At 37.4% G+C, this 142,996-nt stretch overlaps 11 protein-coding genes, 2 long non-coding RNA genes and 1 other non-coding gene across 24 annotated transcripts; 4 read left to right on the plus strand and 10 right to left on the minus strand.

Annotated features, from left to right (window-relative positions):
* Positions 1–933: 933 nt before the first annotated feature.
* On the minus strand, positions 934–3,498 carry LOC137727047 (bidirectional sugar transporter SWEET1). The gene is made up of 6 exons (XM_068465990.2): positions 3,223–3,498; positions 3,063–3,099; positions 2,613–2,708; positions 1,990–2,269; positions 1,769–1,888; positions 934–1,340 (listed from the first exon to the last, which is right to left on the minus strand). The coding sequence occupies exons 1-6, from the start codon at positions 3,269–3,271 to the stop codon at positions 1,131–1,133; spliced, it is 792 nt and encodes a 263-aa protein (XP_068322091.2). The 5' UTR covers positions 3,272–3,498; the 3' UTR covers positions 934–1,130.
* A 5,197-nt stretch (positions 3,499–8,695) lies between these two features.
* Positions 8,696–18,137, minus strand: LOC148697223 (uncharacterized). 3 transcript variants are annotated; one of them, XM_088695118.1, is made up of 7 exons: positions 17,816–18,135; positions 17,611–17,721; positions 17,013–17,079; positions 16,084–16,156; positions 14,364–15,790; positions 9,774–9,840; positions 8,696–8,917 (listed from the first exon to the last, which is right to left on the minus strand). In XM_088695118.1, the coding sequence occupies exons 5-7, from the start codon at positions 15,784–15,786 to the stop codon at positions 8,911–8,913; spliced, it is 1,497 nt and encodes a 498-aa protein (XP_088551244.1). In that variant the 5' UTR covers positions 15,787–15,790; positions 16,084–16,156; positions 17,013–17,079; positions 17,611–17,721; positions 17,816–18,135; the 3' UTR covers positions 8,696–8,910. The 3 variants fall into 3 exon arrangements, with proteins under 3 accessions (XP_088551244.1, XP_088551243.1, XP_088551242.1); XM_088695117.1 differs by lacking the exon at positions 9,774–9,840 and having other exon boundaries at positions 17,611–17,714; positions 17,816–18,137; XM_088695116.1 differs by lacking the exon at positions 9,774–9,840 and having other exon boundaries at positions 17,816–18,137.
* A 15,157-nt stretch (positions 18,138–33,294) lies between these two features.
* LOC137726102 (Pentatricopeptide repeat (PPR-like) superfamily protein) lies at positions 33,295–37,760 on the plus strand. The gene has a single exon (XM_068464973.2). It carries the CDS (start codon positions 33,402–33,404, stop codon positions 35,157–35,159), a length of 1,758 nt encoding a protein of 585 aa, XP_068321074.2. The 5' UTR covers positions 33,295–33,401; the 3' UTR covers positions 35,160–37,760.
* On the minus strand, positions 35,455–38,364 carry LOC137726103 (psbP domain-containing protein 4, chloroplastic). The gene is made up of 5 exons (XM_068464974.2): positions 37,154–38,364; positions 36,512–36,615; positions 36,216–36,327; positions 35,857–36,084; positions 35,455–35,747 (listed from the first exon to the last, which is right to left on the minus strand). Exons 1-5 carry the CDS (start codon positions 37,476–37,478, stop codon positions 35,683–35,685), a joined length of 834 nt encoding a protein of 277 aa, XP_068321075.2. The 5' UTR covers positions 37,479–38,364; the 3' UTR covers positions 35,455–35,682.
* LOC137725106 (putative arabinosyltransferase ARAD2) lies at positions 38,018–41,753 on the minus strand. Its single transcript, XM_088693477.1, has 10 exons — positions 41,570–41,753; positions 41,219–41,439; positions 40,960–41,040; positions 40,708–40,850; positions 40,628–40,631; positions 40,484–40,548; positions 39,784–39,880; positions 39,084–39,275; positions 38,346–38,489; positions 38,018–38,209 (listed from the first exon to the last, which is right to left on the minus strand). The coding sequence occupies exons 1-10, from the start codon at positions 41,751–41,753 to the stop codon at positions 38,018–38,020; spliced, it is 1,323 nt and encodes a 440-aa protein (XP_088549603.1).
* A 14,188-nt stretch (positions 41,754–55,941) lies between these two features.
* On the plus strand, positions 55,942–65,664 carry LOC137725390 (putative transcription elongation factor SPT5 homolog 1). The gene is made up of 22 exons (XM_068464054.2): positions 55,942–56,472; positions 58,011–58,249; positions 58,334–58,477; positions 58,609–58,767; positions 58,836–58,919; positions 59,143–59,213; positions 59,306–59,663; positions 59,781–59,936; positions 60,045–60,142; positions 60,227–60,275; positions 60,385–60,537; positions 60,627–60,770; positions 60,869–60,962; positions 61,099–61,257; positions 61,334–61,382; positions 61,468–61,562; positions 61,725–61,803; positions 63,175–63,229; positions 63,319–63,436; positions 63,556–63,699; positions 64,785–64,882; positions 65,328–65,664. The coding sequence occupies exons 1-22, from the start codon at positions 56,124–56,126 to the stop codon at positions 65,571–65,573; spliced, it is 3,141 nt and encodes a 1,046-aa protein (XP_068320155.2). The 5' UTR covers positions 55,942–56,123; the 3' UTR covers positions 65,574–65,664.
* Positions 65,665–66,361: 697 nt separating this feature from the next.
* Positions 66,362–68,951, minus strand: LOC137726484 (alcohol dehydrogenase). Its single transcript, XM_068465421.2, has 9 exons — positions 68,670–68,951; positions 68,434–68,570; positions 68,133–68,179; positions 67,691–68,016; positions 67,509–67,591; positions 67,346–67,421; positions 67,056–67,213; positions 66,789–66,950; positions 66,362–66,690 (listed from the first exon to the last, which is right to left on the minus strand). Exons 1-9 carry the CDS (start codon positions 68,704–68,706, stop codon positions 66,574–66,576), a joined length of 1,143 nt encoding a protein of 380 aa, XP_068321522.2. The 5' UTR covers positions 68,707–68,951; the 3' UTR covers positions 66,362–66,573.
* A 4,606-nt stretch (positions 68,952–73,557) lies between these two features.
* On the minus strand, positions 73,558–81,010 carry LOC137727016 (Small nuclear RNA activating complex (SNAPc), subunit SNAP43 protein). Of its 2 annotated transcripts, none has more exons than XM_068465968.2 (10): positions 80,625–81,010; positions 80,144–80,295; positions 78,571–78,660; positions 76,821–76,902; positions 76,541–76,667; positions 75,459–75,572; positions 75,050–75,248; positions 74,891–74,936; positions 74,676–74,751; positions 73,558–74,507 (listed from the first exon to the last, which is right to left on the minus strand). In XM_068465968.2, the coding sequence occupies exons 4-10, from the start codon at positions 76,875–76,877 to the stop codon at positions 74,275–74,277; spliced, it is 852 nt and encodes a 283-aa protein (XP_068322069.2). In that variant the 5' UTR covers positions 76,878–76,902; positions 78,571–78,660; positions 80,144–80,295; positions 80,625–81,010; the 3' UTR covers positions 73,558–74,274. The 2 variants fall into 2 exon arrangements, with proteins under 2 accessions (XP_068322069.2, XP_088551246.1); XM_088695120.1 differs by having other exon boundaries at positions 75,050–75,245; positions 80,625–81,003.
* A 6,048-nt stretch (positions 81,011–87,058) lies between these two features.
* On the plus strand, positions 87,059–90,274 carry LOC137726125 (alcohol dehydrogenase 1). Its single transcript, XM_068464999.2, has 10 exons — positions 87,059–87,208; positions 88,031–88,167; positions 88,307–88,353; positions 88,474–88,799; positions 88,907–88,989; positions 89,081–89,156; positions 89,268–89,329; positions 89,443–89,538; positions 89,639–89,800; positions 89,987–90,274. The coding sequence occupies exons 1-10, from the start codon at positions 87,175–87,177 to the stop codon at positions 90,101–90,103; spliced, it is 1,140 nt and encodes a 379-aa protein (XP_068321100.2). The 5' UTR covers positions 87,059–87,174; the 3' UTR covers positions 90,104–90,274.
* A 1,000-nt stretch (positions 90,275–91,274) lies between these two features.
* On the minus strand, positions 91,275–93,093 carry LOC137721462 (uncharacterized). The gene is made up of 3 exons (XR_015963207.1): positions 92,696–93,093; positions 91,848–92,347; positions 91,275–91,760 (listed from the first exon to the last, which is right to left on the minus strand). It is a non-coding gene; the product is annotated as an uncharacterized LOC137721462 (long non-coding RNA).
* A 1,900-nt stretch (positions 93,094–94,993) lies between these two features.
* On the minus strand, positions 94,994–95,749 carry LOC148697224 (uncharacterized). Its single transcript, XR_015963208.1, has 3 exons — positions 95,553–95,749; positions 95,353–95,467; positions 94,994–95,223 (listed from the first exon to the last, which is right to left on the minus strand). It is a non-coding gene; the product is annotated as an uncharacterized LOC148697224 (long non-coding RNA).
* Positions 95,750–100,416: 4,667 nt separating this feature from the next.
* LOC137725105 (uncharacterized) lies at positions 100,417–101,513 on the minus strand. Its single transcript, XM_068463700.2, has one exon. The coding sequence runs from the start codon at positions 101,465–101,467 to the stop codon at positions 100,514–100,516; it is 954 nt and encodes a 317-aa protein (XP_068319801.2). The 5' UTR covers positions 101,468–101,513; the 3' UTR covers positions 100,417–100,513.
* A 1,150-nt stretch (positions 101,514–102,663) lies between these two features.
* On the minus strand, positions 102,664–102,969 carry LOC148697225 (signal recognition particle RNA). Its single transcript, XR_015963241.1, has one exon.
* A 12,426-nt stretch (positions 102,970–115,395) lies between these two features.
* LOC137725639 (SUN domain-containing protein 4) lies at positions 115,396–120,676 on the plus strand. 8 transcript variants are annotated; one of them, XM_088695123.1, is made up of 7 exons: positions 115,503–115,809; positions 116,180–116,263; positions 116,375–116,456; positions 116,632–116,837; positions 118,136–119,463; positions 119,597–119,682; positions 120,402–120,676. In XM_088695123.1, exons 4-7 carry the CDS (start codon positions 116,684–116,686, stop codon positions 120,655–120,657), a joined length of 1,824 nt encoding a protein of 607 aa, XP_088551249.1. In that variant the 5' UTR covers positions 115,503–115,809; positions 116,180–116,263; positions 116,375–116,456; positions 116,632–116,683; the 3' UTR covers positions 120,658–120,676. The 8 variants fall into 8 exon arrangements, with proteins under 8 accessions (XP_068320495.2, XP_088551253.1, XP_088551248.1 ...); XM_088695124.1 differs by having other exon boundaries at positions 115,580–115,809; positions 116,180–116,241; positions 116,370–116,456; XM_088695125.1 differs by having other exon boundaries at positions 115,674–115,809; positions 116,180–116,241.
* The last annotated feature ends 22,320 nt before the right edge of the window (positions 120,677–142,996 follow it).

Raw genomic sequence — 142,996 nt, forward strand, 5'->3', positions numbered from 1 at the left:
TCAATCACAAGCTAGATGTCATTCATGCTTCTCATTCTCACTGGTGTTAAACTTTGAGATTCTTCATTTTAAGGACTTAGTTTGGCAGACTGAGGAGTTTGACGTTGTGAATTGGTTCTCACCCTTTAATCTGTTGCATATACTATTCGGCTAGCTTGCACGCTTAATGTCTTGATGTTGTTATCCTTTAGTACGCTCTCTCCAGACCCATCTATTCGGTAGAAACAATTATATATTATTTTAATAGAGTCCAATAGTGTAAAACTTGCAAGTGCACAAGATATTTGTAGTATATCATTTCACAAGTCCAATTATTTCTAGTGACTGGTGTTAGTGGTCTTGAATGCCGCGCTTGTGTGATTTCATTTCATTGGTGTTTTTCATATTTACAAAAAGCAATTTAAGTGACACATGTGATATGGACACGGAACGTCAAGAACGACAATATATTGTTGTAGAAGTGCACATTTGTATAAATAAATAATGTAACATGAGATTTTGGCCCGATGGGTTTGAAAGGTCTAATAATTGAACACAGTGATAATCTCAATGACAATGAAAGAAGAGATTCATTGAACCTCCCCCTGCGGGCCGCCGCCGGGGGACTCTGGCACAGATTTCCATCACTATCTAATTCTCCCATGTCATTAGGATTAGATACAATGATACAAATTGCACGGCAATCTCAACGTTCACAATTAAATGTTCAAGGGTTTTGCTAGCTACATGGGCCCCTTTGATTACTGATCGTAAAATCCTCTCCTTTTAAAAAAGAAGATCTTGAGTACGGCTGCTTATGCGGCATCACAATTACAAGAAATCCATGAGCTTGTGTCATAGTATTACCATACGTAAACAAGAGTTTATCCTAATAGAGTGGTAACCAAAGTAATATTATTCGCATATTTGACATGGAAAAGACAATTTAATCAGTGAACAAAGAGAAATCGGCAAGTAATATGATTGATTCCATCAGGACTTATATCTAATTAGAGTGGCATTGTGATTACAACATCATTAGCTACCACACGTACAAGACCAGAACAACGACAAGAAATTAGAAAATGGAAGTTTGGTGATAGCCATTACCACGTGGCAATAACCCAATTGTAGGAAGCAGACAGGGGTTCTTAGACATGCCCATCTTGGGCGCCATTAATGGTAATTGATTGCTTTGGTTGTTGATCGGGCTTTGCAACGCCCATCTCCATTGATTCGTCAGCAGTAGTTGCAGCACCATTGGGCTTCTTGGTGCCACTGCCCCTGCCCTTGTTGTCACGGTATATGAAGTACAGGAGCAGCTGCAGTGCCCCTAAACCACTCCCAAACCCATTTGGAATCTGCGCCACATATCACATTATTTGAAAGACGAAGCGTTTATTAAGTGTCAAATCTTAGGTGCAATTGTATCCCTATCACATTGCATGTCTACATCTCTTTCATTGGTAAAAGATAATGTGAGGAGAAAGATAGTCACAAAGATATGCACGTCTTGTTACACCTAAGTTTCTCTCAAGTTTAACAAGTTCTAGTTTTCAAATTTGAATTGAATCACATCTTAATTTGTGTTTTAGTCAATTAAAGGGTTAGTGAGGGGAATAAAAAATAAAAAAGCTGAACAGAAAACCTCATATATATAGTTAAAAGACAAAGGGTTGAAAATTTGGTACCAAAAATATCAAATTGTTTTTACTTTTCCCATGACATCTCAGCCATATGTTAAAGTATTTGGTAAAAGTAACAGAAATTCAAAAGGGTAAATACTTACAGCAACAAATGGATCATGGCCAAGTAGGCCAAAGATGAACCATGAAGTTCCACATAAGAAGGAGAAAAGTGACAAGAAAAATGGCATAAACTCCACACTCTTAGTTCTCACCACTGTGCTCTGCATTATACACAAATTAACACATAATTAATCCCAATTAATTCCACATTATTAAACCATAAAATTGAATGAATGTTATGAATGAATACAAGTAAACTTACGATAATCGAGAACGGCGAGCTATACATGATGACGGAGAACACGGTGGCGGCGAGGCCACAGAAGAGCTTCCGGGATTTGTCGTGGAGGGATAAGAGAGAGACCAATGCCACAGCAGAGAACAAAGCAAGTACAGCAGTGAAGAGACCAAGAATTTTGGCCCTCTCCCTCTTTGGGGCAAAAATGATGAAGATCAGCACATATATCAGTTCAATGGCTGCACCAGTACCATTGATTGTTGACACTAAAATGTTGTTTGGGGACACAAATGGCAGGCCATACCTATTATTATGCAGATCACGCATTAATTACATTAATCCAAGTTATTAATTAATTACACACAGTTGATTACGTGGGCAATGATTGAACTGCACTAAACTGTAATGTCACACACAATCCATGGTATAACATAGTAACATGTAATACACAAAGGATAATAGTCAGTATCATCCAACCCAAATATCAAGATTCATATATTTCACACAGAAATCCAACCATTTTTTGTACCAAATTGCACATTTTAGTGATAAAAAGCATTGTGATTAAGGCAACTGTTAAGACAACAGCAACAAGAAATTTAACAGAGAGAGAGAGATAGATGAAGGAGAGAAGCAAAGCAGCATACCAAGCGGAGAGGAGGCAGTTGAGCATAGTCATCACGTAGGGGATGCCAGAGAACTGCTCTGTGCTTCTTTTCCTTATGATCCTCCTAAATGTAATTCTACACATTTTTTAAACCAAAATAATTCAGTAAATTTCACAGAAAATTAAAGAAATCCAGTAAACATTCAACCTTTCCGTTTCTCCAACGGATATACAGAACTCCATTTAACAAAATCAAATTTATAACACAAAAGACATGATCTTTAGCCTCAAAAAGCGAGAGAGAGAGAGAGAGATTGTTGCTTTTGGAACCATGCAGAATGTACAGAGAATCAAAATACCATAACCCCATTAACAAAATAAAATTTAGGCAAAAAGGCATCACATTTAGACCCCAAATGAAAGCCTCTGTGTGTGTGGGATAGAGAGAGAGAGAGAGAGAGAGAGAGAGAGAGAGAGAGAGAGGGCATACGTGGGTGCCAAGAAGAGGAAGAGAGCAGTGCCATTTCCTGTAAAAACGAAGAAACGGAGCATTAAAAAACACACGCAAAAATCTCAAAGGAAATGGGTAAGAAAGAATCACAATTTAGAAAATAATCAGAAAAACCAGAGAGGAAAATTCAGAAACTCACCAATGACTCCGAAAAAAACCTTCAAAACATGCATTGTTTTTGGATCCATTTCAACCGAATCTTGAAACGAGAGAAAGAAAAGCAAAGAACCCTTGAAGAAAAGCCTTAGTGTACCAGAAGCTACACTGAAAAGGGGGGAGAGAGAGAGAGAGAAAGAAGATGGAGGAAAGAGCAAGATGTTTCTTCACAAAGTAGGAAATGGGGTTTTTGAGAGAAGAGTGCACGAAGCGGTTGGGATTTTAAAGAAAAAATTCAGAGAGAAAAGTAAACGGTAACTAAGCGGTTTCTCTTGCAGTAAAAATACTGAAATGTAATCTGACTTTGGGTGTGGAGTGTCTGTCTCTACTTCTTATACTGTGTCTCAGAAATCTGTGATTCTGCGCACGTACGAACTGTAGAACGGTGAAAAGCTGTAACCGGTGAAAGCTCTCTCACAATTGATAACCGTATTTTGTTGGGTTTTTGCTGCTTCTACACGAAATGATTCGAAATAACAGATATATTATATAGTTTTTATTTTTTATTTTTTTATTTTTTTTATTTTTTTATTTTTAAAAACGATAAGAATGATATCTAAAACTACATTAATGAAATCCTATTTGTTAACCAAAAGAGGGTAAAAAGACTATTTAATCTTCTATCACACAAAAAAATGATGAACAATAATGTAATTTCACAGGTTCAAATTTTACTGTTTTTTATTGAGCCTCACATACATGTGATGTTAAAATATCTCCAATATTTAAAATTAAAAAAAAAAAAAACAAAAAACAAAAACCTCTCACTTCCCCAATGTTCTCTATCTCCCTCTCTCCTTCCCATTTTTCTAAAAAAAAAAAAAAAAAGAATGTGTTCATACACACAAAGTTTGTAGGCAAATGCTAGTATAAATACAAATAAGTATACCGGTGCCAAACAAATAAGTACAACGGTTCTAATTTGGTACATAGCTCTAATAACCAACAAATTGATCTAAAGTGAATTTGCACAATTAAAAAAAATAGAATAAACCCTATACGGCTACTAGCACAAACATATACACATCATCAATATAAATTTGTTGCAAAATAACAATAGACGCAACATATCTTTAGTAGCAACTACACTAGTCATTCCTAATGAGTAATGCCGCATGAAGTCTTAGAGGAGGAGACGTCATCAGAATAAATCTATCTGAGAGTAACAGTAGACGTAGCAAATCTTTACTAGCGACTACAACGATCATCGATAAAGAACAAGGCCACATAAAATCATCGCAGAGGAGACGTCATTAGTAATGTAATGATAGAAGCAACAATCTTTACGGGTGACCACACTCAATGCTAACGAGCGAGACCACATAAAGTCATCATTGGAAGATGAGAGACCACATAACTCATCGCTCAATGACGATGGAAACATATAGTCATCGCATAAGCACAACCACAACACGAAAACTAAGTACTCCGAGAAGGGAACTACTGGTCGGCTCATCAAAGTGGAGGATAATGACACTTTATCCAACGCAATATGTAGCTTCACCGCCTTACTAAGATCCGAAGTTTTTACGAGTCATCAGATCAAGTCACATAGGCGGAGCCACCATCTCTTAGCATACAAGGCGACAAAGCCACCAGATTTGAACACCCAAAACGGTGGAGGTGCTTGATTTGGGCACTTAGGCTGTTCAACCACATAATCGGTTGAGGAGTGCATCTTTGTCGAATAATCATGTTGACGAAGGTGAATCTTGATGAAATTGGGGTTCCACCATAAAACCAATTAACAATATGGGAAGAAACCCAAGACCATATATAAACCCATATCAAGGCTTGTCCCTCAACGAGGTGGGACAAACTCTTCCTCACATCATCAAATCTCAACACGCCCTCGCATATGTGGCCGATTTTCAAGCCTACATGTGAACAACAAGTGGGTGACGCATGAGCAATGTGGCCTTTGGGCTTTTACAAGGACAACTTGCTCTATTACCATGATGAAATTGGGGTTCCACCATAAAACCAATTGGCAATATGGGGAGAGGCCCAAGACCATATATAAGCCCATAGCAAGGCTTGTCCCTCACTGAGATGGGACAAACTCTTCCTCACATCATCAAATCTCAACAAATTTGACCCACTAGCAGCCACAAATTCAACTTTAAATCTCAAATCAAGCCATAATCAAAGAAGAGACATTGAAATGGAATGGCTCAGTTCTAGTTATGAGGCTTAAAACCATGAGAAACTGCTCACAAAATGGTGGGAGAAAGAAAACGAGAAGGCGGGAGAGAGATAATGCAATGTGTAGTCCGAGAGAGAGAGAGAGAGAGGGTGGCTCGAGAGCAGTAAGGATGGGCAGATGTGAGGGAAAAGGAAGGGAAATCTGTGAGAAGAGGGGGAGAGGATGAGATAGGAAGAGGAAGGGAGGTTCTGCCATCGGCCCCGACAACTATGATGATAGCAGATTAAAGAGAGGTTCAAAGATATTTGATTTTTTTTTTTTTTTTTTTTTTGTGAAGAAGATATTGAAGTGAGTAAGTAGGTTGCCCTCCTATTATATATTGTTATGTGTCATTTTGATAACGGTTTAGTTTTAAATTTTTTGCTTTGAGAGAATTGAATAGTTATCAATGGAATAGTAACAAAAAACTATTTTAATAGTTGTTGTATGATAGGATAGTTTACATTAATTCATACAAGGAGAGGATTGAACATGAAACTTGAACGCATGGGCGAATACTTTTAATTAACTGAACTATAAGTCATTTGCTATTTTAATAATTATTATTAGTTCAAGATTTTGGTTTCATCCTTTATTCTTTGTTTTTTATTTTTTGCTCTTTCTCCCAGCATCCTTATTCATTCATCATTTCTTCCATGCACTTTTCTTATACCTCAACAATAAAATGGTCAGAAAACATGGCATTAATAAATGAGAGTTTTAATGAAACACTCCTGATTTTATTCACATTTAACAAAAAATCACATTTTACCTTTCTTTGATACTATTCACTACACCTTTATTTGTCATTTTTTTAAAAAAAAATTTCGTTAGTTTTCTTTTAATAAATTATGTGATATTCATTTACAAGCCTGTAACACAAATAGATGTCACTTTTATCGGAATTAAAACACACATGCTTAATCTTTTTCATTCAATTAGTGTTCAAAACATCTTTTTATTGGAATTCTGCCTACTTATAAACGCAATTTTGTTTTGCTGCACGTGAAACGTGATTCCGTTGCTGACAGTTTAGATATTTTATTAGGATCAAACCAACTATGCTTGATTTTTTTTGGGTAGCTTTATTAACATTCCACAATTTTATGAAGATACCTTACACTTAAAATTTGTCACATGAACTTCCTCTTTTACCCCTATTTGAATTAAGGCGAGAAAAAGAAAACCATTCAATTATTTGCCGGCTACCAACCACCTCACACACAACCACTCACCATGGCACCACCTTTTCTAAAGTTCATCTTGTTGTTCGTATGAATTCTTTGTAATTGTTATCTAGTATCAATTGCCAGGACAGTTAGTGCTTGTTGATTTGATTTGTGCTTCTGCACTTTTAATTTTCATTTTGTAATTGCATGTTTCTACAATTCTCTGCGAGTATGCACCTCTAGAATTTGGGGATATTCATTGCTTAATTGAAGTGAAGGACTATTACATTCTTTTATATTTTCTTTTGAAATGGGCTTGGTGAGTTTCGGTGATGGGACTCAGGGTGTTAGGGAGAGAAGGAGAGAGGTCGGAGATACTGTGCTGATGGGTTTTAGGGATGGGCGCTTGTTGAATGTAGATGTTTGGTGTTTCTTTTTATTTTTGGGGTGGGGTGGCCTCAAAAATATGAGGGACAAAGCTGGAATTTTCGAGGAATTTTTCGGATGTGGGGTGGATTCAAAACATTGTGGGGGTGTGCATTAAACAACCTTTTTTTTTTGTCATCAATTGATTTTTTACACTATCACTGTGTATTGAATCAACCCAAAAGTAACTTTTCTTTTATCTTAAGGAACACGAGTTTCTTCTGTCCTTGACTTAACTTCATTTACCTACATGACTAAACTGATCCTATACTTGGAAATATTATCTTGGTAACACATCTACTATCTAACTTCTGTATATGTATATACTTGGAAATATATCTTGGTAACACATCGATTATCTAAGTTTTTATATACTTCATCTCAAAAGAAATTTTTATGTACTTTGGAATAATTGAATCACAAGATATATATATCTTGCTTGACTCTCCATTGCCCATACATCTTGCTAACTCATTTTATCTTTCTACAGATTTATAATATTCCAGTGAAACGTCATGACATTTTTCTTTCAGATAAAACAGTTTTTTGTCGACTCACGAAAAATGGTTTTCTAAGAAAACTTCACCGACTGACTAATTGGCAACTAGTATTTCATATACTTTCTGATAAACTGATAGTGATAGACCATGATCTTAATCAAGATCATAATCCACATAATACAAAATGCTGTACTAGTTAAAGGCCAATGATGAATTGGCCTTCTTCTCGACCCTTTTCTCCAATAAGCTAGTAAATGTATACTTGTAAGATATGAGCATGCTGTCTTTTACAAGCCCTTTTTGTCTTCTCCAGTTGGTCAACGTAGAAAATAGTTTATGTGCATGCAGACGTCTTTGCTTCTAATAGCTGGTAAGTACCTTCTCCTCAAGAGAATAGTCCCAAAAAGACAGAAAGTAGATTACGAAAGTAACCTGCAAAGCTACTGAATGACAGATTAAGCTTAATTACCATTTTGGTTTAGTTTTTCGGAATTGTGACTTGAAATTATATGTGAACGGAAAAAAAAACTAAATTTTGTGTGCAATTCTTTGACATACAATAGAGGTGTTTACTGTTTCATGTCCCCTCATTTTTTCTTTGTATCTTTGTTGTTTCTGTTTCTAGAAGAGTAGGATTTATGTCCCCCTTTTCATGTATTTTTATCCCTTTTTTTCTTGTATTATAAGGGGCTAAGTTTATGTTTTCCCCTGACTAGGTGTACATTTTTTCAATATTAATAAAATTTCCTTCATACCATCAAGGTTTTATAAAAATAGAAAAATAAAAAAAAAGAGAAAGGAGATGCATGCTCTCATGCATGTAAAAAATTAGAGATCTTTGAGGTGAAATTGGAACTCCTAATTTCTATGCAAATACATATTGAAACCGTAACATCGTCTAATCAAATTGGAGGACCGTTCTTAAGGTTACTTGTATTTTACAACACTGAAAGTATATTTCAATTCATAAAAATGAAAAGGAATTATATATCACAATTGCAATGCATGGGATGAAAGTTAACGCATAATGAAGAAGTAGAATGTGGGATAATTAAGTTTAAAATAAGAGTTTGATTAACTTATTAAACGAACTTTATTGGTAAATTGACACACCCCGACCGAGATCAGGGCATGCTGGCCGTCACGCGAAGGTGACGTAGCCATGTGCGCGTGCGGAAGCTAAAGGTATAGTAATATAAAAGTACGAATAATTAAAAACCTAATAGCATACAAAGTACTAGTGTATGTGAGACACAATTCAGAGCAAGTCTACAGCAGTCGAAAAAGGAAAGTTACGACATATGTACACCCGAAGGTGACCCTACAATGGTGAGTGTCTGTCAGAAATGCCGGGACGCCCTCTGGGATGGACCACCGAACTTGCTAGACCACTAGAACCTGGAGGGGCGCAAAAACAAAAGCGTGAGTGGGCAAAAACAAAGCTCTTTTAAAACTCTTTAACAAAAATACATTCTAACCCCTCGCCGTAAAACCTGTATACTTCCCAGAAAATGAACATATATACGTATGTATAGGTATGTCAATAATGCTCCACATATGCCATTCATGCTCACAATATGCCATTCATGCTTGAGAATATGCCACAACAGAATCTCATAATCAAATGTAATTGTTCAAGCATAATTCACATCAATAACATATAATCTGGCAGCCGGGAGTCACCTAACGTGACCTGTACGGCTGCATATAGAGCTTCAATCTCAACTCAATATCTGAATCTGCACACGAGTCGGAACCACCTAACGTGGTCTGTACGACAAGACTGGGTGTAATATATACGCTCTAGTGCTACGATCACGTGAAGACTGTGCGAATAATCGCGGGTCACCTACGAGTCGGAACCACCTAATGTGGTCTGTACGACAAGGCTTGCACCTAACTTGGATCCAAGGCGAGCGTGTGGTGCTGGTGAACATCACGTGAAGGACTGTGCCCTGGCCCTGGGCGGGAGCACTAACACCGGGGGTGCAGATTATGAGCTCTCTAAGCATTTCAAACTACTATTGCATAATAAACAGGAATGCATAACCACATGAATACCGCTTACCTGGCACTTACCTGTGCGTCCACAGCACCAAATACACATTTATATATGTATGCCAACTACCAACGCACGTGATGATGCGTAAACAATATTCAAATGATGCATGGCATAAAACATATAACCTTTTCTATTTAATTTCTGGGAATTAATATGTATATAGGTATATACGGAAAACAAAAGCCCACTCACTGATAATTAGAAGGGTCGTAGCCCCCCTGCCTCGAGTGCGTACGCTCGTCCTCGGAAAACGAATCACCTATACGCGACAAAGTTACGAAAACATTAATTTAAAAGCACCTAAGCAACTTCTCGTAATAACTTCTCATACATTGCTCAAAATGGACAAATGAATATACCAACGTGACCTACACAACCTCAGGATCACGCCCATAATTTTAGAAAAATTTTTGGACCACGCACGCGCCCCCACGCGCCTGAACACGCACGGACCTACGCGCCCCCACGCGCGGCCCACGTGCACTGCACACTGACGGCGTCAGTTGACGCCGTCAGGAATATTCCGTTAACTGACGGAATATTCCGTCAAATCTAACCGGATTCTGTCACTGCCGTTAGGAATATTCCGTTAGACTTAACGGAATATTCTCCTTTCTTCTCCGGCGAGACGCCGGCGCCGGCGACGGCGCCGGAAAACTGGGTAATTTTCAAACTAAGTTTTCTCCTTCGTTTTTCAACCATTTTTCACGTTCTTTATACCAAAATGAAGCTTAGGACTAGTAGAATCACGTTAGACTAGTTTTAAGGCCTAAAAATTGCTAGATCATACCTGTCTTCAACTTCAAGAATCGGCCAACTTCGTACAGGACGATCCCGACGTCCAAATTCACCCAACGAACTACTCCGAGGCTCCTTGGGACCTCACAAGCACAACTACAAGCTTAGAAATTCCAAAAACAAGCTAGTTTAGGTTTGCATGAACAGTGTAAAATTCGGCCATTGTTGAAACGACGTGAAAACGTTCGAATTCTTACCTGGAATTGGTATGGTTGTGCTCCTCACAACCTCACGAGCACGAGGGTGGTCTTGGTTTCTTAATTGGTGCAGGTTTGAGTATGTTTGTATGTGTGGCCGTGTGTGTTGAAGGAAGAAGAAGAAGATGGATTCGGGGAGAGAGAGAGAGACTGAGACAGAGACAGAGAGACAAAGAGTGAGGGAATGAGGGAGGGAATCCCGGGAAAGTGAGGGTGAGGTGTGAGTGTGTGTGTGGTCCTACAACACCACACTACACAACACTTAACGTACACAAACAAATTAGGGTAAAATTGTCATTTTAAATGTACGTCTCGTTAGTTTCGGGACGGGATGTTACAACCTACCCTCCTTAATAGAATTTCGTCCCGAAATTCAAAACAACCTCAATACACCCCTAATAGTCAAAGAATAATCTAGGATACAAATCCCTCATTCGTTCTTCTGTCTCCCATGTAGCTTCTTCAACCGAGTGACTCCTCCACAAAACTTTCACCAAATTCACCGTCTTGTTCCTCAGAACCTTTTCTTTCCAATCTAAGATCGTTAACGGTTCCTCGTCGTACGTCAAATCTGGATTTATCTCTAACGGTTGAGGAGGTATCACATGCAATGGATCAGCAACGTAATGTCGGAGCATAGACACGTGAAAAACGTTATGCACTTTAGCCAACTCCGGAGGCAACTCCAACCTATAAGCTACCTCACCAACTTTTTCTGTGACTATGTACGGTCCGATATACCTGGGACTCAACTTCCCTTTCTTTCCAAACCGCACAACACCTCTCCACGGTGAAAGCTTTAGAAATACCCAATCTCCGACCTCATACGTTCTGTCCGTAGCATGTCGATCTGCTAAACTTTTCTGCCTGTCCTGAGCTGCTTTCAGGTTAGACCTAATTACCTGAACATTTTGAGTAGTCTCCTCGACAATCTCCGGACCTACCAAGACTCTTTCGCTAACCTCCGACCAACATAACGGAGTGCGACAAGATCTACCATACAAAGCTTCAAATGGCGCCATGCCAATGCTCGAATGGAAACTGTTGTTGTAAGCAAATTCCATTAAATCTAATCGCTGGTGCCAAGCATCACTGAACTGTAACACTGATGCTCGCAGCATATCTTCCAAGGTCTGAATAGTTCTCTCAGACTGTCCGTCCGTTTGTGGATGATATGCCGTACTGTAAAGTAGTCTCGTACCCAAAGCTTCCTGAAAGGCTACCCAAAACTTTGATGTGAATCGTGGATCACGATCCGAGACAATACTTACAGGGACACCATGGTACTTCACAACCTTTGAGATAAACAATTCCGCTAACCGGCTCAAAGAATACTTCTCTCTTACTGGAATGAAATGTGCCGACTTAGTGAGCCGATCAACGATCACCCAAATGCCATCAAAGCCATTATGTGTACGCGGCAACTTGTACACAAAATCCATAGTGATATTTTCCCACTTCCACTCTGGAACGGGAAGCGGCTGTAACAATCCAAACGGCTTCTTTCTTTCTGCTTTAACCTGCTGACAAACAGCACAACTGCTCACATACTCAGCTATCTCCCTTTTCATACCCGGCCAATAGTAAAATGGTCGAATGGTATGATACATTTTGGTTGCCCCTGGGTGCATGGCATAAGCCGAGATATGTGCTTCATCAAGAATTTCCTTCTTCAAGTCCACATTACTAGGCACGAACATTCTACCCTCTAACATCAACATGCCATCAGAATCACGAACTCTGAGATCTCGCCACCTTCCTTGACCTCGAGCTTGAATTAGTTCTTGAATCTGTTCATCAGCTACCTGAGCTTCAAGCACCCGATCAACTAAGATTGGCCTAACTTGAAAATTAGCAAGTAATGCCACTTCTCGATCTTCTGCTTCTAACCTTACTCCCGTAGCACGCAAGTCCACCAAAAGAGGAATACGACTAGCGTACAACGCATTGATACGGCCATGTGACTTCCTGCTAAGTGCATCGGCTACTACGTTCGCACGACCAGGGTGATAATCAATCGTGCAATCGTAATCGCTGAGTAACTCCAACCACCTCCGTTGACGAAGATTAAGTTCCTTCTGGGTAAAGAGATACTGAAGACTCTTGTGATCTGTGAAGATCCTACACTTTTCTCCATAAAGATAGTGTCTCCACAACTTCAACGCAAAGATAATAGCAGCCAACTCCAAATCATGTGTAGGGTAATTCATTTCATGGGTTTTCAACTGCCGCGAAGCATAAGCAATCACCCTACCATGCTGCATCAATACACATCCCAGACCATTCAAGGAAGCATCGCTATAAACCTCGAAATCACCACTATCGTCTGGAAGTGCCAAAACAGGTGCATTAGTAAGACAATGCTTCAACTGCTGGAAACTTTGCTCACACTTATCATTCCACTCAAACTTAACATCTTTCCTTGTTAACCTCGTCAGTGGCAAAGCAATTACCGAAAAATCCTTAACGAATCTCCGATAATATCCCGCCAAACCAATGAAACTTCTCACCTCAGTGACGGTTCGTGGTTGCTCCCAACTCTCCACAGCTGCAACCTTCTGAGTATCAACCAGAATACCTTGAGCAGAAATGATGTGCCCCAAAAACGCGACTTGATCTAACCAGAACTGGCACTTACTAAACTTAGCATACAATTGGTGTTCTCTCAACCTTTTCAACACCAAAGTAAGATGTCGGACATGTTCCGCTTTGGACTTAGAATACACCAGAATATCGTCAATGAAGACAATGACAAATCTATCCAGGTAAGGCTGAAATACCCGGTTCATTAAATCCATAAAAGCTGCTGGTGCATTCGTCAACCCAAATGGCATAACCAGAAACTCGTAATGACCGTAACGAGTCCTGAACGCCGTCTTAGGAACATCATCCCTACTAATCTTCAGCTGATAGTACCCAGACCTCAAGTCTATCTTAGAAAATACACAAGCACCTCTCAGCTGATCAAACAAATCGTCGATACGAGGCAATGGATAACGGTTTTTAATCGTCACCCGATTCAATTGTCTGTAGTCGATACACAGCCTCAAAGTCCCATCTTTCTTTTTCACAAACAACACTGGAGCGCCCCAAGGTGAAATACTAGGCTGAATGAATCCCTTATCCACTAATTCCTGTAATTGCACTTTCAATTCCCTTAACTCAGCGGGAGCCATACGATAAGGAGTTAATGAAATAGGATTGGTACCTGGAAGCAACTCAACAGTGAAATCCACATCTCGATCTGGGGGTAAACCAGGTAAATCTTCAGGAAAAACATCAGGGAAGTGTCTAACCACTCTCACATCCTCAATTCTGCTTGGAACGGCCTCCTCTAGTACCACATGAGCTAGATACCCCTGACAACCTTTAGTCAACAACTTCTTCGCTCGTAAAGCCGAAATAACACCATGTCTTACCCCACTCTGCTCACCCACAAAAGTAACCTCAGGTAATCCAGGACGGTGAAAAGTAACTACTTTCCCGTAACAATCAATTTTGGCACGATAGAAGTGCAACCAATCATTGCCCAAAATCACATCAAAATCGACAATATCTAACGGAATAAGATCCGCGGGCATAACTACACCCTCTACTATCACTGGACATCCTGGGTACACACAATCTACAACACATCTCTCTCCTCTAGGCATAGCGAACTCTAAATCGTACCCTAGAGGTGTGGGGCGAGGTTGCGTTACTTGAGCAAATGTATGAGAAATAACGGAATGTGTAGCTCCACAATCAATTAAGACTCTAGCAAAATAACCAAGAATGTTTAACGTACCCATTATCAAGTCCGGGTTGTTCTGAGCATCCTGCAGGGAAATATTGTGAATACGCCCCTGGCCCTGCTGTCGTCCTCCACGACCTCTGCTCGCTTGAACACCGCGACCTTGAGCTCCACGCCCCTGACTGGGCTGACCCATCTGCCTCGAAGACCCTGCACTACTAGTGGCATTCTCACCCTGCTGATACTGTCCTCCTTGGTACCACTGAGAACCACTTGTTGGAGCTGGAGGATACGGCATGTAGTTGCTGGGATACGGGGGATAACCACCTTGTGAATACGGGTCCTGGGGGTACTGATACGGTCCCGGGGCATAGGGAACAGCATCACCCTGATAGTGATAGGCACCACCTCTACCTGTTTGACCATAATTACTCGGACCTTGGATTTGCCGAATCGGTGCAGGTGGCGGCATAAAGGTCTGCTGCGGCTTCTGTTGCTGACCCTGGGGACAATTCACCGCTCTATGTCCCATCTGCCCACACGTGAAACAAGCACCGTTGCCACGCCTACACTCGCCGAAATGTCGATTATTACATCTACGGCAAAATGGGAGTCGGTTTCGGCCACCATCATCTTGTCTCTGGCCTCGAGCACCTCCATAAAACCTACCTCCACGTCCTTGTCCAGAGGCACTGAAACCACCACTAGACGAACTTGAACTTGCACCACCCCTTTTAAAGTTCTGAGTTTGACGAGGCCCCAACGATGTTTGACCTTTTCCTTTGTCGTCTTTCTTCTGATTGCCGTTTTTCTCTTCGTCACTATCACTTGACATATTCTCAGAGTCCTCTACCCTCAACAATATCTCATAGAACTCCTGATATGACTCACAGTGAGTAGTAGTTACCATAGAACGCCATTTCTTCTTAGTGCCCAAGCGAAAACGACGAAGCATCTCCGCCGGATTACCAGCGACATCAGGATAGTAACGAGACAAATCAGTGAACTTACGATAGTACTCGTTAGCCGTCATCTTTCGCTGTTTCAATTCAGTGAATTCCTGTTTCTTACGGTCGATATACTCAGGGGGTACAAATCTCCTTTGAAACACGTCTTTGAAAACATTCCAATCGGTCCTCTGAGCTGGAGTCAACCTACGAAGTTCTTGCTCCCACCAAGCTGCAGACTCCATCTCCAGAAACCAAGAGGTTGTCTCAACCCACCTTTCCATAGGAAGGTTCCCCTGGTTATGTAACACACGGAAAGTCTTCTCTATGTGTTCCAACCAACGTTCTGCGCCTTCATGACCCTCGTTACCTTTAAACTTATCCAACTTCAAGTTATACATAGTCTCCAGAGGAGTCCTCTGGGGAGGGCGCATCACTGTTTGAAGGGCTGTAGCAATCACTTCCCCCAACTGAGTAAGATCAGGAAAACTAGACTCATCTGAGCGACGTGGTTCCCGACGAGGCGGCATGATTCTGACAGAAGACACCAACTATTAGAATACTCACAAAGACACAGGACTGCCAAACCTAGGCTCTGATACCAAGCTGACACACCCCGACCGAGATCAGGGCATGCTGGCCGTCACGCGAAGGTGACGTAGCCATGTGCGCGTGCGGAAGCTAAAGGTATAGTAATATAAAAGTACGAATAATTAAAAACCTAATAGCATACAAAGTACTAGTGTATGTGAGACACAATTCAGAGCAAGTCTACAGCAGTCGAAAAAGGAAAGTTACGACATATGTACACCCGAAGGTGACCCTACAATGGTGAGTGTCTGTCAGAAATGCCGGGACGCCCTCTGGGATGGACCACCGAACTTGCTAGACCACTAGAACCTGGAGGGGCGCAAAAACAAAAGCGTGAGTGGGCAAAAACAAAGCTCTTTTAAAACTCTTTAACAAAAATACATTCTAACCCCTCGCCGTAAAACCTGTATACTTCCCAGAAAATGAACATATATACGTATGTATAGGTATGTCAATAATGCTCCACATATGCCATTCATGCTCACAATATGCCATTCATGCTTGAGAATATGCCACAACAGAATCTCATAATCAAATGTAATTGTTCAAGCATAATTCACATCAATAACATATAATCTGGCAGCCGGGAGTCACCTAACGTGACCTGTACGGCTGCATATAGAGCTTCAATCTCAACTCAATATCTGAATCTGCACACGAGTCGGAACCACCTAACGTGGTCTGTACGACAAGACTGGGTGTAATATATACGCTCTAGTGCTACGATCACGTGAAGACTGTGCGAATAATCGCGGGTCACCTACGAGTCGGAACCACCTAATGTGGTCTGTACGACAAGGCTTGCACCTAACTTGGATCCAAGGCGAGCGTGTGGTGCTGGTGAACATCACGTGAAGGACTGTGCCCTGGCCCTGGGCGGGAGCACTAACACCGGGGGTGCAGATTATGAGCTCTCTAAGCATTTCAAACTACTATTGCATAATAAACAGGAATGCATAACCACATGAATACCGCTTACCTGGCACTTACCTGTGCGTCCACAGCACCAAATACACATTTATATATGTATGCCAACTACCAACGCACGTGATGATGCGTAAACAATATTCAAATGATGCATGGCATAAAACATATAACCTTTTCTATTTAATTTCTGGGAATTAATATGTATATAGGTATATACGGAAAACAAAAGCCCACTCACTGATAATTAGAAGGGTCGTAGCCCCCCTGCCTCGAGTGCGTACGCTCGTCCTCGGAAAACGAATCACCTATACGCGACAAAGTTACGAAAACATTAATTTAAAAGCACCTAAGCAACTTCTCGTAATAACTTCTCATACATTGCTCAAAATGGACAAATGAATATACCAACGTGACCTACACAACCTCAGGATCACGCCCATAATTTTAGAAAAATTTTTGGACCACGCACGCGCCCCCACGCGCCTGAACACGCACGGACCTACGCGCCCCCACGCGCGGCCCACGTGCACTGCACACTGACGGCGTCAGTTGACGCCGTCAGGAATATTCCGTTAACTGACGGAATATTCCGTCAAATCTAACCGGATTCTGTCACTGCCGTTAGGAATATTCCGTTAGACTTAACGGAATATTCTCCTTTCTTCTCCGGCGAGACGCCGGCGCCGGCGACGGCGCCGGAAAACTGGGTAATTTTCAAACTAAGTTTTCTCCTTCGTTTTTCAACCATTTTTCACGTTCTTTATACCAAAATGAAGCTTAGGACTAGTAGAATCACGTTAGACTAGTTTTAAGGCCTAAAAATTGCTAGATCATACCTGTCTTCAACTTCAAGAATCGGCCAACTTCGTACAGGACGATCCCGACGTCCAAATTCACCCAACGAACTACTCCGAGGCTCCTTGGGACCTCACAAGCACAACTACAAGCTTAGAAATTCCAAAAACAAGCTAGTTTAGGTTTGCATGAACAGTGTAAAATTCGGCCATTGTTGAAACGACGTGAAAACGTTCGAATTCTTACCTGGAATTGGTATGGTTGTGCTCCTCACAACCTCACGAGCACGAGGGTGGTCTTGGTTTCTTAATTGGTGCAGGTTTGAGTATGTTTGTATGTGTGGCCGTGTGTGTTGAAGGAAGAAGAAGAAGATGGATTCGGGGAGAGAGAGAGAGACTGAGACAGAGACAGAGAGACAAAGAGTGAGGGAATGAGGGAGGGAATCCCGGGAAAGTGAGGGTGAGGTGTGAGTGTGTGTGTGGTCCTACAACACCACACTACACAACACTTAACGTACACAAACAAATTAGGGTAAAATTGTCATTTTAAATGTACGTCTCGTTAGTTTCGGGACGGGATGTTACATAAATGGTCTTCTACCATAGTGGTGGAGAGGAGTTGCCCTTGCATCACGATGTGGGTTCCAATCTTGTCGGTTCCCTAATCTAATATCTAATCTAACAAATCTATCGTTTGACAAAAAAAAAAAAAAAAAAAAAGAAGAAAAAAGAACCTTACTGCATGTGGTCTAATTTTCTAATAGATAGGGTGTTAGATTTCTATCCATACATTATGAGTTTGAGTTCCTCATTCCTTAAATTAATGTAATAATCAACCAAAACCCTATGAAATTACCAACAACCAAATTTTGTTGTTTTTTTCAAAGTCTCACCTACGTGTAATCCTAACATATCTCTAATTATTAAAAAAAAAAAAAAAAAAAACAGAACTTCCCACTCCCACATTCTCTATCACTCCCTTCCTCTCTCCTTCTATTTCAAAAACAAAAAAAAAAATTTCTCACACAATTTGTGTGTGCCCATATGCTAGTATATATTATATAAAGGGAGTTTTATCCATACATTATGAGTTTGAGCTCCTCATTCCTTAAATTAATGTAATAATCAACCAAAACCCTATGAAATTACCAATTTAATCATCTAATTAAAACAGAATAAGAAATATAGGGCAGAAATGTAATTTCACACAACCAAATTTTGTTGTTTTTTTCAAAGTCTCACCTATGTGTAATCCTAACATATCTCTAATTATTAAAAAAAAAAAAAAAAAAAAAAAAAACTTCCCACTCCCACCTTCTCTATCACTCTCTTCCTCTTTCCTTCTATTTCAAAAACAAAAATAAAAAATTTGCTCACACAATTTTTGTGTGCCCATATGCTAGTATATATTATATAAAGGGAGTTTTAACGGAAAGTCCACGGTACTGTTCACTTTAACGAAAAACCATATTTTTACACTAAAAAGTCAAACATGGTATTATTCACTTTACCCTTTATTTTGTTCTTATTGTTAAAACTTAAATTTTCAAGCCATTTTCATTAGTTTTCCTTTACATAAACCTAATCAAATAATAGACGATGTTTCATCCTAACAAATTCTAGCCTCGGGAGGAAAAAAAAAAAAAATCAAAGAAAACCCTTCCATTCCCAACTCCAGCCTTTGGCTTTGGGGTCATTGGCAATCTTCTTGATCTCTTCCTTTTATGATTTTTTGTTTTTTATTTGTTTTTGTTTTTGGTTGTGGTCGCTCTATCACTTTTTCAAGAAAGGCCTTTGTGATTGTGGTTATGCCATTATGGTTATTCTCTTTTTGTGAGGATGAGAGCTTTTGTAGCAGCTATGACTTACTACTCAACCTCGAATTTTAAAGCGACAATTGTTCAAATATGAGGTGGTGATTTTGTGGTTTGTGTGGTTGGCAATGATTATGCAGAGGAATCTCAACGTTTATTAGAGAACACTCATAGTATGTTTTTTGCCGACAATTGCGAGATCATCAAAGGGTGGTGTAGTCATTCCTTCGTGGATCGTTGCAGTTGTTCGAGGGATTTACAATCATGTTTTGATGTCATTGCAAAGTCTTCAGGTGATGGTATGATGTTTACCCTTGTGTTCCTTGACAGTGTTAGGTTTGGCCTGTAAGGCTTAGGCCTTGTGAACTTATCCTTCTTGTTGGTTAGGTGTGAGTCTCTCGTGATCGAGAATCATATCGTTAAAGAGTTTATTTTGTCTTGGGTCATTTTTTTGTTTTGTGTCGATTGTGGTTTTGAAGTTCATTTGCTTGGCAAGGACTATGAAGACATTTTTGTGATGTCTCATATAGCAGGGCTTCTTTACTGAAGGAACATCATCTTTTACAAGTTCATCAAAAAGTGATGCAAGGTTTTTGTCCTCTTGAATGTTACCTTTTTGTTTAGTTAGATGTGGTTATGTAAGGTAGGTTTTATATTGTCTTTCTGTTGTGTGTGTAATCCCAAAATTATATTCCTAATAAATGATGTTAGTCATTTTGTTTGATAGTCATTTTATTTGATTAATGAAATATTTATTACCTTAAAAACCTAATAAATATAGTTACAACATACATGTTACAAATAATATGCATGTTGCAAATAATATGCATGTTGCAATTCATCCTTTGTGCCCCAAAAGAAGTTACAAATTATTTCACTCAAGCGCGTGAAGATTTCATATAAGGAGGTTGTGTTATCCACACATTCTTTTTCATTTTTCACATACATCTTGTTAATTTCTATCATTTGATTTTAAAAGATTTGATCCGACAACCAAAAATTAAAATTTAAGTGTAGAAGATAAAAAAAATATGTATGGATAGCATCACCCTAAATATCTATTTGTCAAAGTTATTCCTCATATGCTTCGGATTTCTTTTAGCTTATTAATTAGTGTTCTCCTGTTGCTTAAAAGAGAGCGCAAAAGTGAGGAGCTCAATAGTTTTTTCTTTTTCTCTTTTGGGGGCCAATGTGAAGAAGATCAACAGGTATATGGATTCAAGAGCTGCCCCGATAGTATTGACTGTCGATACCAATATGCTGCGTGGAGACACAAATGGCAGGCAATACCTGTTGGATTTTTTACAAACTATTTAATTCACAATAGATAAAAATTAAATACAAACTAATCAATTATGTCACTAATAATTAGCATATATATATTTATGCAACATTAATCAGATCAATGCTGAAAATTCTTAGGTAGAGTCGATTTGAATTGCTTTTCTAAAAAGCAGTTATGCTCATTAGCGATGTTGCGAAAATTCTTTTAATATAAAAACTTAGGAATTTTCCTTAAAAGTCAAAGTGCTTATTAAAAAAGCATTTAGAAGTGCTTTACGAAGAAGCATCTTGCAGGTGCTGCTTCATAAAGTGCTTCTATGAGTTAGAAGCTCATTCAGATACTTTTGTCAAACGTAATCGGAAATGCTTTAGTCTTTTAAAAATCATTTTTAGTCCTTCGAGTAGAAATCCTAACAAGCCGTAAGTATACCAACACAAGCTATCTTCTCCTCATATATGCGCACAATTAAATAAATGAGAGATTTAGCTATATATATTGAACTAAAGAAGTGAATTTATACCAAGCGGTTGTAATGAGGCAGTTGAGCAAAGTCATCAGGTATGGGATGCCCAAGAAGAACTGCTCTGTGAACTTATTCTTTATCATGATCCTTTTAAATGTATCCCTATTGTAATATTACACCGCAACAATTAGTTCAAATAAGTATTTCACAGTTCCTTCGCAGAAAAACAAAAGAAAGAAATATAGTTTCACATTTCAGAAGGGAACTATTATTAACACTAAAAAAATCTCATTTTGCATTATTCACAAGTATTTTTTTCTTCTTCTAAATATAGAAAGTTTAGAGTGCTCAATGAGAATTCTGGAGTGCTAGTAACAATTCCCTTGTAGAATATCTAAGTATAGTATGCATACATTGGTGCCAAGAACAGGAACAAAGCAATTGCATTTCCTACATCAAAGTAAGGAGGAAATCCGTAATCAGAAAAAAGAAAAAAAAGAAACACAGAGAGAAAAGAAAATTTAGTTGAAACTAACCAAAGACTGCTCTGAATAAGAACTTGGGAATATTCATAAACTCTTCAACGCCAAATATTCTAAAGGCTGTCATGCAGAAGAGGAAAGAAGAGAGCACACTCAGCACAGATGAAGAAAATCTCGCAGATAATTAGTATTAAAGATAGAAACAAATCAAATTTATTTCATTCGAAGGTGATTCTGAAAAAGATTAGCCAACTATAGAGCCATTTATACGCAAAAATTGATCAGGGAATGAATAAATAAAATTAAAATCCAAAATTAAAATAAGGAATGGAAGAAAAGCACAACTAACGAGCCAGCTTTCCAGGACATAGGATTTCCATGCAAGACCAGTTGCTTGCAGCTCAGGAGTTGCATAACTCTCCCACGTAAATGAACTCTGAATATCGAGAGATTTGCCAAATTGTGACTAGGTAATGTGAAAAAGGTGACCTAGATACAACTGTCTTCCAAATAATTATATAATTCTTTGACATGATCAAGACATGAAAGTTACAAGTTACAACTACTTGGTGTTGGGAACGTTGGTAATTGGTTTATTTTAATTGCAATGTCATTTTGGTATGGATAATGTTAGGAAGATTATTAATTTAAATTATATTTAATCTGTACACTGTATGATATATATGGTTGTTGATAATTGAATTATTACTCAAGTGTTGATTAACATGTTTATTTTTTATCGGTGACACATCACTTGGTTTGCAAATTTGGTCTAAAAAATTGATCTGCTTAACGTTACCCTTTTGGGAGGTGTATGATTAAAATCATGATTGCGTCCCTGTTCGTTTTGGAACTAAGTCTCCATAAATACACCTTGTAACTCAGTGTCTATAAGTCAAGTTAGTAAGATGAAATTTTTCACAGCCATGTTGGCATTTTATATAGTCTTGATTAATATTACAGTTTAGATGGACATATATAAATATGGCTTTGAAATGTGTAAACAATGGATCGCAATTATATTGCTAATGGATCATGAAAAAGGAAATATATACCAAAGATGAATTTTGGCAAACCATGCATATAAGTTTCATTTCCAGTTTTATATACCTGTTCATAATGTATTGTGTTGTGGTATGTATACAGGTTTTTTTTTTTTTTTTTTATTTATTTATTTATAGTACATATTGATAGAAGGCGGCTCGATAAATTCTAGTAATGTTATTCTCATACAATGATTACTGGACTTTCTCTCCATAGAGAAATTTTTCATTATGACGGGAATACGGGTGGTACATTATGTGTTTTTAGGTAAGTGGTGAGAAATTTTATTTTTTAAATTATTAACATTTTAACACACATATCCCACAATTTATATAATAACACGTGATGTACCATCCTGTGTTCCGATCACATTGAAAAATCTCTCCTCCACATGGCCTACTCCTTCATCCTCTCTAGTTCATTATCTCTCTCATCTGCCTAGAATTCACAAACTTTGCATGCATGCTATTTGCCAAGCACAAATTGGACATTTCATAACTACTAACATGACATAATAAAAGTCGCGCCTACAGAGCTAGTGACTCACAAATTGAGATTGTACATTTTTAAATCTAGAATCCAACTTTAGGAATAATTCCTTTAAGAAATTGAAGGGAATAGTTTAGATTACCATTCTACTCAATACTTTAGCTCTTTGTATGTCAAAAAATTAACACATGACAACGAAATACCATATTGTGTAGTAATAAAAAAATTATGTAGTAACAAATTGAGGATTAAATTAGGTAGTCATTAAAAAAAAAAAAATTGTGTGGGGTATTTGTGCCAAGAGATTCGAATGAAAGTTGAAATAAGTGATTGACACACTCTTTTCGATAATCCTCCAATTCTAGGGGCGTTTGAAGTCATTGATATTTGAAGGGAAATACAGTTTGGGAGAAGAGCAAAATGCAAATTAAGGACGCAAATCATCTATTCATGCATGGTGTGTGGGGGTCCGGCCCTACTACGTACCTAGCCTATGCTAGAAGCACCCAAATATCTCGAAACAAGAGAGGTTGCATGCGAACGGCGGGTCCCATTAAATTACTCTAGGGATGTGGTTTGCTAGTTGTGAAAATTGCATCATTATATGCTTTATTAGGGAATAATACTTTGTTATTTAAAGATGAGTAAGAGTTCTTATTTAAAATTGTTCATTGTCGGATTTATAGACTTTCGTGCTTATGTTCAAAATCGTTCATATTATAAATCAATCTATAAAGATCGCTTCTACAAAAACTTAATTAAAACTAAGGTAATTTAGTCATCAAACTGTATAAAAATATTTGAACGAAATTGGTAAAAACATTACGAACCATCTGTGTATATGCTACAATAGATTGACTAAACAACCTTAGTTTTAGTTCTTTTTTTTTTACAAAGATGATCTTTATAGACTAATTCATAATAGGAACGGTTATCATTATAAGCATGAAATTCTATGATTCGAACATGAAATTTTTTTACTAGGTGTTCCTACTCATCCTTAAGCAGCCAAGTATTATTCATACTTACATATGTATTCTATATTCCCATTTTTTTAATTTGGCCTAACAAAATAATGTCACATGGTCATTGTTTTTAAAACCAATAAAAATTAAGGAAAACTTACGAAAACTCTAAAAAAAACTTAATTTTAATAAAAATGACAAATAAAGGTGTAGTGAATGGTAATGGGGAAAGGTAAAAAATGTGGTTTTTCGTTAAAAATGAACAGTACCGTAAACGTTTCATTAAAACTCCCTAAAAATTAGTAAGATGTCCATTATCTTATAAAACAATAAAACATGTGCTAAAATATCATGGGACAAAATCAAAAGGTGCATACTCACTAATGAGTTCCCAAGTATTATCCTTTATTAGAGCAAATTGTTGAGAATGAATTTCACGTTGATGGGAGAAGTAACCTTGCATAGATTTATAAGTAAGTTGGGTTACTCAGATTGCTAATTAATTTGTTTTAGAGTGGAACCACAACTTTATTCATGGTATCAGAGAAGATTGTCACGTGTGATATGTGAAGTCCAACAATCACACGTGCTCCACGCTACCCTGTTTGTATTGTTCATGTGTTAGGCTTCAAATTTCGCTACAAGTGAGGGGGCGAGTTGAGAATGATTCTTATATTTATGGGATAAAGTACCTTGCATAGGCTTATAAATACGTTGGGTTACTACCCAAATTGCTGATTGATTTTATGGTAGAACCTTAACTTTCTTTACAAACCACATTTCACACAGTCGAGGTTAGGTATAAATTTTGTTTTATCTAATAAAAAGCTTTTGTGGTTCTAATTTTTTCGCAAACCTCAAATGTTTTGACAATTCACCAATTTACTTTGTGTTAGGCTATCTGTCTAATTAACCGTTAATTGATGATATAACAACGCGAGACCACCCCTGAAATTGCCTTTGTATGTTCTTTGTGGGATGATTAGTAGGTTTCGGGACAGGTTCAAGCACCATCAACTCAAAAGTTAATCGTTGACTAGATGGGAAGCCTAACAAAAGGAGTAAATTGGTCAAATGCTCAAGCTCCTGGGTGCAACGTGATAAAATTAAAAATTTGTGATCCATTTGAAATTGATGCCAGATTTCGATGGTGTGAAACATACTTACCTCTTAATAGTATATTTTTTTATGCAATAATATAATTTACACTAAGTGGTGAGATAATAAATTAATATTAAACTCATATCATAATACTACATGACTAAGATATATTCCATTAAAAAACAAAACATATCCAATAAGTATAATTTTTATATAAAAATACGATAAGAAAACAGTTCAATTGGAGGGGAAAAAAAAATTACATTTCTCTACTTATCAATGTTGTTATACTCTAACTGATTCTTAGTTATAAAATTCTTTTGGTGACATTCTCTCAATGCAAAGTCAATTTTTTTTTCTCTCCTAAAATTTTTCGTTCGAAGTTTTTTTTCTTCTAAACTATAATGTTATCATTTACCAAGAACATGTGAAAAATCCTTAATAGTTGCCTTTTTGGCATGATCTGTCTTGTATCGGCATGCAGTGGGGAAAATAATATCACTATTTGGTTATTATATCACTAATCTCTCCTATGTAATGTTTGCAAACGTAATTTTTCCTCAATTCGCCTAAATCCTTTGAAATTTGAAAGTCCCTCACCCAAACAATTTCTTGAAAAAAAAAAAAAAAGCTAAATCGATTGTTAAAGATTAGCTTAATAATCAAAATGCCTTGGGTGATAAATAACGGTCAACATTATTTGTCACAAATAAAAGAGCACATTTCAGCCAGCGCATAGCCATACATGTCTCTACTCCTAGGAAAATTCTTTAGTGCCCACGTTTAAATTAAACCATATTGCATCTCACTTTTGTTGACCAGTGCAATATATTATTGTTGGATAAATATCAACAATTAATGATAAATTTATAGATGCAAATAAATAATAAATGCAAATAACTAACCTAACAGATTATGAACAACGAAATAATATTAAACAGATAAACTGATGATCGAGGCTTGTGTACTGCAATGTCCTTGAAATAGATATTTCGCCCCTACTCAATGCTTGTAGTTCTATGGACATCTGCTTCACTAGGATTCAACGATCTAAGTTAGAATTACAACACCGGAAAACTGACTTATGGCGAATTTCTATGTGGTTCTCTCAGTAAGAAGGTTTAGGATTGTAGAAGAAGAATTTGATATTTTCTATATTCTAAATGTCATGCAGATAAATGTATATATAATAGGTTTATATATTAATTATCAATTAATTAGTACACCCCAAAGCCCAACCCCAAGGTTGAGCCTAATTTTATTCTCCATGTTCCATCACTCCAATCACTATCTATAAAGGACAAAGCTTTATAAAGTGAGGAAGCCTTTTGGTAATGGCCAATGTGAGACAATGAAATTTCTACTCAAAATTTCCAACAATACCCCACATTTTATTGCGAATGGAAATGCAAATGTATGACTAGGTTGCCTAAAATTGAGAGAGAATATACATGATATGCATCAGGTGAAGTGTCTTTTGGACTTGAGCTCACTCTAGTGAAAGCGTATTTGGTTTACTTGGTGACACAGTGGATGTGGAAGATCTTGAATTGTTCACCACAGTAGTAAACCGAGACAATATGCTACATACATATCATGTCTGCCACACGTCAATTCATACAGTTGTGTTCATTTTGGCCCTGAACAAATCCTGTATTTCGTAAGAGCTTTAGAGAATTTAGCCATTTCAATTCTCATCAATGCGGCCCCATTTACTCCTATATAGGTGACATTAATTAAGAATAGTCTACCATATTCCCTCTTGATAACAAGAAATTAATGTCATTAAATGTATAATACATAACCCCTATTGAACCTAGACCATGGGATCTCCATTCAGTTAGGTTAGGTTTTCACCCAGTCCGATTCATTGAATTGGCTTGAGACCCATTCCCCTCGATGTAAATAATATTTGCCCACTTGGTAGGCCTTTTGTCAAAAGATCGGCTATATTTTCCTTTGACTATACATAATCAATGGATATTGTGCAACCAAAAATAATCAAATAAAATATGGAGGCGACACGTGGATTTTTGGGTGAAAAAGGACAAAATTACCCTCGAGGAATACCGGAACTCCTACATGCGAGCAATGGACAATCATGACTCAATCAAGGTCAAAAGTGCTCAAAATAGGTAATTATTCAAAACCTATTTCATCCATCCTCATCAAATCTTCTCCACAAGGTAACCCCAAATCATTCATTTCAAATTATATTAATTACCTAATTAATTGATTTATTACTCAATTAATTTATTAATTAGCTAACAAATTATGAATCACACCCAAAAAACCATCCAAGTGGCCAGCCACACCCTATATAAACACCCTCATTTTCTCCAAAACTTAAGTTCTACACTCTTGCTAAATTCTCCAAACACTTTTCCCTTAAATTTCTAACTTTGGCATCAGAGGTTCTTTGGCCAAAGTGCACCCCCCCCCCCCACAAAAAAAAAAAATCATTGTGGGCACATGAGGCTTTGGCCTTGACCTAAGGTGTTGTTTGTTTTGTAGGTGCAATTTTGTCCAAGAACAAGGGGGAAGAAATTTGCATCCATAGATATTATTCCATTGGAGAGCAACTTCTTATGAGTATTATGTCGACGCTTGATGTGTCGTGACTTTACATTGTATGCATGACTTTTGACCCTTGATTGTGTGGCCATACTGTCACAATGTATACATATAGCAGTTACAGGCTTTGGCCACACTCGAATATCCTCTAGAAAATGTTTTAGCCACTCAACTTCTTCTCTAGTCAAGTCTAAAGTTATAAACTCTGACTCCATGGTGGAACGAGCTATATATTTCTATTTAGAGGATTTCCAAAATATTGCTGCACCTCTTAAGGTAAAAACATAGCCACTTGTCGACTTGGATTATGTAGTGTAAAAAATCCAACGCCAACGCCCATCTTTTGATAATGATAATTATATATATTAATTATCAATTAAAGCCCAACCCCAAGGTTGAACTCAATTTCATTCTTCATGGTCCATCACTCCAATCATTATCTATAAGGGACAAAATCTTATCAAGTGAGGAAACCTTTTGGTAATGGCCAATGTGAGACAATGAAATTTCTACTCAAAATTTCGAACAATATAAACCTCCAACTAGGGTCGGTTCATCAGTACTCCATCTAAAGATAAGTTCTATTTCTTTTGCCAATGGATTATAGAATATTTGTACCTGGACTTGCGACATTGAATGTGGCTCTCTAGTCTCTACAGACTCTAGTACTCTAGTACGAAGGAGTTTATGAGTTATTGTCTTTCGTACTTTACAAGGCTTTTAAGTCGTATTTTCCTCTTTCAAGTAGAAGGAACATATCAGAGAATTTCTTCAAACACTTATTTTAAAATGGTATTGGAACAGAGATCCTAAGATTTTCGCTATGCTTGAAACCCTAGCTAACTCTGAAAAATCCTATCATCCCAGCCATTATGGTTTGAAAAATATCAGACCTCGAGCCAGATGATGACTACCCCAAAAGATGACCCAAACCCATAAGATGACCTCAATTAATCCGGATGACCAAGATGACACAGCGTCCATATCCATAGTTTTCGTCCTGTAACTAGGTTTAGGAGTTATTACTTTTCTTACTCTAGAAGGCTTTATGCTGTATATATTTCTAATTAGGTTTAGGAGTTATTACCGTTCTTGCTCTATAAGGCATTTGTGCAGTACTTATTTTTATGCTCTAAGGAGAAGAAACATATCAAAAATTCTCACAACCACCCAATTTAACACAAATTATACGCCTACATAGGGACCTTGAGCAATCAAATTCTGGGGGCCTAATTATTATTTTACTTAATGATATTCATCTTTACTTTATTACAAGAGGTTTCAAGTTTTCATTGGGGCTGCTTTGTATTTTTGTTTTTGTTTTGGGGCCTTTAGTTTTCGTTGGAGCTGACAGTGAATCCACTGACCCGAGTGATGGAATGACGGGCAACATGGTGGCTGTGGTGGTGACGACTTGTGTTAAAGGACTAAGTCTCATTGAGTCATCATGTACTTTGTTTGGGCTTCTTTGCCCGTTTGGCCTAATTGCAACTTGTTTTTATGTTTATCTCATGTAACATCTTCTTCTATCAATGAATTTGATGTTTGACAACAAAAAGAATTTCAAATCTCATAAATACATGTGTATATAGAGAGGGTTGCCCCTTAATTAAAGTTGTAATCTTCGAATTAAACAACATATAACCTGAGCTGATATATATCCTTTCGTTTTTAGTTGAAAATCCAATCCAAGTGATATGATTATATTCAGTTTGGAAATATCATTATTGTAAGGTTACTGTCAATTGGTTTCAGGTGGATATATGTACATATATAATTCAAAGATTTGAGCTAGGGCTCTGTTAACACCCAACAAAAAAGCTAATTACTCCATCAAGTTGAAAGTTGAATATTATGTTTAGTTGTTACGTTTCAAAGACATTTTATATATTTTTTTTTTACATGACTTTTTATTTTTTATTTTTTTAAGTTCAAATTGGAGCAAAAGTGAACTTTCACGAAAATTTTCATTAGATGTTGCATTTTGAACACTAGTAGAATCCCCTCAACAGTACACTGGTCAAGAACTTTTGCCTGTTATTTGCTACAAATGATTACATACAGTTCAGAACAATAATCTAGGAGGAAAATATTGATATAAAGATACAAAGAATGCTAATTCTCTTGAAAGAAAAAAAGGGAACCCTTAATTATCATGCAGGACCATATATATTTCAGTATTGATGAGACTCAGACAAGGTTCAAATCATAGAGTATGGTTGCGTCTATGGTATTAAATATGTTGAAGGCTACATTGCCCTAAAGGGGAAGGACTCTTGCATCACTGATTTTAAGGTGTAGCTCAGTGCATCGTCGACATCCAACCTGTATATATAGGATAGAGGATTAATGAATGAAACAAGCTTCATGGTCAATACAATCCCAAATTTTTATTTGTATAAACATTGTGTCGGCAATCGAAGTTATGGACGCAACTAGTTGTTATTAATAAGGTGAATCTTTAGTTGATCATTCATTTGAATATATAGCCGTTCTGTACGCAGTGCCCTACGAGATAGGTAAGTACTGCATGAAAGTTTCAATCAAGGACGTCAAATACATTTTTTCTATCTTTGGCAAACTTATGTCATACAATATGCTGTTTCTTCAACTAGCACCACCAAATGGCGCAGTTAGTTTGTCATGGTTACGTAGGTTTGCTTTCTGTTCAAATGGCAGGTAATAAAGGATAAGATAATGTGAACCTCATGCTCGTGTACATCCCCCCTTATGTATAACCGGGTTGAGAAATACTCAGAACTCGGAACCTTTCAACATATATGTGTGTAGAGGAACCTTTCAACATGTGTGTGTGTGTGTGTGTGTGTGTGTGCGTGTGTGTTTTTATTTTTGTATTACAAGGGTTATTTCAGTTTCCTTCATCACATATATGCTTTTGATTGGTATCGTTTAGTTGCTATATATCGTGCCGAGAGCATGCATAACATGTTTATCATAATTCACCAAATCCCCACTATGTATGTATGTAGTAAGTAAAGCTGACACTTTAGTGAAGCATTTTCTTATAGAGCTGAGTTCTACTGTTTATATGTTAGACCTACATGTATGTATTAAAAATTGTGCAAATTTTTGTGTAACATTGGCCCTGTTGTAATGAAGGCGAATTCAAACAAAGCAACTATATATACATACCGGGACCAATTTGTTAGAAAATATTAGTATTTTAGGTTTATATTGTTAGGGTATGTGGTATATATTTTACGTATTAGGGTCTTTTAGGTTTATATCTCTATAAATATAACTTGTAATTTAGTATGCGAACTAAGTCAAAATGCATGTAGTTCTCAATTTGTAATCATCTCAACAATCTTGTTCATTTATTTTCCTGATTGTAAAATTATATTCTTAGTTTCATAGTTTATTCAATTGTCTATTACTTGTACTCTGAATGTTAACTTAATTAAATCGTACGAAAGCTATTTGCAAGGCTGACCAAATTATCACAAACTTTTTGCCCTTCGTGTATACACACACGTGTAGACATGGTTATTCATATTTTGCCAAGACGAACTCTGGTTATTTGTATTGAGATTAATCGAATTATTGATTTTTCTTGATAATGTATTATAGTACGTGGGTAATTTTGTGTTAAAGAATACAACCTTAGCCATGTAAGTTACGTACGTATAGTCTATCACCAATCTTCTCAGATCAAGTCAAAACTTTCGGGTTTTTTCTTGGTCTCTAAATACTTAGGCCATCTCCAATCGAAGGAGGACCAAAGGGTTCGCTTTAGTCCTACGGTCCTCCAAGAAACTAATATTTTAATGAACAGTGTCATGCCATATTTCATATCATCTCCAGCCTAGGGGCCAAATGGCCATAGGCCAAACACAGCCCTGTGACAAAAAAAAACCATCTCTAACCGAGGAGGCCAAAGGGTCATAGTATGAAATGTGAAGAATTGAAATAAAATGAGATAACATAATATGAAATGATGAAAAGTATACGAGAAATGGTGTAAGAAAAAAATTAGAATTAAAAAAAAAAAAAAAAAGTGAGCCAAGTTGGGGAAAAAAAAAAAAGTGGGCTGGGCAAAAAAAGAAGAAGAAGAGGGCTAGTTGGTTGGTTGGAGATGGCCATCTCGCTGGCTTGATTGGCTAGTTTTGGCTTGGTGGGGCCCACAAGCCCTTTGGCTTAGCCCTCTGTTGGAGAAAGTTTTTATGTCATTTCGGACTATTTTCAACTCTATAGCTCTCTGGCCGGATTAGTTAGAGATGACCTTACATTATATATCAACGAAAGTTGTGTTGGGCATTTATATCACCAAAATAAGTATTTTTCATTGTTCAAGATTTTAGAGGTTCCTATATTTATTTGACTATTACCAAGTAGAAGTATAACAAAAGCAACAATACTTGGCTACTCAAAGATGAGTATGAACTCCTATTCAGAATTTTTAGTGTTTTAATCATAGAATTTTATGTTTATAATCAGAACTGTTCATATTATGAATCACATTGTAAAGATCATCTCTACAAAAAATAAATTAAAACTAAGGTTGTCTAGTCAATATATTGTAGCAAATAGACGGTTCGTAATGCTTTTACCAATACCGTTCATTTGTTTTAAAACAGTTTGATGACTGAACGACCTTAGTTTTAATTGATTTTTTTTTTTTTGCAAATGTGATCTTTATAGGGTGATTTATAATATGAACGGTTCTGATTATAAACACGAACGTTATGTAAATTGACAACAAACAATTTCGAGAAATTTTGACTAGGAAAAACAAAAGGGAAGGGAATAAAGATTGAGAGAGATATAGTGCAAACACAATTCACAAACCTTGTTCTTTAATTTGTATGAACATAGATATATATAAGATATACGACAGAATTTCACGGATAACAACAGTTGACATTTAAGTATATTTTTCCCTTCGCATTTCTAACAACAGATTACGTAACTTTTTCTGTAAAAAATAATCAGCTAGAGTTTTGACCACGACAGTCCACTATTTTGAAAATTTAGAAGACGAACAGATTACGTAAGTGAATTTGGTTAAACTTGATGATCACCACTGAAACAACAATTTATACCACGTCATACTATTAGTCCAGTGTATGTTCATCTCTCCCTCTCGCTAAAGAGAATAATGTTCGGTCCAACATTAATCCACCACAGGCCTTGTGGCCCAAGGGCTCAATAACATATTCCAGCCCACAAAGTCCTGCCTCTTTCCTGAAGCTCCAGCAAGTTTTTTGGTTTTTTATTTTTTATAAATTTTTTATTATAACAAATGGTAGTATCTACTGAAGAAGTTGACTAAGCCTTATAACAAGTTTGCCATAATAATGTGGTTCAATTTCGTTTTTGACGAGAATTGAACCTAATACTTCTCACTTACAAGTAAAGAACAATACTACTAGATCATAGTACTAAGTGGTTGCAAGTTTTTTAGTTTTAAGAAGAAAAAAAATTGATAAGGGTGATTGGAAATGCAATTCATATTTGCATTAAGTTATGATTGAGTGAGATTTTTAAGTTTTAAGGGGTTTTCTTTTAATATAGAAAATTCGTAGTGAACAATTAAATTATTTGTAAAGTTTAAATAACAAGTGAGAGATTACCTAAAAAATCCCTCTTCGGCGGATGACGAGAAATCCAATCTCCCTCCAAATTGCGTATCGTTTAAATTCCAGTGGGAAAGTGGAAACTACAAAAAAACACTTCGAATCACAAACTATGTCACAAATCCCACATGGAAATCCCCACTGCCCTCCTCAAAACAACCAAAACCAAATCCCCTCAAATCCAAAGTACCTCAAACAAATCCATGATTTCTGCACAACAACGGAAAAACCAAATCCTGCAGATTGGTCTTACATTATAAGGAATCACCTCTCTCAAGGATCACCCGCACAAGCGCTTCTCCTGTACACCCGAATTCGGCGTCAAGGAATCTACATTTTAGGCGTTCTTCCTTTGATTCTCAAGGCCTGTGCTTCTCTTTCGTGCTTAAATCGTGGGAAGGCATTGCACGCCGAGTCTATCAAGTCTGGTATGAATTCTGATGTCTTGGTTGGCACGTCATTGGTTGACATGTACGCGAAATGCGGGCAAGTTTTTGAGTCCCGGAAAGTGTTTGATTATATGCCTGAGAGAAATGTGGTCACATGGAATGCGATGATAGGTGGGTACTTGAGAAGTGGGGATAAAACATCTGCATTGTTTTTGTTTGAGAAGATGTCTATGCGGACATCTGTGACTTGGGTTGAGATGATCGACGGGTTTGCGAGGAGTGGAGACACTGTTAGTGCTAGGCGATTCTTTGATCAGGTTCCGCAGGAGTTGAAGAATGTGGTTGTGTGGACTGTAATGGCTGATGGGTATTCTAGCAATGGGCAGATGGAGGCAGCAAGGGAAGTTTTTGAGGCAATGCCGCAGCGTAATTTCTTTGTGTGGTCATCGATGATTTCTGGGTATTGCAAGAAAGGTGATGTTAAGGAAGCCAAGTTCATCTTTGACAAAATCCCAGTCCGGAACTTGGTGAACTGGAATTCGATGATATCTGGCTATGCACAAAATGGATTTTGCGAAGAAGCTTTGAACTCATTTCACAAAATGCAAGCCGAAGGCTTTGAGCCAGATGAATTTACTTTTGTGAGCGTTTTATCTGCCTGTGCTCAGTCTGGGCTGTTGGACATTGGCAAGGATATACATAACATGTTAGGCCATAGAAGGATAAAGCTTAGTCAGATTGTTCTGAATGCACTTGTAGACATGTATGCAAAATGTGGCGATTTGATGAATGCTAGGTTGATCTTTGAGGGGATGACTGAAAGGAACACAGTGTGTTGGAATGCTATGATTTCGGGACTGGCCATTCATGGACAGTGCAAAGAGGCTCTTGAATTATTTGGAAGAATGGAAGATTCAAATGAAAGGCCTGATGATATAACCTTTATTTCTGTTCTGTCGGCTTGTGCACATGGGGGTTTTGTGGATGAAGGCATACAAATTTTCTCCAAGATGGAGGAATATGGTTTGGTAGCAGAGATTAAGCATTTTGGATGCGTGGTTGACCTTTTGGGACGGGCAGGAAGATTAACAGAGGCTTATGCTTTAATCAAGAGAATGCCAATCAAACCAAACGACATGGTCTGGGGGGCTATGCTTGGAGCATGCCGGGTTTATATGGATATGGAGATGACGGAACAGGTAGTGAAGGATATTAGCACCCTCGATTCAAACGTTGGGTCAGGTGATAATTCACATTATGTGCTTCTGTCAAATATATATGCTGCCTGTGATAGATGGGAGAAAGCTGAACGGACGAGGATTGACATGATAAGCGAAGGCTTTGAAAAGACACCGGCTCGCAGTTCATTTGTGCCCAGTGGCTCATAACGTGTATATAGTACTTCTAGGTAAACCATTGCTCCGTGGAAGAGCAGCAGCTTAAGACGTGGTAGCTCCCGCCTTAGTTACTGCATGTCAACATAGTGTTTGAAAGGCAGCTTAGTTCTGGCGATCCTGCAGAAGATTTCTTTCAACGAATTCAAACACCTTTTTTCAAACAACCTTATAATGAGCAAAGAATTGATTGGGAGCAGAATCTCGGGCTTATCCGTAAAATCAGAGGATTATTTACGTCTGAACATGAAATCACAGCAATGGATAACGGAAATGGTTGGTTGAGGCATTGAATAAAACTGGAGTGGCAGCTTGTATCTACTTCTGAACATGAAATCAGAGCAATGGATCTTCAAAGAGATTTTAGCAACAACGTATTCTGCACGTTGAACACAATTTTGCCAATTGTCGTAACAAAGAACTCATCTATACTGCACAGACTTTCCTTCTTTTTCCCCTTATGAAAATCAAAATGAAGGATTGTATCTTTATGCTACCTCAGATTACAAAAGATGACTTAGACGACACGGAAGGAGTCAGCTATTTTCTTCAAGTCCTTGTAATGCCTCTTCCATTGAAGACCTACAAAATCCAAAGCAAGTATGCATTTATTATGTCTTCAGGTATGGCTATTGAATCATATTTTTTTTTCATAATAAGAAGCATGTCAAAGTAGAAAAAGTATCCGTACCACTTCCGGTTACGCTAAACAAGTACAGGCGGTTCCCAGCTGCAGTTGCTGTTATCAGAGCATGAGGTGGCTCCAACTCATACTGGTAATATGTTCTTCCAGAGTCTTGTACAACATTTATGCTCATAACCTTTCCTTCAACATTTTCGCCAATAACTTCGGGTCCAAACGCATTGATTACCGTCTCTGGACGTCCAATTTTCTCAATTGTGGCATCTCCATCTAAATCTGTGAATCACAACAAGAGTTTAAATTTCATGTTAAAGATTGACCCAGCTAATATAACTGCATTGGCATCTGAGTTTTTTGGTCGTGTTGCAGAAATAAGAGGAAAAATCTTGATTTATATCAAGACTCACTATCTGCAAATCTCAGAACGGGAGCGACAATGACAGAAATGCGTCCCTCCTTTGGGCTACCAAATCTCAAATCGATCTCTGTACCGCCTAGATCCGCTATTGATACTGGAACCTGTTGCATGGAAAAGAAGACAAATATGCAAAATTGAGGCAGTTCTCAGACAGAAGGTAAAACATGATTTATTGGAGGAGAAGATGCAAGAAAGGATAACTCAAGTTTAAATCTTTCACGTTCTTTAGCAACACCAATATCATGTACAACACAAGCTCTTGGCTTTAACAGATTTGATTATTACCTCTTCCCAATCTTGAGGAACTGAAAAGCGATAAGGGATGATAGGGCTCCAACCAACGCCATGCCCTCCGGACTTCTCATCTGGTCTTCGGTATGTCCTCCAACCTGTCTAAGCAAGTACGTACCAGAGAATGAGACCATTTACATATAATCAAAGGCAGAGAAAAGCAATTTTTGTCTTGAAATACCAATTCCTTCGGCCTTGTGAACTTTTAATTTTCAAAAGGGACAGTCTATGCATATGGATAATGGATTATGCTCCATTTTATGCAAATATTCGTAGTATTTGTGAAACATGAAATATGGTCCAAATACCGTCTGGATAACACGAGATCATTTTTTTTTTTTTTTTTTAATCAAAAGCAGCAGAGGATAACACAATATCTCATAGTACAACTAAAATGTGTAGATTTTGAAAGAGAATATTTCCAATAGGTAAATGATTTCCGTACTCCTTTTCCCCTTCTGCACACCCTATTTATTTTTGTCCTTGATTCTTTTTAGTTCATTCAATCCGAAGGCCAGAAATAAACAGGGGCGTGCGGAAATCGGTTTTCTACATTGTATGTAGTTTTTCCTTATTTCTCTTAACTATTGTTTGTTGCTAACTTGCTACGAGCAGTGCAAGATGAAGGATACCAACCTTGTTCATCCGGTTCGGACAGACCGGGAATCCGGCCGGCTAGAAGACCTTGTTTCACCACTGCCAATCCCTCTCCCGGAAAACCCAACACTTGAGAAGAAAACAAAGAAGCTCCTGCAGAAAGCAACACGGATCGTCTCTTCAAAATTCCGGAGAAATTCTCAGCTTCTCCATCAACGAAGCCACTCTCTGTCGAACTTGAGCCAACTTTTGTCCTGGAATTTCCATCCTCCAATGAAGACTGAACAACCAAATTGTGGGAAGGAATTGCTTGCCGCTGATGAGTCCAGGAGAAGCTCCAACCGGTAAGTGAGGCTGTTCTCATTTCCTCCACCACTTTTGAAGCACAAGACGAGTGAGAATTTCAGAATTTCAGACTCCCCTTAAAGTTTTCTGGAAAGACCAATACAAAGTGTTTTGATTAACAAACTTTGTGCATTTGGCAAGCGAGTGCTGTACAAGCTGAGGTTCTCGGTCCTTCTGGGATTTTGAGTATTTTGTGGTGCACAAATCCTGGATTTTTCCCTAATCGTTTTCGGACTGACACGTGGCATTTTATCACTTGTGATCAATGAATCAAATCTCTTTGGCGCTGGCTTACCTTTCAGTTCTGAGCGTCCTATTTACGAGTCCGTTATATTTTTAAAGAAGCGGAATTCAAAAATAGATTCTCCAGTGCAAAAATAAACATTCTTAACCAAGAAGCTGTGGATGTGAGCATACAAAAAACAAATACCTACGAAGCAGAATCAACTCATTGGCAAATTGCAAACATAAAGTTTGAATCCTCAACTCATAGTTTAAATAAATTTAGTATAGACAATTGTTTGATTAAAAAAAAAATTCCCCAGACAAATTAAGTAATTATGCTGAAACAAACATTAACCAGAGCAACAAGTGCACTGAGTGCTGCATTTGACCTGGTATTGACTCTAGGTACTGCAAAAGCTCGGGACCTATTCGAGTGAATGGCCATTTAATTGATATCTGGGTGTAGTCAACAACATTTTGGAAAGGCAGTTCTACTTGATCTGATAATATCACAGGTACACACTCCTGTTGCAGCAAGAAAAGCATTATTTCTACAAGACTATTATCTTATATGTTTAGGTCTAGAAAGATAAAGGGAAGTGGAAGCACAGAGAGAGAGAGAGAGAGAGAGAGAGAGAGCAAGCAAGAAAGACAGACAGACCACAAAGAAAGCCTCATAAAATCGAAGAGTCCAGGATGACTCCCCACATGGAGCAAGGCAGAACTTGGCGTCGCGCAGGTGTTCAAAATAATCTATTCTTCCAAATTTTTCGGGACCACTGAACTTCAACTCTGGACATTCCAACTGTTTATAATATCAACAGGCATATTTTGAATCTCTCTCCTTAATAAATGAGCAGAAGAATTAAAGTAATTACTAACATCAATTAAGGAATATCATGCAAATGAGACAAGATGACAAATGATATGGCCATGCTAACCAGTCATTTGAATCCAAAAACAAACACGAATTCCACCAAAACAAACAAAATAAATGCATAAACTAAAGGAGAAGGTCTAGGTCTTCAACATAACTAAAGTCTTTGAGACTCAATTACAGCTCAAAGCCAATGTCCATAGTCGAATGTTCAGTTCGAATATTAAAATCCAAGAACTAACAGAACTGAAGGTTGGTGTAACATGAAGCTGGTACCTTTTTTGTGCCTGTGCAATTTTCTATCCACCATAAAAACATTTCAAAGATTATATAGAAACTATTTGTATTTAGGGTTCACAAGTTCCACAAACTTTACAAGTGGATTCCCATTTAACAGAATCCGGAGGGTAAATAGAATTCTAGAAATAATCAAACTTCATATGTGAAATCAACACCACATCAAAGTTGGACGAACATGACATGCATAAAATTCCACAATTCATGTCATACAAGAAAACACACCTTATCTGGAAATTTCCTTGAAAGCTCTATCAACTTAAGACTGCCAACCTTTCCTTGTGCACGGCCTAAATAGTTTGCTAGATACTTCCGCTTTGGTATAGGCAAAGGGTGGACCAAGGTGGCCCCATTTGTAGTCATACCGTCCTCAACATTCCCAGGAATTATGATATCTTTCCACGTATTAGGACCAGTGTAGCAATGCCATTACCAAACAGCTTGAAGTGTGGAAACGAAAGAAAGAGTGACAACGAGACAAGCCGAACTTTCTTTTCTTAATGATAACTTATTGCAGGTGCACTCTTCTAACATAAATAAAATAGTATGTGTGTGTGTGTGTGTATAAATATATATATATATATATATATATATATATATATGAAATAACACCACCTATTAAATCTCTCAACTTATTAAATCCCTCTGGACTTTAATTGGAAATAGCGACATAGATTTTGACATGCCATACACATCTAGCACTAAACCTTTTTCTGCTAATAGAAAGGGAGGATTTTTCTTGCAAGATTTATCACATACAGAACCAGAACCACTCTGTGCCTCTGACCTGTACAGATTCCTAACATGGAGAATGATAATATCACCACTGTTTTAGGCCAAATTGATTGATACCAAATACTTGTGTCCTTAATGATAATTTTAGCCAATCATTAACACTACAAAATTTGTAGAATAGCTTAAGCATAAAAGCTAAGCTGGAATAGGGAAATACCTCAGGGGTGAGAATAATGGAACGATTTATATATGTTGCCCAGGATCTAAATAAGTGAGCTCCAGCACCACTGCAGTTGAGAAAAAGCAAGAAGTAAGCATCATTGACAGAACAACTTGACAAAGTTTGATATAATTTTTTTCAGCCAAACAAAATTTTCATACATAGTAACTTTTGACAAGCCCATCACATTGATATGATGGAGTTTACACAATTTTCCCAGCATTAAATATAAGAAAATATAATAAATTATCACACTTTCCATGGCATCTTGATGCAACTGAAAGCCTGAAATCATCGTTTCCATAAAAAATGACAACAAAAATATAATGTTTAAAATCCGATTTCTTCCTTCTACCTATGTCAGATAGAAGGATCTGCCGGATATAAGCGCTTTACATTCAAAATCACACGCAAATAGGTGAAGACAAGAAACTGCTCAGTTAATTCAATTTACAGACACAGCTAAAAATCCAAATTAGTTATTTCGTTTTACCCTTCTTACAACATGCGTGCTCAACAATCAACATTATGTCCCAAATTTTTTTTCTGATAGAGATATACAACAGAAAAACAACTACTTATCCACCATATGAAACAGTTTAGGTCGGAACAAGTCATTAATCAGGCCGAAACAAGAAAAGCATTGATGATCATCATGAAACAACCGTACCTTGAAAAAACAAATATGTGGTCACGGCCACCAGATCGCCTGAAATATGGCATTTGACGTAACACCTGCAAGGAAAAATTCGACCAAATGAGCATAACATAACAAGAGCTTAAATGTATCCCCATCAAATACATAGAACGTCACCGAGCTCAAGCAACGATAAGAAGAGGTTAAACACATAGGCTTAAAGTTCCTCAAGGAAATGAAAAAGAATTTACCTTCACATATATGTCTGGTTAATCTCCTTATCATTAAGACCCCCCATCATCCGAACGCATTTAGTATACGTAGGCACAAAAAATAGGTCTGCTTCCTCTTTCTTCCTCGTCCGAAACCTCGAATTTAGCAGTAGCCTGTGTATTTTAACCTACATTTATGTTTAAAGAGTAAGTTTGAATTCTCAAGCTCAACTCTTATGTCTAGAAATTAAATTTTGGTATAACTTTATTAAAATTAAAAGAGTTAAAAGTCTTTACTTGAGGCAAGCTGTCAAATAAATGAGCCTCATGTCCTACGTTATGGAGTGTTTGTGAACTTTCACCTGTGCAAGTAAATTCCTACAAAAAAATTTGACCAAAAAAATAAAATTACATTTGCAAGATAACACATTAATCACTTTGTACATGCACATAATACAATTTAAGTACCTCCATAGCTATTTGTCGTCTTGTGGGAGTTTTTTAACTCTTGGATGTCGACTTAGACTTTTTTGTTCAAGCGGGTCCTTCAGTCAACCGCATAGACGTCCGACTGTAGCTTGTCTTTTAACTCCACAAACAATTGTTGTTTCACAATTATTAGGCTCAACCATTTTCTCAACATGTTCTTTATACCAGTTGAATCAACCTTGCCTTTCAAATTTTGAACACCACTTGTGCAATCTTTTTCACCAAGGCTTTTCTTTATTTCTTCCAAGCTTTTAAGCATCTCAATTGAACGATGAGGTGCATACTCAGCTAACTTGTCATGTTCTGCAGTTAAGAAAGCAATTTCACAAAAATTGCAACATAAATGGCTACAACCCTTTCCCATAGACTCTTTAGGATTGTCATGAGCACCCACTCCATGGTAATCTTTCATACTTCTAGCCTTTGTCGTTCTTGTCCATCGATTTAATATGTAATGGGATGAAGGAGCGGTCTAAGAGGCTAGTCAAGAAGAAGGAGGTGGCGACCAAAAGGAGGGCTCCGATCTGGTGCGTGCGGGTGCACATAGGATGCTGGTGGTGCTGCATGATGAATGGTCGGGCTTTGTTATTTACGCTTCCCATTTTCAGAGTATCGTCAGTGCTGGATGGCAGTGGGGTTCTTCTGCAGCTCTGCTTTTGAGGAAGAAAGGAATGAGTTAAGGTTTTCTGTCCCAACATTAGATGTCCCCTCCCTGTCCCAATCCTATAATCAACATTCATCGTTCACGTTTCACATTTTATGTTTCATCCAAGTCAAGCAATGTATCAGGATTTAAGTTAGAAGATAAATTACAACTATGGTAGTGGTAGTGAGTTGTGACGTGGATCTTCATTTAAGATTACAACTACGGTAGTGAATTGTGACGTGAATTTTTGTTTTAGCTTTGAATTTGAAATAGGGAGTTTCTTGAGAAACTTATCTAAAATTCAATTAATGAAACTCTCTTTGTCAACCAAAAGAGAGTGAAAATGCATCTTTGTTTTTTATCACAACAAAAAAGTTAAGGACAGTAACGTAATTTCACAAACAAAATTTTGTAATTTTTTTTTTAAACCTCACCTACTTGTAATTTTATCATCTCTAATTAAAAAAAATAATTAAAAAACAAGCTATCTCCCTCTCTCCTCACTCCCATGTTCTCTTTCACTCTCTTCCTCTCTCTCCTTCAATTTTAACCACTAAAGTAAAAAATACAAACTTTGTTCGTGGGCATATATTAGTCACTATTGGGGTATTTGTTTTTTTAAACTTTGTGAAATATGTGTTCTACTTAGTATGTTTATAACTGATATAATTATTTATATTGGAACCTTGACATGTTATTGTTATTTTCGACAATGTGGATATCTTTATAAGGTTGATTACATGCATGTGTCATTGCATATTGGAGTGGATGAATTTTATTGAAATATTCAGAGGTTGGGTTATGGAAATGGAAACTAGTTTTTGTGTGGTTGAGTTCGACTCTCGTAGGTACCAGTAAGGGGCAAAAGTGAATTTTTTATTTTTATTTTGAAAAGATGCGATTATGTATTAATTATGGTTGAAACCCAACAAGGTTTAACCCAGGTAGTACATCAAGGATTACAGAGAGAGATTACAAGCAATCCTCAATGAGGAGATCCAAAATGAAGGTAGGAGGGTCTCCAACCACTCACAAGGACTTCTAATTGAAAGAGCATAACGAGCAAGCTGCAACTATGTTGGCCTGGCGGCGTCTGTGGGCAAATAAATCTTCAATGACTGCAGGGAAGAAAGCTTTGGTATCCTCCACAACTTGACCGAGAGTTTACCAATTCGAGGAGGAGTCCGAGAGCTCCCCAACAATGTGAAGAGGATCACCTTCAATTTGTAAATTTGTAAAACCCCTTACCACTGCCCAAAACAAACATTCTCTAGCCACTAATTATGCCTCAGCGTGTAAAGCGGAGTAGATATCAGGGAAGTTCTTGCTCGCAGCAGCCACAAAACTTCCAGCGTCATCCCTAACAATCATTGAGCATTCGGGATGATTGAGTTACGAGTGTTAGTTTGTAGAATAGAGCATTCGAACCACCACTGCAGTAGTAAAATGAATGGTATGAGACGTGCAGGTCCGCGTGTTTTATTATATAGATTAATGGATGGGTAATTAAAGTTAAGCTGCATACATGGTTTATTAGTTAAATGGTTACTACTGTGACTTGTCACTAGTTGTCTCCATTTTTAAAGAAAGAAAAAATGATCACATGTTATAATTATTTACGTGTTGCATTACACTTGGTTTAGCCTTGACAATTATTATAGATAAGACCTATGTCCCTACTAGCGGTGGTTTCACTCACCCTATCCATTTTAGACATTGTAGGGTCGACACAGGACATGTGTTAGATGAGCTCAGGTTGTGTTAGACAAGAAAGATTTAAGGGTTTCATTTATTTTTGTACATCTTGTACTGGTTTTTTGAGTTCTTATTATAAGAGAAGTTCATCCTTTTGTTTTATTTTACTTTTTCCTCACGCAACGAGCACGAAATTAATTTTTCCACCGACCCTGAATCTGAAGCGTGACATAATGGTATCAAAGCATTAATTTTGTTGACAACACATTAGCCTTAGCAAGCCATCTATATATCTTACTTGTCAAGTATCTACATACTCATATGACACTTCATGTGATGATGTGGCACTCACCTATCATGAGTTGCCACTTGGCTTTGCATCTCATGACTCATAAGTCATGTTCCTTTTATTTTTTACTCGTGTATTTGGTAAGGGGTTAAGTTTTCCACTGACCCAGGGTCTAGGGCATGACACAAGACCATGGAGAGTTTAACTATGATGTGTTGGATGGCTTTGTTGCTATTAATGAAGAGCTTTGCTGTTGAGATTAAGTTGTTCTTTAAATAGGATTATACTGCAGAACTATAAATTTAATAGGTTTCTTTGATTTTGGCACAAGGTGCAAGACTGGTGCATATTTTTTTGTGTAATTTGTTAACTTTATTAAAGCACTCGAAGTGCAAAACTAATTCTTGTAAAAATTGTTGATTTCGTTTTGGTAAATTGGGCACAAAGCCAAATATTTTGCAATTGCTAATTAGACTTTCATGGTTAATTCAAGCAAAAAGTGTACGGAGCGAATTAGCATAAGAGAAAAAGATGGGAAAAATGTAGAATGTCCACATTAGGGATAAAATTATTTTTTTTTACCTTAGACAATTGGCATGTGTCGCACATTTAACTGAGTTGGATGGAAATTGGATGAAAATTGCTCAAATCTAACTTCAGGGGGTCAATTGGCTAAATTTACAATTTAAAGAGTAATCGATTGAAATTAAAATTCAAGGGAAAAATTGACAGCTCTTTATACAAATTTAGCGGGAAATCGCTAGGAATATCTCTCCTTAATAACAGAGTAGAAGATTTAAAGTAATTAGTAATCATCCATAGAAGGTAATCATGTCCAATGAGACAAAATGCCAACGGTAAGGGCATGCTGATAAGCCACTTGAATCCATAAACAAACAGAAATTGCACCAACCAAAAAAATAAATAATAAACTGACGGGGGACGAGGTAATTAGCATAATGCAAGTCTAGCGACTCACACCTCAAAGCCAATGCCCATAGTTAAATGGTCAGTTCGAATTTAAGTTTACATAAGGAAAGCATGAATTGAATACATGAGGAAAACATGATGCCAATGTTTGTTCGCATTAGTAAAACATGAATTGAATGCATAATTGAATCACAAAAAGGGAAAACTGAATTCCTACTCGTCCTCATCGTCATTTGTTGCTCCTATTGTCGTCCTTAAACTCCACCTCCACAATTTTTTTGAACTTTTTGAACTCGATCTTGATCTTGTTTCTCTTCGCTTTCTATCCATCCACCCCTATTGAAGGTTTTGAATATCAAATCCTAGGTGTGAGATCCTTCGGAGTGTGCAAGTATGCTATCTTCCACCGCAAATAGCTTTTAGCATTCTTCTGGAGATTCGTTTTGGTCCCCCCGATAGCCTTTCTTGATTTTTCCATGGACTGGAGTTGGCGTAGTTTTGAGAAATTGGAGTCACTACACCAACTCCGGTCCATGGAGTTATCGGGGAAGGCTGTCCATGAGTACAAAACGAATCTTCAGAAGAATGCCAAAAGCACTTTGCAGTGGAAGATAGCTCATTCTAGTTTTACAAATCAATCCCGCAGAAGTTGTTTTCCCATCAAAATTGCACAACTGTGAAAGAATGAAGATTTGAAGGCTTTCTCGATTTTTTCCAGTGACGTGCGATAAATGCATGGAAAGATAAGATATATAGCTACGTTTTCCATATTTTTACATAATTTTCCAGAAGATAAATCGACCCCAAAACTGGTGTACAATACAGATGACATGTTTCCCAAGTAAGGTTTATGATGAAGCCATGACATGAATATTTGTGAAGTACTTTGTCAATTATTATCCGATTATATGCCATGTTATATTCTTAACCTTTGTGTGTATTTTATTCTAGGTTCGAATTTCTAATGATTGATCACCTTCAGGAATTTTGCATCTAGATAGTTAGATAAATCTATGAGGATGACCAATCAATTAGGTTTATTGGAATTAAGATTAAGAAGAGTAGACAAACTAGTGAGGATGACCAATATCAAGCTAGTCCTACTTGGTTGACATGATTCTTTTATGCTTAATGGGTTTTTATGTGTTCAATTGTATGTCTAACCAATAGGATATAATTATCATGTAGAGATATAAGAGTTGATGTCTGACCACGGATTAATTCATACCTTAGAAAGAACAACATTTAACATTGACATGGTAATTGGATAGTAGTTGGCTAAGAAAAGTAAATAGGATTGTTATTGGTGAATTCATAACCTTAGGTTTTCTTGTCATTTGCTTATTTTAATTAGTTGTCTTTTCTTTTTCTTATTAATTTTAGTGTTAATCAATTACTCAATTATTCGATTCAATCTATCCTTTGTTTGTTTAATTAAGTCTAGCATGCTTAATTGGTTAAATTGGTATTAAAAGCAATCCATGTGGGGTCGACCTTGTATTTGCATATATTGCTACAATTGATTTGTGCGCTTGCGAGTTTAATTTGGTTTAAATTAATCTATTATTTAGGTTAGTTTAAATATACATCAAGTTTTTGGCGTCGTTGCCGGGAATTGCCCCTTAATTCCAATTCAGCTTGCTAATTGCGCTTTACTTAATTTTTCTAGTTTAGTTTTCATAGTTTTTTTTTTTAAAATTTATTTTATTTTTTTAAAAGAAAAAGAAAACAAAAACCAAAAAGGTTGCGGTACCCACTGTATGATTCTCTTTGTGCTGGAATTCTTTGTCCATTAGTTATTAGGCTTATTGGCACTGCCTTCTTTTAAGTTCTTTCCCTTACATTTCTTTTACGAAAATTTTTAATTTCTGTTTATTATTTTCCTTTTTCATTGTTACTTTTTAATTTCGTTTCATTGTTTCCCGTTGTAGGGAAGAGATAGCTTGGCAGCAATTTTCAATGGAACATTGGCCTTCTAGTGCTCAATTCTCAAAGTTTATGCATGAAGCCACACCCATGGAACCCAAAAAACCTTCATGGGAAGAAGCTTTTGCATTGATGGTTCAAACTAATATGCAATATCAGCAACCAACAACTCAACTTTTGCAAATTCTCACTCAAGGACATCAAATTCTCCAACATGGAGAGCAAGAAAATGAGCAATCGCAATTTTGGAGAAGCAAGTTGGTCAAATTGCTGCGATATTGAGTAAAAGAGACTAAGAAAAATTTCCAAGTGAATCCAAATCTAATCCGATTCAGCGAGATGTATTCCATGAAGAAGATAGTGCCTACACACATTGAGAAGTGAGGAGGACTTCAACAACGAATTGAGTGAACTAGCTGTAGTTGAAGAAAAGAAAGAGTATTCAATGTTGGAAGACCATCTGCATGATTTAACTAATCAAAGTTCTTCAGAAAGTGACTTCTCGTTGGTAGTGATTTGACTAGTTAGATCATGCAAATGGTCTTCCAACATTGAATACTCTTTCTTTTCTTCAACTAAAGCTAGTTCACTCAATTCGTTGTCAAAATCCTCCTCACTTCTCAATGTGGTGTAGGCACTATCTTCTTCATGGAAGACATCTCGCTCAATCGGATTAGATTTGGATTCACTTGGAAATTTTTCTTAGTCTCTTTTACTAAATATTGCAGCAATTTGACCAACTTGCTTCTCCAAAATTGCGATTGCTTGGGCATTTTCTTGCTCTCATTGTTGGAGAATTTGATGTCCTTGAGTGAGAATTTGCAAAAGTTGAGTTGTTGTTTGTTGATATTTCATATTAGTTTGAAAATTGCTAATATGCAATGGTTCAAGCTAATATGCAATATCAGCAAACAACAACTAGCTTCACTTCCATAACAACAGTCCACATTTTTAGAGACCAGCAGGAACCCCACCTTTTCTTGGATCGCTCACTGCCACAATCTCCAGAATGCATCCATTATCCTTCAAAGCCTTTATATCTTGAACTATAAACTCACAAATAGCCCCAGAAGGAGAGGCTCTAGAACTTGGCCCTTCTTTTGTAAGACTCCTAGTTTGAGCAGGAACTTCAAAGTGATTGCCAGTCACGGACGTCCAGTTCTCATAATGAACCACATCAGGTAATAGCTGCTTATACCGAAATTCTTCTTATCAGTAGGTTTAATTGATAACTAAATTAAAATTATGACTATTTAAAGGAGGAAACCTCTCTTTTAGTCAAACAAAAGACAGCTCAATGCAAGAAAAAAGATAGAGAAAAGTTGTAGGGGAACCTGATGATAGACCCTTGGAGCCATGACAGAAGAGAGTGGATTCATTCCCCTCGCATGAAAGATTAGCAGGTGTAGAAATCTCCAGCTTTGATGCAGATTCTCAGGTGGACTTGGAATTAGATTCTTCTAGGAAAGGGAAATAAATCACCTCCAAAGCCTATTTAAGCTTACCTCAAGTAGGGGATTAAATCAACTTCGGAGGGCAATTATTTATCCCTACAAGAAAGAAAGAAAACTTGAGGATATTTGTTCCCTCTCCCCTAGCATTCTTCTTTGCTTGCCCGTGCAAAGAATCGTCTTCCATTGATTTCTTTGTCTTCTCCGGGTCGCATCGATGTAAGAAAACTTAATTCTCATTGTCTTCTTCTTGGATGGTGCTGTCGTGGGGCAGCTATTGGGGCGGTGCGGCACGTCGACTGGCAGGGGCCAGGATGGAGCAGTCGAATGCGCCACGGTTTGGGCTGCTTGCCAAAAATAAGGAAACTACTTGAGTTTGATTTCTCAGCTGCTGTAGATGGAGCAGTCAAATAAGTAAATTGTTGAGCGCAAAGTGGTTACTGCCCCATGACCATTTGTTGCCTAATTGGTCTTCAAGCATTCGATCTTTTGAGTTATGTGGCTTTCTCACACTGGAGAACTTACCCAGATGGGTGTTGGGGAATTGGTTTACCCTCTCGCACTAGAGAGCAATTAGTTTACCTTCTCACACTGGAGAGCAATTAGTTAACCCTTTCGCACTAGAGAGCAATTAGTTTACCCTTTTGCACTTGAGAGCAATTAGTTTACCTTTTTGCACTGGAGAGCAATTAGTTTACCCTCTCGCACTGGAAATCAATTAATTTACCCTCTTGCACTGGAGAGCTATTAGTTTATCCTTTCACACTGGAGAGCAATTAGTTTACCATATCGCATTGGAGAGCAATTAGTTTACCCTTAGTTTACCCTCTCGCACTAGAGAGCTATTAGTTTACCCTCTCGCACTGGAGAGCAATTAGTTTACCTTCTCACACTGGAGAGCTTGAAAGTCGTTGTCGTGAATGAAGTTAAGGAAAGCTGGACTGCTGGACAACTGAAATAATCTTTAGCTTGCGAGGTCTTGTTTGGTAAACTACTTGAGACTTTGAATTGCTTGTGGAACCCATGTAAGGATGTAAGCGTAGTGAGCTGCTCCAGAATTATTGCACCATCATTAGGTGTTTCATCATGTGCCCTTTTGAGGCTTGGTTGACACGAGCAACATGGTAAAATTGGCACGGTTAGGAGCCGTAGTGCAAAATTGGCAAAATTATGAACCATGGTGATAGATCAATGGCTGTCGGGAGTCGTGGAACAGGTAGACACGGTTGTGAAAGCAGAGCTGGGGCTGGCGTGGGCCAGGTTGTGCACAATAGGAGGAATTTGACCACTAGGTCCGTGATGCTTGGCTACTGGTGATGTGCTGCTTCAGTATTGAATCGTCTAAAGTGTTGAGAATAAGGTCTGCCCCCAGTTTTTGGTAGTTGGGCTTGTGTGTCATTCTGGTACTCGCTTGCCAGGTTGAGCTACTACCTTTGTCAGAACATAAATAATCTTTGTATTTGTAAATCTATATAAGATAGTTTCGTCTGCTCAATCTTGTTATTGAAAGATGACTCGGTTATGTTGGTCATGTCTTATCGGAGCGTCTTGTTAATAGCTTCGTTACGTTGGAAATCGCGTAATCGTTCGGTCAAGAGCTTCTTAACTTCTTCCTGAATTTGTCTTTGTTGGGTAGTGGAGCTTTCGGCTGCCCCCGGTCGTGACCTGGTGGTCTAGGCTGTTCTTCTATGTGTTCAGCTCGTCTAGCAGGTGAGCGGGTAGCTCGCAGGCTACTGGTTGAACTTGAGCCAGATTGAGTGACTGCTTCTCTCCATCCGATGTGCTGCCTACTCCAATGTAAAGTTGATGATGCTCCTTGCTGGCATTGCCGCGAATGAACATGTCGCCTGGAAGATTGCTCATGTTGATTATTAGAGTTTGACCCTAACCGTGAGTGTATGCTAGTCTGTGGGCCTAACCGAGAGTGCACGTTCCTCTGCGCATTAAGACGAGAGTATACGCTATCTCGGGGGCTAGGTCGAGAGTGTACACTGCTGGAACGCTCAATTTGTGGTTGGCTGCTTGCCGGGACGTTGCTAAAAAGGTTATTCGTCTACCCTTGTTTTACTTCGGGACTTCTCGTCAAGGGCACGTTGCATATCGGTGTGCTGCAAGAGCTGATTCACCAAGGTCATCTGTTGTGCAAGGGCGCTAGTCAACTCTATAACTTGTCGAGACAAATGTTATTCTCCATTTGGGTTGGAAGAGCTTGGAAGTAATGCGTCTCCTTGAGCAATGAAAGTGTGGTAGACTCCGGGTGTGAGATTTGAGTTGGGAAATGTCAAATCCGCGGAGAAATATGGTGAGAATGCCCCTAGTTCAATCGTAGGCCCAGAAGTTTAAAGCCGAGACGGTTGAACTAATCTTGAACTGATTTGGGCTACTTGGAAGGTCACGGGAGTAGAGTAGGCCACGAAAGCAAGATGGGCCGTGGGAGCAGGCTCCATGGGAGTAGATTGAACCACGGGAGCAGGCTAGGCCGCAGAAGCAGACTGGGCCACGGGAGTGGGCTACTCGACATGTGGCACACGTGGGTGTGAGGCTAGGCTTGCATTGCTAGGGCAGCAGCTTGGCTTGTTGCTGCAAAGTGACGTGGGCCAGAGCTAGTGGCTGCCCCACTGCCTCTGGTCACCGTGGGCTCACTGCTATGGAGCTGGCTCACTCCCCATTGCCACGGTAGTCCCCGTGGCTGCCATGGTGGTGGTACTCCTTGGTGGTAAAGTTAATCTTCTTGCCATCGTGTTGAGCCTTGTGGATCGTCGTGGTGGGGTTATGTCTCGTCCTCCATCATTCAATCCTGATCTTTGAACATAGGAAGTTTCGTTCATTGAGGTTTCCGAATCCTTGTCATTGTACTTTTTTGGAGAATTTACAGAATTTAGCAAGAAAATTGGCCTTCAGTTTTGGAGAGAATGATGTAGTATTTATAGGGTTGTGGCTGGCCCCTTTAGGAGGAGGAGGATTGGCCACTTGGTTGGTATTTTGGGTGAGGTTCATGATTTGTAGCTAATTAGGAATAATTGAATAATAAATCAATTAATTAGCTAATTAATAGAATAATTTCCTAATTGATTAGCTAATTAATATAAGGGTTATTATACAAAATGGTCCCTGATATTTGTATGATCAATAGAAATGGTCTCTGAGATTGAAAATCAATAAAAATGGTCCCTGAGATTGTTCACCATCCATGATTTTGGTCATTCCGTTAAAAACTCTTTGGGCAATTTTCAAAGTTTTGTAACTCAATCTATTCTTAACCAAATTTGACCCATAATAAATCAAAATGTAGATAAGAAAGTGTAGAACAAGATTATACCTATTTGGAAGCCCAATGATTGCCGAAGATGGCCGGAAAATAGCCTGAAAGGTGATTGGTCTGCAGGAAAACTAGAAAACTTGCCAAAAATTGGGTAAAATTTAAACGTTCATAACTTCTTCAATACTCAATGAAATCGAGTGATTCAAAAATGAAAATCATATTTACTGCTAACTCACCGTGGTTTGGCTTGAAAACTGCTCGAAAGTGGCTAACTCAAAAATGGTTAACCACTTTCGAGTCGTTGTTCAACCAAACCGCAACAAGTTAGCCTTTGAAAAAGGTACCATTCTCTTCGTCTCGTCAAGAAGTATTATTTTCATTTTTGAATCATTCAATTTGGTTGAGTATCGAAGAAGTTACGAACGCTTAAAGTTTACCCAGTTCCCGGTGAGTTTTCCAGTTTTCCCCCCGGACCATTCACCTTTCAGGCTATTTTCTGGCCATCTCCGACAACCATTGGGCTTCCAAATAGGCATAATCTTATTCTACACTTTTCTATCTTCATTTTGATATATTATGGGTCGAATTTGGTTAAGAAACGATTGTGTTACAAAGCTTTGAAAATTGCCTAAAATCGTTTTTAACGGAAGGACCAAAATCATGGATGGTGAACAAACGATTGAGTTATAAAGATTTGAAAATTGCCTAAAATTGTTTTTAACGGAATAGCCAAAATCATGGATGGTGGACAATCTTAGGCACTATTTCTATTGATTTTCAATCTCATGGACCATTTTTATTGATCATGCAAATCTTAGGGACCATTTTGTATAATAACCCTTAATATAATAAAAGAGGAATGATTTGGGAGTTACCTTGTGGAGAGGATTTGATGAGGATGGATGAAATAGGTTTTGAATTATTACCTATTTTGGGCACTTTTGACTTGGTTGAGGGATGATTGCCCACTACTTACGTGTAGAAATCCCGGTGTGCCTCGAGGGTAATTTTGTCTTTTTAACCAAAAAATTCACGTGTCGCCTTGTGATTATTTTTGACTCCACAATGTTGTTATTCCTAGTCCTATTATTTGAGAGGAGTGGACTGTTGAACTCTGCATATGCTCTAAAGCTCATTCAAAATCTAAAAGAAGAACTTGCTCATACAATAACGAATTGTTGAATCAAAGAACATATCATTAGTATCAATTCCGCAAAGTTGTTTTTCGACTTCCATTGCTTGCCAAGAATCCTAGTGGAAAGAAAATCTTCTAGCCAATTAACCGATCATTCTAATCTTTGATGACCATAAAATGAATTTTTACATTCAAAAGTGAAGTTTCACATTTTCTAAGGTAAACAAAAATGCGGATGGTTTTTCTTTTCATCAATAAAATGTAATTATCAAAACAGCTAAAAGTGTGATGTTCCTTATCAGAATGTTTCACGCGATGGTGATTATTTGCACTCAAGTGAAAATCAATTGAGGAAAGGAATTCAATAAAGCATGTAGAATACGAACCTCAGAAGCAAGTAAAGGTGTAGTTTCTCTTATATCAAAGGCATGTGCTTCCCCATTGGCTAGCCTAATAAGCATGAAGGTTCCGCCTCTAAGCCCACTTGATGCTAGACTCACAACCCCTAAGCAAAGAACAGCAGCTACTGATGCATCAACGACATTGCCACCTTCACGAAAAACATCTATCCTAGTTCTAGAACATCGGAGATCATCAATGACCTAATGACTAATAATAGTTTCCAAATTTGGACCTAATGACTAATAATAGTCAACTACATAGACTTAGGTGAAAAAAAGCTTAAACATCAAAATGGTCTTGTGTTTTACATTATTGGTCAATTTGGCCCCGTGCTTTTTATTTGGCCAAATTGGTCTTCGTATTTACTTCTGTTAGCCAATTCGTTAAAAAAACCTTAAAATTGACATGTCTTGCGTGAGTTTTAATGAGTTTACAATGAAGTTACATTTCTACCATCTCACGTTCAAGACACATCTCAATTTTAACGTATTGTTTAGAATTGGTTAACAAAAGTAAACATGAGATTAGTCTGGCCAAATTGAGAACACGGGAACCCAATTGACCCTATAGGATAAACATAGGAACTATTTTGACATTTAAGCATAAAAAAAATCCACTATAGAAATGAAGTTAACATCAATGTCACATTATTGCTAAGTTCGCAACCATTCACACTCTCACAATGTCTTTCATGTATGAAGCATGTGTGTCCGTTAGGCTTCACACATGAACTAACATGCTATGATACCATGACTAAAATTGTGGTTCTACACTAAAACCAATCGACACAATTTTCTGAACAAATAAAAAATGCTTTAAAAACCTAATAAAGGAAATAGAGTACGAATAATACATCTTTATCATACAAATGAATAATACATCTCTGTCATAAAAACAAATAAAAAAATGCTGCTATATTTTTAAAACGAATGATGAAATAATTGATCAATCAAGACCCCAATTTCAAAATTTGAGTAAAACAAATCATTGAAACATGTTTTAAAGTGAAAAAAAACAAACAAACAAACAAACTACTTACATGACATATTCCTTTCATATATTTGATGAAATGTTGACAAAATGTGGATTAGGAGTCTGATGACTTTCGAACAAAAACAATAAGAGTGAGAGGAGCATGTATCAAACTATGCTTCTGTTCTATGATTAGTCTTAAGCTAGGTTTATAGAGAAATAAGCAAGAAACAAAATGGGTAAGTTGTTTTTAATTAGTTTTTTAGTTGAACTTGGATTTACTTTTGACTACCAATAGAAGGAAAAGTTAAACAAATTGGAAAGTTTTTCTTTTTTTTTGGAAACTACTTAAAACCAAATTACTCAATTTTCATTTCATTAGGGGTTTTTATCACAAATGATCATTGAAATTGAACCACTTCATCAAGATGGTCCCCGAAATTGAAAATCAATCAATATAGTCCTTGAAAATGGATATTGCAAATCAATGTGGTCCTTCCGTTACAATTTCGATAAAATTTATGTTATGTGCTTATGTGTTACATAAGTGGGTCCCACAAATCTAATTAAATATTAGCATTTATATTAAAAATATTAAAATAATAATAAATAATTTTTTTTTATGTCAAAATATAAATAAAAAATAAAAAACTATTTTTTTTTTCTTCCGCTGTCTTCCTCGTGCAGGCTTGGCTGCCCAAATCTTTTGCTACTCATTAGCAAGATTGGTGTGAGGTCGTCAACCTAGGCCTCGGGTGCGTCAGTAGATCAGAGTATATGGTGGGGAGAAGGTGGGTGTCAGCGATGTTGGAGTCGAAAACGAAGAAGATGGTTTGGTTTAACTAGGTTTCTATCGTGGTGTATTATGTTTGAATGGATCGAGTGCCAAAAATGGAGCCATGGTGGGTAGGGCTACCATGGTAGCCAAGCCTGCTTGACAAAGACGTCGGGAGAAATTTTTTTAAAATTATTTATTTTTATTTTGACATAATTTTTTTTTATTATTTATTTATTTTTAATTTCATAGTAATATTTAGTTAGACTTGTGGGACCCACTTATGTGACACATAAGCACATAAGACAAAATTTTAACAGAATTGTAACATAAGGACCACATTGATTTGCAGCATCAATTTTCAGGAACTACATTGATTGATTTTCAATTTCAGGAACTAGCTTGATGGGGAAGTTCAATTTCATGGACCATTTGTGATAAAAACCCTTTAATTAGTTTCTTATTTGATTTTGGATGTGGTTTTGGATTTTGTGAATTTCATTTGATTTGATTTAATTACTTCAATAGAATGAGAAAATTAGAGTGTGATGGCTACACCACCACTTAATGTAACTAATACACGTCTTATAATATGAGTATGACAAAGTTGTTATATCATAAACCAAGAGTATGCTATTAAATAGATTGAGTATTATAACATGAGTGAATCAATTATATGGGTAAATGGATTCAACTACTTATCTCTAATTTTATTGCTAAAACAATCCCAATTCTATGTTCAATAACTATAATTCAAAGCCTCGATTGTCGCTCTTGCATATTAATGTGTTGTAGCTGCAGTCATTGGCAAAAGCAAATAATTGTTGTGTTTCAAAATCTAATTCAAGTCACTCATTGAATCCAACTGCTGCAACTATAACTCTGCATCAATCAGTAAGAGAGATATACGTGCGTTTGAACTTTGAATTAGAGTAATCTAAAATAGAATTGGGATTGTTTTAACAAGCAAGTTGGAGGCAAAGAGTGTCAAAATTAAATGTCTATATCACCCTTTATTTTAACATTTCTTTGACAAAATAGACGAAAATAGAGTAAAATGAAACAAAAATGACAGTGTTATGAGCCAAGTGAGACAAAACCATTCCTATAGAGAAAATTTTCAATGTGACTGGTACACGAAGTAGTACATCATGCGTCATTATACAGATAATGAAATATATGTGTTAAAAAATTAATAACTTAAAAAATAAAATTTCCCACCACTTATGTAAACCACTCGTGTCCCGTTCCGAATGAAAAATTTCTCATCCCCATAAGAAATATATTGGAATGTACTTGAACAACCTGGCCTTCGCCGACACGATCCGCAACAGCCCACTAATTTAAAAAACGAACCCAAAATCTGATCTCTTCCCAGCGGCTCGGACCCAAACCAATACACAATTCTGGCATTTGCGCTATTAGAACCTACACTCACTTTCTTACCAAAACCCTAGACCCCCAAATTTGATCCCAATCAATCACAGCCATGGCTCGTCACAGAGACGAATATGACGACGAGATGGACCCCGATGAAGAGGAAGAATACGAGCCCGACCAAGCTATAGACGAGGATGACGAGGAGGAAGAGGAGGAGGAACGAGGAGGAGGACGACAGCGGTCCAGTCAGAAGCGGAGGAGATCGGATTTCATAGACGATGTAGCAGAGGAGGACGATGACGAGGAGGAAGAGGAGGGCTATGAGGATGACGAGCCTTATGGTGGTGGTGGTGCGAGTCGTAAGCGGAGGAATAAGAGGCCCTCTGGCTCGCAGTTTCTCGACATCGAGGCCGAGGTCGATACCGATGAAGAGGAAGAAGACGAGGAGGGCGAGGACGGTACGCTTTACTGTTCCTTTTTCTACTCTTATTTTGTTTAGTTATTACATATTTTGTTGGGATTTTACAGAAATTTTGTTGCTTTTTATTGAGATTTAGGGTTCTGAATTTGGACCGGGTGGGAAGTTAGGTTCTAAGCTATTTGGGGATTAATGAATGTAGTAGAATTTTTAGGAGGTGAATGCTGGTAATGAATTGTAATTGATTTGGGAATTGTAGTGTATTAGTATTGTGGGAATCCTTTAATTTTGGGTTCTTCCAAGTTTCAAGACTGAACAATGTCTTCTTTTTGTTCTTTTAATATTCTCATTTAAGTTGAACAACTGTTGTTCCATACGAAAGTGAATTTTTGTGTTAATCACGTCATTTGATAGATTGGTTTGCTGGGATGTGTTTTCATCCGTAGTTCTAGTTTTCTTCGTTTTCCTTTGGTTAAGCTTTTGACGTTATATGGGTGTATTTGAAGTCTATGGCCCTTATAAATAATCATATGATTCTCCTTGTTCGTTGGATATCAAAGTAAAGGTGCAAAATGGTATCATTATAAGGAGAAATGAGTTTGGCATTATTCATACTTACTTTGCCAGAGTTATTTTTCTGTGGTCCCTGTAATTGCAGAGTGATTTTCACTGAATAATATCTGCTAGTTTTTATGAGTTATGTCTTGTATCATGTTTCTTTTTATAATTAGTTTCCATATTGTTTGGGATGCCATGAAATTTGATCCTCTAGATGACTGCCTTGTAATGTCACTATCAAAATTATAAAAGATTAGGAACTGTAATGCAAGAGGTCTATGGGAAGGACTCAATTCTTAGGAGGCATGTGAATTCTTTGTCCAATTTCCCTTCCTCTACACCGGGAGCTGAAGTATACACCAGTAGCCCTGAAATTTGTTTAGAAACTCATGTTCTTGATAGATTAGGTTATAGGGCTACATTTCAAAAATGTCTAGACATTTAAGTATGTCTACAAATGAACTTTGGCTGTTTATTTATTTTTGATGAAAAACTTTGGCATTTATTTAGTTTTCTGTTTTGGGGGTTTTTTTGGCATGAAACGATCAGAAAGCAAACTTGTCCTTTTGCTAGGAAGTTGGTAAATAGGTGTTATGGGGTGATGACTTTCACTTGAGTAATGGAGGGACAAGTGTCTCATATGTCACAATTAATAATGCTATGTATGTTCCTGTTAGAGTCAAATATAAAATAAAAAAGTGCTGTTGAATTCAACTTTTTTCCCCCTTATTCTCTTCAGTTTGAAGTAATTTTCAATGGAATCCATGTCTTCCAAACAGGTTATGTAGATATCTGCTCCAATTTATTTTATTAAATTGATTTCAATTGATTTTGTGTAGGTTTTTTTTTTTTTTTTTTTTTTTTCAAAGGTTTATAGAGCAGTTGTAATTATCTCTTCAGGTGTGCATGATGATTATTTTCCACTTTAGTTTGATAGGGATGTTAAGTAAATAAGAAATCATGGTGATTTTTATTCCATTCCTGTGTATGGGTGATGATCGTTGAAGTGTCTTTGTGCAGACTTTATTGCTGATAATGCACCTGATCTACCTGAAGATGAGGATGGTAGAAGGATGCGTCATCGTCCGTTGATGCCACAAGAAGATGAGCAAGAAGATTTTGAAGAGATTGCAAAAAGTATTCAAGCGCGGTATGCGAAGTCAAGTCATACAGAGTATGATGAAGACACCACTGATGTGGATCAGCAAGCACTTTTACCTTCTGTTAGGGACCCAAAGTTGTGGATGGTGAAATGTGCGGTATGATTATTTCTAGTAGCATGATAAGGTCATGATTCCTATTTTTTAGGGAACACTGATTATATATGTGCTTATGCTCATCAGATTGGCCGTGAGCGGGAGGTAGCTGTTTGCTTAATGCAAAAGTATATTGATAAACCTGAACTGCAGATCAGGTCTGTTATTGCTCTCGACCACCTTAAAAACTATGTATATGTTGAAGCGGATAAAGAAGCTCATGTGAGGGAGGTATGCTTTTGTTGTTATATGCATAAATTTGTGATGGTTTATGTACCCACAATTCCACGGAAGGCTAAATTAGACATTTGTACCATATAGAAGTTCTTATTGTTTGATTATTGTATTTGTTTTGGTTTCAGGCTTGCAAAGGTCTGCGCAATATATTTGGCCAGAAAATAATGCTTGTTCCAATTAGAGAAATGACTGACGTTCTTTCTGTTGAAAGCAAGGCTATTGATCTCTCTAGGGATACATGGGTCAGAATGAAGACTGGGACATATAAAGGAGACCTTGCTCAGGTAGGGATGGTATTTTTTCTTACAGTTCCTGCGATTCTTTGTCTAACCGCTAAGTTTATTTTCTATAGGTTGCGGATGTGGACAATGTGCGGCAGAGAGTTACAGTTAAATTAATTCCAAGGATTGATTTACAAGCTCTTGCAAATAAAATGGTAAAGTTTATCGCCTATTTTGTTGAGTCTGTCCAAGTCTTTTGTGTGTACATGTGCAATTTTTTTTATTTTCATTCCTGTTTTATCTATTTATTGAGGTACACTTTCCCATCAAATTGATTCTTGGAATTTACTTCGTTTGTAATATTTCCACCTCTCCATAAGCATGTATTATCCAATCTTATTGATCAGGGTAATTTGAGATGACTTGTTTATGACACAGGATGGCAGAGAAGTTGTGAGAACGAAAGCATTTGTTCCTCCTCCACGTTTACTAAATATTGAGGAAGCCAGGTAATACTGTAAAATTTTCTGACAATGTTCATCTCCAGTCAATGTATTGTTAGATTAACTTCTTACACTGTCCCTTTTAAACTCTTTTTCAGGGAACTGCATATTCTTGGAGAGCGTAAACAAGATAGGATGACTGGTGATTATTATCAGACAATTAATGGCATGATGTTTAAAGATGGTTTCCTGTATAAAGCAGTATCAATCAAATCAATTAGTACTCAGAACATACATCCAACTTTTGACGAACTTGAAAAATTTCGGAAGCCCAGCGAGAATGGTGATGGAGATATTGCCAGTCTGTCAACTTTATTTTCAAACAGAAAGAAGGGACACTTTCTGAAGGGTGATGCAGTTATTGTTGTCAAGGGAGATCTAAAAAATTTGAAAGGATGGGTTGAGAAAGTTGAGGAGGAGACTGTTCATATCAGACCCGAAATGAAAGAACTCCCAGTAAGTACTTTTTGTGGTGTTTTTTGATGTGATATTTACATTAATTTTCAATATTCCTACTTATCTATTGATTTAGTGTTGTGGCGAATTGTTCTTACTGGGGATTTGATTTTCCAGAAAACACTTGCCATAAATGAAAAAGAGCTTTGCAAATACTTTGAGCCTGGGAATCATGTGAAAGTTGTATCTGGCACTCAGGAAGGTGCAACTGGTATGGTTGTTAAGGTTGAGCAGCATGTTCTCATTATCTTATCTGATGTAACGAAAGAACATGTGAGTATTGTTTTCCTCTGGTTTTTCTAGGAGCAAAGTCATGGACTTCAGGAATAGTTTTCTTGTAAAATAGTAATGTGGAATTTAAATGATTTTTCTTGTTTGAAGATCCGTGTGTTTGCTGATGATGTTGTGGAGAGCTCTGAGGTGACATCTGGTATTACCAGAATTGGGGCATATGAGCTTCATGATCTCGTGCTACTAGAGTGAGTTGCTATTCCATGGTGACCAGTCATCTGTACTTTATCATGCTTAATTTTTAACTTTAATTTGCCTTTGTTGTGATGCAGTAACAATAGCTTTGGTGTAATCATACGCGTAGAAAGTGAAGCATTTCAGGTATGCACTCTTTGTTTATTTTTGACAAACATTTCAGGTATTTAATCTCAATATATAATTTATCTCATGCTCTCTCTTTGTGTGTTTCATTATTATTACCTGTTTCCAGGTTCTTAAGGGAGTTCCTGATAGACCCGAGGTTGCCCTTGTCAAGTTAAGAGAGGTCAAATGCAAGATTGAGAAAAGTTTTCCTGTGGAAGTTAAGTATAAACACAAAGTATCTGTGAAGGATGTTGTGAGGGTCATTGATGGCCCTTGCGAGGTGAGATGGTCTCTATTGCTTGTTTGGTTTGCCTCATTTTTATATTTTGTTAATCTCAGTCTATATAATCACTGCTTTTGGCATGATAGGGGAAACAGGGTCCTGTGCAACACATATACAGGGGAGTCTTGTTCATTTTTGATCGCCATCACCTGGAGCATGCAGGCTTTATCTGTGTTAAGTCTCATAATTGTGCTCTTGTGGGAGGTTCACGTGCTAATGGCGATAGAAATGTAAACCCTGTGTTCTATTTTTTTGTAGACGTGAACTCTTTATTCTTTTTAGTTAGTTCTGATTCTTGATACTTTCCACTCCTATGTCTAACCTACAGGGTAACTCAAATTCAAGATATGACCACCTCAGAACTCCTCCTCGTGTTCCTCAGTCCCCGAATAGGTTTTCTAGAGGAGGCCCTCCATCTAACTGTATGTTCCAGATGTTTAGTGCTCGCTGCTCTCTAACTTTTCATATAATGCCCAAACACGCTTTCTCCTTCTTATGACATTGTCTATATATATCGAGCTATATTTTATTGAAAAAATTTGTACTTCCATTGTCCAGATGGAGGAAGGAATAGAGGTGGACGAGGGCATGATGGCTTGGTTGGGACTACAGTAAAGATTCGCCAGGGTGCCTATAAGGGCTATCGTGGACGTGTTGTTGAGGTTAAGGGACCAAATGTACGGGTTGAGTTGGAGTCCCAAATGAAGGTTGTTACAGGCAAGTCTGTAGGAATTCTGGTCTCCTTGGTTATTTATGTTCTTTCTGGGCCATAACACTTTTGTTATGCTTGCAGTTGATCGAAATTGTATTTCTGATAATGTGACTGTTACCACACCATATCGGTAATTATACATTTCACTTTAGTTCTGTTTCTCTGTGTTTAGCTTATGTTTTTCTTTTTCCAACTCTAATATAGCTGTGTTCCAGTGATACATCTCGCTACGGTATGGGAAGTGAGACTCCTATGCATCCTTCTCGAACTCCTCTCCACCCATATATGACTCCTATGAGGGATGCTGGAGGTTTGTTATCTTAATTCTTGTGGTTGACATTCTTTTTTATAATTAAAATGGAATCTCTTGTTGGAGGTCTTGTATTTACTTCATTTTTGGGACCATATCTTATTTGGCAGTGACATTATTGGACTGATATATTTATTTATTTATCTTTTGTACTCCTTGCAGCAACACCTATACATGATGGCATGAGGACTCCTATGCGTGACCGAGCATGGAATCCGTATGCACCTATGAGTCCAGCTAGGTTTGTGCCCGAATAACTTTTTCTTTATTTATTTTGAAATTTAGTTGAAGAAATAAATTCTGCCAAATATAGTTCATTATAGTGGGTTAAAGATAGCGTTAATATCAGTGAAATGGAAATCCTCACTTGTATTGAGAATGTACTGTTTTTTATTTTATTTTGTTGTATACGTGAGTATGATCATTTCAGATAGTCATTGTATCATCACCAATATTTGTAGTGACATGTTTCATTATTGTATTATGAATGCAAGAGAACAACTTAGGTATCTCATGAAAAGGAAAAACAAATTAGATCTGTAGCAAAGGTTTGAAAAATGTAGATAGGAAAAGTTGGACCTATAAAAAGTGGAAGAAGTTCTAGATTGCGCTCTTAGAGGAGAATGCTGGTGTGGGATAATTAAGTGACATTTGAGAATCCAAACCAAGCCCTAGTCTATAGGATTTCGTTTCAGTCTGATATTTTCATTCGAAAATTTTCAGTAACATTTTTATTAATCATCTAAGTTCCGTATAGACTTCAATATAAAGACAAACTAGAGTGCAGCTAAAACTGATGAAATTGCAGGGACTTTAACCAAACGAATTCATCGGTTCTATTTTAACCTTTTCATGTCATGGTAATCTGTTACACATGTACATTATCTTGATGCAAACATAATGCACATTTTCAAATGTCGTATCTGTGTTACAGATAATTTATCATTATGCAATATAATGCACATTTTTGTATCAGGATAAGGATTTTAGCATGCATACATTGTTTCAGTTATCTTATATATTGGTATCATAATGGGTCTTGACTGGAAAAAAATATACTTCTGTATGAAAGTGGGGAGTAGGATTTTGGGCTAAAACAGGTTTGCTTGAGTTTTGGAACCAGTAGCAATATTCCGGATTTTATGGCTGTCCTGGATAAACTTGAGAGCTAATGTTTTCTGAAAGTAAATGGGGGTTTATAGTGGTTTAAACAGGAAGAGATGCCTCAAAAAAAAAAAAAAAGGGTCAGAAAAGGACCTCATTTGGAGTTGCAAATAGACAACACTAGTAAGTAGGAAAACAGAGGAGAATAAAGAAACGGCATGCACTCAAATTTAACCCTCAAAGGAGAAACAGAGAAACCGTAATCATGTTGATTACTCACCCACTGGATTTCATTAATTAAACTCTATTATCTAGTGCTCATAAGAATCAGTTTTGGACTAAGGCTCTAAGATGGATATGTTTCTAACCAACCACTTCTCATTGAATAATCGTTATATCGTCAAATACTCAAGATTTTTTTTTTGATTTAGTCAAACAAGTGCCTTGTGGCCAAGTGTGCTTTCATTGCTGCTGATGTTTCTTTGATATTTGATGGTGAGAAAATCAGGGATAACTGGGAGGAAGGAAACCCTGCTTCTTGGGGTGCTAGCCCACAGTATCAGGTCAGTATGAATGCATATGTGTTCTCAGTTTGGATAGGGAGGGGTTTATTCCTTTTCTGCTTAAGTAGCTGGAATTTGTTGTATTTCAGCCAGGAAGTCCTCCTTCGCGAGCGTATGAAGCACCAACTCCCGGTTCAGGTTGGGCTAACACTCCTGGCGGAAATTACAGTGAAGCTGGCACACCGAGGGACAGTAGTTCTGGTTATGGTACGTTTAGTTCTTGTTTCTTTGAAACAAATTTTGTTAAGACAAGTTTTTCATTTTTATATCCCTTTAGTTTCTCTTATTTTTATTCTTTAATAGTTTATTTTATGCCCCTCTTGCAGCAAATGCTCCTAGCCCTTACTTGCCATCGACTCCGGGTGGCCAGCCTATGACACCAAATTCGGCATCCTATCTTCCTGGAACTCCTGGAGGGCAGCCAATGACACCAGGCACTGGTGGTCTGGATATGTTGTCTCCTGTTATAGGTTCACGTCTCAGTTTTTCTATTTTAATTAGATAACAGTGCTGAATTAAACTCTTATTTCCCCCCTTGAGAACTGGTTGCTAATCCACCCACTTTTAAGGGCCTGGCTTAGGTCTAAGCCTAGGTGGTAGTGGTATCCTTAAAACAAATAACGACATCAGGAATTGTTGTTGGTGCTGGAGTGTTTGGCATCCTAGAGCTCTTTAGGGGGGCTGACCCAGGAGTTGGAAATTTTCATTGAATAATCTTTTGGAAGATTCTATTTAGAGTTTTAAACTAAAAAATAGTTGCTTGGCCCTCATTTGTTTGCTCAAATGACTCTTTGGTCAACTGTCTTTTGTCTTAGTTCACAATCAAAATAAAAGAAGATAAAAAATGTCACCGAGGACAAATGACTGGGCTTGGCCATTCAGCCATGGTGCTGTGAAAGTGTTTGTTACAGAGGCCAATGCCTAGCGCTTGCTTCGTTGGACAAGATTGTTGGTGGCTTGGGTGACGATGAGAGGAGGGGTGGATAAGTTATTATTAAGGTGTAAAGTTGGATTTAAGGATCGAAAGAAGAAAACTTATGTGCTTAAACGAAACCACCCAAATCTGTAGAAGGAATATTATTATCATGGTGATGTAGTACAATGGAGGAGCAAAAGTAAAATAGAAATAAAATCTTTAGGGAAAGAAAAGCTAAAAATAAAATGTTATCAAACGTTCCCTAAATTTTGATTGCCTGTGATTTTTTTAGTGCCTAAAAGTGTCAGTCAGAATGAGGAAGTGGCCTATTTATTTTGATTGCCTGGGTTGTTTGGAAATGTAATTCGTATGGCCAATCTTGGGGTACGGAAATGAAAGATTCCCATGTTTGTGAATATATTTATCAAACACACGTTTATATGTAAGTTCTTGGCCTATTTATTTTGATTGCCTGGGTTGTTTGGAAATGTAATTCGTATGACCAATCTTGGGGTACGGGAATGAAAGATTCCCATGTTTGTGAATATATTTATCAAACACATGTTTATATGTAAGTTCTTGGCTTAGCTAGAGTTCTATACCCCCTCATTTGAGTTCTAATCTTACATCTTCTAGCAGGTGGGGACAGTGAAGGACCGTGGTTCCTCCCAGACATATTGGTCAATGTACGCAATTCTGGAGAGGAAACTACTGGAGTTGTGAGAGAAGTGCTTCCGGTATGTCATTAAACTATGCTCCAAATGTTTGAATTTTTATGATGTTTACCGAGGATAATGATATTTGGACGTGCAAAGGAAATGTACATTATGGGTTTTGGTGATTTCTACAAACTAATATCTAGAAGTGGTTTTACGTTCACTTTTAAATCTTGCTGAGATATAAAGAGTAGTCTATGAAACTGTTTTGGTTTGTTGTTTCGGATGTCCCTTCATTTGTTATCTATGAACTGCCTGGGTTTTGTTGGAGGGTAAAGGAACGTTGAGAATTATGAATGATGGTGCTGGGGCAATGTGCTTCTATATCTATCATATTGTAGTTGATGTTTCTGATGCTAGGATGATCTTGTTCCGATTTTTATCATCGGAATAGATACTAATAGAAACACTGTTCAAGTACCTGTGTAATTATTGGAGATACTGAGTACAATGTTTTGTGGTTCAGGATGGCTCATGTAGGGTAGTTATTGGGTCGGGTGGCAATGGGGAAACTATAGTGGCACTACCTAATGAAATGGAGGCAGTGGTACCAAAGAAAAGTGATAAGATCAAGATCATGGGCGGGTCACTACGAGGAGCGACCGGTAAGCTGATTGGTGTTGATGGCACAGACGGAATTGTGAAGGTAGATGACACTCTTGATGTTAAGATATTAGACTTGGCTATTTTGTCGAAACTTGCTCAATCGTAATTTGGAGCGAACGAATAAAATTTCAACATGTAAATTATCATTGAGTTTTGTAATATTTTTCGTTTTGGGAAGCAAAAGTTCTAGAGTGCTCTCTCTCTCTCTCTCTCTCTCTCTCTCTCTCTCTCTCTCTTAGCATCTGTTATGTTTATGATGGTTGATTCTGTTTGTGGTGGGTGTAGATAGTAAACTCAGATAAGACTAGTGTCTAAATTGAAGATCTCTTTAGGAAATTAGGATCCCAATTTTGCACGGCTTGTTTAATTGGGATCGTTGGATCAAGTAAGAATCCCGGTTTAGCAAAGTTGCCAAACATTTTGCGTACTATGATTGTATTATGCTTAAAAAAACTATGATTATATGCTAGGTTCATAAAATATTAGTATTAACACACACCTCCATTATATAAATTAGTAACAAGGTGTTTTCAAGATGCAAAGTGTGACGGTGACTTAATATCTTTTCACTTTTTCACTTGCACTTGGGAAGTATCTTTTTGGACTTTAGAAACCTCTGGTAAAGTATCCATCCATGATCTAGCAGATAAAGTACATTACATAGTCCGTTTTAAGGATTGGCGACTTACCCATTCAATGACTTTGGTATTGGACGTTCGAAAAACGGATACTAGTCGGGTGAATTGAATTCAATAATAGACACCTGTTGGCATTCCAGCCTTCCTTGTCCTTTCAGGGCCTATTTGAAAGAGAATCTAATACTCTTGGTCGTGAATATCTGAATATAAAGTGTGACGATGACTCAATATTACAAACTATATTGAAAACAATATATATAAAACAAGTCGACTTGTATTCTTTATTATTGATACGTATGTTCATACAAGTATCCAACAAAAGCTAGACATTATGCATACAGTATGAAAACAAAGTATTCACATGTACATTACAAGCAGATCAAACTTGAGAAAACAAAGAAACCCGAAAGACGAAGTCGAAAATTTAGAATTTAACAAGACAAAACATCAAAAGATGACGTTTTAGTTTCATTCCTCCATGTTGATTATGCAACGAAGACCCTCCCCTTTAAGCATGTACTCAAACGCTTTGTTTATTTCTGAGAATGGGACTTTGTGGGTGATGAATTTTTCGAGCTCCAGTTCCTGCAACCATTAATTTAATTATTCCGTCTCCCTGTTCAATTAAAATTTGGAAAAAAAAATATCGAAATAGAACATGAATCGTCAAAAGTAGCTTTTACCTTGTTCATGTACTTCTCCACGACAGAGGGAATGTCCGTTCGAGGCTTGTAATTTCCGAAGAAGGTGCCCTTGAGAGTCCTCTCGTTCAGAAAGTTCACCGGATGCGTCTTGAAGACGGCTTCTTTGTGTGGCACTCCCACAAGAACTGCAACACCCCAACCCTGAAATAGCAGTTTATGTGTTTACTTGTTAGTAATTAGATCACACATTGAAATTTGAAAGAGAGAATTTAGAAAATGGAGAAAAAGAAGAGGCTAAAGTATTACATCATGGACACATTCAAATGCAGATATCATGGCTTCAACATTTCCTGTACATTCAATGCTTCTGTCCACTCCTCCATTCGTCAGCTCAGCTATCACCACTTGAACTGGTTTTTTGTGTTCTTTTGGGTTCACAAATTCCGTCACGCCAAACTTTTTCGCTGCAAACAGCCGAGTTAAATTCAGAGCGTTCTCAAGATATTTGTCAACACGAAATATGAAAAATGAGCAGAATACACATCTCCAACGCATTGTTTTCTTTTTTGAGAGATTAAAGAAGTTGTGTATGTTACCTTCTTCAAATCTGCTCGAATTCAAATCAACACCGATAATTCTTGAAGCGCCAGACATCCTTGCTCCTTCGGCAGCCTAAAAACAGAAGGATCAACTTAGACACACATTTTTCATCATACAAAAACAAGTGAGCAAGCAAGTGAAGGTGACTGAGAGACTCACTGCAAGGCCTACAGCTCCTAATCCGAAAACAGCCACGGTTGATCCCTTTTTCGGTTTTGCAACATTTATAGTAGCTCCGAGACCTAAGCAACACACATTAAAAAAATTGAATAAGAAAATAATGTCAATTACACAACTGGTATCTGTTCAACAATTTGGCTCTATAGTATTAAACAATTTACCTGTGGAGATTCCACAGCTGAGGACACAGACTTTGTCTAGAGGTGCCGAGGGGTTGATCTTGGCAAGGCAGCCAACATGAACAACAGTGTACTCACTGAAGGTGGAAGTCCCAACAAAGTGGTAGATAGGCTTGCCTTTGATTGAAAATCTTGATTTGCCATCACTGAGCATCACTCCCCTGTCAGTGTTTATCCTGAGGAGGTCACACATGTTGCTCTCTTCTGATTTGCAGTGAGCGCAGTCCTTGCATTCTCCTGTGAACACCGGCAGGACATGATCGCCGGCTTTCAGATCCGTCACTCCCTCACCAACACTCTCCACAATCCTGAAATGTTCACAACATTTATTGATCAACCACATTAATATAATTCATGATAATTGTACATATATACTTGTCTATGTTTTACTAATTTAGTAACAAGATGATAGAAATGTAAATACCCTCCTGCCTCATGACCATAAATTCTAGGAAATAAAGGGTTTTGTCCCTGCAATATAGAAGACCCATTTTAAATTTGGTGCTGTAAACATGGGAATCTTGAATCAATAAAATGAATAATGCTACCGAGTAAAAAGAAAATCAATGGATCATTTTTCAAATCTAAATTACTAAAATGATCAGTTTTCGTTACGTCGTTGATATTCGATAGCGCTATATCGTCGATGTTTGATTTTGATCAGTTCAATAATTGAAACTCAACAAATGATCGTTCTGACAGAATTTCTCAAAACAATGTCATACCTTGGCTTCCCAAAAGTAGACATCAGTGTGGCACAAAGAGGTGAAAAGGATCTTCAAACGGACTTCATTTGCTTGTGGTGGTGCCACCTCGACTTCTTCAATCACCAGTGGCTTCCCTGCTTCCCAAGCTACAGCAGCTACACAAACCAGAAATAATAACAGAATAAATAAACCAAAACTTAATTAAGAAACCCTTTACTTAATAAATAATCTCAGAAACAAAAAAAAAAATTTACCTCTGCAGCGTATGACCTGACCAGCAGTATTAGACATTCTTGCTTAGAAATGCAGCTATAAACTTGATGAAATTGAAACTCTTAAAGCTTTTTGTAAAAATAGTTTCAAATTTGTTTGTGGTTGGAGATAAAAGCGACCTTGTGTGGATATTTATACATGCCTGCCATTGCCATATGCTGGGGAAAGTGGAACCTGGATTAATTAATAGATAATTTGTTGATTGTCAACTATATATTGTATGTGATATACTACACGCAAAACCAAAACCATTCCTTGATTTCATTTGCTAGGAATGTAGTCCCAGGTTTTACATGCTGCGTATTGATACCAGGTACTGTTGACGAGTAAGACTAGTACTCTCTTTCGAGGGAAAAAAAGTATAAGACTATACTCCCCAATTAGATTCAATTTTTTGTTGTTAAATATACAATTACTAATGTCAAGAAGAAAATACTTCAAAAGTTGAAGTATAGAAATGAAAAAAAAAAAACTTGCGAACTAGCAATGTTAATATAGAGTTTGTAATAACAGTTTGATCTGTGATTTTTCTTAAAAACGAATTTAACAAGAAAAAGAGTTTTGAGAAATATTCTTTGCATACAAGATTGCATACATAAATAATAAGCATACACTATCTTTTGTCTTTTACACACTCTTATTTAATATTGACGGTCGACTTTGTCATCTTTTATGATCTCATCCTGCTTCTTTAGAAAAGAACTGGTGGCATTTGTCATCTTTCTTTATTAATAAAATAACTTTGAAAAATACTCAACGACTATTAAACAGGAGGATCAGTGGTATTGGACCACAATCCCGGATTTGGAATGGAAATATCATAAAAAGTTAAATAACCAATAAAAGAAGGCTTAATTAAATATGTTGCTGGCTAATCTCCAATACTCACATTGATAGGAAGTCCTCATAAAGTTTTTTTTTTTTAAAAAAAAAAAAAATTAGCTGGCTGCTTCGCTACGGTATAATATGTCAAACTAGTTAGTTTCTTAAACACTTGTTTAGCCTAGCCTAGTTAATAGTTTGAGACTGACTCTGCACCTTGGTTTCTTAACCTTACGCATACATAATGGGTATCAGTCTTACAGAATTACAAGATATCCATTAAAATAATCCAACAACCGGGAACAATATTTAAAATGACAAATATGAAGGGGGTGTCCTTAACCTACATTCTCGAGAAGAGGGTCTCTTTTAAATAATGGCCAAAATTTTCAAAATATTTCACCCATCCCACATTTTACTAACTATGATTTTACAATATGTCTATAAAATGTGAGTATTAACATGCACATCATTTATAACTTCTGAATTAATAACAACGTGTTTTGTAACGCAAAGTGTGATGGTGGCTCAATATCTTTTTGCTTTTTATTTGCATGTGGTGTTAGCTTTAGACTTGATAGAGTATTCCCTACTAGACCATATGGCCAGGGGCGTATGGAAGTACAGGGACCGAGGTGGTCTCAATACCACTCAAGTTTGGAAAATATATATGTAAAGATGTTTCGAGAACCCTTCGAATGTTTGGTACAAGTCCCTTTTGTACCTACTAAATATTTGATGTAATGCATGTTATGCATATCTCGACATATATAACCTAGGATCATAAAACTTGGAATCTCTCATCCAAACATATAACCTAGGATCATAAAATTCATAAATCTTAATTTCGCCAAAAGAATCAAATATGCAAGCATGTGATAGTGATACAATACATTTGGATGCTGTCGATCTCTCTGGAAAGTAAAACTACACACTAACTGAGGCTTGAACAATATAAATGTTGGGTAAACTGATGGTTACAATTGACATCAATCTTACAGTGACGCGTGAATGGAGACTCTGAAATATCAAAATCACCATTGTTTGTCACTATGCTGTATATGATGATATACATATGGCCTTTAAGGATGGGGGATTGGATAGATTTTGAGCTCTCTGAGGATCCTGTCATTTTTGTTTTGTTTTGTGCATTTCCCACATATGGTACCAGCTGTTGGAGCAGAATTTTTTACAAGAATAGATACCTTCACAGAATCTTGACAAGGTTCCTCATGTGGCTTTATAGGATGGAAAAGAAACTCTTGGTAACGCTCCACCAATCGAATATATTCCACACGTCGCTTATAAGGATGGAAAAGAAATTCTTAGTAACGCTCCACCAATTATTGGGAAGGAACTGTACCTGCAAACTACACTCCGAAGCTCAAATTAGTGTTTACAGAATATCTTTAGTGCTTCAAGTGGTATTGGTTGCGTACATTTGATTAATCCATGATTCCAATCTCGGCTTATATAATGGTTTAACTTGGGAGCCAAGCTCCCCCTTCCTCACATTTTACCCACTGATTGCTGATACCGCACTTCATGCGTGGTGGAGGCTTCCTCCTATGTGGTTTCCACGTGAACCACCCCAATGCCTTTTCTTTGAGGCACATTCCACGCGTCCATACGAGATGTGGATAATGATCCCCAACAATCCTATGCTTTTATCTTACGAGTCCTACTCACTTAAACTCCTCATTTTGAGAATTTGTGAGCATCAAATACATATCAACCACAAGATCATATTAGTTTAGATTCAAATGTTTAAAGTACTTGACAACTTAATAAAGCAAAACAAGAAAATGAGTTTTCTTATGGTTCATGAATTTGTTATATATATCAATATGTGCAACGGGTCGATTTTATTGTGGACGTGCATCGTGCAATTAACGGTGTTGGGGATATGTGAGGGCTTAGATTCTGGAAATTCATTAAAGATTTGTAGTTTACAAATCTTGAACTTAGATTATGGAAATCCCATTAAAAATCATCTATTTCCAGTGACATGCACACAACATGCATAAGACATGCACATGATATGCTCACAAATTTGAGCTAACCCAAGGCTCATAGCTCTCTCTTCGAAATCAGAAAAATAACGTCATCCCCTATGAGGTCACCACCATATACATTGTATGCATACAACATGCACATCATATGTACCATACATGCACATGATATAGTATTTCCTACTAGACCATATGGCCAGGGGCGGATGGAAGTATAGGGACCAAGATGGTCTCAATAACACTTGAGTTTGGAAAATATATATGTGAAGGTCTTTCGAGAACCCTCCGAATGTTTAGTTCAAGTCCCTTTTGTACTTACTAAATATTTGATGTAATGCATGCTATGCATATCTCGACATATATAACTTAGGATCATAAAACTTGGAATCTCTCATCCAAACATATATAACCCAGGATCATAAAATTCATAAATCTTAATTTCACCAAAAGAATCAAATATGTATGAATGTGATAGTGATACAATACATTGGATGCCGTCGATCTCTCAGGAAAGTAAAACTACACACTAACTGGGGCTTGAACAATATAAATGTTGGGTAAACTGATGGTTACAATTGAAATCAGTTTTGCAGTGATACGTGAATGGAGACTCTGAAATATCAAAATCACCATTGTTTGTCAGTATGCTGTATATGATGATATACATATGGCCTTTACGGATGGGGGATTGGATGGATTTTGAGCTCTCTGAGGATCCTGTCATTTTTGTTTTGTTTTGTGAATTTCCCACATATGGTGCCAGCTGTTGGAGCAGAATTTCTCACAAGAATAAATACCTTCACAGAATCTTGACAAGGTTCCTCATGTTGCTTTACAAGGATGGAACGGAATCTCAGTAACGCTCCACCAATCGAATACATCCCACACGTCGCTTATAAGGATGGAAAAGAAACTCTTAGTAACGCTCCACCAATTGTTGAGAAGGAACTGTACCTGCAAACTACACTCCGAAGCTCAAATTAGTGTTTACAGAATATCCTTAGTGCTTCAAGTGGTATTGGTTGCGTACCTTTGATTGATCCAATGATTCCAATCTCGGCTTATATAATGGTTTAACTTGGGAGCCAAGCTCCCCCTTCCTCATATTTTACCCACTGATTGCTGATACCGCACTTCGTGCGTGGTGGAGGCTTCCTCCTATGTGGTTTCCACGTGAACCACCCCAATGCCTTTTCTTTGAGGCACATTCCACGCGCCCATACGAGATGTGGATAATGATTCTCAACAATCCTAGGCTTTTACCTTACGATTCATACTCTCTTAACCTCCTCATTTTGAGAATTTGTGAGATCAAATACATATCAGCCAGAAGATTATATTAGTTTAGATTCAAAGGTTTAAAGTATTTGACAACTTAATAAAGAAAAAAAAAAAAAAAAAGTTTTCTTATGGTTCATGAATTTGTTATCTATACCAATATATGCAACGATGTCAGTTTTGTTGTGGACGTGCATCGGCGTTGGGGATGTGTGGAGGCTTTGATTCTGGAAATTCCTTAAAGATATGTAGTTTACAAATCTTTGATCTAAACTTAGATTCTGAAAATCCCATTAAAAATCATTTCTTTGCAGTGACATGTACACAACATGCATAGGACATGCACATGATATGCTCACAAATCTGAGCCAACCTAAAAACTCAGATCTCACAGCTTTCTCTTTGAAATAAGAAAAATGACTTCATCCCCTATGAAGTCACCACCATATACACTATACGCACATAACATGCACATCATATGTACTGTACATGCACATCATATGTACCGTACGAGCTGTTTTTGTGTCATTTTCATGTTATACACATTATCTTAACGGATCGTGTCGCGTCAAACTCATTATCTTAATGCTTTAAGGACTCAAACTCAAACCCAAACCCAACCCGTTCAATTAATGAATTAGCCTACCCGACCCGACCTATTTCACCCATTAAGAATAATATATATATTTTTGGATAAATAATCAAATGGAGAAAGAAAAGAATAAAAAAGAATAAAAAAAATGGCATAAGTTCATAATTAATATAAACATTAGCATTTCATTACGTACTACATCTGCCTGCAACTTAGATTACATCGAAGTACACTTTTTAATATAATAAATTATTATTAACACTCCAAAAATCTCATTTGACACTCCTCATAAGTGTATTTTTCTTTTTAATTATAGAAAATTTAGAGTGCCAAATAAGATTTTTAGAATGCTAATAACAATTTCCTTTAATATATTACATACGCAAAAAGAACTTAATGAAAACACATTAATGTGTCATCACCAAATAAACTTTGTGGTGTCCTCAAACTCTCATTACCAAATAAACTCTGTGGTGTCCTCAAACTCTCTCACACGCACACTGTACACACGCCGGCTCAATTAACGAGTATTAACAGGTGAAATGGGTGACTTAGTAGCTTTTGGTGGAATGGCCCTGACCTAATCGAAAGTAATGAAAGTTATTGTAGCGATACTTCTTTTACCTTTATTCATACACTAACAAAAAAATATTCATCCATTGAGTGAGATCACCGCTGCCATTATTCATACTTCATATTTTGGGTCCAAACCCCCTAAGTACCGAAACAACCCAGCCGCTAGACTTCACCATTTTCTTCAGCAAAATCCCAAGTGGAGGCCTCAATATCAAAGATAAAATCACGATAACATCAGCCAGAGCAAAACCATCATCCCCGCCCAGCTGCGGCTCACTACTATCATCTGCAGAAAACAATGCAATTTCAACTGCTTGTATAATCTGCTCCAGATAGCAGCTGTTCCAGTTCCTTATCAAAGTCATCATTGTCATCGTCACTCATCAGTTGCAGCTGTCGCTGGTTTACCCCTGTTTGTCGATAAAAGACTTCTCTTTGAGAATCCCACTGCCCAACCATCTTCTCCGTTACATCTCCAACCAGTTCCTTACCTTCTGCAATGTGCTTTATATCTCCAACGTCCACAACCTTGCTGGCCTCTTTAACAAGAATTCAATTTGAAAGAGAGAAAATAAAGAAACGATTAATTGGTAACAACTACAATGGCAAAAAGCAAGCGAGAAACTAGCATTGGTGCAGATGGATTTATATTACAGGCAGGAGTAGTGAAATAAATGCGGTGGGGAGGTTCGGGGGAGAAAAGATACCCGTAATTGCAATTTTCTTGGCCTCTGCATACTCTGTTGACATTTTCTTAAGTGTATTCAGGTCAACTTCCATTCCCTGGTATACGTGAGAAAAAATTGGACTTTAGACACCTGAAGCCGTTGCAAAGGAACTGCAAATGAATTGCAATTTGCGTTTTGTAAAATATGTTATCACCCAATCGACAGGAGAAAAGTTGAGGATTGTTGTAACTTACCAAGTCCATGTGGAGAAAGTCCTCAATCTTAGTATTAGCAAATAACCTATTAGTCGAAACGAAAGAAAATAACCAGTAAGTAAATATCAAGTGGTTTATAAATGTCACAACATATATTTGTTAATGTAGGTGTAGAGGAAAACATATGTTTGTTCTTACTCCTTGTAGGCAACTTGAACTCGAGCATTCTGTAATTGTGTCAGTTGGTTTACTGTCTCCGCAAAAGACTCTTCATTTGTATCCACGAACCCAAACAGGAAAGTATTCTTTTCTAGCATTTTTCTTACCAAGGAAGATACCACTTTTATATTGTTTTCCTTTGCGTCAATAACAAGCTTTCGAAGTTTCTTCAGCTCTTCTGAAAATGGTAATAGAAATACCTTCAGTTTGTAACTGATAATGAACTGATAACCAACCTTCTCAAATTTATATGGGACATACAAGGCACATAGAAACATATGCTCACTCAAAATAATGCATTCTTGCCTATGTTTCGAATATTAAATTATAGAGAGTAGCGCCATTTAATATGGTGGTGTGTTGTTCAAAGTAAAATCTACATACATACCAAGAGATATATAAATCTTGAAAGGAGGTTTGCATGGTTGAGTCTCATAGAGACAGAAAAGGCAATAGAGTCCACCCACTCTGTGTGATAAAGGAGCTGTGTCGACTATGTATCCTGCACAAAAGCATATAAAAGTTAGTCTCGAACACTGAGCAATAGAATAACAGATAATGCAAAACCCCATATTGGAAGTTCGAATTCACCAGTATTCAAACAATATCTGGGGTGTCTCATGTGAGATGATATGAAATATGACATATGAAACTCAATGATAGCTCATGTAGTAAAAAGGGAGATTCTCAAGACTGAAACATAGAGTTCATACTTATGAAACTCAGAAATTGTGGACTAAAAGTTGCACTTGGAACTGGCAAATACGAGTATCACATCGTAAGGAAATTGTTATTTGACTAAAATAGTGGGATTTAACTTGCATTTGTTTGATAACATGAAGCATCCCACAGAAAAATTATATGAAAAGGGGGAAAAAGATTAGCAAGGCTGGAACATAAAACTCATCATTGCCAAACTGTGCACTAAAAATTCAACTAGACATTCAACAAGCTGGAACCACATGCTAAAACATGTCCACTAACTGAAGTCTTCCCTTTATATATTAAAGTTTTTAAGTCTATGGGAAAGAATTAGATAATTAGGTACTAGTTAAGCCATTTTCCAAAAACTAAAAAACCGATTAATGGACGAGATGGGTAATTGATTCAATGCACGATTTGCAGCAAATAAATACTTTGACACTCAGAAGACCAAAATGAAGAACCCACTGCTAACAGGTTAGCTTTCAAAACTTAAACACCTCACTGGTTCACCCTGGGCTTCCTACCTACAGTATTTCCTCAACTTCGGGTTCTATCTCCAGATTCTCTTCAGCCGCAAACACAACATTTTCCATGACTAGCAGCAATGCTATAGTCACCAAAACAACTTTCCACCGGAATAATAAGCTTGCACTTACAACATTGCAGCAACAAAATAAAGTGCACTTACAACATTGCAGCAACAAAATAAAGTTATCTATGAGTTTAATCAACTAGTAAACCCGATTAGAAGGGGCAAGAGCCTACCAATCGAATGTGCATACAATGACTGCATGAAGAAGGCTAAGTTGGTAGAAGGCCGAGCCTCGTAAATGTAAGAAAACTTTTTGGAAAGCCATATCCTCTTCATATCAGCCAAACTCGTTGATTCAGCCTGCCAATTACCCAAAACCCACATTCACCAACAACAAAAAAATCAATGAACAAAACCCCAAAAAAAACTCCATGCAACAATTTGCAGATAACCCACAAATAAATCAACAACAGAAAACATAAGATGAAAGAAAAAAAAAAAAGGAAGCTTTACCTTAGTAAATTCATCTATCAGCTCGTCAACGTCCCGCTTGAACGGCGTGAGATCCATTGCTTTCGATCAAAACTCTTTGTTCCTACGAAGAAGACCAAAAAGCGTTAAAATTGGGGTAAAAAAGAACACAAATCTTAGTACCAAAAACCCAAAATGGAGGATTTTCTGTTGGATAGTGGAAAATATTTTAGTGTGGAAATTAAAGCCGTGAAAAACCCAGAACAATTATGGCGTGTTTACAAAACCCGGAATAGAGGTAAAAGAAAGGGAATTGAGTTCTTCCCCAAGCGATTTCGGCGTTTACTAAACTTTTAAAAATATTAGTGGGCTCCACCCAAAATCAGTAATCGGATTCCTGATATTCCCGGAATCCAGATACTGACTTGGAGGAGAGATTTGAATTCCGGAAGAATGCCAACATCCGGATTCAGACCGGAATTACCCTTTCAGCCCCTTCCATCTGCCATCCACCATTCAACCACCCAAAGCACACCCATCCCCATACCCACCCCCTAACCAACGCAGACCACCGCACCACCTCCCAGACTGCCAAGACCCACCACAAACCACCCCAACAATTCTAACCAACAAACTCCTGACAGCAGGGAGATGATGAAAGCATTTGGGAGAAAGTTCCTTGAAGGAAAAGAAGTTAATCGAATGTATTCTTCTGAAAACAGGTTGAGGATGCAGAGGGAGAGAGTATAGAGGTTTCTGGTGATCCGTGAAGGTTCCAGAACCTTTTTCTATTTATTTTATTTTTTAGTTTAGTGTTTCTATTTGTGTGAATGAGTTTTCTTATCCTTTAAAAAATAAAAGAATTCAAGTTTTATTAAAATCAAACATATGGGAATAGTCAAGTAAAACTTTTTTTTTATTTTTTTTATTTTTAAATACAAAAATATATTTTATTCTAAAAAGAGGGAAGTCGGCTAAGTCACACAATGAGTAAAGATGAATACCATCATGATGTAATACTCAGTAGTAATAGTCAAGTAAAACTTAAATATATATATCTTAGTATGAAGTTGTTTTAGAAAGTCTTAATTTTCTTATTGTTTAGATTAAGGGAGTTTTAGTAATCTTAATATTTTCATTCCGATTCAGGTGAAATAGTAAAAAATTTACATCATTCCAACTCCGATTTGACTTATCCCCATTCCAACTCCTATTCAATTCGATTCCTCCTCAATTCAATTCCTATTGTTCAGTAATAAATGAGCCATTAAGGTAATTCATCCAGCTCCTACGGGTCCACAGGCCCTTTTTTGTAAAAAATTTGTTATTTCTTTGGTCCACAGGTCCACGGACCTTCTAATTCTATAAGTGCTTTTCTTGAGGAGGAGGGATTTGGAGAAGGCAATGATGATTGTGATTGTAAGGCTTGTGGTGATTGTGGAGGACATGGTGATGTAGCCATAGAAGATGCTACATTCCTAGAGGTGCTTTGAGACATTATGTAGAAATTTGTATAAAACACATAGCAGTCCACATTTTTTTTATCAATCAGAGAAACCCAAATCATGGGAAATTATTTCAAATGTGAATGCAAATAAAAAAGGAGAAATACTATCTTGAAATAATGAACTGAAGAAGAGATGACTAAGGCACACAAACAAGTGCTAAGGATGTGATTCTGCAATTACTTGACCATCTTAATATTTGTGAGAAATTAGAATTTAGAAACATAAAAGTACACAAAATTAAAGATTTTGATAATCAGATGGAAAAGGTAGGAAGATCATTGTACCTCAAACCAATATTCTGGTGAACTCTGCTAGGTGGACGGCACTCTTCGTTGTGACCTTGTCACCAATGAACAATTAAACACTTCCCAGAACTGAAACATTTAACCGGATGTCATGTCCATGAAATATAATACCATACCAATTACAGATGCCCGCATTGAAATGAATAGTTTTATAATTCCACAAAGTTTTTAAAAGTTTATAAGGGTTGGCTACAGCCTACAGATCCCGCATTTCATTCTAATAATAAACCAATTACTTAGTTCCCCAAAAAAAAAAAAAAAAAAAAAAATCCCAATTACAGATACCCACATTAAACCTGTCTCTGAGTACAAATCAATATCCGAGATTCATGTTTCACACAAAAACCATATATTATGCAGAGCAGCTACCGAGACTTTTAAGGCAGCATCACACACCATACATTTTCTATAATATCTAAAACTAAAACAAAATGCAAAACACATGTCGTCTGCATTCACTTCATCCAAAACAAAAAATAAAACCAAAACCATATGGTATGACATAGTCGTTAATCATTACATATGGTCAGCTTCTACACAATCGTTGTTACTTAGCAGCACAAGCTCAGATTTCTACAAATCATTGTTACTTCGCACTAAAAACACAAACAAACAGCAGTTTTACTCGGGAGAAGTTTCACCTATTGTCAAATACTCAAATTACAAGCAAAAAGAACAAAGCAAACAATTTTTAAATTCAAGTCCACCCAAAATACTTAAACTTGGGCATTATCTCAGATCCAAAATTTCCTAAATAAAAAACGTAACTTTTTAAATTACAAGCAAAAAGAACAAAGTATACAATTTTTAAATTCAAATCCACCCAAAATACTTAAACTTGGGCATATCTCGGATCCAAAATTTCCTAAATAAAAAACTTAACCTTTTAAATAACAAAACAACAAAAACTCTGCTTGCTTGATCTCGCATGCTGCAATCTCCTGCCAAGCCGGAAACAAAGGAACTAAGTTCCAATTCAGTAGCAAGTGGTTTGCAGTGCAAGCTGAGTTAATCATTACACACGGCTGTTAATCATTGTTTCATCATTCAGCATTACACATGGTTGACAAGCAGCCCAAGCTCAAAATCAAATTTGATGATTTCCCACACATATCAGTAATATCAAAAACAACATAAAAATCATTGAATTCGTTCTTCCCTAAATTTTACCAAAATGAAAACAAAAACAATATTTGGAACACAAGATTTGGAATAAACATCAAGAACCCAAATCCCTAAATCTAGAAAACCTTAATCTATGATTATACTTAAAGCCAATATTCATAGCTAATATACTAAGTTACCACTAATTGATTGTTCACAGAATCAATATCCCAATATGAATCTGAATTAATAGAAGGTACCCAAAACTCAGTACCTACAGCATTTGTGAGTCCCCAACACTCTCAAATGCATATATTTTTCAACATATCCAGGCAAACCCAAAATTCGAAACTAAATTTGTATCGAAAAACATTCAAAAGTTAATTACATTCACAATGTCAACCGAAATCAGTAAAGAAGAGCAATGTTAGCAAATATCGAGTACTACCTCAGACGGAATCCCGTTTTCGATAGTGTTCCGCTCGTTTATGCACCCTTTAACGGCTACACAAATGCCATCCAGAGTCTCCAGAGTCCAGAGTGAAAATAACGAATCTTTTACTTATTGGTGCAGACGAAAACTCTCTCCAGGCTTCGTGCCTGAAATTCAACATAACAATTTACAATTAATTCCTTCAAAAACAGAATTATGAAAATAAGAGCTCAAAATAATCAAATTACAAAAATAAACAATTACGTCGAAAAACTTGAACCCTCCCTAAGTCAGTCCTTGGTTGATACCCAAAAAATCAGAAGCAAGAAGACCCAAAAAAAAAACACGCTAAATTTCTGTTGGGGTTTTATCAGAAATTTGTGAATCAAAATCAAATTCCAAAATAATCAGAGCATACAACTTTAATAACATAAAAAGTTATTGAAACCAAACCTATTTCAATTCCAATATAATCCAGAATACCAAATTCGCTTACCTTCCGTCAAGCGGGTTTTGGAAAACGTTGCAGAGACCGGTGGTGCAGGAAGATTCACACGTGTGTTGTGGCGCCCTTCGTCGGATTTGGGTGAAGTGGTGGTAGTGGTGGCGGTGGTCTGCGTGAACTGGTGAAGAAGCAAGAGGTGGTTTCGTCGTTCGGGGTGTTTGAAGGCGTTGAAAGAGGAAGTTCGCCGGGTGATGGCGAGGTGGGCGAGGTCGACGGTGAGAAGAAACGGCGTCGTGGTTCGGGCCGTTCAGCGAAGGAGGAGAGAGAGGACTTTTAGAGAGACAAGGCAGAAGCAGAAGGGACCGAGCGAGAGGAGGGTAGAGAAAGTGGGGGAAGGAAGGAAAAAAAAAATAGAAAAGAAAAAGAAAAGGAAATCTGAGGGATAGCATTATGGTTATAATTACTTATTACAAGCGACAAGCGCGCCTTCTTGAAAATGGGTTCAAAATCTTCTGGCACATAGCAAGATGTGGTCGCATCTGTCCGTTTGAGCAGTTTAATCTGATTAGAGCTGTTTAGTTTATAATTGAATTTTTGAAGTAAGTGTTCCAATCACGCTATTCTGGCTCTAGAAATCCATGATTCCATCATTGCTCCGAACTATGTATTTGAAAGGGTGTTTCGCTTGAGGATGGATAATTGTCCAATGAACATTTTAATGAGTAATATAGAGAGAATTTGTCAAGTGTTGTCGATGCAACAAGTCGTGATATGTCTAACATGCATTACATCAAACATTTAGTAAGCACAAAAAAGACATGTACCAAATATTCGGAAGATCCTCGAAAGACCTTCACATATATATTTTCTGAACTCGGTGGTCCTAGGACCAGTTGGTCCCTATTTCCATCTGCTTGAGAGGTCCCCTATAAATATCTCAGATTTTGCCTTTGTTTTCGTCTTTCTTTCAAAAACTTCTAAACCTTCCTTAAAGCTTTCGACTTCCTGATCTTCTTCTTCATGTTTTCAACCAAAGAAAGGCCTCTTCCAGGATTCTATTGTTATCTACAATTTACCTCTATAGTCACCTTAGCTTCCAATTTGTGTCTAGAAAATTGCAACACCTTCATCCGCCATTGCCAAAATCTTCTGACTGATTGCAAAGTCCGGATGGACGTCAATCTTCCTTGGTGCAATTGCCAAGGTAGATATTTGATCAAGAGTATCCATGTACCAAAATTCACCTTTGGTACTTGGACTATCATGACATCTCTTTGCTAACTCCTTGGTGAAGTGGAGGAGCTGTAGAAGTATTGAGTCATAGTCTCACACGCCTTGAATCACCTCATTCCATAACTCCCTCAAACAAATCCTCATTCTTCTTATTGTCTTTCTCTTTGGGAAAGGAAACCTCGCAAAATCTAAACACTTATTTTGCAATAAAAATTTGGCATTTTCTTAATTTGCATGTTTTTGATGATAGGTTTCACCTACACTACCATTTAATACGTGGTTTGCAGTTCAACTCTCTTATTTCCAGACTAAGGGTGCAAAATTCTGAATTATGTAAACGAGCAATAAACTATTGAAGGTTGCGATTCCTCATGGTTTGAATTCGTAATCAGAAACCAAAATCAGAATGTTGATCTATGTTATACAAATAAGAACACATGGCTATGTAGGATGCATTATGCTTTTAAAAAAACATGTTGAAACAGCAAGCAACAAAAGTGCCTGCCTGCCTGCGTTGTTGAAAAGTAAAATAAAAACTATAAACTGGTTCGATCAATCGTCCTAATGAATTAAAGCAATGAATAATGAAGTATGTGTAATTGGCATAGTATGCCTGCACGCTACCAAAAAAGGCTTGGTCAGAATGTCTGAGAAATCGAGGTATCAGTATTATAATTGATTTTCCTCATTACAAGTTAACTTGGCCCTAGTGCTTCCCTTTATGGTGTAAACCCGGTCATTGCGTATCCACCTATATCCATCTCCTCCACGGCCTCCATGTACTATGCAGAATTAGTATGGTTTTCTTCGCTCTAAATTCAAACCCTTTAAACTCCATTAACTAGAAAAAAAGGCTCTTAATATCATCAAAAGAACCAACCATGGCTCACTCTTGCATGAACATATCGAGAATTTAGAAATAGGTTGGACTAAACTTGCAGGCGAATTTCCATAAGTCAATGTTGCTCTCAAAATTTTGTAGTCGTCTTCATTTTTATAACCCTTTGTTTTTTAAATAGAAATTAATTCTAAGGTAGTTAGTATTATTGTCGAAGCTTTATACCTAAACATAGCTAGCTAGGGTTTGCCATTACGATCTGGTGATATTTCTCTTCGCTTAGAGGTGAACAGTTTTATGTTTGAATCTCGTGAGGCGAATTCGGCATCAAATTAGGTTACCCATTGTGTGGCTTAGCCAAACTTGCCCTCCTCCTAATATAAAAATATCAATATACTAAAAAAAAAAAAACTTACATAAATGACAAGTTTGATATTTAATTATTACAGTTGATTCACTATGAATTTAGTTCTGAAGAAATAGCAAGGTTGAAATTTAATTGAATTTTTTTTACAAGATTGATAAAATGATAAGCATCAATTAATGAATATTTGCAGGAGAATTTCATATGTTGTCTAATTATTCTCCACAAGAAGTCTTGGATTCGGCTTTCAAACCGCCCACATCTTGATCTTGTCCCGCGTTAAGGTTAGTATTTGGATTTACAATGTTTTCTTTTAAATAATCTCTTATTTATTTATTATTATTTTAGGCTTCTTATACACATTGTGAAGCCAAAAGCCATAGAATAAGAAGCCCAGAGATTAGAGTTTGCCTTGTACGTGTTAAAAGAAAAAGACACAAATTGTTTCGTGTTGCAGTCGTATTAGATTAGAAAGTAAATGTGTAACGTCCCGTCTCAAAATATTTAATTTTGGGAAAATAATTACAGTGGTAGGCCAAAAATGTCCTAATTAACCTTTATGGAAGTAACCATACTAACCTTTCTTTCTTTGACCATTTTCCACTAAAATTTTATCTCATTTATTTTATGGCTACATCTAACTTCTCGCTAGACTGCCTACGTACCCTTAATAAGAATCAAGCCATTCATAGTTTGTCATTCAAAACAACTCGACCTATAACATATTCCATTCAAGCCGACATGCATAACCTACCCTGATTAATCATACAAATCACCCACATTCCACACACATTTCCAAGCTATAACCAAATCACAATTAATAAGCATAGATCGATGGCTAAAAATAAAAATAACAATTCAATAGCAATCACATTTAATAACCAAATATAACTCAATATGGTGTCACTAAACGTAAATCGAGATACATGTCATCACAATGAGCCCACTAAGCTCCATGAAATCCCAACAATGCTCTAGTTAAACGATACGCCAGAAAAATTTGGCCTAATTGACTAAAAAGTCAACCGTCAATCAAGATCGATGATAGGGTTCACAACCCTAGAAATCCGAACTGGAGGATCCGCCTATCAGATTTATGATTCGTAACTTCTCAATATCCACATTATACTTCTAAAACAACATACTAAAATTCCATTACGATCCAACAGCTAGATCTTTGCCAATCGCAAAATCAAGTGGCGGTCAACGTTTGATTTTACAAACTTAGAAATCCAATTTGGGAAGATCCATAAGTTCTTATTGTCCGTAAGTTCTTATTGTCCTCAAATATTGCACACTATTACGTATTAAAGTTTGGTGATGATCCAACGGTCGGATCGTCGATACCTAATGTCCAAGTGGTGGTTTTTATCAAAACTATAGTCATAGGATGAGATTTAATAACTCGAACGTCACATATGGAATCAGGATATCCAATTTAACCTAGGAAGAAAAGGTGGGGTCTCGGCCCACGCGCCGCCGTACGTGGCAACCGACCACCCTGACTCGTCGGAAAAATCCAATTATTTCCAAAAATTACAAAATTTTATAGGTAAGTAGAGTTCAATGAGAGGAACAACTTTCATACCTGGGTCGAAGTCCAATTTGGCTGAGAACCACCTCAAATCACCCTCGAACCGCTGGAAACCCTCAAATTGGGTGTTCTTGATTCAACTCCAAAACCGTATCGGACGCTCCAACCAATGCATGAGCTTTGTTCCAGGCCTCAAAGGAAGTCTAATGGTAGTGGTAATTGGAAGAGAACGTTTCAGAAATGGTGGATTTTGGCAAATAACCCTGCACCCGCCGGTCGAGCCTCACGGGTCAAGAGAGACCCAGCTCCCCTTTTTTTTATTTTTTTTTTCTTTTTTCCTCCCCTCCTTTCCCTCCTTTCCTTCCTTTTTCACTGGTCCATCCGATCCTCCTCTCTCTCATTTCTCTCCCTCACTCTTCATCACAGCCACACACGTGGCATCTTAGATTTTCTGGATTCTTCCAGATAAGTGGTCCAATGACCTCTTTGCCCTTAATTTTGATTGTTAATAACTCATTCGTTAAAACTCCGTTTCACAAACAGTTTGCACCTACGCGTTCCTGAGATCAAGCTCCATCCAAATATGTCCATAAATATGCTAAAATATATGAGAATAAAATACATCCTCATATAATTTCATTAAACCAACTAGATGAAAAATATATGAGAATAAAATACATCCTCATATAATTTCGTTAAACCAACTAGGGCATTTTCATCTTTTTCACCTATCGATAAATTTTCGATTTTCTCCACATATTCATATATTTAAAATTTGCAGGGTACTACAGATTGTGTAAATTCTATCATATCTGGAATATCTTTATGAGATTCTACTATATCTCTTATATTAAATATTATCTTATTAGAGTTGTAATACTATTGGATTAAGAGATTTACTTTCCCTACTACTATAAATAAACACAATGGAATGAAATAATACATACCTCAAAATTACACATCTCTCTTTCTCTGCCACGGCCCCCTCTTTTTGTAACCTCTATAATTATTCAGTAAATTATGCCTATAACATTTCTTTAATATTGGACTTATTATACAATTGGCACTAGAAATTACAATATTTTGGTGTTGACCAAGAAAAAAAAATTATCTTGGTTGGTCGATAATCATGCCAAAACTAAGTACATTAGAAAATTTGACACTAGTAATTACGATATTTTGGTGTTGACCAAAAAAAAAATTACGTGGCAAATCCGACGGAAACAAAGGCGCCGCCGCTGGAACCAAAAGCAGAAACAGTCGTTTTCCCAAATCCATTGGCGGTTTTGGTTTTACAAAACTACAGTTGCGCAAAAACAAGCAATTCCCGCTTTTCATTCCAAAAGTGGCTCCGGCAAAATAAAAAGGGTATATTATCAATTTCCCTCCTGAACTTGTGACCATTAGCCAATTTTCCCCCTCAACTTTAATTTTGGTCAATTTCCCCCTGAACTCTCATGATTAATCAATTTCCCCCCTCAACTTTAATTTAGCCAATTTCCCCCCTCAACTCTTATAATTAGTCAATTTGCACTCTACTGTTAAATTTTTAATTTGATCATAATTAAACAAGTGTGTGTAAGAAACTAAATAAGATGTATGTTAATCATGTTCCTATATCTTTATCCTATTACAAATAGATTAAAATTTAGAATTTTACAATTTATCATAGATAGTATTATTAGTCATAATAAATCAGTATGGAGTAATTTTATTTGATTTTTGACTATACAAAATTGATAACAAAAAGGATTGATGTGTAAATTTTTGTATGTGAATACAATTTTCTTTATAAAAGTGAAAGCTAAGTTCAAGTAAATTGCGGAGAATCGAGCTTTAGTAAAAAAATGGCTAGTCTATTCATAATTTTCGACTCCTTATTAAGAATAACCCATTTTATTGAAATAGGTTTGATCCATGAGTTTAGGATTATTATTTCTTTTTGTTATTATTTCTTCTTCTACATGCTTTAAACCCGATTCATAACTTTTTCTTATAATCAACCCATGTCACATACTAACTGTATTATGTTTTTGTACATTTTACCCTATATTATGCAGGTGAGTTTATGTTAATTTTAGTACTTTGTTGGAAGCTATTAAAAAGATTGAAAATTAAGAAAAGAATAGATGGAAAATTAAAAAAAAAATAAAATAAAATAAACAGTAGGGTGCAAATTGACTAATTATGAGAGTTGATGGGGGAAATTGGTCAAATTAAAGTTCAGGGGGGGAATTGACTAATTATGAGAGTTGAGGGGGGAAATTGGCCAAAATTAAAGTTCAGGGGGGAAATTGGCCAATGGTCACAAATTCAGGGGGGAAATTGATAATATACCCAAATAAAAAAAATCAAAAGTGGTTTTGGTATTTTCATCGACGCACACACAGAATTAATCACGGAGAATTTTGTTTGGGCTGCAAGTAATAAGCTTTTGGTAGAAAATGGTATTTTCGTACAGGTTTTCCACTTTTCTTGAGCGGTTTTGTCTTATTTTTCAGCACTATAAATACTTGCCATTCACTTCCGACAGTTTCCACAACCAAAAGCAGTGTCTTTTGAACGCCATCAATCACATCGCTCATTACAAAAATACAGTAATCATCACAAGAAAACAGAAGCTCATTCCAGAATGTCAACGGCTGGTCAGGTTATCAAGTGCAAAGGTGAGCGCACCAACCATTCCCTCTCTCCTTTAGTCAAGTTATCCACGCGTTCTGTATCAATGATTTGATCGATTGATTTACCGATTTGATCGATTGTCATGTTCACCACGAGCTCCGGGCATGCGTGATCATGTTTCTCGTTGATCACTTTTGTTAGACTTAGATTCTCTTTTCTGATGATGGGACTTTGGAGTTTGGAATATGCCAACTCATTTTTTTTATTTTTAAAGTTTTAAAGAAAAGTCATGTTGGTTATTTTAACAAAAAATCATATTTTTACATTAAAAAATCAATCATGATATTATTTATTTTACCTTTTATTTTGTACTTATCGTTAAAACTCAAAGTTTTTAAACTCTTTTCATTAGTTTTTTTTTTATTTTTTTATGATTGAAAATGGGAATTTGCCCCTTTTAATCAATTTTTATTTGTTTGTTTAATTTTTGACACAGCCATTGTTGGATTCTCTCTCTCTAATATTTGGTTGAAACAATGAATTTCCTTCATATTATAGTTTAAGTGATGGTTATGAATAATAGTTGCTTATACATTTGCATTTGGAGTGATCAATTCTCTTTCTTTTATCCTTTTGCATGATCCTAGTGCTGTTTTCTTTTTCTTTTTAATATAAAGATGCTTGGGATTTTCTATTTTCTTTTAAATATTGTTTATAATTCTATATGATGTTGAGGATGAGGATGAGAGTGAGGGTGAGGAGGATTTATTTTGATTTGGTTTTCGTGGATTTCATAAGAAAGTAATGAAGTTTAGTTTTGAAATTTTCGAAAATTGATTGAAAAGAAATTGACTTGTCGGTTGCAGCCGCGGTGGCATGGGAAGCGGGGAAGCCGCTGTCAATTGAGGAAGTGGAGGTGGCACCACCGCAGAAACATGAAGTTCGCTTGAAGATCCTCTTCACCGCTCTTTGCCACACCGATGTCTACTTCTGGGAAGCCAAAGTAAAAATTTCAACTTTGAATGCCATGTCTACTTTAATATTAAGCATGACTTTTCACATGTTTATAAATTATAATGCTTTGTCCATAACCTGCAATTGATTAGTCAAGTTGAAACTGAAACATATATGCTATGTCACAGGGACAACAACCACTGTTTCCTCGCATTTTCGGTCATGAAGCTGGAGGGTATGTACATGATCTCTGAATATTAAAGCTACATAATTTGTAATAAACTACGTATTTGCTTCCATTTTACGCAGTGTGTTTACGTTTCTAAATTTTGTTTGCCTGTCATTTTGTGTTTAGAGTTGTGGAAAGCGTAGGCGAGGGTGTAACTGAACTCCAGCCGGGTGACCATGTCCTCCCCGTGTTCACTGGGGAGTGCAAGGAGTGCACGCACTGTAAGTCGGAGGAAAGCAACATGTGTGATCTGCTGAGGATCAATACTGATAGGGGTACTATGTTGAATGATGGCCAGTCCAGGTTCTCCAAGGATGGAAAGCCAATTTATCACTTTGTTGGTACCTCCACCTTCAGTGAGTACACCGTTTGTCATGTTGGTTCCCTTGCTAAGGTCAACCCGGCTGCTCCCCTTGACAAAGTTTGCGTTCTTAGTTGCGGAATATGCACAGGTTTGAAAGACTTCTCACATTTTAACAGTTAGAAAGTTAGAAATTAATGGTTTTTCAATTTTTCTTTCTAGAGTAATCAATTATTGTTTTCGTTGGTGTATTTGAAGGTCTTGGCGCCACTGTGAATGTTGCAAAACCGAAAAAGGGTTCATCTATTGCCATTTTTGGATTGGGAGCTGTTGGTCTTGCTGTAAGTCATTCTTATTGCTCCTCTATTGTGGCACTTTTTAGATAGTTTGGAGTATCGTAATGATTTTTTGTTCATCTTGTCACTCTTTTAGGCCGCCGAAGGTGCAAGGATTTCGGGCTGTTCAAGGATCATCGGTGTTGATTTGAATTCCAATCGCTTTGAAGAAGGTCAGTCAATTCGATCATACATCTATTTAACGAATAAGGACTTAGCTCTTCATGCCTGGTTGAGATGTCTTTCACTAAATAATTTCTAATGGTTTCTATACTTTATGGCAGCCAAGAAGTTTGGGGTGAATGAATTTGTGAATCCGAAAGATCATAACAAACCAGTGCAAGAGGTTAGTTACATAAATCAATTTAATTTTATGTTTGTGTCTGATCACTTGGAGCCAAGCATTCCCATTTTCCCCTTTTGTGTCAGCAGCGACTAACGTTTGGCTTTGATTAAAAGGTGATTGCTGAGATGACCAATGGTGGAGTTGATAGGAGCGTTGAGTGCACCGGAAGCATTCAGGCGATGATTTCTGCATTTGAATGTGTTCATGATGTAAGCCTCTTTTGTTGTTTAATTGGATATAATGCTAGAATAACATTACTATTCAAATCTAAAGTTTACTTTTCTTTGTTTCTATTCTTTCTAAATTTAGGGTTGGGGTCTTGCGGTACTAGTTGGTGTGCCAAACAAAGATGATGCATTCAAAACCCATCCAATGAATTTCCTGAATGAGAGGACTCTTAAGGGTACCTTCTACGGTAACTACAAGCCCCGCACCGATCTACCAGGTGTTGTGGAGAAGTACATGAACAAGGTAGTTCATATTTCCTTTTCAACCAAATTTGTGGAACCACCCGATGATTTAGCTTATTTAAGTTTCTGTGACCTTTTCATATGAAGGCCTAAGCTTTTAGGTCGCATTTCCCTTTCTATTTCCGAAACCAATTTTGTGAAACCACCCGATAATGCGGTAAGACTCACCTTGTGTTGATCTTTGCAGGAACTGGAACTGGACAAATTTATCACTCACTCGGTCTCGTTCGCCGACATCAACAAAGCATTCGACTTGATGCTTTCTGGACAGTCCATCCGGTGCGTCATCCGCATGGAGAATTAAGAGAAAAAACTAGTGACTTGTTACTTGTTAATGGAGGGAACTTATACATCTATCTGCTGTTCATTAAAATAAGTATGGTTACATTGATTTTTGAGGGTATTGCAAATTTGGAGAGGATATGGTTTATGATTTTCCCTACCATTTTTCAATTTATAAACGTATTTTGCTTCATGTTTTTTCGTTCTCCCTACCAATCTATCATGTATCTATTCCCTGATTGAAGGATTTAGAGTAAATCGCTGTGTTTCTTTTTTGCCTTAATCCTTAGGGAAAGTACAACCGTACACATAAAAACCGAGGCTCATATTTAACACGATACATCTTTTGTACACCCTCTTTCAAACTAGTTAAGATCATTCCATCCTAATTTCCTTAAGGACTACTGAGAAACCATCTTTTCTTGATTCCCCCAGACTAAATTCACTCGAGTCACTAACCCAAGAGATATCCTTGAAACTGATCAAGCCTTTAACTAATAGGCCGTGCCACAATTAAGGCCAAGCCTCTATTTTAATTAGACAGTGGTAATAATTCCATCCACTCACCGCAACACCAATGCATGGAAAACTATCGGTGCATGTGCAGTGATGTTCTCTTGATCTTGACCATCAAAACACAAAATAAAGGTTGAGATTTAATTAAATCTCTTAAATTTTATTTGGTCAAATTTTAACCGCTCACCTGTGAAAGATAAGTGGGAGAGAATTTTTACTTGTATAAGTGGTGGATGGTTTGGACGGTTAGCGTCTTCATCTTCAATACTATTTCTTCAATTCAAACCCTCCTTTTTTTTCTTAGTACAACCTAGCGTGAATAAAACTTGTAATAAATAAAAAATTAAAAACTACAATGCTTGCATGAATGCATGGGGCAATGCTCTATAACAGATTTTTCTCTCATGTACACGGTACACATGCTATTTACACATCTAGATAAGAACCGTTGGATTGAAAATGAATGGACGACATAAAAAAAATATAATTGATATATTTTTTGTTTGAAATCTCCAACTTAAATTCTTGGTATCTTGGTGTCAACTTTGTAATCCAAACGCTTGAATTTCAAATGGAGCAAATTACCTATTCCTCATATAAACTGGAGCAAAAATTTATCAAAGAATAACAAGCTTGGGAGAGACAAAGAAAACGATAAAGACAGAGGGAGGGAGGTCTAAATTCAACATCAGTAGGAGATTAAGTCTATTATATTGTTTCGTTAAACAAAAACAACAATTCAACAATGTTATGATAACAGTAGCATTCGATTATAACAATCACAAGATCAGCAATAACAGGAGGCAAATGGAAGGCAATGCAACTGAATCAACAACCTCCCCATCCCCAAGTCGAGATTTATCCAAGCCCGAAGTAGCCTGTGTCGAAACAATGAACAACGACTTGTGTTACAGTGCAATACAATGGTACCGTGTCTGGAACAGGAACGAACAAACACTTCCAAAACAGGAGCGAACAAACACTTCCGGTCTGGAACAGGACTGTATAACGGGCACAGACGAACAAAATTTGCCAAAACGGAACTCTCTTCAATTGACCCTGCTGAATGGGAAACACTTTGATTCTTTTTCTTTTTCTTTTTCTTTTAGTTTGGTTGTCTATGTATCATGACAATCTTCTTCTCCTGACTTGGCTGTTAATACCTACGAATTTAACAAATAAAGCATGTGAGATCAATTGAAAAAATTTCATGTCTTTGAGTGATTCTAAGTCATAGAAAAAGAATTTACCTTTAGTGGTCCTTTAGTTTTCTCTGACCTTTTCAGCAAGACGGGGGCTACGTCATCGGACCAGGTGGGGTAGGCGGTCGTCGATCGGGAGGATGGTTGTTGAGAGGCTGTGGGTGGGTCACCGCCAAACGCTTCTTATCTCTCAAACTAAACCTAGCGGGAGTCCCAAAGTATCCAACAGCCCATTCATTCAAACCGCTAAGTATTTCTACAGACAACTTATCACTAGCTATTGGTACATCCATAATTAGTGTGTATCTATGTCAAAAGGCCATGCAAGGTTGGCGGTCATTCATCTGGTGAGGTGGGGAGGGAGCTAGAGTGGGATGCTGGGGCTGCTAAGGTGGGAAGGGTGCTATATTAGCTATGAATAGTGTTCTGCTCGTTTATGAACCCTTTAATGGCTACACAGATGCCATCCACAGTCTCCAGAGTCCAGAGTGAACATATCGAATCTTTTACTTAATGGTGCAGACGAAAACTCTCTCTAGGCTTCGTGCCTGAAATTCGACATAACAATTTACAATTAATTCCTTCAAAAACAGATTTATAAAAATAAGAGCTCAAAATAATCAAATTACAAAGATTAACAATTACGTCGGAAAACTTGAACCCACCCTCAGTCAGTCCTTGGTTGATACCCAAACAATCAGAAGAAAGATCCAAAGAAAAATACACGTTCCTAAATTTCTGTTAGGATTTTATCAGAACTTTGTGAAGCAAAATCAAATTCCAATCCAAACTCAAATTCCAAGGTAATCGGAGCATACAATTTTAAAAACATAAAAAGTTATTGAAACCAAACCTATTTAAATTCCAATATAATCCAGAACACCAAATTCGCTTACCTTCAGTCAAGCGGGCTTCGGAAAACGTTGCGGAGACTGGTGGCGCAGGAAGATTCACACGTGTGTAGTGGCGCCCTTCGTCGGATTTGGCTGAAGTGGTGGTAGTGGTGGCGGTGGTCTGCGTGAACTGATGAAGAATGAAGCGGTGGTTTTGTCGTTTGGGGTGTTTGAAAACGTTGAAAAGAGTTGAAGGAGGAAGTTCGCAGGGTGATGGCGAGGTGGGCGAGGTCGACGGTTAGAAGAAACGGCGTCGTGGTTCGGCGAAGGAGGAGAGAGAGAGGACTTTTAGAGAGAAAAGGCAGAATATTTTAGAGAGAGAATGACAGAAGGAGATAGGATCGAGCGAGGGGGTAGAAAAAAGTAGGGGAGGGAAGGCAAAAAAAAAGAAAAAAGGAAGGAAATCTGACGGACAAAATCAGAATTAGACTAAATATGTGAGGGTAAAATCCGGCGAAAAAAACTTTTCAGTTTTAGAATATATTAAATTAAATTTTGTGAATTCTCTCTTTTATTTAAATTTCTCAATAAAACTCTTAGTCTAAATTACACAAAATTACTTTAATTATAGGTCGAACCATAATCTTATACTTCATGTTTTAAAAATTACAATATCATACCACATCTTACGAATTTGTTGCAATGTCAAACCTCCATCCGTTTGTCGTTGATTTTTCTGTGAAATGCTAACATGGCTTGGAGTGAGACCCACTCGCTTCTCCAATTGGATAAAAATATTAATAAATTAAAGATAAAATTATTTAAATATTTTTGTAAATAATTGTGGACCTACCTTACCAACCCATCACCCTCACCCTTTCCGTCTCCCCCAACCTTTCCTCTTTTTCCTTCCATTTGCCCCGACTCGTATCCTAGGCGAGCTTTCCAGCTAGTGATTTTAAGGAGAACTCTGGCAACAAGTACTGTCGCTGCCACCACCGTTCCACTGTTCTTGGTGACACGAACAAGACCCACCCAAATTTCACGCTGTTTGTCGTCGTTCATTGCGAATCGAACAGTGGAATTTCTAAGAATTTGACGTCGGGAAGGCATTCAAACATCCATCCTCACCTTCCTTCCCCCTTCCGTCCATCTCCCATCCCTTCACCAAAAAGGCGTTCAAACAAATTTGGAGGCAGAAGAACCGGGAATTCGAATCGGAAGAGAGGAAAAAACTGAGTTTCAATCACCACCTCCACAGGCACCGTCGATGAGAAAACCACCATCGCCAGCCGATCCTACCAGATCTCGAAATCCTGCTCTTCGTCGAGCTCTCAATATACTCCAACAACGTCACAAAGAGAAGTAATTTTGAATCTAAGATGACTCTAATCTGATTGAGTTGTCAATTTAAATTTATATTCTTTGATTCGTTATTTGAAGATTTTCTAGATTTTAATGGTTTTCACGTGGTGGGTTCGCTTCAAGCCACGTCAACATTTAACAGAAAAATTGATATACAAACTAACAGAAAACTAACAAAGGTCTGACATTGAAACAATTTGTAAAATGAGGTATTCCATTGTAACTTTAAAACATGAGGTTTGAGACCCATAGTTGAGGTAGTTTTGTGTAATTTACCCAAACTCTTATATTATTGTAAATGATATTTAGCACATGTGTGGTCTTGTAAATTTATAGATTAATTTATGATTATTGTTTACTCTAATGATTCTTTTTTATTAGACTATGTATTATTTGAAGAGCAAGTTTCTCATTTTTCATACTTAAAAATACATCCTACAATTTCCTTTCGCGTTATTCATTTTCTCTGTTGTTGCACCCTCCCTCTTCCCCTTAGTAAATTGGCCACAACATATATAAAGTATTTTGTCTTTTTTACTTTCTTTGTTTAGAAGTTCATTACTTGCAACATATGTGCAGTTTAATTTAAGCTTTTTGATCATTGATCTTCTAATACCTCATATTGTAGAAATAAATAACAAACGGTTAAGTAGCATAATGGTTAGAATTACTCATTACAAGCGACAAGTGTGCCTTCTTGAAAATGGGTTCTAAATCTTCTGGCACGATGTATAGCAAGATGTGGTGGCATCTGTCCGTTTGAGCAACTTAATCTGATGGGAGCTGTTTAGTTTATGATCAGATTTTTAAGGTAAGTGTTCCAATCACCCTATTTTGGCTCTAGAAATCCATGATCCCACAATTGCTCCGAACTATGTATCTGAAAGGGTGTTTCACTTGAGAATGGATAGTTGTCTAAAGAACATTTTGATGAGTAATATAGAGAAAATTTGTCAAGTGTTGTCGATACAACATATCGAGATAAGTCTAGCATGTATTACATCAAAGATTTAGTAAGCACAAAAAAAGACATGTACCAAATATTCAAAAGATCCTCAAAAGACTTTCACATTTATATTTTCCGAACTTGGGTGGTCCTGGGACCTCCTTGGTCCCTATTTCCATCCGCCCTGCTTGAGAGGTCCCCTATAAATATCTCAGATTTTGCCTTTGTTTTCGTCTTTCTTTCAAAAACTTCTAAACCTTCCTTCAAGCTTTCGACTTCCCTGCTTAGTGACATAAAGCCATCAATCAAAATGGAACACAAGAGATATCTAATGCCACTAATCAAATTGGTACACAATAAATATTAAATGATATAGAGAAGTGAGTATAACTTAACCAAAGAGGCATACCACGCAAGCATCAGATTCAGTAACTTTCATTTGTTTGTGCCCTTCACTTCTAGATAAAGCTTGGACATGCCTCTTGTTGAGTGAGATATTTGATGGTTCTTCAACATTAGTATACCTGAATACAAACATAAAAACTGTAACAGCTCATACAGAAAAATGAAATATAATGAAATTTTCTTGGGTTGGGGTGAGAATTCTACTTGATTCCCATAGAAGGTGAGGCTTTTCTTAGCAAGTAAGATGTATCACGACTATCTTCTTCTCCTGACTTGGCTGTTAAAACCTACGAATTTAACAAGTAAAGCATGTGAGATTAATTAAAAGCATTTCATGTTTTTGAGTGATTCTAAAGCAAAACTCATAAAATAATAATAATAATAATAAATAAATAAATAAAGAATAAACTTAAGCAGTACTTGAGTTGTCTCTGACCGTTCAGCAAGTCGGGGGCTACGTCGTAGGACCAGGCGGGGTTGGCGGTCGTTGATCTGGTGCGGTGGGGAGGTTAGTGGAGGGAGAGGCGGAGGGGAACCTGTAGATGAATTTGGAGGATGATTGTTGGGAGGCTGCGGGTGGGTCACCGCCACACGCTTTTTATCTCTCAAACTAAACCTAGCAGGTGACCCAAAATATCCAACAGCCCATCCATTCAAACCGCTTAGTATTTCTACAGACAACCTATCACTAGCTATTGGTACATCCATAAATAGTGTGTATCTTCGTCGGAGGGGCGGGCAGGGTTGGCGGTCGTTCGTCTGGTGAGGTGGGGAGGGAGCCAGAGTGGGGTGGTGGGGCTGGTGCGGTGGGAAGGGTGGTGGAGGGGGACCTGTAGGTGAATCGGGAGGATGGTTGTTGGGAGACTACGGGTGGGTCTCTGCCGCACGCTCTTTATCTCTCAAAGTAAACTTAGCGGGAGTCCCAAAGTATTCAACAGCCCATTCGTTCAAACTGCTAAATATTTCGACGGACAACCTATCACTAGCAATTGGTACATCCATAAATAGTGTGCATCTAATTGTTGACTCAGCTGGGTATAGAGGATATGGATACATTCCCCATTGATCCTATATCTATATCTCTATAATCTTTAATTCCCGGAATTTCTCTTAATTCTATATGACGCATAATATGATAACCATGTGTTACCATTACTAATTGGTTCAGGTCTTCTCCCGTTTCAGCACTAATTTTTTTAGCCAAATTTAATCCTGAGTCTGCCGGATGAACAGTGACGCTCATATTCAAACTTGGCACCGAAACTAAAAATGAATTCCTGTAAAATATTATATGATATTAAACAAATAAATCTCATAACTCAACATTTATGTACAATTCTAAAGATTTAAATTATTGTTGTACAATTCTAAAGACTTACATTATTGTTGTTGTTGATCCATTTTGTAGGGGAGTTAACAGATCGTATACCCGAGTTGGGACTTGGTGCCTTAACAAAACAAAATTAAAAATACATTATTAATCATGTATTTCATATTACAGAACAAACTTTTGATGAGACAAAGACAAAAAACATACCCAGCCACCAGATGTTGTAGGTATGCTTCCTCAGACGCCATCACAACAATAATGCAACAATGAAAACACTAAAAAAAATCCCAAAAATTTATCATCAGACGGTAAATACATACAAGAAAACACCAATATCTGCCCTATGTTAAAGATTTCTCTAATTAAACCCCATGCCTAGTCGGGTTTCTTTCATTGACAGAAAATTAAAGATATGTCGTCGACTCTTATATGGAATACCTTTGCAAACTCAAAGTGTCGATGTGTGAAGGCAGCCCCCACTTTATATACAACATAATCCTAGCCAAGTCTTTATAAGAATTCCCCTATTAGAATCCATATAGACAACCAATTCATTATTACACAGTGTTTCAGCATAACAGGGGTTACAAATCCATTCCCAATAAGACTTCCTATCTAATCTTGAATCAAATAACTTAATCCGTAGATTCATACTCATGCTTATATTCTAACATCCTTTGATTGATAGCGCTTAGTTTAGATGTTATGCATTTTGCTTCCAATTAAGCATCACCTTATGAATGTGAAATTTAGTTACTTGGTTATATGGTTCTTACTAATTGTACTTATGTTTGCAATCAGACATGAATTTTTGAATTGCTTCTTGCACTTTAAAAAATGAACCACTTTGCCAAGAACCGAATAGAAGGGCTTCCTCTGTTGTTGCATTGGAAACGTACTGTGGCCGCAAACTTCCGTCTAGGATGGAATTGACGAAAATCTACACCGTTGAGGTAAGAAAATGACATAAATTAAAGTGCATTTGTTTTTCCTTGGTGTATCGGTCCGCGGAATTTTCAAATGACATAAATCATATATTTTGTTTTTCCTTCATTTCAACAAGTTCTGCACCCCTGTGCAATTAAACTATCAAATCTTTATATATAAAGCCAGCAACCTAAATTTGGGATCACAAATTCACCAAAAAATATTTGCACAAAATGCTCTCAAAACAAAAACGTTTAAAAGCAGTTCAAAATAATATAGAGTTATTTTCGTCATATAAACAGCATTTTTTAGTTTTTTTGTACCGTGTTCTTTTTTTAATTTTTTATAATTAGTACCTCACAACGGGCTAGCAATAATTTGATTCAATCAATTGTTCATTAAATATTATTTTCTCTATTTTTAAACATGTTCCAAACATCTTAACATGAGTGTAGTGCCGGTTATAAAAAAAAAGTCTTTCGCACGTGAATAATAATGTGATTCAACTAGTTGTCAATTTTTTTTTTTTGAACAAATGATATTATCTACACTAAAGGGGAAGGAGGTGGACTTAGCCTCATAATGGGCTAACAATAACGTGATTCAATCAGTTTTTTATTAAATATTGTTTTATCTATTTTTAAACACGTTCAAAATATCTTAAGTGGTGCGTAGTGCCGGTTATAAAAAAGTTCTTTCACAAGAGCATAATAATGTGATTCAATTAATTGTTAAATGATTTTTTTTTTAACAAACGATATTATCTGCACTAAGGGGGAGGGGAGTGGACTTAGCCTCACAATGGGCTAGCAATAATGTGATTCAATCAGTTGTTTATTAAATATTATTTTCTTTATTTTTAATGTAAATTCAAAAGAATGTAGATGGAAATTAAAAGACCGATTTTATTATGTAGATTCAGCTGCTTTGATTGATTTATGAGGGGTTTCTTTTAGCATGGTCTAATATTATTCATTTAGTCCAAATATTTGACTTTCTTTTTGTCATAAAAAAAAAAAGATATTGAAGCAATTCATGTATATAAATATATAAATGTGTAAGTCGCGCGTAGCATGCAGTAATTCAAAAAATATTTTTTGCACACGAAGTAAGCACATGCATGAAGGCTAGTCAAGAAGAATACCTGCCTTTGTTTGCTTCGCTTCAACTAGTCCTGCATAGATACCAAAATCCAAAGGTACCAAGGTCAAACTCTTGGGAAAAAAATTGTGCAAAAGCCACTGTTTTCTCTATTTCAAACACGCTCCTCTAGTCCATACTACCCATCCATATCCCCCCCCCACCCCATAGCCTCTACCTACCCAGCCACACAACCAACCATCTAATCTCAAGCACAGCCGCCCCATCACCAAATTCCATTCATTAGCAGATTCAGATAACCCAAACCATCACACAATTGATAAATTCATTCTCAGAGTGGAGTGTATTGCAGTTCATTTCTTCTTTTTTTGTAGTTCTTCTTTTTGCTTTAGGTGAAGTTTTATCTGAACTTTTGGGTCGCTGGAAGAGACAGTTTCCCTCTCAATTGAAATTGTAAAATGAGAACTCCTTTTGCGGAATTTGAACTCAAAAATTAGAGCCCCAATTTCCCTGAGGTTTTCCATGCGTCAATTGTTGATTTATGGGCGTCAAGTTGACAAACGCAAAAAAAATCGAATTCTCATCCCTCAAATCCCGACTTGTACCTAATTTCCGACTTAGTTTTCCACATCCAAACACACTGTTAGGGAATTTATTGTTTCTTCTTATTCGCCAAGGGGGCAAAGTAGACATAAAAATAAGAAATAAAATATTTAAAACTAAGTTAAATGTCACAACCTTATTCAACAAGGAATGAATTCTTATTCGCCAAGCAATATCCTTATGTGTATATAAACAACTGACTTGAGTCCTTTTGGTTGGCATTCCAACTAAAACTGTCATGTATCTGTCCCTACCGAGTCCTTCTGTTTGGTTGCATTTGACATCTCTCATGTTCCTCTGTTTGTGTAGGTGAAAAGGGTAGGCCAAGCTTGTAGCTAGCTCCCAACCTATTTATACAGTGAAAGTATGTAAGCAGACAACACAACCGTGCTTCTAAGAGCATCTCCAATCTTCCAAATGGGATTGTAAAGCAACGTTTACATTTCCCGCAGCCGGAAGTTGCTCCAGTCTCGGTGCTGTATAAGTTGCAAATTTTGCCACTCACCGGAAAATGCAGGTAAAGATGCATAATGTGGGCTCCTCAAAGGAAAAAGAAGAGAGGTTCACGCGCAAATATGCCTAATACTCGCCAAACAAGCGATAATTGGAGGCCCATATATTTGGAAGGTCAAGATTCATGCATACATTAATCCAAAGTTTGTAAATAATCGAATATATACCATTTGAAAAAAAAAAAGAAACAGACCCCTTCACATATAGGCATGACATTTGTTCATCCATCTACCAATTTTTTTTTTCTTTTTAATTCTCACACAAAACACTTCATCATTCAAATTTTTTCTAGGCTTTCTTCAACCTTCTTCCACATCTCATTCAAAAAAATTTGATCGAATTGTGCGGAAAAAAGTGATGTTAACAAAAAACTAAATAAATAGTAAAAAAGTTAAGATTAAAAAAATCTACCCCGGGTTGGTGGTGGCGGTGGGGTTGAGGAAGTGCCGGCTTTTTCACCGGGGGCGATGGTGGTTACGTTGATTGACTTGGTTCTATTAAAAATCAAAGGACTTTAGTTGCATTAGCCTGAGGGAGGCTGGTTCAAACATGAAACAGCTTATTTGACATACGTAAAATCTTTACAGATCCATCTTAAAAAGAACAGTCAAATATATATCAGTTTTCAGTGATGAATTTTTATTAGTTACATGAGTTAATCACGACTTCATCAAATGTGCATACAAGATTATTATTGCTGACCAACATGTGAACTCGTTGACGGCTCATCAATTTTCACTGCCTCTGCATTGCCATGCAAACCTTTACCAACCCTCTCGTTCTTCCTTATTATTTCGTCGATATGAACATCGTCGTCAATTGTCAACACCACAGCTTTCGACCCATGCGGACCTTCTACGATGTCTTCCTTCACCTTCCGATGTTCATTGACGTTAACGATTTCGGTATCTGATTGGACACCTGAACTCTTTACTTTTCCATGCAAACCCTCGTGACTAATTGTCTCATTCTTCCTTATCTCCTCGTCGATATGGACATCATCCTCAACCGACAACACCACGGCTTGGGGTCCGTTGGGACCTTCGACAATGGCTTCCTTGATCTTCCGGTGTTTGTCGATGTGAATGAAGTCGGTTTCTTGGATTGTCTTCTTCTTTCTCCTCTTGATGTAACAGAGTAGGGCAACTGCAAGGAATGCAAGGAAGAAAACGGAACCTAATGATATGAACACAATGACTATGACGGTGGGATGATTGTCCGGGGTTGGTGATGGTGGCAATTGCGGTGGCGGAGGGCGTACGTGAGGTGGGGGCGGTGGCCTAAATGGCTTATGTGGTGGTGATGGGGTTGAGGGGCTTGGAGGCTTTGCCCCCGGGGGTGGTGGTGGTGGGATTGATTGATGTGGCGGCTTTGCTGACGGAGTCAGCGGTGGGGTTGATTGACTTGGTGGTTTTGCTGATGGAGGTGGTGGTGGGGTTGAGTGACTTGGAGGCTTTGCTGACGGAGGTGGTGGTGGGATTGATGGACGTGGTGGCTTTGCTGACGGAGTTGGTGGTGGGGTTGATTGACTTGGTGGTTTTGCTGATGGAGGAGGTGGTGGGGTTGAGTGCCTTGGAGGATTTGCCCCCGGGGACGGAGGTGGTGGAGGGAAAAATGGGAAGTAGTAGCTATTTGGATTGGCCATCTTGTTTGTAACTTAAAGTCTGTAACGTGGTAGATGAGAATTGAATTGTTGTGGAGAAAGTGGTGCATTTGAAAAGCCTATTTGTAGCAAAGAGTTTATACTAAATTAAAAGTAAGAGTTCATATTTTAATGTTAGTGACTTAACTCTCATTCTAAGATTTGGAGCTGGAAAAGGGGTTTGTTTGCATTCCAAAACACTTCTCGAAGTTTTCTTGTTTCTCTTATATTGCAATTCCTCCACCAAGGTGTTATAGTTTTTTAGTTTGCTGAGTGTGTGTGTGACACAAGGCCTTTGTCCAAATGGATTTCCATTCTTGGGTAAAAATGAGACTAGTTGTAAGGCCTACTTCACATTGATTTTCAATGATCCGAACCGTTTATTTTGCAAGTCTCAATTCATAGATCATCCTTGCAAAAATTCAATTCAATCTCAAACCATTTGCCTATTTAATTATCACAATAAAATTTCATTGTTTCTTGTTGAACAAAGTGTCAATTTCTCTGAACTATTAATTAGATGCCTCAAATATTTCTGATTTTGTTAATATTTAGCAAGGATGATCTATGAGGTGTAACTTGAAAAATACATAGTTTGGATCGTTAAAGTTCGATGTGGTGTGAGCTCCACAACTAATTCGCATTTAAAAATAAATAAATAGAGATCGTTAAAGTTCGATGTGATTAACCTTAATAATTATCATTTTGTGTTTATTTTACTCAAGTGTTATGATCTCCAATTGACAAATTAAAAATTCTAACTCCAAGTTCTAAAGTTTAGCACAAAAGAAAATTGGGGTTTCAGAAAATTGAAAGTTCCAACATTTCAATCAATAATTCCACTCTTTGGTGAACAAAGAGACATTTCACAATATGCAATATATTAAACAAGATCAAATTACTAGTTGATGCCATCACACAATTTATACAAAGTAATCACACAAAGCCTTAAAAAAAAAATAAACAAAAAATAAACAAATAAAGCATTTGTTCAATTGGGGTAGCCTAGCTATCCATGATGGATCCGGATGGCACCGATCCGTTATCCTTCCACTGCCAAGAGCAGGGGTAATCGTTGCTCTGTGAAACCAGCCTTACGTGGTTCCCTCCACTCTAGAAATCGAATTACTAGTTGATGCCATCACACAATTTATACATAGTAATCACACAAAGCAAAAAAAAAAAAAAAAGAAAAAAAAAAAAGCATTGGTTCAATCGGGGCAGCACAGCTATCCATGATGGATCCAGATGGCACCGACCCGTTATCCTTCCACTGCCAAGAGCGGGGGGTAATCGTTGCTCTGTGAAACCAGCCTTACGCGGTTCCCTCTGCTCTAGAAATCGTGTAGCCTAGAGCCTTCGCTCAAGCCGCACAACTCAACTCCTAGCTTGGAATGGGCAGGCCGGAATATAGCCACTGCAGACCCGGACAGCTAATGCTGAACCAATGTTCCAACACCTCAATGCCCCCACTTAGGTTACAAGCTTGCGTTACTAAGCTCGACGATTATTCATCCTTGTGCTGGTATTATAAAGAACAGTTTTGCACTTCACTTGCCCGATGTGGGACTATTTAACTAGCTTAAATTTATTTAATGTATTTTGGAAAATTTTATTTATTGTTATAAAAGAGAGGGATGATTCAAAACTATTATAATAATGAGGGGGAGTTTCGAACTAATGACGCATGGGAAAAAACCCAATACCCTGTCCATTAAGACATTGAACTACAAGCTACTAGCTTCAGTATATGAGTATGCATCAAAGGTCTATTTGTAAGCTCAACATGTTGGCCATTGTGCAAGTTAATTAAGCAATTGAATCACCATGTTCAAGCATATAGACAGATTTCTAGTTGCTCGACAAATACTTCTTTGGTCTTCAATATTTTGTTGTAGGCAATGGAGCGACGATACGCGTATGACATTTTAGGTGGCTTCCAAGGCCGAATACATTCAAAGTGTTATCAGTGGCACCAGTTTCGCAGAAACATATGAGGGTGCAGGAACTACTTGATCCAGTAAGCAAGTCTTTGAGCCTCGAAGTTTTATCTGCATTATTTTTGGAGGTAGAGGTGAATCTTATACGCACTATGCCTATTAGTATTTGTATGCCAGCGGATTGTTTAATATGGCACTTTCATGAGCGGGGATTCTTCATGGTTAAAAATGGTTATAATGTTGCTAGGAAGCTTGTGCAATCCCCATCACTTTGTGCTTCTACCTCTAATTCCAAAGGTAATCCTTATGCAACACTGGAAATTTGTATGGAAGGTGATAATCCCTCCCAAGGTGAAGGTTGTTTAGAAAGCTAGTCGGTGCATTCTCCCGACTAATACATAGATTAACCTTGATATTTATCATTTTTGTGTTTCTTTTATTCAAGTGTTATGATCTCCAATTGACAAATTAAAATTCAAACTCCAAGCACTAAAGTTTACCACAAAAGAGAAATGGGTTTCAAAACAATGAAAGTTCCAACATTTCAATCAATAATTCCACTCGTTGGTGATCAAATTACTGATTACCTAACAAATGAACAAAACAAGCATTGGTTCAATTGGGGCAACCCAGCTATCCATGATGGAACCGGATGGCACTGACCCATTATCCTTCCACTACCAAGAGCGGCAGGTTGTCGTTGCTCTGTGTTTAAGATGTTGAAAATACAAAACTGGATTAGGCAACCATATCTTTTATTGGTAACTAAATGAATAATTTAGAATGATACAAACCCAATTCTAGCTCATCTAACTCCTCTCTCATCCTCGGCTCTGTATTTCAAAGGTTGAGTAGCCAACTTTGGAGAAGTCGTCAAATAATCACCATCCGTAGATTGAGAATAACCTACATTCACATTGCACAAAATTATATAAAAAAAAGGGACAAATTAACATATTTAAAGTATTAAGATGCAAACATTTTAAAGATAAATTAAGCAAAAAAACAAAACGAATCCAATGAAAATACAAAAGGAAATGAAATTAAAGAAAAGTTGCACTTTAAATATTTCAAATTAGTGATTAATCAACCAGTTAGTCGGTCTCAATGATCTAACATGCTAGGAACATCATACTAAAATTCAAATAAACCCCGTAAACTCTCAACTCCTCAACTCCATCACTCTACCACCACTGTTTATGATTCACCTCTCCTTCAAGTTTTTCGATTACAAATTTATAACTGAATAGTCCATTTCGAATCATATATACATAGGCAGAAAAGCAAAAACTAAACTCCCACCACATAAATTAATCAGTAACCAAGCAAAGCAAAATTCTTGGAGACCAAAACAAACCCAATTCTTGAAAGAAAAAAAAAACATATATTTAAGTGCCCAGAATTTAAGCTTTACACCATATTCTGTTCTTCTAAATACACAATTCTTTGGCCTTCAGATAGTTTCTGTGGCTTACGATCAAAAGTTATAATTATATACAAAATGTAAAATAGTCGATTGTAGACATTGTAGTGCATTATATGCCTACTTCATATAATTGCTAATAAAGGAACAATTCCTTTCTTTATTGACATTAAAAAGGAAATCAATTCCACATAATGTCCATTGCTTTCATTCTCAAGCACACACCACAGATAAAACTAATGAAAGATTCAACACTTCAGTGAACTAATCAATGTCATTTTATATTTACTAATTGCTATATAACTCAAAAGCGCGGAATTGTCTTCAACTTTTTTCTCAATTCTCTATACAACCAATCATAACAAAAGAAGAAAGAGGATGATGCTTACCTCTTTTATTGTTGATCACATGCATCTATTTGATTAGTCTATTATCTCACCATGCTTTCCAAATTACTGAACGGAGGTATCTTTGACCAGATAATACAACAGAAACACTGCACAAAGATATAAGCAAAATTTGATGAAAACCCACCAATATTCCAAAGCAAAACAAAGTTAGAAGCCGTTAACGAAGTCCATTGAGCATCAAAATTCACCAAAATTCATATAATTTTTTGTTAAAATCTTAAAACCCCAATCCCATGATATTTTAAATTAAAAAAAATTAAAAAAAAAAATCAAGGCAGCAAAACACTATCAAACGAACATGAACAAAGAAGTTGCTAATAACAACAAACAGGGAAAATTACAGAACTTGGGTATTGCCCAAAACCCCATCATGTTCTCAATTCCAACAAAGTCCATTGAGCATCAAAATTGCAAAAGAAAACTGTACAAAGATGAATAAGTCATACATATTTTGGTGGTGAAAATTACAAAAGAAAACCTGATTTTCCTCTACGCTGTGATGTTTTCTCCACCAGAAAACCTCTCCTTCTAATTCAGTACCTTAAACCAAAATGAGGAATACCTCTGTATGAAAAAATTTGCACTCTCTTACATATTCAACTCAAATTACCCAAAATTTAAGCTCCAAAATTTAACATTTGAATTCTCAAATTACAAGAAATTAGTGAAGAAACAAACCCCAAAATTTCTTCAATTCATGAGCGAGCAAGGCCTTATGTCACGTCCCGACTCCGCCGTAGTACAATATTGTCCGCTTTGGGCGACGCCCTCACGAATTTGTTCCTGGGCAAGAAAACCTGTGGTATGAATAATACATTCAATAAGTACAAGATTTCTTACTTGTACTCAATGAGGGTAACCAACTAGAACAATCAGTTTGCATAAGGATGATAGCTTTAAAAATGAAACTACATCATGAAGCTTCCTACTGACTCTCTTCTTCTGGGTTCTACTATCCATAGACCACACACATCATAGAGCAACACTGGAGTTTTTGTGTATTCATGTGCAATACTCTCCATAACTTCCACATTTAAAGGAGAGAACCTCCCGAGTTATCAACAAAGAATTGAAAACCTATCAAAATACACACACTTAAGCTCATACATTAAATCAAAGTAAGCTTATACATTAAATCAAAGTACATGTTGAACCCCAACATTAAGAGGCTTATACAAAATAGGAGCACGAAAAACTCATATGAAACTGAAAATATTGGATATTACTGTGAATACGAAAATCTTGCGACAAATGAGACAAGAACATGTGTACAAAATAAATTTGTTTGTATTAATGAATTTGTAGTGTTATAATCTCTTTACAACTTGATCCTCTGATTCGATCTCCAAAATGTGTGGATGTGTAGTGTTGTTGATCCTGTAGTGTTGTTGATCCAAGGGTTGCGATGACTTGATCTTGGATGAACGATTACCACAAGGTTTTGGATCTTGACAATGGAGATTTGATGAAGAACACGAAGGATTTTCTGAGTCTCATTGAGTGCTTGAGTGATTGGGGGTTTGAGTGCTTGAGAGCTTCAACATCTGGGTGTGAAATGATTTATGGACCCTTTTCTTTGTCTTGGAGCCTCCTATTTATAGACTTTCCAAGCCTTGACTACTGGTGGATTTGGCCTTGATTGTGGGCTTGATTAATTGATGAAACAATCAGGACTCTTTTGTGGGCCAGTTTGTGATTTAACTCCATCAATTAACATTTGATTTAATTAAATTAAAATCAAATCAAATAATTCCTTTTCGCCAAGTGTTGACATGTGTCCTTCTTGATGACTCAAACGATTTTGTTGAGTCACACGCCATGTGTACAATTTGTGCGACATGTGGCGCATGCCACGTATGCCTTGGCATGTCGAAACTTTAATGCGTTGTTGAACATTTATTTCACCGAAATTTTGATGTCTACAAATGCCCCCACTTCAAGGCGCGTCGTATGCATGTGTATGTCACATATAGAACTTGTGTTTTGAAGTCCCTCGCATAGTGACTGTATTTGACCACTATGCTTTGAAGTCCCTCAATGTAGATGTCGATTTAAGGGCTGTCGAAGCTTGATCTTGAATTGGGCTGGAGGTTTCTTCAAGGGTCGTCAAGGCTTGGTCTTGAATTGGACTGGAGGTTTCTTCAAGGGTCGTCGAGGCTTGGTCTTGATTGAAACGGACCACGAGCGGTTTCACGTGATGGGTGATCTTCGACAACCAAAGAGCTTTCTGGTTTCCTCCAAAGGTTTGGCTTTGCTACATTTCTTTGGAGTCGAATTTGATCCAAGGGTGGTTTAACACTTGACCTTGAATCAGACTTGTCATTTCTTCAAAGGCCGTCGAGGCTTAATCTTGAATGAAATGGGACCACGAGGAGTTTCACGTGGTGGGTGATCTTCGGCTTTGTTGAAGATGAATCGACACATGTATTTGTTGTGCTTGTTGATTCTCCACGAGCTTGATGAATAACATAATTGTTTGGATATTTGAGAGAGTTCTGGATGTCCGGAGTTTTGACTTGCTTCCTTTTGCTCCTCTCGCTCATGAATGAGTGCCTAGTATTTATAGGCAAAGAATTGGACTTGATTTGAAAGACCCAATTGGAACTAGACTTTCTATGCTGATTTGAGCCACATATATATTATATAGGGTAAAGTACAAAAAACAACCTCAACTATTGGTGTCACGACATTTTCATACCTCATCTTTTAAAATTGACAATGTCATACCTCATCTTACGAATTTATGCCAATATTACATCTTCCGTTAGCTTGGCATGAATTTCTCAGTTAAATGCTAAAGTAGCTTGATCCGGGATCCATTTTCTTTTAAAACATTAATAAAATATTATTAAAAACTAAAAAAAAATCATTTAATAATTTTTAAATATTAAAATAATAAAGAAAAGTAAAACTAAATAAATAACTAAAATATAAAAGAAAAAAAAAACTTCACGTCCCCTTTCCCCACGCCCTTCTCTCTCTTCTCCCCTATCTTCGTCTTCTTCCCCCTTCCAACACCCTTCCTGCAACCCAAAAAAAAGAAGAAGAAGAAAAAAAAAAAAAAACCAATTTATCTTCCCCCCCCCCCCAACTCACGATTTTCCTCGACCCCCCTTCCTTTCTTCCCCCATCTCGTTTTCCCTAAGCCCGCACCCACCGTTGCACCCACTACCTGCAACCCAAAAAAAAAAACCCAGGAAAAAAACCAAATCCTGTTGAGAAATTCACGCCAAGCTAACGAAAGATATAACATTGACACAAATTCATAAGATGAGGTATAACATTGTCAATTTTAAAAGATGAGGTATGAAAGTGTCATGACACCAATAGTTGAGGTAATTTTTTGTATTTTACCTTATTATATATTATATTATATATATATATATATATATATATACACACACATATACACACACAGAGCACCATCACCCTTCTTTTTTTGTATTTGTATATTTTTTTTCCTTCTTCTTTTGGCTTTTCACGCGTAACCATCATCTATCAAATGATGGCTATATATATATATATATAGATTTTTTTTTTTTTTTTGACATTTGCTTTCCACAGCAACCATCACTCCATTAAATGAAGGATTAGATTTTTCCTTGACATTGCTTTCCACACGTCACATCACCCAATCAAATGATGACAATCACCGATTTTTAATGGCTTTGCTTTCCTCACGTATGTTTTTTTTTTTTTTTTTTTTTTTTTTGGGACTTTCTTCCTACTTTTCCTGATTTGTTCATGCTGTCTTCCCCGTCCTTGGTTCCTGATTTCAAGTAAGAAAGTCATGGCATCCTTGAAAAGTTTTTTCTAATTTAGATTTTCATTTTCCAAATTTGGAGGATGTGATTGGGGTTGACTTCTGTGAGGATTTCTTCCTTCACACTTAAAAAATGGGCTGATCTTCTTTGGAGTGACCTAGTGTAAGCATCCAAAGTTGTTTTTCCTTTCATCACGCCACAATCAATTTTGCCTTTTGATTTTTCTTTATGGTTTCCTTCAATTTTGCTTTCTTTCCCTTCTGAATTCCTCGATTCCCTTTAACATGCTTCCTTCAATTTGATTCTCTTGGGTCTATAAATTGCACACAGCCATCTCTCATCTCTTGTCGTGGCCTTCGGTACAAACACCCCTGCACGGATTAACATTCACCCTCCCATTTTATTTGATTCCTTTTGCAGGTAGCTCTACGCGTCATCCTCAAATTTTGCCATGTTTTGCCGATATGCTGTTACCCGCTTCTGTGCACTGCATCTTGCTGTCTGTCCCTGTGCTATTACTTTCTCCATCTCTTCTGTAATGGGGGTTGCGGCTTCTCTTGTTCCACATCTGCTGGGTTTGTGTCATATGTCTGCGTTTGTTCTCTCGGCCTTTGTGTTCTGGCAGGAAATCTCATTGGGAGGGTCCCTAGCTCGAGCACACAGCTCCCCGAGGAGTTGGCACTTTGGTTGATTGTCGGGCTTCGGCTTGCCGAGATGCTGCAAGAGGAGGACAAAGTTAGTTCTGAAATGTGCCTTTATGAAGCCTTAGGTATAGGCCTTAAGGTGGGTTAAGTCTACATTAAGTTCTTTTCTATGCCTTGAGATCAAGGACTTTTAATTAGTTATCTTGTATGGTTAAGAGGTGGAGGTTAAGATCTAATCAAGTCATCAGTTTAAATCATATTTAGTCTTCTTATGATAGTAAAACCACTAATTAAACCAGATTTGAGAACTGATGGAACTTTGGTTCATCAAAAAACTGGAAATGACTTGAATATATACTGAGGAATACATCATAACACCAGATCTATTAACTTAAAGACAAAACAAAAAGAGTTGGGCAAGATTTCACCTTGTCAGGCAAGGTTCAAACGTCATGCGGTTTCTTCTCTTTGTAGTTACAAAGGGTTGAGTATTAAAGCAGGATGAGTGGTGAACAAGTTTACACAAGAGAATCGATACTACAACATTTAAAAACGGTAGCAGAGCTTTTACACTAGACAAAAGATGTCTTTTTAAGGGGAGTCTATGGCTAAAGGGTGCAGAATCTAGACAAAGCACAGCTTTCTGGGTATTTGCTTGACTGAGAGGCAAGTTGTATGTTTGTTTGTTTGATTGGTTAAGTATCTTTATCTCTGGGCCCTCTTCCCCTTTTTATAGGCGAATTAACCTGACTGTACTGCTTTTGCTCTTGCCTGAAAGCAACTGAAGGATAGTGAGTCATCAACATTTTACATGTTTAGCCATTCAGAAAGTGCTTTTAGGCCGGGAATAGGTAGATTTCCATCGGTTGTCACTTCTCTTGTAAACACCTAGCTTTTGCATTAAATGGGGAGCCATCATATTGTCTCGAGATGGGTATCTGGGCTTGACTCTGGGCCTCAGGCAAAATCTTCTTTATTGAGCTCTTTTGGGCTTTTTTCCCTTAAAGTCCAAAGTTAAATATTAACCCAAACACTTTGCTTGCATGCTTGTTGCTTTCATAAATTCAAGCCCCAATAATTTGCTGGATTTATTCTCGCAATAGTTTGGGTACAAAGCCATCCCGACCGTTGCACCAACTATGGCTTCTTGCTAATGAGCACTGCATCCAGTTCCGTTGGTTTGGCACGGGTTTTAAGTGGGTGAAGACCCCACTTTAACATATGTATACTTTTTTATTGTCATTTTTTTGTTTTGTTTTGTTTTGTTTTGTTTTTGGCACGTTTTTTATGCAGGTGACAATGCTTGTAGAAGTTTGCGCGCGTTCCCTTGTGTTTTGCCGCTCAAGCCCCCATGTTGTCTTCAAGCACAGTTTCTACCAGTCGGTAACGGTTTTCTGCGAGTTTGCAGTTAGTGGCAGCTTCTTGCAAGTTTCTGCAGTTAGTGGCGGCTTCTTGCAAGTTTTTGGAATTAGTGACGGCTTTCTGCAAGTTTCTGCATTTAGTGGTGGTTTCTTGCAAGTTTCTGCAGTTAGTGGTGACTTCCGACATTGGTTCTACGACGCCTGTTGCTGTTGTCGCAAGGGAGGTTGCTCGCTGCAGAGGACTTGCTGTAATGAAGGCTTCTCGCCGCAAGGGAGTATGATCACCACAAGACAATGTGATCGTCATAAATGAGTGCTGCTCATCGCAATAGAGGTGTGCTCGCCACAAAGGAGTGATCGCCACTATGACGACAAGTTGTGATGTCATTATGAAGACAAGCTGTGATGCCGCTGTGACAACCACTGTTGTAGGTGTCGCTTCTATGCTCGCATTGCCTCTAGGACAACATTGCCTCTGATGCACATTGCGTTTGTGGTCACACCATCTTCGGGAATCTCTGTTTCACATTGCTCTTGCCGCTTGCTCATTCGTGGAAAACATAGATGCATTGAAAACATTGGAAAACTTGCTTATGATTCAGCTACACAACTTCAAAGACTTTGTCTCATAGTGATGGCTTGATCTTGCATCTTTGTCTTAAAGGTTGGAACATTTTTTTTTTCATTTTTATGTGACTAAACTCGACTTTCATTTTTGAGCTGCCTACATACCCTTTCAAAAAAGAGATCAAGTCATAACGTAGTTAAAATATGTTTGTTTGTTTGTTTTTTTGTTTTTTTTTTTTTTTTTTTTTTTTTTCGGTTTTGTCTTGTCATGACTTCTGCATGAGCTGCACCTTCGGGTTTTCAACTCAACGGACATTTTTTTTTTTTGGTGTTGTAGACAATTTAGGCTCTTGCCAGCCAAGATAATTTGTTGTCACCTTTTATACTTGTGCGGACGAGGAGTTTTGGTGTTGCCTTTTAGGCTGGTGCGGACAAGGAGCTTTGGTTGTTGTCTTTTAAGCTCGTGCGAACAAGGAGCTTTGGTTGTTGCCTTTTAGGCTTGTGCGAATGAAGAACTTTGGTTGTCGCCTTTTAGGCTTGTGCAAACGAGGAACATTTGGTGTGAATTTGTCAAGTGATCTTGGAGAGGTGTTCCTTGCAAAATTCATAGCAAGGAGTCTTGACCAATTGATTATTGAAGAAGTCTTCGAGAAGAAATCGCACATCGTGGTGGGGATGGATGATCTTAGTGTCGAAATTTCATCATCTTCAACACTTTCATGTCGCTTTGGAGGTTGACGAGAGTTTCCTTGCCTCTTTTTTTATTGGTGAACTTGTGGACAAGGCGTATGCTTCTTGCGCTGTTTCTTTGGAATGATAAGAGTACATCCTTCAATTTCGCTCTGCTTAATTGGCATGGTTTTAGAGTATGCCCCCAGCGATCGAGGTGAAAATGTTGAGTCGAAATAGCCAAAAGTGACGGTGGTATGGTTTGACTCCACATCATCAAGATCTAGGTCGATAATTCTTTCTTGGGTCAGCTTCATGATGAAATCTTTCAGCACGAAGCATTTTTCGACTGGATGACTGATGACGCGATGGTATTTGCAATATCTTGGGTTGTTTACTCGATTCATTTCTTACGACCGCTTGCACTTGGGCAACTCGATCACTTTCTTGCCCAGCAAATCCTTCAACATGGCAGCCACATTGGTGTCGGGGAATGGATAAGTCTTCTCCTTAAGCTCATTCAAAGTGCGTTTATGTCTCTTTTGGTCACGAAAAGCTTCGATTTGAATCACCTTGTCTCGTGTAGAGATTTTGACAGGAGCTGTGTTGACCACCATTGCTTCATTGAAAGGCTCCCTCACGGATTTGTCTATTTTCTGCCCAAAAACTTTGCCTTTTCTGTAGTTAGCAGCCGCTTCTTTCTTCCCATGATGGGCGATGCTCAACTCAATGTCGTGGGCGCAGATGGCTAACTCCTCGAAGGTCCGTGGTTTGATGCCTTGAAAAATGTAGTGTAATCCCCAATGGATGCCTTGTATGCACATCTCGATCGAGAAGATCTCCAGGAGTCTGTCTTTGCAATTGAGACTTAGGGTGCGCCATCGATTGATGTAATCAACAATTGGCTCATCTTTCCACTGCTTTGTATTTGTGAGCTCCATCATGCTGACAGTGTGACGAGTATTGTAGAAACAATTCAAGAACTCCTACTCCAATTGCTCCTAACTGTTGATGAACTCAGGTTTTGTGTTTATGTACCAATCGAACACATTCCCCTTCAGAGGATGGACAAATTGCTTCGCGAGGTAGTCTCCCTCAGTCCCCGAATCATTGTAAGTCTCAACGAAATGGGCGACATGCTGCTTTGGGTTCATTTTTCCGTCAAAGTGCATGAACTTTGGTGGTTGGTACCCCGTCGACATCCGCAATCTATCAATCATGTTGGTGTATGGCTTTGAGTACATCAGTGCATCCCTCGAAGTGTTTCCATATTGTGCCTTGATGGTATTTATGATCATTTCTTAAAGTTGTTGGATGAGCCCATTGATGTACCTTCAGACTCTAACTTTTGTTTCCCTCTAGCCTTGTTTGCCTGATGCTTCACTTCCTCGCCAGACTCCTGGTCATTCTGATTCTTCCTTAGGTCAAGACTGGCTCCTTCATCATGTTGTGCCTCCAATCGACTCATGAGCGTAGTGATCTGCACGTCTTTCTCTTTGATTGTCCTTGTCAGTTTCGCGATCGTCTCGTTCATTTGTGCAAGTCACTCCTCAATGGAGGTGCTAATGGTCATGAAAAAGATTTTCCGAGTCACATTTTTTTTGTGGTTCTTTACGGGATTTGACGAATAACATGAAGGATTTTCCGAGTCTTATTGAGTGTTTGGGGGTTTTGAGTGCTTCATAGCTTCAGAATTTCAAAGTTTCAGCGTCTCAGTGTGAAATGATTTCTGGGCCTTTTTCTTGGTCTTGGAGCCTCTTATTTATAGACTTTCCAAGCCTACAAATGGATTTTGCCTTGATTGTGGGCTTGATTATTTGATGAAAGAACCAGGATTCTTTTGTGGGCCGATTTGTGATTTGACTCCATCAATTAACATTTGATTTAATTAAATTAAAATCACATAATTCCTTTCCTCCAAGTGTTGACATGTGTCTTTCTTGATGACTCATGTAGCATTGGATAATGAATAGATCATTCTCTTAGTATTTGAATCTAAATGTAAAGGGGGTTGTACGAGGTGTGAAGCGTAGGAGGTGAGTGAGTGATGAAAAAAACAAAACCAAGAAACGAACAATGCAACACAGTGTCTGAATTAAAATGTAAAAAAGCAGAACCAGAAAACGGACATTGTATTGCAATGTCTGAATCAAAATGTTAAAAAACAAAACCAATAAATGGACGCTACATTGCAGTGGTTGAATCCAAATGTAAAAATAATATAAAAAATAGAACCAGCAAGTGAACACTACATTGCAGTGCTTGAATTCTAATGCAAAAATCAGAAGTCGCGTGACCTGTGAAGCTAGGAGCTGTGTGAGAGGGAAAAAAAATACAGAATCAAGAAACGGACACTGCAACATAGTGTTTAAATTCGCATTGACCTATTCCAAAATATATAAAAAATGAGAAAGGGGGTGTCATTAAGTGGGTGCCAGTAGTAATGACAGATTTTGCATTTTTTGTTTGTCTTAAATGCATTTAAGTATTATAATAAAGGATTAATATATTTATAATTAACATAAATATTGTTATATTTTGTTCAATAAAATATTATTGATATATTGTTAATATTATAACTTTTTATTGATTATATGCAAAATCACACTTCAAAATATATGGCTCATTACTTTACACAAAACAAATCCCAGTTTACACAAAGGTTTGTTTTTGTAATTTTAATGAGTTACATGCTCAAACTGTGATTCGAAGATAAATAAGAATGAGTGCTTGAGAAGTTTATTGCGTGATTGTCTATTGTTACATGCTAAATTCATACATGTTATGAAACGTAAACATTCGTATTCTAATATTTAGATTGAAACTGTGTAAATTAGTGTTGTTAACCAATTAACCTCCAACATTTATGGGTTGGTTTGAATATGTTTTTAAAATGACATAAAACGCTTTTAGATAAAATGTTAAAAGTTTCTACAAGAAGCACCAGTTATGTGTTTCTTCCAGGAAACACTTGAAGTGTTTTTCAAGGATTTACTAGCATTTTTACTAATGATTGTTTTCAAAATATTTTCACCAAAAGCGCTTTAGCATATCCATAGAAATGAACACATTTATTAACGTTTAAGTAATAATTCAAAAAAAAAAAAAAAAAAAAAAAAAAAGGAGAAGGATGCTGCGATTGCAAACAACATCGGATAAAATGGGAGGGCTGCTTTGGAGAGGGAGGGTAAAACTTAAAAAAGTGTTTTACGAAGAAGCAACAATTCGCCCAAAATCAAATCGAAAAGCAAAATCGTAACGAGAAAGGGACGCACAGCACCCACAGTGATGAGGGCGATGAAGTATATAAAAAGGGTGACGACGTTTAACGCTCCTCAAGGCAAAGGCAAGGGCAAAAGCGCGGTGGACAATCTCCTGAAACTAAGCCGTATTAACGCTCTGTTTGCGCTCTTCTACTTGTTGCACGATGACTTGGAATTTCAATTCCTGATTTGCTTTCGCTAATCTCCAAAATTCCCCCACTTTTCCCCATTTTGTGTTTTGTTTTCTTCTTTATTTTTTTCACCATCTCGATACGATTGCCGACTGCTTCCACCAACCCGGAAGGTCTGCATCTGCGTGCCATTCGCTCTTTCTTGCTTTTTATTTGTTTATTTATAATATTTTCTTGAATAAATTTGAATTGGATCGGATCTTTTGTTACCCGATCGAAGCTGGAAAGAATTATAGGACTAATATCTGCATACATGTATAAATCTGTATGTATTTTGGGTTTTTCTTTTATAAGGAATTACTTGGTAGCATAAATAATTGGATATTGTGTTATTATATGATGAGAGAATTTCTGTTGAAACTTATAGACAGAAGAGAACCAGGCTGGCATCCATGGAAAATGGTTTGCTTTGGCTTTTAATTTAATTTAGTCAAATGGGTTTTATTAGTTTACTTTTCTCTCCATCATCTTTTGGTAAAACAGAGCTTTGCTGAAACACTGTGTGTCCTTTAGGAATCAGAAGGGACTTTTGCTTGGCTGCTAAGGTGAATTTGGCCCTTTTGGAAAGTACCCCTTTTCCTGTTACTGAACTGGATCTTTTTTTCCCTTTCGTTTTAGATTTTGGTTTGGTATTTTTCTAATTAAGTTTTTCTCTAAATTGTCTATTGTGTAGTGTAGGTACTTGCCTTCATTTACAATCTACAGTCAAAACATTTCATTTTGTTCCATTAAAGATGAATATTCGCGTCATCTTGAAAACGTAGGAGTATGTAGCTGAATCTGCAAGCTATACAACATACTATATTTCTGATTGCTTCATTGACTTCGTTTTACAGCCATCATAACCCTTTCATCATTTCCTCTTGATGTTAAATGCATGCAATTCGATTTCCTCTTTAAATAGTGGAAGTCAAGTTTTTTATTTCTTCGTGTAGGTACTCTGGTATCTATTTCTTAGTGGTTACCAGTACATTAGATTGATGTGCGATGCAAAAATCACGTAGTGCTCTTTTGAACAGAAGAGCTTTAGCGATCAGCGGAAGAAGCCACTTGTATAAGGTGTCTCTGTCTTTCGTTTTTGTCCTCTGGGGGCTTGTCTTTCTATTCAGCTCATGGTTCAGTTGTGGACACGGATACAAAGGTAACCACTTTTCTAAATACTCATTATGTTCTTCAGTTGACTCCTCTTAGAAACTGTTACTGAGCATTTGAAATGATTTCTGGAGCTCTAATATGTTGGATCAACATTTTTTGTTGGGTTGCAATACCACTTCCGATGCTTAGAATAATGCAGAATCTATGCTCACTTAATCTTGTTTACCTGAAAATTAGCTCGTAGTTACAGCACATATCAATCTTTCTTTTCTATTTTCCTTTGTTTGGGTATCAACGATTCAGCATGGTAATGTAATATGTTGTCGTGTTGTGTGCTACGTTTCTACTTCGGTTGTTCAGTTAGTCAGCTATGATCTTGGTTGTGATGCACTGAGAAGTCTGTTTCAGTTTCTGGTGCTTCTTTGCTTATAATTTTAAGGCACATCTTAAACAAAGCTGTTGAAAAAACTGATTTATTATGTTGAATATAGTTTGCACATGCAATGTTATAAGGAACTGTTTAATAGTTTTTGACATTGAATTGAATACATGATTTCATAGACCCAGTCAAATTAGTAGAGGTTCTATGGGCTAAAAATTATGTGCAGAGAGGTGTTTTGTGAGGATTAATTTCCAAATAATAAATCCCCATATAAATAGTTTTGCATTTGAAGAAAGAGTGAGGAAGTTTGGGTTTAAAAATAAAATGTGCTATGTTGGACAAGTTGGAACTTGCAATTCAATATCTGCAAATTTCAGTTGCAAGTCTATTTTTATTTTTATCAAATAGGTAATACGCATGGCCATTTTAATCAAAGGAATTGTAGCAAGGTCGTTTGCTCTTCCACAAAGACAAAGAAGGCTTGGGTTTGAAACCCCATTCCTGCTTAACATCAGTATTTTTGCGCTCAGGGAAATGTTGTGGAAGGTTTCTGCAGATAGCAATTGCATGAATATTCCTTAGATTAAGAGGGCTTGCAGTTTTAACAAGCTCTGAAATTTTCTGATAAAATTTTAGCTGAAATTCTCTGTGATAAAATAAATAATGGACTGTACCCATTGTGTGGACAAATGAGTTCATTGAAGAATTATTGCCTGTAATTTTTATATAGTCTGAATGCCATGTTGATTTTATAGAGACAAAACCAGAACATTATTTTTTATAATTGGCGATGCTAAGATTAAAATAAGAGAGTGACTCTTATGGCCTTGTATTGATCATACTGTTTTTCGCTCTTACTTTGATATTAAATATGGTCAACTATGTGCATGCTTATGAGCTATTTTAGTGGTCAACTATGTGCATGCTTATGAGCTATTTTTCCTATTTTTCTGTTTATTTAGATGGATCCACTGTATCTCCAGTTGGTATATCAACTTGGGACGAAGCTAAGCTGGACCGTGATGAACACTATGATTCTGTAAATATACAAAAAGAAACTGATTTTGTCTACTCTTCTGGAGGTGAATGCACAAATGGGATGGAAACTGGTGGTTTAAAGGGTGAGTTATCTGCTACGGAAAGAAGTAAACACCATGTCTCAGCTGAAGGAAGTCTACATCATGCCTCAGCTGAAGGAAGTATGTTTCATGACTCAGCTGTGGGTGGGCAACCTGAGGTGGTGAATGCTGGTTCAGGTGCAAAACTTGAAAATGATGCTCTAAAGAATGGTCGCTTGCCACGTGCTGTGCCTCGTGGTCTCGATGAATTCAAAAGCAAAACATTTAGTTCCAAAAGTAAATCTGGAAATGGTCAGGCTGAAGGCATAAAACATAGGGTGGAGCCTGGTGGTGCAGAGTACAATTATGCGTCAGCCGCAAAGGGAGCCAAGGTCTTGGCTTTTAACAAGGAAGCTAAGGGTGCCTCTAATATCTTAGGCAAAGACAAAGACAAGTACCTTCGCAATCCATGTTCTGCAGAAGAAAAGTTTGTTGATATAGAGCTTTCCGAAGAAACCTTAGTAGATTCAATTGAAATAGCTAATCTTGAGCACTATTCATCTAATTTAAAAGATTTTGAGGTGCTCGGCAGTTTGGCTTATCCAACTAATGAATGGGTCTTTCTTGGGAATGGTACTGCTGCAAATAATAAACTTGTACAAAGGTTTGTTCTTCAGCAACCCAAGTGGGTGAGATATATTAAGTTGAAACTTTTGAGCCATTATGGTTCAGAATTCTACTGCACGCTTAGTAGTATTGAACTCTATGGAGTGGATGCTGTTGAGCGAATGCTTGAGGATTTGATTTCTGTTGAAGGCGGCTCGTTTGTTACTTCGGGAGCAGCAGCTGACCAGAAACCTGTGCCCTCCCACCCGGACTCCCCTGAGGGTGAGGAATTGTGTCCTGATATGGTTAAGGAATTGGAACCCCAAGATGCAGCTGGAGGGTCTGAATTGAATAATAATATGATGAATAGTGAAGTGCCTGATCCTGTCAAAGAAGTTCATCAACAAGTTAATAGGATGCCTGGGGACACTGTTCTAAAAATTTTAATGCAGAAAGTTCGTTCATTAGATTTTAGTTTATCAGTTCTGGAGCGATACCTGGAGGAATCAACTTCAAAATATGGCAGTATTTTCGGAGAATTTGACAAAGATTTGGGAGAGAAAGATATAGATTTAAAGAAGATCAGAGAAGACATAAGGAATCTTGTTCAAAGCCAGCAAGTCATTGTATGTGAAACTTCTACGTTGTAGAATTTTGACTAGTACTAGATTTATTATGCTTCGTGTTAATATTGGTATTATCTTTCTTTATTGGTAGCATTATGCATTTTACTTTTCTAATGGTTTATTGTCCTCGCAGGCTAATGATGTTGACAATCTTATATCTTGGCAGTCCCTAGTTACCATGCAATTGGATAATCTAGTCAGGGACAATGCTATCCTCAGGTCAGAATTTTTTTTTTTCTTGAATATTTCTTTCCTGAATCCGTGCAGTGTTGAGCTGACAGAGTAACAGTTTTTATTTAAAAGCCAAAGGTACACAAAATGAACAAGAAGTCCACCAGAGTACCAAGAGAAAACAGAATCAGCCTTACACTGAAAGAAATACGACAAGACCAAACCTGATCTCCAATCTGATAAAATATTAGAGAAGGAATACTCTTTAAACTCTAAAGCACTAATTGCCCACATGGAAGCCCAAAAATGAACCTTATCCCACAAACAGTCAATTCATCAACAGGCTCATCCTAAGAAATCCACTTGTTTTGCTCTGCCCATAAAACCCACAAGACTAGCACTTCTCTAAAGTTTTCAGAAAACTCTGTTTTGAATCTGTATACGTCTTTAGACATTAAACAGTAATTCTTTTAGTTTGAAGTAAATATTCAATGGGAATCGATCAAGTAATATTCAATATGAATTAGCCCAAGTAATATTCAATTTAAATTAGTCAAGTAATATTCAGTGTGAATTAGTCTTGAGTGTGATAATTATTTTTGAAGCACGTTAATTTATATACAAGGGGGAGGCAACCTTGTGTTTGTTTTCAGTTGTGTTTTTCACCAAATATATGCAAGTGGAAGCAACCAAAAGAAAAGATTTATATATTATTGCAGATGAGTACTTGTTATGACAGCTAATAAAATTTGTTGTTGATTTTGCAGATCTGAGGTTGAAGGGGTGAGGGAGAAGCAGGCATCTGTAGATAATAAGGGTGTCATAATATTTCTTATATGCATAATTTTTTCATTGTTAGCTCTTGTGAGGCTTTTCACAGAAATGGCAGTTAGTGTTTGTATGATGGCATCGAGTGTTGATACGACGACAGAAAAGTCGAGGAAGTTTTGTTGGACGAGTTCTTCGTCCTGGATTTTTTTGCTTGTGAGCTGTATCCTTGTCCTATTTATATTATCATTATAATCTTTGGAGCTTTTCGGCATTCTTTGCTTGTGTTAATTCCTTTTACTACTTCTTTGTAATGCATCCAACATTACATTTGATACGTGTTGGGTGAGTGTGATTTGTAGGCGAACGTCGATTAGCAACACCAACCAACGCCGCATAGGCGCATAACAGCTTTTCTTTTATGCTTCTTATGGATTACACTCTGTGTGTATTGTTGTGTTCCTTTCAAGTGCAAATATAAAGATAGTATAATGGCACACGTAAGGGTGTCGAACCATAGAGATTGATTAGACCTCTACAAATTACTAACTTTATGTGAATCCTAACTAAACAATGAAACTAAAAAATTGAGTTTGGATTTTGATTTGAGAAGTAAAGTAACTTAAAATGCAAGAGAATGTAAATATGAATAATAGAATGTGCATAAACGATGGGAATGGTGATACGAGCATTATACGCATACAAATTAAACCCTATTTGTGACAATTGTAGTAATGATGTAAGTAGGGATCGTTCTAACCGGGGATTAACTAGGGATGCTAAACACTTGACTTAAATAAATAAAACTAACTTTTAAAACACTAAGACAAACTTAAAAGACTCAAAACAAGTTCAAAAGACTCCAAATACTTTAAAAACATAAAATAAGACAAATCAAATGATTAAGACTTAACAAAATAAAGGGGGGGGGGGGAAGTTTGATTTGACGAAAATTGAAATAACAAAACAAGTTAATAAACTAAGCAAATTGTAAAACGAATAAACGTAAATATGAATGTGATGAAAATATGGATGATGGAATAGCCAAGGGGTTCTTCTCCACACATGTTACACTTGCAATACAAGATTGATTTTCGGTTGGTCTTTCGATAAATTATGAAACTCAATGCTCCAAGTTAATTAGGTTCGCTTAAATTAACTTTCAGATTTCCCTAGATTCATTGGATTGAATGGAATACGCATTACAACCAAATTATTCTTAATCAAAGTCCCTAACTATGGAATACGCATGATAGAGACATTCAACAAAGATCATTAAGTCCAACGGAAATCATAAACATTGACGAGGCATTCGTTACTATGGAATACGCATAAAACTTATGCCAAGAATTCGTTTAACGCGATTGTTTATAAGCAACCTCCACTACTTGTGAATATAAGTTCATAACGATTAGGTGAAACTCACTTATATTCTAGCGTCATATTCATGCATGAAAATTAAGCTTGCAATCTTAATGAACATACATAAATAATTTATCAATCAAACAGTTAAACGAATTGAATCCACAACTTATGAAATACCAACCAAAAGTAATCAATTCATATTGCAAATATAAACATAGTTTCGAATCACCCCCTAGCTAAAGGGGGTTTAGTTCCTCATAACTTTGAAATCAAAGAAACCCCTAAACATTCCAACAACTCAAACGTGAATTGTATGAACGTTTAGGCACTCTTCTCTTCCACTACAAAACAAAGAAAATTGAATTTAAACTTTGAAATCAAAGAAACACCTAAACATTCCAACAACTCAAACTTGAATTGTATGAACGTTTAGGCACTCTTCTTCTTCGTTATTATGGCACAAGGTCTAAGGGATGTTGTTGGTGTGTTGAATGGATTGGGGAATTATGGAAATGGATGAGGAAAGATAGAAAATGGAAAGAAACCCACGGCAAGGCTTGGAATTTCAGGATGTAAAGATGGTGTGTGTTTGTGTTGTGGTGTGAGAAATGGAGAGATATGTAATGGGGAGTGAATGAGAATGAATTGAGGTGTTTATGAATGAGAATGCAAGGGTTTTTATAGGAGGAATGGAGGTGTGAATTAGTATTTGTTTAAGCATGCATGTGGATGGTTAATGATGAAAAACAACAAGGGAAGCATGTGAACATGGAATTGCATGTGAAAGCCACGGCAAGAATGCTTTCTTGCTGAAAAATGCATGTGAATGCATGGCTTTTGCATGTGAAAGCCACGGCAATGATGTTTCCTTGCTGAAAATTCATGTGAATGCATGGCTTTTGCATGTGAAAGCCACGGCAATGAGAGGTTGTGCATGTGGTTGTAATGTTTGTTGGTTAAAGATGCATGTGGATGTATTATACAATGGGAAAGTATGTGTTTGAATTAAAGGATGCAAAGTGAATGAATCATGAATCATTGTGGATGAAAGGTGGAAGTGCATGTGTTGATGACTAGGTTAGTGGGTGGAAATCTGAAAATGGCATATAGGAAATGGGAACCCACGGCAATGAAGTTGTTTTGTGTTGTGAATTATGATGAATGCATGTGAGTTAAAGAGGGAGAATGTGGTGAAATGATGAAGTAGGAAGGTGGAAATGCATGTGAGATGTTTGGAAAGGAATAAAGAATGAATGGTGGAAATGTGAGTGAATGATATGTTAAGTGATAAGTGAATGATATGTGGTGAGTGATAAGTGAATGGTTTGATAAGTGATAAATGAACTAGTTTAAAGGGCTAGGGTTTAAGTACATAGAATGGGCCTAAAATAGGTTGGTTTGTATGGCATAATGTGTTATGTGATTGGGCTAGGGCCATTGTTTTGTGTCTTCAAGTGCATACAAGGCCTTCAAATTCGTCCATCCTCTTGGCTCCATGGATAAGCTATCCAATCCATGCCCAAAAATGCTCCAAATGGCCTCAAAATGCACTTTCTTGCTCCCTAGGCCCTTAGAACCTGAAAACACACAAAAGAAGCATAAAGGACTAAAATAACGAGAGAAACATAACGTAAATGCACGAGAACAAGCCATTTAAGTCGCATGAATATGCTTCTATCAAATACCCCCACACTTAGCTTTTGCTAGTCCTCGAGCAAAACAGAATAAAAACAAATAAACAAAACGACACTAAACACGTAAAACACAACCTAAACCTTCCAACAAACGTCTCAGGGATTTCCAAAGCACATGACAAGTTAAAATTCATTATTCCCACAGATTTTAGCCATCTTCACACTTGAGTACATTCTTAATCATAGTAACCACATACTAGTTCACAATTAAGCATTTAAAACCATGATTTGAATGTAGTAACATGCCTTAGAGAATTTGCTCAAATCCTTACAAGATATGCACTCGTTTTTCACACAGATTTTCTGACTACACACCCTACACTAGTTATATGTGAGAAGATTGATGTAAATATGAATTCTAACACTCACATATGTTATATCAAAGAAAGCATTTTCTGGAATGTATATGAATATGATCTCATGAAAGGAATGCTACTAATTAGATGTGAGAACCAGGGACACCATAAGCTCATACCAAATTCAAACTCCACAAATTGAACACATAACATCAAGATAGAAGTTGAGGGTTGTAACGGGGCTAAGGGTAATGGTTTAACAAAGAAAGGTAAAGTAAAACAAAGGTTCTTAAAGTAATAGGAAGCGAAGTATTGAATTAGGCACTTAGAATTCCCTTTAGAACGCAGAAGTCAACTTTGAACACCCAAGGGGAAGTCACACAAAACATAGGGCCATATTCAAACTTTTTGGGCCCTTTCTTCAACAATCACACTTGTGAGTCCATTCTCACTTATTTTCACTCTTTTTCTTTCTTTTCTTCTTCTTTTTCTCACATTTTTTTTTTTTTTTTTTTCCCGTGCCTCCTTTAAGACTTAGGCACATACATACACACAAAAATCCCTTCCCCCACACTTATTTTCTGCAACATATTAATCAAAAGGAATTCATTTAAGTCATGCTCCCTATACTTCAAGAACAAGGGTATAGGAAAGTCCTACTCTAGGCTAGGTAAGGGGTGATGTGGTTAGCAAAGAAAATAGGCTAAACGAGGCTCAATGGGGTTAAAACTAATATATACGAAATATGGGTAGTAAGGCTATTTGGTTCTGGTGGCAACTACACAACTTCATCTTGATATATATTATGCAATTCAATGTCATGCTTTGAATGAAACGGATATAAGTTCTAGCATTTGGAACTATATGATGAAACGCCTTCTAAGTAGTAACCAAGCAAAGAATAATGAGATCATGCAATGACTTTAGAAAACAAGAAATCACAGATTATACTCTCCAAAGAACGTTATAGGCTCAAGTCTCTCAGGGTTGTAGCGTTTATTTGAGTTCCTTCCTTCAAGCATGTTACAAAAACGAATTTTTCTTTTATGATTGCATGTGAAGTCATACATTATAACCATAACCAAGCATATACCAAGAGTAAATCAAACTTTTCTCCATGTTAATAACTCTCTTTAACAGTCATGCAATTACAAACCAAATCCTTATCATTGTGTTGGAAGGTACCCTAAGACACAAAAACAACTCAAAACACTCTTTTTAGGCTTTTCAAAAAAAAGTTTTTCAAATTTTTATGTGATTTTCGGAGTTATAAAACAAAACACGCTAAAACAGTTTAAAAACACCTTAAAAATATTTAAAACAACAAGGAACAACACTTGAAGTTATGGGTGATAAAATTCAACGAATTTGCATCAACATACTTAGTTACCCCCCCACACTTAAATCAAACATTGTCCTCAATGTTTTAAGCATAGATTCACACAAAGCATAAGTAAATACACAAAAAGCACTTAAACATACTAAACATGGCAGAATGTAATTAACAAAGAGAAGAGTTTAGAGACGCAAATCTGGTTATAAAGTGTAAATTCCATCTTCTCCTTGATAATTGCATTGAGGCTTTATCTTGGTGATTCCACAGGCTTACTCTTGAACTGGTTTCTGCCCATCGTTGATTTTCCTTTGTGCTACTTCTTGAACTGGGCAGCAGGATGGTTCTTTTGGTCTCCCCCGAAGGTCTGAGCTTATCCCTTTTATCTGTTTCTTTGTTCAATCTGTGCAGGAGTGGTCCCTTCTCTGGAAGTGTATCAACCGTTGAAGATGACTACTCGAGAGCAACGCTAGGTAAGCAATCAGGAATAGATTCCAGGCAGTTGGCTCCAGATCGGAAGACTGACTCCAAGTGCCGGCTGATTGCTTCTTTCACTTTGCCATACGAGTAAGAACAAGGACAAAGAAAAGGACAGGGAAAGAGCATGATATGAGATACTTTTGCTTTTGACCTTGATGATATGAGATACCTTTGCTTTTGAAGAAGCGGTGAATGAATCAGCGTATTTCAATCCGCCGTTGCCTCCTGGGTCATCTGTACTCCAGGCATCTGGTATCATCTTTGGGGAAGAAGAAAGAATTGAGTATTTCGAAAGGCTTTGCTGGGAGTGCTCCCTCAGAGGTGAGGAAGAGTTGGGCATTTTCTTCAGGTTTTACTTTGCCAAAAACAAAATGAAGGTCGACATATATAGAGATAATAGCAAGTGGTGGTACTTTTTACCCTTGTCGACAAACGTTTTGATCCCGCAAATCCGTCTTTTTGAAATAGTGGCGCCTCTTCGATCTTTGAATACGCCTCTTCGATTTCTGAGCAGGCGCCCCTTCGATTTCTGAACGACGCCCCTTCGCTTTCTGAAAGACACGTGGTAGTGCAGATGCGGCTCCTTTTTACAAAGCTGCACGCGTTTTCTGAAAAGCAGAGAAAGCGTCGCCGAACTTTGCGCTTGTCGGCTAAAGAGGTGTAGTTGCGATGATGGCCTCCACGTGCGTCTTCTGAAAAGCCGAGAAAGCAACGCCTAAATTACGCCGGAAATTCCGGCTTCTTGAATCGGTGGACGCGTCGCCTTGGCTTTTTATAGAGCTATCGATCACCACAACAAACACACTCTGAAGACTTCCCATTCTTGAAAATCGACTCCGACCCTTTGAAATTTAACTCCATCCCTTCTCTTTGAACACTTTTGAAAAATGGCAAACTCATCGAACCTTAGCTTGGAATTGAGCCTTAGCAGTGATACGGGCGCGCCGCGTCAAGGTAACGTATGGCGCCCTTCTTTCTTTTCTTCTAACGGTCCTCTCACAGGTGAAGACTCCGTGATGCAGGACGCCACAACAGCTACAATAGTAGCTAAGAACCTCCTCACCAAAAGATAGTAGACTGCTGTCAGGACGGTCCGATGAGTTGGCCGTTCAAGAGTCCCTCGCACTTAGTGTTCAGTGTGCGAGCTCTGTGTCCAATATGGGCCAACGCCTGCTTGCCCGCTCCCGTCAGGTGGAATCATTGATGGCTGAGGTGGAAAGTCTCAAGCAAGAGATCAAGCAGCTGAAGTATGAGAATAGAAGTTTGCATGTGCTTGCAAACAACTATTCGACGGGCATGAAGAGGAAGCTTGATGAGCTGCAAGAATCCAATGTTCGAATGCAAAGTGACCGTCAAAGGCTTTCGGCTTACTTCCAGAGGCACATTTTTCCTGGCTCGTCCAGCGTTTGGCCAAGTATTGGGGCCTGGAATGCTCCCGCTCCGATGCCTTCCGCTCCGATGCCTTCCGCTCCGATGCCTTCCGCTCCGACGCCTTCCGCTCCGATGCCTTCCGCTCCGATGCCTTCCGCTCCGAGAGTTTTTCCCAGTAGTGGGGCTTCAAGTAAACGCCCTTTGTGAAGGCTCCATCTTTCTTTGTTTAGCAGTGCCTATCAATAAACAAAACATTTTCTTAATGTTATAATCATAGACTCACACAATTAATAAACAAACAAACAATAACAACTAAACAACCTAACAAGGCAGAAACGAAATATCAACAAAGAGAAGAGTTTTTAGGAATCTGGAATTGGAGTGCTTTCTAAGTCTTCCTTTGTTGAATGCATGGGTTGCCTCCCAAGTAGCGCTTTCTTTTACGTCTTGCAGCCGGACGGTACCTCCGTTTAAGCTTGACTAGGTTCCACGGCATGGAGGGGTACCTCCTCCACGACATGCTCCTCAAACGTCTCGTAATAGGGCTTCAATCGATGCCCATTCACTTTGAATTCTTGCTGCGTCCTTGAACTTTTGATTTGTACTGCACCATAAGGTAAAACGTTAGTAACAACAAACGGGCCAATCCATTTAGAACGCAACTTACCAGGAAACAAACGTAGGCGAGAGTTGAAAAGTAACACTTTCTGCCCAACTGTGAAGGTCTTGGTTCGAATCATTTTATCATGGAATGCTTTGGTCTTGGCTTTGTACACCCGGGCATTCTCATAGGCTTCATTCCGAATCTCCTCAAGTTCATTCAATTGGAGCTTCCTATGAACTCCCGCTGCATCTATGTCCATGTTGAAAGTCTTCACGGCCCAATGTGCCTTGTGTTCTAACTCTACGGGCAAATGACATGGCTTACCATAGACGAGCCGAAAAGGTGACATCCCAATGGGTGTTTTGTATGCCGTACGATATGCCCACAGTGCATCATCTAAACGTAAGCTCCAATCCCTCCTTGTTGGTCCAACGGTCTTCTCCAAAATTTGTTTGATTTCTCGGTTAGACACCTCGGCTTGGCCATTTGTTTGAGGATGGTAAGGTGTGGAGACCTTATGGTTGACATGGTACTTTCTTAGCAACGCCTCAATGGTCCGATTGCAAAAGTGAGACCCTCCATCACTTATGATTACCCTCGGCACTCCAAACCTAGCAAAAATGTTAGTTTTCACGAAATCTGCAACCACCTTAGAATCGTTAGTACGGGTGGCTTTTGCTTCCACCCATTTAGAAACATAATCAACGGCTAGCAAGATATAAGTGAAACCATAAGATGGAGGGAAAGGGCCCATGAAATCAATGCCCCAAACATCAAAAATTTCAACATTAAAGACAGGGGTTTGCGGCATTTGGTCCTTGGTACCTATGTTACCCATTCGTTGGCAACGATCACAAGACATACAAAAGGTTCTAGCATCCTTAAATATAGTCGGCCAATAAAAACCACACTCTAGAACCTTGAGGGCAGTGCGTTGTGTGCCAAAATGACCACCACATGCATATGTGTGACAAAAGCTTAGAATTGAGTGAAATTCAGAATCATGCACACATCTACGTACAATTTGATCTGAGCAATACTTCCACAAATAAGGGTCATCCCAAACATAGAAACGTGCATCATTTTTAAGCTTATCACGTTGGTGCTTATTTAGTTCATTTGGAAATTGTTTAGCCACCAAGTAATTCACTAAATCTGCATACCATGGTTCACTTACCTCAATGGATAGCAGCTGCTCATCGGGGAAAGTTTCAGGGATAGGTACGGCATGTTCATGCTCCTCGTGGACCATTCGGCTTAAATGGTCAGCCACTACATTCTCGCTTCCTTTCTTATCCCGGATTTCAATATCAAATTCTTGAAGAAGAAGAATCCAACGGATAAGCCTCGGCTTTGCTTCCTTTTTCGTGAGCAAGTACCTCAAAGCTGCATGATCAGAATAAACGATTACTTTAGTACCAATTAAATATGAACGGAATTTATCTAAAGCAAAAACCACAGCTAGAAGTTCTTTTTCCGTCGTGGAGTAGTTCAATTGGGCATCATTGAGAGTCCGAGAGGCATAGTATATGACATGCGGCCGCTTGTCTCTTCTTTGTCCTAGAACAGCTCCTAATGCATAGTCGGATGCATCGCACTTGAGCTCGAACGGAAGGCTCCAATCTGGAGGTACAATAATGGGGGCCGAGACTAGCTTCTCCTTGAGTTGGTTAAATGCCGAATTACACTCTTCATCAAACTTGAATGGCACATCTTTTTGAAGCAATCGGCAAAGAGGGTTGGACATCTTGGAGAAGTCCTTGATAAAACGCCTATAGAACCCTGCATGGCCAAGAAACGAACGTACCTCTCTAACCGAAGTAGGAGAGGGTAAGTGACGTACAAGGTCTATTTTTGATTTATCTACTTCAATTCCTTTTTCTGAAACAATATGTCCTAAAACTATACCTTGTTTCACCATAAAATGACATTTCTCCCAATTCAAGACAAGGTTAGTTTCAACACATCGTTTCAAAATTAAGGTCAGATTATCCAAGCAATTATCAAATGAACTCCCAAATACACTGAAATCATCCATGAAAACCTCAATGATCTTTTCAACAAAATCGGAAAATATACTTACCATACACCTTTGGAAAGTGGCCGGTGCGTTGCATAAGCCAAATGGCATGCGACGATAAGCAAATGTTCCAAAGGGACATGTGAATGTGGTCTTCTCTTGATCATCCGGGGCTATCACAATTTGGTTATATCCAGAGTATCCATCAAGAAAACAGTAAAAAGCATGACCGGCTAACCTTTCGAGCATCTGGTCGATGAATGGCAAAGGAAAGTGATCTTTCCTAGTCATGGCATTTAGCTTCCGGTAATCGATACATACCCGCTATCCAGTCTGAATGCGTGTAGGCACGAGCTCATTCTCATCATTCTTGATAACAGTTACTCCGGACTTCTTGGGAACGACTTGAACTGGAGAGACCCAACGGCTATCGGAGATAGGGTAAATCACTCCGCAATCCAAAAGCTTGATTATTTCCTTCTTCACCACTTCCATCATCGGAGGGTTGAGACGGCGTTGAGCCTCTCGGGATGGCTTAGTCCCCTCCTCAAGAAGTATACGGTGCATGCATGTGGTAGGGCTTATTCCTTTAATGTCGGCCAAAGTCCACCCTATGGCCGTTTTGTGCTCTCGCAGCACCCTCACAAGCTTCTCCTCCTCCATTGCCGTGAGACTTGATGAAATGATGACGGGCAATGTTTCGCCTTCTCCCAAAAACACATACTTCAAATGGTCTGGCAACGGCTTAAGTTCAAGCGATGGTGCCTGAACAACAGAAGGTAGCATCTTAGTGGAAACTGAATTTGAAAGTGAGAGTGGAACCTTACCATATTGTTGTGGCAATGACTCAAGGGCTGCCACAACCTCAATTATTTCTTCACTAGAACCCATGGCAAAGAATTCCTCCTCCTTGCCATGGCCTTGCATTGACCAAAATCCTTCATTTTTGCGCTCTATGGCCTTAGTGATGGTTGTTTCCAGGGCGTCCTCGTTCAATTCTTCAAGGTATACCTGCGCCAAAGAATCGATAACATCAATGGAAAAACAAGAATGGTCATCAACGGGATATCTCATAGTTTCAGAAATATTAAAATCAATCACTTCCCCATCGAATTCCATTGTTAAAGTGCCTTTAAACACGTCTATCTTAGTTCGGGCCGTCTTCATGAATGGCCTCCCAAGAAGAATCGGCAAGGATGGAGCATGTGTGGTTTCCTCCATTTCAAGGACATAGAAATCCGCCGGGAAGATCAAATCATTCACCTGCACTAAGACATCTTCCAATACGCCCTTTGGATAGGCATTAGATCTATCGGCCAACTGAATAATCACACCATCATTTTTCAATTCACCAAGGTTCATTGAAGCATAAATAGAGTATGGCATGACGTTAATTGAAGCTCCTAAGTCTAACATAGCATGTTCGAACTTAGTTTGACCAATAATACAAGGGATTGTAAAGCTACCTGGATCTTTGCACTTTGGTGGTAACTTTCTTTGTAAAACAGCGGAAACGTTCTCACTTACCCTTACTACCTCTTTATGTGACGCCCTCTTCCTTGTAGTGCATAATTCCTTCAAGAACTTAGCGTATTTGGGCACTTGCTTTATGGCATCTAGGAGCGGAATATTGACTTGAACTTTCCGAAAGGTCTCTAGAATGTCCTTCTCGGCTTCTTCCTTCTTTGATTGTGCAAATCTGCGAGGGAAAGGAACATTGGGCAGATTAGTGTTCGAAATCACAACATTTGGGACAACATTACCTGAGATGGACGGATGGGAAGGTTTAGATGGTTGCGGCTTGGGTGGTGCTACACTCGCCGTGGGGTCGGATTGCTCATCTTCCTTGTTTTGGGCAGATTCATGTGCTTTGCTTCCCGCTTCTTTTCCACTTCTTAGGGTGATAGCTTTTGCAGATTCGAAGCCACCCTTTGGATTGACCTCCGTAGTGCTTAGTAACTTACCATTCTCACGAAATTGTCCCAAAAATTCGGCCATTTGTCCCATTTGTTTCTTTAGTTCATTCACCTCCTTTGCTTGGTTCTGCATTCCCTGCGCCATTGTGGTTAATAATTGATATGTTTTATCATCATTCATTGACGTACCTGAGTTGGTTTGGGATGATTGTGCTTGAGGAGGTGGTTGTGGTGCCATTGGCCTTGGAAAGAAACCCGGAGGTTGTCGGAATCCACTTTGTTGGGCAGGTTGTTGTGCATCTCTCCATCTGAAATTTGGGTGATCTCTCCAACCTGGATTATATGTGTTAGAATATGGATCGTTCCTTGGTTGGTTTTGATTCCCATAGCCCATGGCATTGGCAGATTCCCACCCTCCGTTCTCAATTAATTGAGGGCATGTCTCGGATGGATGCCCTTGAATGGAGCATACACCACAGATTGTAGCTCCTTGCGCTTTGGGGCCCTCCACAAACTGCGACAACATAGATTGAAGGTTAGCCATTTGGGATTGTAATTCGGAAATAGAACTTACCTCATTTACATGATGTGGCCGTGGGGCGTCTCTCTGCCCAACACCTTCATATTGTTGTGCATTTAGAGCACGGTTTGCAATTAGGGTCTTGGCTGCCATAGGTGTTTTGTCCACCAATGCACCTCCCGCCGAAGCATCGAGCATTTGCCTTTCAATGGGAAGGAGGCCCTCATAGAAGTATTGAAGGAGAAGCTCCTCCTTCATTTGATGTTGAGGACATGATGCAACAAGGGCTTTAAAACGCTCGTAGTATGCCGGAAAAGATTCTCCTTGACTTTGTTGGATTCCGCTAATTTTCTTCCTTAAGAGAATGACTTTTGAAGTAGGGAAGAACTTCTCTAAGAACGCTTTCTTCATGCTCTCCCAAGAAGTAACGGTCCCGGGTGCTAATTCATAAAGCCAATCCTTAGCCTTTTCCACAAGAGAGAATGGAAAAGCCTTTATCATCAGAATGTTCCCATCAACATTTATGGGTGTCATGCTCGAACAAACAACCTCGAACTCCTTGAGATGCTTGTTGGGATCTTCCATGGAAAGCCCATGGTATTTCGGAATGTGGTGCAACAAGCTTGACTTCAACTCGAATTCATCAGTCTTGCCTTGGGCAGCCTCGGGGTATTGAATGTAAAGAGGGGCTGCATTGGCCAAACCCGAGGCAGAAAGCTCTTTGATGGTTCGATTGTCCATGGCCATGGTTGGTATTTCTTCTTTAACCCAATCTGGGGCTTCCTCTTCTACTTCAGGTTCGGGACTAGGAGGATTAGACTCTTGCAATTTCTTGTTCCTTCTCAAAGTTCTCTCGAAATCACCGTCAAAGTCGGAGATATGCTCACGAACAGGTTGTGAGCTACGGGTCATAAACTAGCACCTACACACAAAAGTAAACAAGATAAATAACCAACTTAATAGACTTGGCACAAGTAAGAAAACAAGTTGCCACACACGGCACAAAAACAAAACACATACACACGGTGCCAAAAAAATTAAAACAAAATAGAAACTAAACAATTTAAACAAGACTCAAGACAAGGGATTAGCAATTTTGCCAAAATTTGATACGAGCATTATACGCATACAAATTAAACCCTATTTGTGACAATTGTAGTAATGATGTAAGTAGGGATCGTTCTAACCGGGGATTAACTAGGGATGCTAAACACTTGACTTAAATAAATAAAACTAACTTTTAAAACACTAAGACAAACTTAAAAGACTCAAAACAAGTTCAAAAGACTCCAAATACTTTAAAAACATAAAATAAGACAAATCAAATGATTAAGACTTAACAAAATAAGGGGGGGGGGGGGGAAGTTTGATTTGACGAAAATTGAAATAACAAAACAAGTTAATAAACTAAGCAAATTGTAAAACGAATAAACGTAAATATGAATGTGATGAAAATATGGATGATGGAATAGCCAAGGGGTTCTTCTCCACACATGTTACACTTGCAATACAAGATTGATTTTCGGTTGGTCTTTCGATAAATTATGAAACTCAATGCTCCAAGTTAATTAGGTTCGCTTAAATTAACTTTCAGATTTCCCTAGATTCATTGGATTGAATGGAATACGCATTACAACCAAATTATTCTTAATCAAAGTCCCTAACTATGGAATACGCATGATAGAGACATTCAACAAAGATCATTAAGTCCAACGGAAATCATAAACATTGACGAGGCATTCGTTACTATGGAATACGCATAAAACTTATGCCAAGAATTCGTTTAACGCGATTGTTTATAAGCAACCTCCACTACTTGTGAATATAAGTTCATAACGATTAGGTGAAACTCACTTATATTCTAGCGTCATATTCATGCATGAAAATTAAGCTTGCAATCTTAATGAACATACATAAATAATTTATCAATCAAACAGTTAAACGAATTGAATCCACAACTTATGAAATACCAACCAAAAGTAATCAATTCATATTGCAAATATAAACATAGTTTCGAATCACCCCCTAGCTAAAGGGGGTTTAGTTCCTCATAACTTTGAAATCAAAGAAACCCCTAAACATTCCAACAACTCAAACGTGAATTGTATGAACGTTTAGGCACTCTTCTCTTCCACTACAAAACAAAGAAAATTGAATTTAAACTTTGAAATCAAAGAAACACCTAAACATTCCAACAACTCAAACTTGAATTGTATGAACGTTTAGGCACTCTTCTTCTTCGTTATTATGGCACAAGGTCTAAGGGATGTTGTTGGTGTGTTGAATGGATTGGGGAATTATGGAAATGGATGAGGAAAGATAGAAAATGGAAAGAAACCCACGGCAAGGCTTGGAATTTCAGGATGTAAAGATGGTGTGTGTTTGTGTTGTGGTGTGAGAAATGGAGAGATATGTAATGGGGAGTGAATGAGAATGAATTGAGGTGTTTATGAATGAGAATGCAAGGGTTTTTATAGGAGGAATGGAGGTGTGAATTAGTATTTGTTTAAGCATGCATGTGGATGGTTAATGATGAAAAACAACAAGGGAAGCATGTGAACATGGAATTGCATGTGAAAGCCACGGCAAGAATGCTTTCTTGCTGAAAAATGCATGTGAATGCATGGCTTTTGCATGTGAAAGCCACGGCAATGATGTTTCCTTGCTGAAAATTCATGTGAATGCATGGCTTTTGCATGTGAAAGCCACGGCAATGAGAGGTTGTGCATGTGGTTGTAATGTTTGTTGGTTAAAGATGCATGTGGATGTATTATACAATGGGAAAGTATGTGTTTGAATTAAAGGATGCAAAGTGAATGAATCATGAATCATTGTGGATGAAAGGTGGAAGTGCATGTGTTGATGACTAGGTTAGTGGGTGGAAATCTGAAAATGGCATATAGGAAATGGGAACCCACGGCAATGAAGTTGTTTTGTGTTGTGAATTATGATGAATGCATGTGAGTTAAAGAGGGAGAATGTGGTGAAATGATGAAGTAGGAAGGTGGAAATGCATGTGAGATGTTTGGAAAGGAATAAAGAATGAATGGTGGAAATGTGAGTGAATGATATGTTAAGTGATAAGTGAATGATATGTGGTGAGTGATAAGTGAATGGTTTGATAAGTGATAAATGAACTAGTTTAAAGGGCTAGGGTTTAAGTACATAGAATGGGCCTAAAATAGGTTGGTTTGTATGGCATAATGTGTTATGTGATTGGGCTAGGGCCATTGTTTTGTGTCTTCAAGTGCATACAAGGCCTTCAAATTCGTCCATCCTCTTGGCTCCATGGATAAGCTATCCAATCCATGCCCAAAAATGCTCCAAATGGCCTCAAAATGCACTTTCTTGCTCCCTAGGCCCTTAGAACCTGAAAACACACAAAAGAAGCATAAAGGACTAAAATAACGAGAGAAACATAACGTAAATGCACGAGAACAAGCCATTTAAGTCGCATGAATATGCTTCTATCAAATGGAACTAGCGATACCGATTTCACCATTACAAGCCAATTCCATAAAAATTAAGTCAAAGCACATTCAACTCCCCAATCTGCAACTAGGGTTCGTTTTACTCATTTATGATCATCCATCTGATGTGTGGTTGTGATCGAGTACTCCTAATTTGCAACCTAGTTGTGATGTTCAACTTAGATTACCAAATAAGAATCCATTAAGACAAGAAAACTTCAAAGAACCAAAGAAATCACATCGCAAGATGTATGCATAGCAGTTTCTTCATTCATTCACATGTCTCCCAAGATTAAGCATGATGTGTACTAGAACCTTGATCAAATAATATATAAGATACCCTAACGATGATCAAACATTAAGATAAACAAACAAGTTGAACTATAAAATCAGTGAATGAAACAAGAAAACAGATTGATGACTCGAATACTTTAACTTAATAACATAGAATAGTTTTGCAAGGCTACATCGAAATCCCCAGCTATGAACTTAATTACACAAAGACACCATACTCAAATGCCAAAGATAGAATTCACCTCAACTCTAGTCCTCACAAATATCACTCAAATTTTCACTTAGATCATAAGGTGTAGTCTGTCCACAAATACATGTGAGTGAAATTACGTAAAAGAGATTAAAAAATTCTCACATAAGAAATATGAAATAAAATCATGATTTTTGAACAGATCTCATGAAATGAATCAGATAGCACACGCACTTACCAGCACCTATGAATACATCCCCAAAGATTCACAAGGTTGTAATGTAAGGCTTAGGCTATCGGCTATGAAAGAAAGGATAGGAAATACTAGAGCTTGGGACATACCAAAATGACTTTGTTATCTATATGTGTCTTCATCACTTTAGTATTCCCCAAACTATAAGGTATGACTGTAATGGGTTAAGATGGGCAGAGTTTGGTGTGGGTGATGAAAGAACTAGGCTAAAAGTGTTTGGCTACAACACGGGTGAATGGAGCACACAAAGGGATGGCAATTAGGCCCTTCAGTGGCTAAACCATGCATAGCCTAACATAATCCCAATGAGTTCATTCATAGGTGATAATAAACACATGGTATTTGCAACATAGGATTATTCTTAGCATTCAATCAAAGAGAAATAATGAGATCATTTGAAGTGAGTCTAAAAGAAAAAGATAGGAATAGAAACACTTTGAACCCTCTCAAAGGAGCAAATAGGCTCAAAATAGCTCATTAGAGTAGTCTCCACTATTCTTCTTCCAGAATTTGCGCATGGTACTTTAACCATAATAATTCCAAGAGTAACAACTTTGTAAAAGAAAATAAGATACAAAACTTTTTCTTGACAACACTATAGTTTTGTTTGTATCATAGCCCTCATATACATTCACATTAGTAAGTACAAGCAAACTTAACCAAAACTAAAAACAAATGAAAATTTTCAATCCCACACCCCCAAACTTAAACTAAACATTGTCCTTGATGTTTGAAAATGAATGGAATGCATGCAGTGCAAATAGGCAGAGTGTGTGGAATGGAGATAAAATAAAACTAAAAGACACAAATAAAAGGAAAGAACACAAACCCAGCTAGGTTGCCTCCTAGCAAGCACTTTATTTAACGTCTAGGCAAGATGCAATGGGTATGATGGATGCACCTAGGGTGGCAGGAAGTCAAGGTACCTTCGAACCTTGGTCAGAAAAAATGGTTTCTTTCTAGGGACTTTGAATATGGGAATTTCTACAAGGACTTGATTGTGATGGCGTTTTTGACTCTCCTTGTGAATAAAATGCAAGACCATATCCTCTTCCTTTGTTTGAGATGACAGAAAGGTCTCGTTATCGAACTTCAATTCTTTTCCCTCTTGAAATGGTAGCAAATCATCTTCTAAAGACTCCAAATATGGCACATGAAAAGATGTAAAACAACATGGAGAATCTGATACAGATTTTGAAAAACAATCAATTGAATTAGAAGATAGAGGAAGAGCTTCAAACACTATGTTCGGCAAAGTTTCACCAAGCACATATATGGGTGGCCCATCATGTTGTTGTTTGACAAATCTCCCTGGAAAAGGAATTGGTGGAATATGTGGCTTGGGAGAAATGTAAGGTTCTTCATCTTCATAAAGCTCAGGAACCTCACTATGAAAATATGCACATCAAGCTTCCTTTGGTTGTTCCTTCTCCTCTTGATCATCACCACTAGATTGATGTTCATTTAACGCTTGGACAATCTGCCCCAATTGAATTTCCAACTTGGAAAGTGCAGTGGAGTGTTCTTGAATCATGCTACTTGTTGATTGTTGAAATTGGAAAGTGCTTCGAGCAAGTAGCTTCAAAGTGTCCTCCAAAGTAGTGTCAAAAGATTCCTGCTGTAATGGAGGTGCAAATGCTTAATTTGGAGCATCTATGTTGTTCCAAGAGCCATGATCAGAGTTCCTCCAGGGCTATATGTGTTTGACAATGGTTGCAGTGGCTCTTGGTTAGAGAAACACATGATGTGTGAGTGCTCTCGAACAAATATAGGAAACTCATCTCTCTTTGGGCAGAATTGAAGAGGATGACTAGTTTTAGCACATAACGGACGTTCACCGTACATCTCTTTATACCACCTGAAATCAAACAACATAAATTGTAAATTAAAAATCTAAACTAAGAAAAGAAAAAAAAAAAAAATAGGGTTTATAAAGCAAGCAATTATAGGGGAGTGAAATCAGTCCCCGGCAATGGCGCCAAAATTTTTGTGTTCCTTTCAAGTGCAAATATAAGGATAGTATAACAGCACAAGTAAGGGTGTCGAACCATAGGAACTGATTAGACCTCTACAAATTACTAGTTTTATGTGAACCCTAACTAAACAATGAAACTAACAAATTGAGTTTGAATTTTGATTTGAGAAGTAAAGTAACTTAAAATGCAAGAGAATGTAAATATGAATAATAGAATGATGCATAAACGATGGAAATAGAACTAGGGATACCGATTTCACCGTTACAAGCCAATTCCATAAAAATTAAGTCAATACACATTCAACTCCCAAATCTACAACTAGGGTTTGTTTTACTCGTTTATGATCATCCATTTGATGTGTAATTGTGATCAAGTACTCCTAATCTGCAACCTAGTTGTGATGTTCAACTTAGATTACCAAATAATAATCCATTAAGAACAAGAAAACTTCAAAGAACCAAAGAAATCACATCTCAGGATGTATGCATAGCAGTTTCTTCATTCATTCACATGTCTACCAAGATTAAGCATGATGTGTACTAGAACCTTGATCAAATAATTTGTAAGATACCCTAATGGTGATCAAGCATTAAAATAAACAAACAAATTGAACTATAAAATCAGTGAATGAAAAAAGAAAACAGATTGATGAATCGAATACTTTAACTTAATAACATAGAATAGATTTGCAAGGCTACATCAAAATCCCTAGCTATGAACTTAATTACACAACATGATTACAGAATATATAAATATCAAGAACAACATGAGTGAAATTAAATTCATAGAAGAAACCCCCTTGAAACGATTCTGATGTTGAACTTCTCCAAGAACAACACGGCTGCGTGGTTTCTTCGGTGGTAGCAGATGGTGAAGGAAAATAGGGTTTTGTTTATGAAAGAAAGGCCAAAGAAGCAGAAGAGAGAGAGAGAGCTCTGGGTGACCCCAATGGGGGCTTGTATAAAAGTGATCTGAAGCCCTAGTATTTATATGCTAAATGGGGCTGCAAGATATTCCAAAGTTATCCCAGCAGCTGAGCCTTTATTTTGCACATTTTTGCCTTATTTGGCACCTCTAAATCAGGCTAGATATCCCAATTCCTTTCCCATTATGTTCCTGGTCTTCTAACAAGCCAGATTCGTCTTGGATTCTTTATTTGGGCTTCAAAACAGGCCACTAAACTTATTTCCACGTTTGAATAAGGGTTAACCCCAAAAATGGCATGTTTTCACTTCTTTTGCATTTAAATTGATCCTAAAGTACATGTAACTGCACACTAACACAAAATAAGGTAAAATGCAACCAGTTTAACTCAAAAACATCACAAAGGGACTAGAGAATTAGACTGGTCTAGACGGTTTTTCTAATTTAATTTAATTTATAATAATATATAAATAAGTGTTTACTTGTACTTAGAAAAAAAAATACATAACTGTATTGGAAAACATAAAATGCTACCTTGCTTAGACCTTCTTAGAATCACCTAGCCCCCGTCTAGACCTTCTTAGACCTACCTAACTTGTTTATGTCCACCTAGGTGGGCATATAGGTGGTATTGGCGCTTAGGCAAGTTGGTGACGTCATTTTATATTTTTAAATGCCTATAGATTAATCGCGACGGTGGCCAACTACTTAGCTTCTAAGGAGGTCCTTTTAGAACACAGGCTTAGACACACAAAAGTTAACTCTCTAATTGTGGAGTCCTATTATTGTACAAGGGATTCGGTTTAGAAAGTATCAATTTTGTGTGTTCTAATAGTATTAAATTAAGCCCTATCCTATCATGCGGTCCTAAATCAACATCTCTCCTTTTGTGGTTGTGCATTCCTTTCTTTATTTTTGTCTCTTAATTTTGTTTTGATTCATTCTATTTTATGCTACGTGGAAATCACTTTCTCAAATAAAGGGAGGGAGGAGCGTTTCTTGATAGGTATTTTCACCACCTACAAAAGTAGGGATAAAAATACACAAAATACTTGCAAGAGCACAAGGTAGTTGTAGTATAAACGGCTCAAGTAAGGTCGTTTCCACGGGGATTGAATGAATAATTTATGTAAAATAATTCTTAGCTAATTATTTGAAAACAAAGATTGGAAAAAAGTTGATTTTATGGCCTATAATATTAAAAACGAATTTTAAATTAAAACAAATAAATAACTTGACAAAGTAAAGAAAACAAAAGGAAATAGTTTTGAAAACCAAATTGAAAAAGCCTAGGGTTCTGCCGTCCCCTTAACAATCCTATGTAGATTTACCAATTACTTATGAATTACGCATGCAACTTTGAATGTTAGGTCTTCCTAATGTATATTCTACTCGTGGTATTCAAGTTAGAACGTATATCAATCATGTAATATGTTCGTGGTATTCAGATCAAATATAAACATGCATGACTCATTATGCTTTGTGAAAACTCTTTGAAAAACCATGCAACCCCTAAGACGTGTTATTCATCCTAGGTGAAATTACAACTATCAACCACAAGAAGCAATACTCAATCCCCCGGTGGTATTCCGACCGAATTACATTTGATTACTTATCTAAACATCATAATGGTAGCTAAGCATTAAGATATAGAGATAGTTTAAAGCACAGTGATTAATAATTCAAAGCATGCATACGTAATATCATAAGCAATTAAATAAAAACTACATATTCATGCTAAGGCTCAAGGCATCGCCCTAGCAAATGAAAATTAGCTACTAGCAACCACAAAACAAAAGGAATTTATTGAAATAGAAAAAGGATAGAAAACACCTTCAAAATACAAAGTATCAAAGCCTAACTAAATTCTCCATGTACGTTCCCCCCAATGTTGCGTAGAGAACCCTAATGGCTAACAAGCCTTATTTATACTACTAGAAAATAAAACCCTACCTTGAAAAGCTCTTAGAATAAAACTAGGAAACATAATTAAATAAAATAGAAAATAAAAGGTTTCCTATTTGAACTAGAATTCGGAGTTCTCAGAAAATCACACTTTTGAATGACCAAATCAACTCCGACAAAATGTCTCTTTTGAAAGCTGAAGACGTCCCCTACAAATCCTCAGCAGGATTCTTCCTCAAAATATGTCATCTTGACTTTCATACCCAAAACGTAAGAAACGTCAATCTGGGAAAGCAGCATGCTGGGCCTTCATTTCTTTGCTACGGTCAAACGACTTGGTAGAAAAATCTGAAATTTTGATACAAACATCTAGACATCCTCCAATTGGAATCATTCCAAAATTCATCTGTTTGAATACTTTTTGCTCCAGAGGAAGTCGAATGTCCTACATTGAAAATGTATAACAAAGTATCAAAATTCTACCAAAATAACCAATAAATTAATAGTAAGATTAGGGTAAAATATATGGTATAATTTGGACTCATCAATGCACTTTTTGGTTTGCACTAACGAGTAACAACTAAGAAAAGAAGCGATTCTTGACTATGGGCAATATGTCGGGGGTCTCCGATCTGATTCTAATCTCCTATTATGGATGGCAATGGTACCGTCCTGCCGACGGCAAACCCTTTCCACAATCTGTTGTCCAGATTATTGAAAACGAACAATAAGTAAAAGGTGAACTTATAGCTCTAGTGGTAAAAGTATTTATCCTCGCATCCAATGCTAGTGAAACGAAACCCCATAAAATAGCAAAATTTTTATGTCAATTTCGAAGTGTGGTTACTCATGATTGATGAACAAACATTGAAGGCATGGGTTAATATAGCACGAAGCATGTATGATATTTATATGATTGTTGTCATGGCATCACCAACTTATATTGACAATGAAATGATTATATATTCTTAGAAACTAATTACCAATCTTTTTCTGTTGTATTAATCTAATTGATTATACATATACGTAATTGATGGTAATTTGTCCCATTATAAACATAAATATCAAAACTCAGGGAACACTTCGCGTTGCAAAATGAATTGTGGCCCACCATATTTCAAGTTTCATCTAATAGTAAAACGATGAGCATTGCAAACTCAAAATCTCTAAATATGAATCATCACATGCACGAAAGCATTTGAGTTTATCTACTACGTGCTTTTTTTTTGAGTTATTGCACATTTTCAAAGACTTTAGTGTTAGAGATTGAAGGAATCAAATTCAAAACTCCAAGTGCAAGAGTGAATGTTCTTTGAAGTTTTAAACCTCTTTTCACCACAAAGGAGTGAAAGTGGGAGGTGGAATTTTCCAAGTTACCCAAAAAATAAAAATAAAAACAGAAAAAGAAAAAAGTGATTGTGCTTTAGCTCAAGAGATGATAATTAAAAATAAGAAAGCAAAAATAAAAGCCAAGTTTCATGGGAGGAGAGCCAGGTCATAGGAAATCGATATTGCATTGTTTTGGTTTTGTCTAAAAGATTTACATAATCAAAGAGTTTGTGTGTGTGTACGTGACGGCGACGGACAAAAGTCATCCCAAGATGACTTGGTAACGAAGAAACAAGTTCCATTTGGAACATTGGTGTATAAATATAAATATAATATTTGCCTCCTTAATGTAATTAAATATTAATTATTTCGTATGAAAGAAAGGGCTCTCGAATTTCTACTCTACTGGGAAACTGATTGGGTAAAACTGCAAATGCAATTGTCTGGTACCTGAGACAAGGACGATTAGGTTAAGTAATTACTTGTTCACTGAATCAATGCATCTTTTAGTTAGTTTATTGGTTTATTAAATTAATTGGACGGTGTAAACTTGATGCTTGGAGAGCCTTGTTATCTGCAACCATAATAAACACCTTCTATATACATTATACCTATTAATTTCTTATAAAGAATATTGAAAAAAATTGAGATTTT

Source organism: Pyrus communis, chromosome 5 (genome assembly GCF_041283825.1).
Source record: "Pyrus communis isolate YQ-2024b chromosome 5, ASM4128382v1, whole genome shotgun sequence".
Taxonomy (NCBI): domain Eukaryota; kingdom Viridiplantae; phylum Streptophyta; class Magnoliopsida; order Rosales; family Rosaceae; genus Pyrus; species Pyrus communis.

Coding starts and splice junctions, on each gene's coding strand:
- LOC137726103 (XM_068464974.2), bottom strand. CDS start 37,478: ATGAGAACAGCCTCACTTACCGGTTGGAGCTTCTCCTGGACTCATCAG. Junction 36,328..36,511: donor TTCCTCAAGATTGGGAAGAG/GTAATAATCAAA, acceptor TCCATGCAACAG/GTTCCAGTATCAATAGCGGA. Junction 35,748..35,856: donor GTTTAGCGTAACCGGAAGTG/GTACGGATACTT, acceptor TGGATTTTGTAG/GTCTTCAATGGAAGAGGCAT.
- LOC137725106 (XM_088693477.1), bottom strand. CDS start 41,753: ATGGGAAGCGTAAATAACAAAGCCCGACCATTCATCATGCAGCACCAC. Junction 39,276..39,783: donor CCTATTCCAGCTTAGCTTTT/ATGCTTAAGCTA, acceptor TGGCATTGCTAC/ACTGGTCCTAATACGTGGAA. Junction 38,210..38,345: donor TTTATGAGGCTTTCTTTGTG/GTCTGTCTGTCT, acceptor TTGCTGCAACAG/GAGTGTGTACCTGTGATATT.
- LOC137726484 (XM_068465421.2), bottom strand. CDS start 68,706: ATGTCTAATACTGCTGGTCAGGTCATACGCTGCAGAG. Junction 68,180..68,433: donor TCTACTTTTGGGAAGCCAAG/GTATGACATTGT, acceptor TCTATATTGCAG/GGACAAAACCCTTTATTTCC. Junction 67,214..67,345: donor TTCGAGCAGATTTGAAGAAG/GTAACATACACA, acceptor GGCTGTTTGCAG/CGAAAAAGTTTGGCGTGACG.
- LOC137726102 (XM_068464973.2), top strand. CDS start 33,402: ATGACGAGAAATCCAATCTCCCTCCAAATTGCGTATCGTTTAAATTCC.
- LOC137725105 (XM_068463700.2), bottom strand. CDS start 101,467: ATGGCCAATCCAAATAGCTACTACTTCCCATTTTTCCCTCCACCACCT.
- LOC137726125 (XM_068464999.2), top strand. CDS start 87,175: ATGTCAACGGCTGGTCAGGTTATCAAGTGCAAAG. Junction 87,209..88,030: donor TCAGGTTATCAAGTGCAAAG/GTGAGCGCACCA, acceptor TGTCGGTTGCAG/CCGCGGTGGCATGGGAAGCG. Junction 89,330..89,442: donor ATAACAAACCAGTGCAAGAG/GTTAGTTACATA, acceptor TTTGATTAAAAG/GTGATTGCTGAGATGACCAA.
- LOC137725639 (XM_068464394.2), top strand. CDS start 116,684: ATGCAAAAATCACGTAGTGCTCTTTTGAACAGAAGAGCTTTAGCGATC. Junction 116,838..118,135: donor TTGTGGACACGGATACAAAG/GTAACCACTTTT, acceptor CTGTTTATTTAG/ATGGATCCACTGTATCTCCA. Junction 119,683..120,401: donor AGGGACAATGCTATCCTCAG/GTCAGAATTTTT, acceptor TTGATTTTGCAG/ATCTGAGGTTGAAGGGGTGA.
- LOC137727047 (XM_068465990.2), bottom strand. CDS start 3,271: ATGGATCCAAAAACAATGCATGTTTTGAAGGTTTTTTTCGGAGTCATT. Junction 2,270..2,612: donor AACTGCCTCCTCTCCGCTTG/GTATGCTGCTTT, acceptor GCATAATAATAG/GTATGGCCTGCCATTTGTGT. Junction 1,341..1,768: donor GCCATGATCCATTTGTTGCT/GTAAGTATTTAC, acceptor TATGTGGCGCAG/ATTCCAAATGGGTTTGGGAG.
- LOC137727016 (XM_068465968.2), bottom strand. CDS start 76,877: ATGGATCTCACGCCGTTCAAGCGGGACGTTGACGAGCTGATAGATGAA. Junction 75,249..75,458: donor CAAGATTTATATATCTCTTG/GTATGTATGTAG, acceptor TACCATTTTCAG/AAGAGCTGAAGAAACTTCGA. Junction 74,937..75,049: donor GTTCAAGTTGCCTACAAGGA/GTAAGAACAAAC, acceptor TTCGACTAATAG/GTTATTTGCTAATACTAAGA.
- LOC148697223 (XM_088695117.1), bottom strand. CDS start 15,786: ATGCCGCCTCGTCGGGAACCACGTCGCTCAGATGAGTCTAGTTTTCCT. Junction 8,918..14,363: donor CAACCCGGACTTGATAATGG/GTACGTTAAACA, acceptor GCGCCCCTCCAG/GTTCTAGTGGTCTAGCAAGT.
- LOC137725390 (XM_068464054.2), top strand. CDS start 56,124: ATGGCTCGTCACAGAGACGAATATGACGACGAGATGGACCCCGATGAA. Junction 58,920..59,142: donor AAGCTCTTGCAAATAAAATG/GTAAAGTTTATC, acceptor TTTATGACACAG/GATGGCAGAGAAGTTGTGAG. Junction 61,258..61,333: donor CCAAATGAAGGTTGTTACAG/GCAAGTCTGTAG, acceptor TTATGCTTGCAG/TTGATCGAAATTGTATTTCT.